General features: G+C 43.1%; 2 protein-coding genes and 1 pseudogene across 4 annotated transcripts; 2 read left to right on the top strand and 1 right to left on the bottom strand.

The window, feature by feature from the left end:
* The first annotated feature begins 21,425 nt into the window (after positions 1-21,425).
* C8B (complement C8 beta chain) lies at positions 21,426-59,920 on the top strand. The gene is made up of 12 exons (XM_072820393.1): positions 21,426-21,616; positions 28,263-28,419; positions 31,569-31,710; positions 33,667-33,808; positions 36,266-36,398; positions 38,368-38,565; positions 42,355-42,595; positions 44,677-44,805; positions 47,452-47,615; positions 55,012-55,165; positions 57,335-57,403; positions 59,598-59,920. The coding sequence occupies exons 1-12, from the start codon at positions 21,525-21,527 to the stop codon at positions 59,747-59,749; spliced, it is 1,773 nt and encodes a 590-aa protein (XP_072676494.1). The 5' UTR covers positions 21,426-21,524; the 3' UTR covers positions 59,750-59,920.
* Positions 59,921-70,523: 10,603 nt separating this feature from the next.
* C8A (complement C8 alpha chain) lies at positions 70,524-135,596 on the bottom strand. Of its 3 annotated transcripts, XM_072820390.1 has the most exons (11): positions 135,430-135,596; positions 118,046-118,148; positions 112,178-112,322; positions 111,030-111,177; positions 106,885-107,074; positions 104,373-104,573; positions 102,081-102,321; positions 80,839-80,970; positions 79,566-79,723; positions 75,129-75,351; positions 70,524-71,030 (listed from the first exon to the last, which is right to left on the bottom strand). In XM_072820390.1, exons 1-11 carry the CDS (start codon positions 135,504-135,506, stop codon positions 70,879-70,881), a joined length of 1,770 nt encoding a protein of 589 aa, XP_072676491.1. In that variant the 5' UTR covers positions 135,507-135,596; the 3' UTR covers positions 70,524-70,878. The 3 variants fall into 3 exon arrangements, with proteins under 3 accessions (XP_072676491.1, XP_072676493.1, XP_072676492.1); XM_072820392.1 differs by lacking the exon at positions 112,178-112,322 and having other exon boundaries at positions 135,516-135,571; XM_072820391.1 differs by lacking the exon at positions 112,178-112,322 and having other exon boundaries at positions 135,430-135,569.
* On the top strand, positions 129,175-130,023 carry LOC140630371 (small ribosomal subunit protein eS1-like; annotated as a pseudogene).
* Positions 135,597-144,179: the final 8,583 nt, after the last annotated feature.

The following is a 144,179-nucleotide window of genomic DNA, read 5'->3' as shown; positions in this document are numbered from 1 at the left end:
TTCACTTAGCATCAATACAGAAATTACCCACTGGATTTCTCAGAGGTGACTTGGGTAATGTTGGACAGTATAGAGAAAAGGGTTTGGAATCAACACAACTGACTCAAACACAAGCAATTTTTCACTCTGCACTTCAAACCACCCTAATGAAGTAGTTGCTAGAGATCTATTGATCCCCTTCTCGAAGCTGATCTTTGGACAAGGTTTGAATGACTCACGATCTTCTTTTGAATAGGTTCGAAGAGGCCAGAAGAAACACCCAACAGCCTGCCCTGCATGCATGCTTCAAAAAGGTGAGAACAGTCTGGGGAGAGCTGGGCCAATGTGCATATTGCATAGCCAGTGGGTGCTATGACCGACAGCAGCCACAAAATTCCACTGTGAAACACCAAAGACATTTTAGAGATGGCAGCAGTGAGTGAGTTGGAAGAGGGCCTAGAGGTTCCTATTCCCACGTAGCCATAATCTGCCTTCCTTCTCATGGCTATCCTAGTCCCGTGATCACCACCCGGGTCACTTTGCCTCAGAAAGCCATGCCATGATCAAGGGAAACCATCTAAGTTAATCTATGAAACCCATAATTTAGGATTTATAACTTCTAACAACACTATTCTCTGTATTTAGCAGGTGCTCCTTATTTTAGTAAATATAAAAATTAAAAACATAGTAAATATTAAATATGAAACATAAAGCTTTCCTAAGTTTGCTTCTATTGCTGCTCTCTCTGCCACCCTGTTTTGCCATTAGTTTCTTTTTTTTTCAATATGACAGTAATTTTAACATTACAGAGAAAACAAACTCTTGACCATGCCCTTCCATCTTTGTTCCTTTCCTGGAGAAAACCAATTATTCATTCAGCCTACTCTTCTAGAGTCTTCTAGGTATTTCTCCTCACAAGAGTTGACTACAGAAATACTTAGTTTTATCTCCTAGGTGTTTACTTTTTAAATATATAAACATTATGCTATGCCTGTAACTTGTTTATCTTCACTGAACCGTGAACTTGGAATATCACCTTTCATCTACATATAGATGACTCTAGATAAATGCATATGCACATGTGTGTATATGAAACAGGCACAGTGTTCTTATGGTAAAGTGCACAAGGCTTCAGTGTACAATTCACGTCCCAGCTGCTCAGTTCCGTCACCTACTAGCTCTGCGACGTTGGGTGAGTTAACATCTCTGAGCTACCATATTCTCATCCATAAAACAGAGATGAGAATATCATTGTAATGAGGAATAAATGAGCTGGCATCTGCAAAGTGCCTAACATATGTAAACTCTGCATTCATGTCTGTTAAGTATTAATGAAGCGTCTGAGGTCCACAGCTGGTGAGAGGCAGAGGTAGATTTGCTCTCGCAGGTCTGCCTGGCTGCTGGTGCTCCTTACGGTCCCTTAAAATCCTCTCTTAGAAGCAGTAGTGGTCACCAAGCCCATCCTTCCCATGGGAAGCAGAGAAGTGATTTGAAAGTCAGCTGTGAAATGAGCCAGTGTGACCTCTCCTTCCCTCCTTCTAAGGCTCTGCCTGAACCACCCCAAATGGCTGGGTTCTCAGCCTCACCCTTTCTTACAGCCCCAGTGGGCTTCTCCATTGCAAGGAAGAGTAGGGTGGGTGTGGTTATCCCTGTCCTTCTCCTGTAGAGTCAGTTATCCTCAACTGGCAAGGTAAGAAGTGCTATGTGATCCACCATCCCATCCTCCCCCCCACCCCAAGCCTTTACAGGAGAACTCAGACAATTCCACTTTGAGCACATATGTCCATCTGTCCCTTCTTCTCCATCCCACTACCACTACAGGATATGCCTTCTAAATGGTCACCTTATCTTTCCTTCTAAACAATGTCTAATAAATATTAAGCATGGCTCTGCCCATTTACTCCATTCTTCTAAGGACTTCCATGGTTCCATGTTACCTGTAGAAGTAAGTCCCAATGAATCGAATACTTCTACCCAGGCTTTCAAACAGACAGGGAAGAATTAAAATTACAATGAGTGGCAAGATTTCTGGAATTTTGTCATGAAGTTATACCCTGAGCAGTTGCTGAGTCTCCTCCTTAAATGTCCTGGAAGCCTCCTGAAAGTTTGCACCACCCTACTCAGCCCTGAGCCAGTTCTGACCACAGAGGCAATTCATTAGCAGTTGCATTCCCATCAGCCGGTGGGGTTTGGAGCTGGCTTTGCTGCCCCAGTCACAATGGATCTCGTCCACCCCTGCCTGGTTGGATCCTGGCAGTGGGCACCCAAGCCCAATAGTCAGGTTTTAGTTACAATATCTGATGCCTATCCCAGTGCTGCAAGGAGACTGGAGTCCTGCCACAGTGCCAGCCAACAGGCCTACTTGAGGTTCTGACATACTCACCCAAGCCAAGCCCTTGACCCCACCAGGGAGACTGGATCCTATCCTGTTTGTCAGAATGGAGGGCTGCTTAATGTCTCCCCTTAGTCCCCCAGAAATTCCCCTCTGACTCATGACTGAGCTGGGACAGACCACGCTGTCCCCTTCCCCTTGACATGGTTATTTGACCTTGGCCACCAGCACCCTCTGGCTCCTCATCCTCAAACATCTAGCCCAGGAGTCTGTCGCTTGGCCAGCTCATTATTATCTCTACCAGTCATGTTTCCCCACTTTGCCCAGGCCCTTCCTCAGTCCTCCTTATGACCAGGTCTTTTTCCTACACACTGGTATTTGGGGTGGGGGCTAGCCAATCCACATTGTTATTTTGTTTTCACACAGCCCTATGAGATGGGTATTCTTCACTAGCATTTTATAAAGGCAGATACCAAAATTCAGGGGCAGGAAACACCTCTCCAGATAAATAGTGCAGTCAGGATTTGAACCCCGACCCACAGACAACAAATCCTTTGCTCTTTGTCTACTCTGTGCTTTCTGGGGAAAGTGAGAGTGAGGTGACTGTTCTCCCCCTTCCTGGGACCCACCTGGATTTCAGGAGGCTCCTTGGCCATGGTTGGCTATGATATCTTTCTCCAATTCTTTCCCATTTACCTGAGCAGAGGATGGGAAGAGCTTAGCTAGTATCTGTTACATTGATGTGTGAGATTCACTGCTAACGATGCCATGTTCTCTCAGTGGAAACATGTGGCTTATGGATCATGAGAAAAAGGTTTTATCAAACTCCACATGAGTTTACTGAAAAAATCATATTCTAAAAAGCCATCCGTGCTCTGCACTGACAGTGTTTTAGATGGAACAAGGATTGCATTTTGCAAATGCTGCTATAATTTGCAAACCAAGTGCTGCACTGGAAACCGTCATCTCAAGAAACATGTGCTTTAGCAGATTCGTTCTCCGGTAAAAGAAAACTGACATTGCCAGAGGCATGAAGAAAGTGGCCAATGGAAGTACCTCTGTAATTGTGCCAGATTCAAGTTAATTTCATTGTGGATGCTAGCATTAGCCCGAGGAATAGTAAGGAGTATGGCAGTGGGGATTTGTGGGGTTGAAAACTGAAGTAGGGAGTCTATTGAGAAAGCAAGCGACAGTTTTGAGAAGAGCCTCAAGATCACAGAAAAAAGCCAGGAAAAAGTCAGACTCCAAAATGGGGGTGAACAGAGGACAGCATGTGGACAGAAACAGCTGTCAAAGTCCGAGTACAAAGTGTAGGGTTCAGAATCAGGGGCATTAGGCAGCTAGCACAAGTGAGGACAGGGCAGTGACCCTGAGGGAGCATTAGCCGGCATCTGTGACCCACTTGCAGGAGATGGTTGCTCAGTACATTAGTGGATCAGTGGGACATATATTTTCATGGCTGGTTTAGATGATGTGAGTGAGTGTCTTTGCTTTCCCAAGAGACAGTAAACCCCTTGAGAGCAGGAACCATGGCCATGCTGATTCCATTTCCCTATACCTCATTCAGTGCCCAGCACATAGTAGGGGAACAGCAAAAGATGAGAAAAAGGCACAGGCCCAAAGTAGGAGTCCTGGAGTTGATGTGCAACTCTGTGTCTGTGTAGCTGGCTAGCCTTGGGTGAATTTCTTTACTTCTCTGAGCCCCCAGTTTCTAAGTTAAGTGAAGAGGTTACATGATAAATGTAGTATCTTTCCATGTTTTACAATATTCCAAGTCTATACATAAATAAATTAGTGAATAATAAAGGCTGTTTGGACAGGGTTATGACTATTTTTACTGACAAAGCAGTATCAAAATAGGACTTCTCTACAAGGGCTCTGAATATCAAATGAAGAAGGACATGACCCTCCCCTTGAAAAAGCACAAGGGCAATTTACACGTTTAATGCAATCCCTATCAAAATACCATGGACTTTCTTCAGAGAGTTGAAACAAATTATTTTAAGATTTGTGTGGAATCAGAAAAGACCCCAAATAGCCAGAGGAATATTGAAAAAGAAAACCATAGCTGGGGGCATCACAATGCCAGATTTCAGGTTGTACTACAAAGCTGTGGTCATCAAGACAGTGTGGTACTGACACAAAAACAGACACATAGATCAGTGGAACAGAATAGAGAATCCAGAAGTGGACCCTCAACTTTATGGTCAACTAATATTTGACAAAGCAGGAAAGACTATCCACTGGAAGAAAGACAGCCTCTTCAATAAATGGTGCTGGGAAAATTGGACATCCACATGCAGAAGAATGAAACTAGACCACTCTCTTGCACCATACACAAAGATAAACTCAAAATGGATGAAAGATCTAAATGTGAGACAAGATTCCATCAAAATCCTAGAGGAGAACACAGGCTTTTTTGAACTTGGCCACAGTAACTTCTTGCAAGATTCATCCATGAAGGCAAGAGAAACAAAAGCAAAAATGAACTATTGGGACTTCATCAAGATAAGAAGCTTTTGCACAGCAAAAGATACAGTCAATAAAACTCAAAAACAACCTACAGAATGGGAGAAGATATTTGCAAATGACGTATCAGATAAAGGGCTAGTATCCAAGATCTATAAAGAACTTATTAAACTCAACAGCAAAGAAACAAACAATCCAATCATGAAATGGGCAAAAGACATGAAGAGAAATCTCACAGAGGAAGACATAGACATGGCCAACAAGCACATGAGAAAATACTCCGCATCACTGGCCATCAGGGAAATACAAATCAAAACCACAATGAGATACCACCTCATACCAGTGAGAATGGGGAAAGTTAACAAGGCAGGAAACAACAAATGTTGGAGAGGATGCAGAGAAAAGGGAACCCTCTTACACTGTTGGTGGGAATGTGAACTGGTGCAGCCACTTTGGAAAACTGTGTGGAGGTTCCTCAAAGAGTTAAAAATAGACCTGCCCTATGACCCAGCAATTGCACTGTTGGGGATTTACCCCAAAGATTCAGATGCAATGAAATGCCAGGACACCTGCACCCCGATATTTATAGCAGCAATGTCCACAATAGCCAAACTGTGGAAGGAGCCTCGGTGTCCATTGAAAGATGAGTGGATAAAGAAGATGTGGTTTATGTATACAATGGAATATTACTCAGCCATTAGAAACGACAAATACCCACCATTTGCTTCGATGTGGATGGAACTGGAGGGTATTAAGCTGAGTGAAGTAAGTCAATTGGAGAAGGACAAACAGTGTATGTTCTCATTCATTTGGGGAATATAAATAATAGTGACAGGGAATAAAGAGGAAAGGAGAGACAATAAGTGGGAAATATCAGAAAGGGAGACAGAACATGAGAGACTCCTAACTCTGGGAAACGAACTAGGGGTGATGGAAGGGGAGATGGGCGGGGGGGGTGACTGCGTGACGGGCACTGAGGGGGGCACTTGATGGGATGAGCACTGGGTGTTATTCTATATGTTGGCAAATTGAACACCAATAAAAAATAAAGTTATAAAAAATAAATAAAAATAAAAATGATTTAAAAAAAAAAGAAAGAGTGCAAGGATGAAGAAAGATCAAGGAATGGTAGCTGAGGAATTCGAACCCAGTGTCATGAGTACTGTCCTAAAGATAGTGCTGTGGGGCCAGAAAAGGAAGTGGCTTCTCTTCTCAGGATAGTCCAGGAAGGCTTGGTAAAGGAGATGACATTGGAAGTGGATCCTGAAAATAGGAACATGAGCTCCCCAGACAGGTCTAAGGAGAAAGTCCCTCCAGACACAAGGAATGACATGTACCAAGTAGCACCAGTCAGGAAATTTAGGGTTTAATCTATGAACACCCAGGATTTGACCCAAAGATAATGCATTTTCTCATAAAAGGAAAGGAAGGGAGAGGTAAGAAAATATTCTTTGAGGCTGGGGATACATTTGTTTCTGTCTTACCTAGTTGTTGAGTAACACTCAAGAGCTAATACAGAAAGCCATGAAACAGCATGACCGTGGATTTCAGTTCACATTTAGTCTTTATGGAAAAAATTCAGGAACTAAGGAAGCACTTAAGTGACCACTGTTTTCCTTTTTTATGTTCATGACTTTGCTATTGACTCTTCACGAGGAAACGCTGATACGTCGGCCCTCAGTGTAGAGGATGGAGTTTGTTTTTGTTGCTTGCTTTTTCTATCCTGTTTAAAGCATCTGGAAAGAGGAGGCAGAGAGTTAAAGAGAAATAAGTGATATTTTTCATATACTTTGTGTGTTGGGAATAAAAAGAGCCATAGGTCGCACATACACACACACACACACACACACACACACACACACACACAAACTCACACTGTGAGTTCCAGGAGAGACTTGGAAACCACTCAAACTAAAATTTCCTAACATGAGCATTTCTTCTTTCTTTTGTGCATCCTCTCCTGCTGCCTCCTTCTTCCCCACCCTCATTTCTGAGATTGGAAATAGGGGGCTGGAATTTGTTTTGTTTTGTTTTGTTTTGTTTTGTTTTGTTTCCAGCTATACTGGGGCTGGGAAACACAAATTACAGGTGAACTTCGGAAAAAGACAAATACCATATGACTTCACTCATGTGGAATTTAAGAAACAAAACAGATGAATGTAGGGAAAGGGAAGAAAAAATAAAACAGGAGAACAAAACATAAGAGACACTGAACTGGAGGAAACAATCTGAGGGTTGCTAGAGGGGAGGAGAGTGGGGGGATAGGGTAAATGGTGGATGGGTATTAAAGAGGGCCATGATGAAATGAGCACTGAGTGTTATATGCAACTGATGAGTCACTAAATTCTACCTCTGAGGCAGCCTGGGTGGCTCAGCGGTTTAGTGCCGCCTTCAGCCCAGGGCCTGAAGACTCAGGATCGAGTCCCTCATCGGGCTCCCTGCTTGGAGCCTGCTTCTCCCTCTGCCTGTGTCTCTGCCTCTCTGTGTGTGTGTGTGTATCTCTCATGAGTAAATGAAAATAAATAAATAAATAAATAAATAAATAAATAAATAAATAATAAATTCTTCCTCTGAAACTAATAAAAATAAATTAATAAAGATGAGAAGGTTGAGGCCCAGATAAAGGGAATTACTTTCTCAAGACCTCAGAGCTAGTGAGTGGCAGGGGTGGGAGTAAAGCCTCAGTCCCTCCACTTTCTTGGCTCAAGGCAATGATCCTCCTAACTTTTCCAAGCTACAGTAGGAGCATCTACATGCTCCCATCAGCCTTTCACAAAGCAGGACACAAGATATGGGCAGGATATGTCCAGAGACTGGGAACTGTACCACTTGTGTGCCAATTTCCAGACCATTGGCTGGAATCCTGCTCTAGAAAGATTCAAGGGTATTGCTGCCTATCACATGGCTCTTGTTCTTTACCTTCAGTGCCAACAGAGACTTCCAGGTGTTCAGCTGCAGAGCCTTTGGTTTATTGTCATTCCCTGGGATTTTAAAAGTTAGGGAAAGAGGGGCACCTGGGTGACTCAGTGGTTGAGCATCTGCTTTTGGCTCGGGTCGTGATCCCGGGGTCCTGGGATGGAGTCCCACATTGGGCTCCCTGCGGGGAGCCTGCTTCTCCCTCTGCCTGTGTCTCTGCCTCTCTCCCTGTGTCTCTCATGAATAAATAAATAAAATATTTTTTAAAAGTTAGGGAAAGAAATGAGAGAGAGGGAAAGAAAAAAAAAAAACCCAACTCCAGTTTTCCATCAGCAGAGGAGAACTGAGGTTTGGCGGAAAGCCCTTGGCTAAGATCCTACCTTTATTATATAATTAATATTATTATTATTATTTTAATGGTAACAGCTAGCATTTATTGATTCTGTCCTTGGCGCCAGGTGCTATGCAGGTATCCACACAAAACCCCAGGAAGGTTTCATCATCTCTGTTTTGTTTGTGAAGAAGTGAATGGACCCTGGGGTTCTTAAACCCCTCAGCCAGAGTTAGACAGTGACAACTCGGCTGCTTCAGGATTTGAGTACAGATCACTCTGACTCCAAACCTTATTTTTAAGAGTTGTGTGACCTTGAGCGATGCAGGTTCCTCATCTGTGACACGGTGGGTAATAATAAAAATTCATGTTGTGGAAAGACTCACAGAACAAATAAATCAAAATAAATAAAATAACTCCTACCTATCAGGGTTGCTGTCGAAATTAAATGAGTTGATAGGGGAAAGTGCTTTGTAAACTGCCATACACCATACAAATTTTATCATTATTATTATTTCAAAAAAATATGGCTGTTCCCATACAATAAAGCAGTCCTGTGGCATATATTTATGACAACATGCCTGAGAAACAATTTCCATTCTGATGGGTTGCCTCCCTATCATGTTATTAAAAGGTTAAGGAAAATGAACAACGGAGGATTAAGATTAGATCTTTCACACATGAAACCACAAAATCAATAGAGCCCCCATAATCCATCCGGTGATAGGAAGAAATATACCTGAGGCACCTGGAACTATTACTCAGAGAAATGTCAACAGGTATTGACAAGAAATCTGGCAGGACAGCCCTGGCTGGGGCTTGGCGGCTGCCTCCCTCACTCTAGCGCCCTCCTGGCAACCTGACGCTCAGACTCTGCTTTCCAGAAGGGCCAGCAGTGAGGGCTCTGGGCGAGAGGGATGCTTTCCTTTCTCCCAAAGTTCTGCAGAGTTGATTTTTCTGCAACCGGATCAGAGCTTGGGGAAAATGACAGCCTAAGAAGCACCTTGGGGACCATGTGATTACACCTTTTTTGCGGTCCATGTGAAGCCTAGTTTTTGCAACCTGCTGTGATCATCCTTATGCTCTGATGGTCATTATCACTGTCATTCTTATTCAGTAGTTAGAGGACACCAGTGCTCTTCCGGGACACCTGTGGGATTAGGGGCCACTGCTGGAAACTCAGAGCGATGAGTTCTCCTCTAAAGGTTTCTTCTTTCTGCTCAGCTGGAAAGGGATGCCTGCAGACCCAAGAGAGGACAGAGTTCTGGTGAGTGTTCTGGTCAGGCTTTCTGTCTAAAGTCTGAGATTTGGCTAAATGGCCAATCAAAGTCTGGACCTGGGGTGCCCTAGGTTAGAATGACCTGTTGATTAACCCACATGGTTGTTTGATTCCATATCCACGTGAGCCCCTCGCCCCATCCCAGTCGTGGATAGGGCACTGTAGATGGTAATTTAGTAAGAGTTCCAGTGGGAACAGCAGCAGCAGATACTGAATGCCTCCTGCATGTCAAGCACAGGCATAGGAAGTTTGTACATATTACCTCTAGTCCTTGAACTCCCATACAAGTACTGTCCTCTCTACTTTATAATGGGTAGGGTCAGAGAGGCAAAGAAACCTGCCCACAGTCACCTAACTATTGAGTGACAGAACTAAGATTCCAGCTTAGACTGTGGTTCCTCCAACACCCACCCTCTGCCCACTCTTCGGCACTGCGTCTCAAAAGTAAAATTCCTCAAAACAGAAGCAAGTGCTGCGATTGGGCCCCAAACATTGGGCAGAGCTGACCTCTCACCAAAGGGACAGCAAAGTATAGGTGCTCATGGGTGGAAGTAATGGGAGCAGATGCCAAAAAGAGCAGAGGATCTGAACAGATTGGAGAGGCCTGGGATGCTTCTCCAGGGCTTGGAAACAAGCCCTGCCAGCGAGATCCGTATGGGAAGGACAGGCCGGACTTGGGGGGGCCCATTTAGTATACCTTGGAACCCACTGCAAGCTGTCCTCACAGCCTCTGAAAACACAGGCTGTCAGATGTAGGGGTGTAAGACAACCTAGCCACTCTCTCTGCAAGCATCTGAACACCAGACAGCTGGTGGCCTGCCTCTTTAAGTCTTTGGGAGCCGGGCTCCAGGCCTCACCTACTTCCAGGTTTCTATGGGAATCCAGGTGACTCTGCTTGAATGCCTGGATGCTTGGGCTTGCCCCGCCTCAGTGAGTCTGCCTGGATCTGAAAAGTCCAGGTGCCCTGTCCATAGGACGTGGTGTTCGTATTGTGCAGCTGAGAACTGAGCCTCAGATGGGACACACATGGTGGCATGCAAGTAGCAAGAATGAGTCCTGAGTCCCATTCTCTAGTGTGACTCCCAGAACTTTCCCTCCCAGTCCATTCTGCCTCATAGAAGAATCTCAAAACTGGCACCAGCCTCCAGGCATCAAGTGGAACTCCACATCTTAAAGGGTCACCCCTCTGTTTCACACTTTTCCAGAGAACTCCTTGGAGTTCAGGGTCAGAGTCTAGACAGGAGAGGCCTGGGGCCTAAAATAAACCTCCATACTTGATATAGAAGCTGAATAATAATAATGACTAATGTTTATAAAATGTACTCATCATGAACCATGAGTTGTTCTCAATGTGTTATGTAATGTTAACTCATTATCTCCAGAAGGGCCCTAGGAGGTAAACGCAATTAGCCCCATTTCCCAGATAGGAAAACTGAAGATAAGAAGCATCCCTGATAGAGAAGCCCACTGCTGTAGACTGAATGTCTGTGCCCCACCCCCCAAAAGTAATACGCTGACAGCTAATCCTCAGTGTGATGGTATTTGGAGCTGGTGCCTTTGGGGCATGATTAAGTCATGAGGGTGGAGCCTTCAGGAATGAGATTAGTGCCCCTATAAAGGAGACCCCAGAGTGCTCCCTCATCCTTCCACCATGTGAGGACCCAGAAAGCTAGAATATGGCAGTGTTTGATCCTGGAAAGGGGCCCTCATCAGACACTGAATGTGCTAACACTTGACCTCAGACTTCCAGCCTCCAGAACTGTGAGAAATAAATTCCTGGTTTTTATCAGCCACCCAGTCTATGGTATCTTAGTGATAGCACCCTGAATTGACCAAGACTCCCCCCTCTCCACACTTCTGCACCATGCAGCACTGCTGCAGAGTCTGTGTATCCCAGTGCCTCATGGTGCGCCTCTCAGGAGACGAGGAATGCCCTCATACCTGGCTTATGGGTGGAGACTGTGATGTCAACGGCCAGGGTCATGAGAGCCTCTGAACAGGAGCAATTGCACACCTCAATGAATGTAGTTATTCAAATGTGGGTCCAGAGCTAATAGACTTGTGTACTTAGGATACATAGAAACTTGCAAAGCAGTATCTTGAATAATAATCAAAACCGTCTATCTACATTCACATAGGACTTCTAAAATATCTCATGTGTACATCAAACCAACATAAAAAAAATTTCTTGTGTTAATCAGTCGGTATGACTTAGACACCCAGATGATTCAGCCTTAACATCAACTCTGCTGTTTATCAACCCTGTGCAGGAAGCCAAGCTCACGAGGCCAGAGTTTTCCTCTTCAGTAAATGCTGCAAAGTTGCACACTGGCTGCATGTTGACAGATATTGATAGTCCCCTTGTGAAAACAGGGCTATTATTTTGCTTTTGCTCCTCTGGGTGCCAAAATTTTCACATCAATAGGCAGATATAGTAGCCCATCCAAGTCAAATATATAGCTGGAAAGATGTATAAGTTGGAAATTATGAAATTAACAATATGAGCAATAGCAATAGTGATATTAATAGTTAATATTTATCAAAGTCCTGTTATATATGGCACTGCACTAAGCACCTTGGAAATCCTGAGCAGAAAAGTGACATAACTTGACATGAGGCCACTTACTCAGTGAGTAGAAGAGGCAGACATTCTGGCTGCAGAACTTGTTCTCTTAACATGTATAGAAGGAGAGCCTAGAGTCACATTCTTTGTCTACCACACGGTTAAGCCAAAAACATGTAGAACGACCGATGGGGATGGTAGGCTGTGGTTCTGATGTCAGAACTGACATCTTCTTCAGCTAAGGGTGCAGGCTCTGTCCAGGTAGGACCAGGTATCCTGCTTTAGTTTGCTTTTAATCCGTTGAACCACTTCAGAATGTCCCTGCTCTTCTCTCTCATGCCTTGTCTTAAAATTGGCATCATTTCCATGCGTTGGGGTCTTTGAACCTTTGAAGCAATATCTTGGCCTTTACACCTGCCAATTCTCAAAGCCCATTCTAAGTCCTGACCCCAAATGAAACTAGAGGTGGTATTTCCCTGTGGGTGGTGCTACAATGGTATATCTAAGCCTCTAATCAAAAGGCTCTGCCTATCTCTGTGAGCTGCATTTTTTTAGCAGCAGAAGTTAAAGAAAGGTGCTTCTAGACTCTTTTAGGGAGAAAGAGTCTATTCCTGATTATAAGACTTTTGTTTAAAAAAAAAGCCCACTTCATGTTTTTTTAAAAGATTTTATTATTGAGAGAGAGCAAGTGAGAGAAAGAGAGAGAGAGAGAGCATGAGTGGGCAGGACAGAGGGGAGAGGGACAGAAGGAGAAATAGACTTCCTGTTGGGCAGGGATTCCAATGCAGGGCTCGATCCCAGGACCTCAGGATCATGACCTGAGCCCAAGGCAGAAGCTTATGAGCCACCCAGGCATCCCAAAAGCCCACCACCTCATTAAACAATGCCACTTCCTAAATAGTAGTAGCTGGTCTCCAAAGATGGTTCCCAATGAACCACCCCTCCCTGTATTCATACCCTTGTATAGCTCCCCCAACACTGAATCTGGGCTGGCCCTATGGCTCACTTTAGTGGGTAGAATGTGATGGGAGTGGTACTATAGCTAGCTTCAGGCTAGAGCCCGAAGAGGGTCTGGGAGCTTCTGCTTTTATGCTCTTGAGAGCCCTGAACTGCCATGTAAGAAGTCCAGCCAGGCTGTGGAGAGGCCTTGCAGAATGGCCACCTGGGAAGGAAGAGGCCCTGGGGAGGACCAAGGCCATAGTCACACTGTCCCAGCCAGACCTGTCCAGCTTCCCAGCTGAGTCAACAAGTGTCCAAGTGGTCATTGGACACCTTCAAATTCTTGTCACCTTCAAATTCTTGACCTCCAGAATTGTAAGTAATAGTAAAGTAACTGATGTTTTAAACCACTAGTGTTGGGATTGTTCTTTGTGGCAACACCAGATAGCAGAAATGCAGTGTGCTACTGTGTAGCATCAGCAGCTCAAAAGTCTGACCATTCAATCACTTCGCCTGTTGTTTTGGGGCTTCCAAGCACAGGGGAATTTCCCAGAGTTCCCTCCCCACCCCCAGTCACCCTGCCCCCCAGTGTCATCAGGGAAGTGTATTTTACTACTTAAAGATATTCAAGCCATCATTATGGATATAGGCATAATTACCTGTGTTTATTTCCTCTATGAAACCAGAAGCTCCATGTGAGCAAGGAGCCACGAGTTCTGTTTATCTCTGTGTACCCTGTTTTATAGCACAGTAGGCACCGAAATATATACATATTTGAATGGATACATGAATTGGTGTGACATTCAGAGTAGCCGAGGCATACAGATTTAGAAATCATTCATTTGCCAGGCTGAGGAGTTTAAACTGATCTGCTAGTAAGTGAATGAACAGATGAACAGGGTGGCTTAAATTTCTTATTTGCCACAGTTAATCCACAATATCAATGCAACTACATAATCCATCGAGTTGTTGAAAGTCCCCCAGGTAATTAGTTTCTTGGCACTTTGCCAGGTGGAATCCCATTTCCCCTCCTCACACATTACTAGCATTCCTAGAAGTATCTGACGCAGAAAATGAGCCCTCAACATTTTATTTTTAAAGAATTGCCTGTACTTTAATATCACAAAAATGGGCAGCTCTGAGCTGAACTCAAGATGTTTCCTTGCCCATGCCAATGATGTTAATGAGCAAAATGAGGTCAGTAAAATATCCTAAGACTGTGGGAACCAAAACAGCGTTTAATAGAAAATATAGTGTACTGTGCTCCAATATTAAACAGGTAATTATATATAGACATTGAGAACCACAGGGTGGCGTGTGACTCATCTGCCTTGAGAGCATGTGAATCCTAAACACACTACTGCTTCATGGTCCATGTCTGAAAAGTTTTCCCCATTTGGGGGACCCCACTAAAAGCATGTTTTTCACTACAGTCATGGCCCACCTGTCTTCTACTGTTTCTTCTTTACCCCTTCTCCTCAGGCGTACTGTGTGGTCCTCTCTGATCAGCACTCTGGTCAGTGACCGAGAGCCAAGCAACAAGCCTACTCCAGGCCCTTGATCACTAGCACCAAATCAGATTGCACCTAAATCTGGTCTCCCAACTGTATTTGGCAATTGCATCCCAAATGACAGAGGCAAAGCCTGCAAAGTCACCTCTCAGCAAGCTGGCCAACCCTCACCTTGGAGCTCTGTGGGCCCCTTCTGCCTACCTGCTCTCTACAGTGCTGGTCGTCACCATCAGTGCTGCTCAGCTGTTCTTGGTACACTTCTCTTGTTTTGCCGAGCTGCGTGATGTGCACTTAGTATCCCGTATCTATTCTTCCCCACTTAAAGCCAGAGGAAGCTTGTATCTATACCATATACTATATTCATGTACATACAAAACAGGAGAACCAGGGCATCTGCGTGTCTCCAGGGAGAAATACACGTCCATCCTCACCTAGAAAGATGGACATGATAGAGGACACAGAATTCTCATGTCTGTCAGCACAAAGGACAGACGAAACCCTGAAACATACAGTGAGCCTCCTCTGCTAAGGAGACGCTGTCTTTCTGCTCTCCTCCCCACTCCCCGCCAAACTGCCTGCTGTATCCTAACATTAGCTACTTGCATGGCTGTTGGGAACCTGAGACTCTTCCAGTGAATGTTTGTCGATTCCATGGGGTAGGGAACGGAGATTGTGAGGACGATGTATTGGTGTATTCGTTTGGGTAGTGTTAGCCACCGGAACAGGAAAACCCTGGAATGTCAGCAGCTGGAACACAAGGGAGGATCGTTCCTTACGGAGGCATGCTGTAATGAGCAGGGAGTGCGAGTGCGGAGGATTCCGCTCCACGCAGTCACGCAGGAACCCAGGCTGCCAGCTCATCTGCCCTGTGAACACGGGCTTCCAAGGTCACCCTGGCATCCACATTCAGCAGGGCAGATGCAGGGAAGAGAGAAGTTCAGGTGCAAGGCCTAGAAAAATCATGGGAGTGGGGGTGCCAGGAAGTGCAGGTAGCTGGGTGCAAGGGAAGGTGTGGGGCGATCTCTGGAGGGCTATTCTCTTTGCCACAAAATGAGGAGACTCTTCATTTTGCTGGCTATCTTTCTTTCCTTCTTATTCTTCCCATTGGAAATAGAGCCATCTTCTTTTCTCCTTTGGGTTATTTTTCCCCAGTTAGTCCTCTGGAGGCCTCGCTGCCCACTCAATCCACTCACGCTTCTTTCTGGTCCAGGTTTGAACCACAGTGGTGCCCATACCCTGCAATGGAGAAGGAGCTCCAGCGCACATGACCTCCTGGAGCGATGTGGTCATCGCACAATTCTGCCGTGGGCTCTTTTAAATCAAGCCCCCAAGCCTAAGGAAAAGCCTGCAGTGAAAATCCTGGAGACCGATCAGGGGATCCCAGAAATGATTAGGACTCTGAAACAGTAGGATGAGATAAAGCTTCCCTCCCCTGGAAGATGAGGAAGTCGTATGAAGGGGGATAAGCGTGGGCACTTTAATCCACAGGACCGTGAGTGACTAAGGAGGAAGTGGGTGACGTGGGAGCAGGGCTGCTCTGAGCAGCTACCAAGCTCTGCCCTGGGGCCTTCATTTACTTTCCTTAACACAGAACCACAATCTCAGTCATAATGACCCCACCTCGTGCAGAGCAGCATCCTTTACAAAGCCCTTTACAAATAGTGTGTTATTTACTTCTCTCCCCAACAGAAGGCAGATGGTAGGCGCACGCCCTCCTCTCCAACTCTGCTGGCACTGCCCTGGCTCAGGCCTCCAGCTCTCTCAGTGGGCTGTCTCTCGGCTGGGCTCTCTGCTCCAGGCCTCTCCCTCTCACTCACCTTCCCAAACTGCAGCAAGAGCAGTCTCCTTCCCCTCCCATCCCGGAACCCTCCAGTAGCTGCCCTGGCACTTAGGATACAAATCTGTACCATCAGCACCGCCCATCCGGCCCTCCATGATACGACTCCTGCCTGCCTCTGTTTTTTTAGTTCCTACGACTGAGGCTGAACTCTGAGCTCCCACAACACCAAGTGGCTTACGGTTCCCCAAACCCTTGTATCTTGAGTTTTCTGGCCTCTGTCCCTATGAAAGCACCTGCCCTCCCCTTGGGTCCTTTGGTTTGCTGCCTCCTCCTCACCCCTGATGGGCCAGTTCAGACATCACATCCAAGAAACCTTTCCCAGTGACCACATGCACGCACACACACACACTCAGATGCACACACTGTCACCCTTCCATGAATGCATACACTTGGCTGTGCCCAGATTACACATGCAGGGCTCTGCTACCTACCACTGCACTCATCGCCCTAGCGCCCTGATGTATTACTGTGTCTGTTTCTCTCACCAAGTTGTCAGCTCTTATGTGGAAGGTTTATTACATATTCATCTTTAGACCCAAGCACCTAGCATTGTGCCTGCCATGTAGTAGGCCTTGCAATAAATGATTATTGAAGCATTATTTCAACAAGCCTGCATTTTAAACTAGGGAAACTACTGCTCAGACGGCTTAAGGGATTTGTCCAGGATCTAAACTAATAAACGGGAGAAATGAAATGCTAATCTAGGTCTGTCTGCTGCCTCTGACACTTCCAACTACTCCACACTGCCTTCCAGAGGGAACCCACAACTCTGTGAGCTGAAAAAGTTATGTCTCTGGAGAGAATTTTTCCTTTTTGTTTTGTTTTGTTGTTACCCCCTTTGAATCTTAGATTTTTTTTTTTTAATCTGAGGAGAGCTATGGGCTTTTTCCTCAGAAAAAATGTGCATACATACACACCAAATTTTGTGTGAAACATGAGTATAATCAGTCAGAATAGGGTAGCTGTTGCTGCAGTAACATATAAGCCACAAGCTGTCAATGACATAATACAACAAAAGTTTAATTCTCCGTCGTAAAGTTCTCTGTGAGCCAGCAGGGGCTCTTCTCCATCCAGTGAGTCAGAGCTAGAGGCTCCCTCCACCATAAGACACTTATCTCAACACACGCTTCCAAACCACAAGGATGAAGGAGGAGAGAAACAAAGGAGGCACAGTGGTTTTTAACTGCGTTAGTGTGAAAATGGTGTGTGTCTGTGGTAGACGCAAAATACCCACAAATTCCTTCCAACCTTGGATGCACATCCCTTTTCAAAGTGACTCTACCTTTCCTCCTGTCAACAGGTATGATCTGTGTCTCTCTCTCTTGAATGTGGATTTGGCCATTGCTTTGGTGAGTGGGACATTAAGAAACAATTCAAGCAGAAGCTTAAAAGGCACTGTGCCTTGGAGCCTATCCTTTCTTGCTGTCCTTTGGAACCATGAGATCACCATGAAGAAGCCTGAGTTAGTCTATTTGGAGACGTATCTGTGGCCCATAGATCCCATAGCTTCAGTCAACAGCCAGCACCAGTAAACAGACAGAGTGAATCCTCAAGCAGGTAAGGCCATCTTGTATCAGCCAGCCCCCTGCCAACCCACCAACTGGCTGAGGTTACATGAGTGTACCCAGCAAGACCAGTAGAACCACCCAGCCTAGCCCAGACCTACTTGATGACCCAAAGAATTTTGAGCTAGTAAATGACCATTGTTTTAAGCTACTGAGTTTAGGATTATTTGTTATGCAGCAAAAGCAAACTAATACAAAAACAGGTACTAGGGGTAGAGTAATGCCATAACAAAACCTAAAATCTGTGCAATTGATTTATGGAAATGGAAGATAGAAAATCAGTTATCAAAGATGGGAAAAAGCAATGATCTGTTAATGGACCCATAGACCTGAAACTGGATTTCTTCATAGAATTTAAAGGGCTGGGGACACATCATCATTTTTGAAAGCTTTCTCTTGGTGAGACAAGAGAGCTACGGCCAGAGAGTGGTGAGGTGTGGTCATCGTGCTGGGCCTAGATCCATCCTGGAACTTCCTAAGAGGAGGGTAAAGTCTTGGAATTATAAACAGAAGAGTTTGGGAGTCAGGGGAAAAAAAAATATCTGACCATAGATTTGCTACCTTGGAATCAGTAATGGAACCCTATCCCAGAGGCATGAAAGGTGACACTTGTTTTTAGCCTATTGTCAAAATCAAACAAGATGACGTATGGGAAAAACTGTTAGAATGCTAAGACCTGCCCATGAAAAACATGTTTTATCACCACAACCTGAAGGCACCGTCCTCCTGGCCTGATCTCAGGTGAGCGGCACCTGAAACCACTAGCGGGCGCCATGAGGTGGGAATTCCAGAAGACCTGTTGGAGCCAGCTAGGAACCAAAGAACCCCAGGAGAGTCACTTGGAAGGCTTTCTGGAGAAAGTGACATGAGTATGAAACATAAATAATGAGTCCTGTTTAGCCAAGTAGCACACAGTCTGGGGAAAAGGAAAAGCATCCACATACACACAAAAAAAATCTGGCAAGAGAGAGCACATGAGTCATTCAAGTCACTGCTCTCTAAAATGTGCAAGTTTCTCTGTGAGTCCAGCAGGTTGAGGAGGTGGAAGGGGAGCCTTATCTTGTAAGGATGTGGCTTCTCTTAAATGCAGGCAGGCACGGGAGAGGACATGGATCTTTCTTGAAATGCAATTTTCTGCTTGTTTACAAATGATTAACTACCACAATCAATTGTGGCAAAGTTCAGGTCACTGCATCCATTGGGACAACAGTGAGATAGTGCCTTGTGCTCGGGGTAATGATAACTGGGATGCACATAGGAGGGTCTGACAGCAGAGTTTGTGTTCTGTGTTCTGGACCCAATTAATGTGAAGGCATGGCCGCCCTCTGGGGCTTTCCATCTGTCCCCTCGCTGATCTTCCTCATCTGCATTCCCAGCCCCAGCTGGGCTTCTCTGGCAGGTGTGGTGGGATAGGGAGCAGGCTGGCACTCAAGAGTACTCCCCTCTGTGTCAGGAGGTAGGTTAAAGCCTTAATATTTTATACATTCAAACCTCAAAACCTCATAAAGTAGATATTAATGGATTATCATCTCCATTTTTCAGATTAGAAGACAGAGAGATTGGGTACCTTGTGTAAGGAAGTCAAATGCAGTTTCTCCCAGCCCATCCTCAGGCTCCCTCCTGTCTCCCCCCACCTCGAGTCCCCTCGTCTACACCTGCAATATTAACAGCAACGGGAGGGTCATCCACCACATTTATAAAGCCCCATATGGGCTGCGGATGCCAGGTCCGTGCAGGTTGGACTTTGTTGATTCTGGGCAGTCAGTGATGGTTTTCAGGGAGCTGTGTTTGGGAGCCTTGGCCGTTTGCACATTGCCCTTGAGTTTGTGCTCTGCTGCTCCCAACCCCACTCCAGGGCTCCTTGCCACAGGCAGGCCAGGCGCCATCTCCAGCTGAGAGGCGGGGCTCACAGTGTCCACCCTGCAACCACAAAGGTGAAGACACCCATCCTCCTTCGGCTTGCGGGTCCTTTGGGAATCGTTCCTAGAGGTGTTGAGGTGCACTTTTGCTTGGATTCAGCCGTGGCAAGAGAGCTTTAGGGGACATTTTTCTTTAATCCCATTTAAGGGGGAGGCCACAGAGAAATGACCAGGCAATCAGTGTGTTATTCAGAATAATGAAAAGTGGAAGGTGAAACTCTCTTCTAGGCTTAAATCAAACAGGTTGGTCCACCATACATGAATGGCACCTGCCTTTGCCATGTTCAACCTTAGAGGGAGGACAGTGAGTCCCCCCTACCCGTGACATGGGAGAGGTGATAGGTGAAGAGCAGTGGTGTTTATGGAACTCTTTTCAGGTTGCTACCGCTCATGCTTGTATGGGGGTTACTAGCAAATGTGGGAGACACATGTGAAATCTAGCAGTACCAGCCACCTGCTTCACTTCCCAGAGAGGTCAGCGAAGCTCTCTGTTTCCCCCTAGCTACAGTGAAGTTCGACGTAAGTTATATAGGAACACCACCGCATATTTGGATAATTATTCTCTTATAGTTAGCATTTTTATAATGCCTACTTGTGAAACATTTTCATATCTAGTATCCCATCTGACTCTCTCAACTCTGCCAAGTAAGCATGGTCCTCCACATTTTACAGATGAGGAAAGAGAGTCAGAGAGAGTCAATAAAAATAGATCAGTTTACTCATAGAGAGAGCACATAGAATGTGCCAGGCACTCTTCAAAGCGTTTTAGGGGCGCCTGGGTGGCTCAATCAGTTAAGCATCTGCCTTTGGCTCAGATCATGATCCCAGGGTCCTGGGATCGAGCCCTGCATCAGGATCCCTTGCTCAGTGGGGAGCCTGCTTCTCCCTCTCCCTCTGTGCACTCTCTCTCTCAAGTAAATAAATAAAATCTTTAAAAAAAAAAAAAGAAAATTAAAAAAACAAAGTGTTTTAAATATTGAAACTTATTTAAATTTCACAACAACCTGTGAGTTGGGTACTATTATTCTTCTTGTTTTATAGATGGGGTAAGTCAAGCTCGGAGAGGTTAATGATTTGCCGTGGGCCACACAGCTAGTGAAACATACCAAGAGAACTGGAACTCAGGTAGATAGGCTCTAGAGCTCTACGGCCTCTCGTCAACTTGCTCAAAGTCACAGAGCTAGAAAGAGACAAAATGCAAAGCTTGGCTGGACTTCCCACCCTGCCTTCCACGTCGCAGTAACAGCTCACATATCTGAGTGTTTAACATGGGCCCGTTCGACTCACTTTACTTCTGTTATTCTACTTAAGCCTCACCGCTTTGCATTTGAGGAAACTGAGGCTTCGATGTAAAGTAACTTGCCCAGGTCAGCTGGGGTGGCTCAGAGGTTTAGTGCTGCCTTCCGCCCAGGGCGTGATCCTGGAGACCCGGGATCGAGTCCCATGTCAGGCTCCCTGCATGGAGCCTGCTTCTGTCTCTGCTTGTGCCTCTCTCTCTCTCTCTGCGTGTCTTATGAATAAATAAATAAAATCTTTAAAAAAATAAAATAAAGTAACTTGCCAAAGGTGACAAAGCGAGCAAGTGGCAGAGAAAGGATTTGAACCCAGGCAGTCTGGACATCGAGCCCCTCATCCTCACTAACAGCTTGTCCTTTTGGCTGCCTCTTTCTTGTGTAGAACTTTCCATTGTTCTCCCTGGTGTCCAGAGTCATAGGTAAGTTTCTGTCCGTACAAAGTCTAAGGGGTTTCCGGTCACTGTTGATTTTTTGTTTACTTTGCTGACCTGTTTGCTCTATGGGGACAGAAGCTGACAGCAGTGCTCCCTGCGTGGACCTTTCATGGACCTAGGAGCCTCGGCAGAAGCTCGGTCTCATACTGAAAATGAAGACATCTCGGCCGCAGGGGTGGAGGGCACTGGCAGAGCTGATTCTTCTCTGTGCTGCTCTGGGCTGCCTCAGTTTACCTGGCTCCAGGTAAGTGACGGTCACACATGATTCCCCAGTCAATCATGTGACAGGGAGTATAAAGCCACAGAGTGCTGACCGCCTCTTTGTTGAGTGCCTATTGAATAAGGAACATCTCTTGAAGCAGTTTGCATGCATTTGATAAAATATCAACAACTCCCTTGAAATTATTGTGGAACCAAGCATCTGACTTCAACAAAAGTGCCCAGAAGAAACTGACATGTTTGAATGTATTTTGTCACGCTGAGAAGAATAGGATACTTATTCTGTGTTCTGAACAAAGCCCCGGTGTGATTCTTTATGCAAAAGAAGGTTTGTTGTGTATGGAAAAAAGAGCCAATTCACATCAATGATTTTAATTTATGGGAGGGACTCACTCTATCTGCTCATCAATCCAAACTCTTTGGGTTCTCAGGTGCTCTTGCTCACCCACTGGCGTTCTCTCTCTCTCTCTCTCTCTCTCTCTCTCGCTCTCTCTCATACACACATACACACACACTCCATATGTTCTCAGCAGATAAATGCTAATTGATTTATTTCATCATTTTGTTAACAGGATATAAAACAGGCTAAAGAAATTATCTGAGTGAAAGCTCAAACTTGAGCTTCAGTGAGACAAGTGCCAGTGACTTGGCAATTGGGGCATCCTCTCTACATGAAAAGTCCCTACCATGAATGCTGAAGCACTCAGGTGTCCCAGGCCACCTTGTGAGCAACCCTCTGGGAGGAAGGACTGTTAGTGCTATTCCTTTTGTTCATTCCATAAATGTTTCCTGAGCACAACCTCCCACTTACCGTGAGGAGCACCAGTACCCATTGGACACACGCCTTGGTCTCAGCTCTGTTTAGCACTCAGCTGTCACTGGGCACTGTCCCTAAGACCAGGACGGTGAGTGCTCACTACGCATTGCGCACTCAACAAATAGTAACTATTATGATTGTCAAGAATCTCAACTTGGCCCCAAGAAGAACCAAGGTTACCAAGGCCTTCCTTAGGTGCACACACTCTGTATACACAGAGAAGGGTTATGGACCCGAGGAAATGTGTCTGGAATGGAGGTTTGAAGGGGCTCATAGCAACCCTGCCCACAGCAGTGACCCCTGCATGATACAGAGATGAGTAAGCCACAGAGAGCTTGTGTTCTCATGGAGAAAGCCAGCACGTGAGCACACTCTATGTGTACTGCTGCAAGAGAAGATACAGGGACAGGTGGGAACCAAGAGAGGGAGTGACCAGCTCTACTGGGCATGCAGGGTATGTGGGAAGGCTTCTAGAAGACAGGGTACTCACACTGAATCTTTATATATGAATAGGTGTTGTCAAACGGCCAAGGCAGTGGAGGGAGCTCCAGGCAGAGGAAGCACCACAGACAAAGACATGGAAGTAGGACAAACCTGGTGTGTCCCTGAAGCTTCAAATCTATTTCAGGAGGCCTTGAGCACAGGCCACAGTGGAGTGCCACCAAAGTGGGAGTGAGCAGGGTCAGAGCAGAGAGGACCAAGAACACTGGGGTGCTGGCTAAGGAGCTTGACTCTTACCCTCCCAGGCAATAGGGAGCCATTGAAGAGTTCTAAGCCAAGGAGCAACATGATCATATTTATACATTAGAAGGTTCACTCTGACGTAGGAAGCGGAGGTAGGAGAGGGTAAGTAGAGGCCCTGTTCAACCCTCCAGCCATGTCCAGAGGTGGATATTAATCTCATACTTACACGGTGTAGAGTAGCAAAATGATCCTCAAAGAGAGGAGGAGATTCACTCACTCTGTCAGTCTCAAACCAGGTGTGGTGCTCGGCCCCTCCCCGTGATTTCCACCGGGCAGCCCTGCAAGCAGCAGGTATTTGAATTCCATGTCAAGCGTGGAAGAACAGGCTTCAGTTCTGAAACAGGAGAAGCTGAGACCTCCCTCCTGTTAGCTGAGAACGGTTTCTTGTCTTGAGTTCTTCTTATAATCAAGCCAGATGAACTCATCACACTGTCACCAGACCGGTGGCTTATTTATTGCCACTCTGTGCCAGGCACTGAGCTACATGAGCTCTCATCCCTCACGGTTATCTGGGGTACGTGCTGTTGTTTACAGTGTAACCGAGAGGAAAAGAAACTAAGATTGAGAGATAATGTCATTGTCACAAGGCTACTTACTTCATATGTAACAGAATATGGATTCAGATCCAAGACTTTTTCTGGTTCCAGAGCTCCTGTGTAACCCTGCACCATTCTACCTCTCAAGTGCATTATCCCCTCTCGTTGTGTATCTGACCTACTGGACCTCCATGCCCCTTCTCTGTCCCTGGGCCACACATTTGTTGCCTTGAAAGGTTGCTTTAAATTTCACGCCTACAATGGCAACTGACAGGGAAAGGAGAAATTGAAAATCTGCCACCCAGAGGCTGCCCCTTCTAGCAAAGAGAAAGGATGCTGGTTGCAGAGGGGATGCAGCTGCCTAACAAATTGTGTGTGACAAGAAAGTTGTTGTGTCAGGACATTTCTACAGAAAGCCAAAATATATTGACATACCGCATCTATATAAGCTGATGGCTTGCAATTTACTGCTGACCTAATCCTGCCTTACTCGGTGGATCCATCTTTATTTTGATCAGAAACTCCTGTTAGAAAGAGAGTAAGAGACAGGGACCCAGTGAAATATGTCCTGATGTTGGCAGTAGCTTTCCACACACCTCGAGGAAAGGCACATCCCTGCCATTCCTTATGTAGAGAGATATGTTCCAAGAACCTGTAGCAGGGTGTTTATTGTAGTATTATTTGCAATGGAAAAACAGTGGGAATATGTAAATGTCCTTCAAAAAAGAAAAAGAATAAATCGAATGCAATTTATGTCCTCTGATGGGATATCTAGGTAAAGATCTCTTTATGAACAAACGAGCATTGGGCTCAGACATAGAGATTGACAAAAGCAATTTACACAATGAGATGTACAGTAAGAGTAAAGCATACAAAAACAGTGTTCTATGTCACACATATGGATAGATACATAAAAATATTTAAAGGATTCAAGGATATGTGTAAATTCCTAACAATAGTTCCCTATGAAAAGGAGGAGAAGGAAATGGAACTGGGACTGGTATCACACGCAGATGAGAAATGTATAGGGTTATTCATTTTTATTTAAAAAAAGAAAGACTAGAGGCACCTGGGTGGCTCAGTTGGTTAAGCATCCAACTCTTGATTTTGGCTCAGGTCATGATCTCAGGGTTGTGGGATGGAGCCCTCACATTGGGCTCAGCTCATCAGAGTCTGCTCAGGATTTTCCCTTTCCCTCTCCCTCTGCCACTCCTCTGCTCATGCTCTCTCTTTCTCTCTCCAATAATGAATGAATGAATGAATGAATGAATGAATGAGAGACACTTGAAGGAAATATACCAAAATGTTAATAATTGCCAATCCTGTGTTGTGAGTACATGAGTGTTTATTACTTTATTTTCTGTACTTCTCTGGGCATGTTTAAGTTTTCAACATTAAAAACATACAGAGGATTTTTTTTAAAAAAGATTTTATTTATTTATTCATGAGAGACACAGAGAGAGAGAGGGGCAGAGACACAGGCAGAGGGAGAAGCAGGCTCCATGCAGGGAGCCCGATGTGGGACTCGATCCCAGGACTCCAGGATCATACCCTGGGCCGAAGGCAGGCTCTAAACCGTTGAGCCACCCAGGCATCCCCCATACAGAGGATTTTGAGTGACAGAGTCAATTCAGCGAGTCAAAAGTCCATCTAGTTTATTTCTGTAAAAATCCATAGGTGTGAGAGCCGTTAGCTATATCCCTACACAGAGGCCAGGATTTAAAGATGCGACTTAGTGCCAGCCTTTCTTTCAGATTTGCGTTTTGTAGGGCTAATAAACCACACACATCCCAACTGCTATAATTTACAAACATACTATTTACGCAGCTGATTACTTCATTATATTGCCACCTCCATAATGAAAATGGGGCACAAAAATGAGACATCCGGTGGCTCTAACTACTTTTTACCAAGTTCCTTCTGTAAATGATCATCTTGCCTATTAACAGGCTTTCAAATCTTAGAGAGGAAAATAATTGTGACTCTGAATAGTGTGTGTGTGTGTGTGTGTGTGTGCACTCCTGTTACTTATCCACCCCGTCTCAATTGTGGCCCAGAATTGGGTTGATCATTGCTGAAAACACAATGTAACTGTTTCTGAGTTGAAACAGGAAGAAGGTACCCTGCCGAGCTGTCAAATATATACTTAGGAGAAGCCGAATCACAGACAGTATTGTTTTGTCAAACCTGGGCAAATTAGTAGATAAGAGCACATTCTGAGCCCCCCCACTGGTGTGCAGCATCCTGCCTCAAGTAACCATTTTAAAGCATCCACCTGTGGTTTCCAGGAGAGTCTTTGACCTTTCGTTAAAGATCCAACTTTACTAGGCAATTGATTTTTGCTGGTCTCTGGGGCGGTTGTGGAGATGGATTTCACTGTAGTTAATATTATACTCTTTTTAGGACTTTTGCCAAGTGAGAATGTATTGTTAATGACCTTGTCTGGAGTGATGTACTATGTATTTGAGTCAGTGGAAGCTCTGTGATGCTCTCCCTAATGACTCAATCTTGGACGCAAGGAGGGAAGAAGCGTTGCACGGAGAAGGAGGGCACCGGTAGAGTGGATGCTGGCCTGGTTCCCGGTTTGGGGAAACGGTTGCAGAGGTTCTAGAGTCCAACAGACCTCAGCTAAGACCCTCAGACCACCGCGAACCAGCTGTATGACTCTCAGGCATTTCCCTCATCTATCCAAGCGGCAGTGTCTTCTCACATTGCTGTGGGGACTCCGTGAGATAGCACAGGTCAAACTCCGTGCTCGCGTCTTGACACGTCCTGGGTGCTCAGCAAATCTGTTTCCTTTCTCATCTCTCGTGTCTTGGAAAGGAACACAGATGACAAAGATCTTACAGTGTTATATGCTCTCCGATGGAAGAAAAGCAAAATCTTAATAATACACCCATCATGTTACACGTAGGGAAACTGGAGGCCTAGACAGATTCAGTGACACGTTCATTTATTCATTCTACGGAATGACCCACTGAGTGCCAGGAACTCAACAAAAAGGGTTCCCTTACTTTCTGGGCGTATTTCAGGTCTCACATCACTTGACTGCTCCGCAGATGTGACACTGCCTGTCTCCCCACCACCCACCCTGGCCTCACCTATGCCCCCACCCACTGCCCTCTGCTGCCTGTGCTCAGGACTGGCAGGGCACCAACCTTTCTTGGTCTGCGGGTGGTAGTGATGTTCCGCAAGGACTTACCCTTGGCCTTTGTCTCCTCTCAAGAACAGTCTCATCTTCTTCCATAGCTTTGCACGATCAGATCCATATCTCTTGTGAAAATCTCTCTTCTGAGTGTGAACCCCACGTAGGAACCAATTGCTGAATACTCTATACAGGTGTTCCATGAGCACCTGGAACTCAGCATGTCCCAACCACATCTTCCCCGACAAGCCCTTTTGCTCCTAAACAGGAAACAAGCATCGGCTCGAACCCCTTCCTCTCTAATGCCTTCCTATTCCACCTGCGCAGTGCCTCATATACCTGTCCTCCCCAAGTGCTCTCCCCCAGACGCTGCCATGGTTCAAGCTCGCATCACTCGTTGGTGCTACTGCCAAGAGGCTCTTACCTGCTTGTCCCACGTCCAGGCTTTCCCCACCCCTGCCCAGGCTCCATACTGTAGCCCCTAAAAAGCAAAGCTCTGGCCATGGGGCCTGCATGCTTAAAAACTTTGCCTAATGGATAAAGTCCCAAAGAGCTAAGATAGGAGATCTGGTTCTCTTTTCCCATTCTAAAACAAACTGAGAGTTCCAGAAGGCAGAGCCTGTGTTCTCTATGTGCCTGTGTCCCTGTAGCTCAGTACCCTGAATGTTGTTTGTTCTCAGCCAATGTTTCATGGACTCTTAACATGATAGGGTGCCTTAAAGACCATCTAGTCCAGGGGTGTCTGGATGGCGCAGTTGATATGCATCCAACTCTTGATTTGGGCTCAGGTCATGATCTCCGGGTAGTGGGATCAAGCCTGGCATTGGACTCTGTACTGGGCATGGAGCCTGCTTAAGAGTCGCTCTCTCTGTCTCCCTCTGCCCCTCTCCCCTTCAAAAAATAAAAATAAAAAAACAAAACAAAAAACAAAATACCATCTAGTTCAAACCTCTCCTTTCCTACAGCATAACACAAGACCCGCAGAGAGGGGGGATTTGCTTAAAGTCCTCTATCCAGCTGTGGTTGTATTACCTGCATATCTATAGCAGTTTAGAGTTTATAAAGTGCTTTCATATGTGCTTTCTTAGTTAATCATAGAAAAAACCTTGTGGGATATCTATAGTTCTCCCGTTATATAGATGAGAAAAAGTGGAACTCACACAGGTAGAAAAAGCACCCCAAGATCCCCCAACTGCTGATCTTCTGCTCTGAGCTCAGTACTCTTTCAACCATAGCTAGCCAAAATGTAAAGCACTTAGGACTGTTCAGTAACTGTTTGCTGGATGACTTAACCTATACTTGAATTATAAACTACTAGCCTCACATAATTGAGCAAATATATATTTACTGAGTGGGTGGGAGGGATGGTTGCATGTATACTTAATTCCCTTCTGACACTTGACTGTGTTTTCTCATGATGATCCTGTAGAAGTGAAAGGCCACAATCTCTTGAGTCAAACGCAGTCAATGAGAGCCTTGCCAAGAGCAGACAAACACGGAGTGTGGATGTCACGCTGATGCCTATTGATTGTGAACTGTCCAGCTGGTCCTCCTGGACCATGTGTGATCCCTGTCAGAAGAAAAGGGTAAGTACTCTGGCCTGGGGGGAGCTGTAAGCTTCAAGAAGCCCTAGCTCTCAGCGAGATTGGCTGGGGCAGTGCTGACAGTGACTGGCACATGGTAGGACCTCGATAAATATTGGCTTATTTAATTCATGAATTCTGTTCCTCTGTGCTTCCAAGTAGTAGATCCTTTCTTCGACCTTCCAGTTATTTTCCTAGCATATCTCTCCTGGCTCTTGTTAACAGCTTCCTTCTCTGACTTACTGCCTCCAACTTTGCTATCTCAATGCATCTTCATTGTGCAACCAGAGGAGCTATCAAAAATGCAAGTCTGGCCTGTCTTTTCCCAGCTTGAAACCATTTGAAGTCTACACATGGCCCTTAGGCTCAAATCCAGACTCATGACATTCATGGCCTCCAGAACATAGACCTGGATGACATCTCCATAAAACGTCCCCTGCTCCAGCACACAGAACACTTGACTCTCTCTGACCACTTCTCATGCCCTCTCTGCCTTTATTCATGCTGTTTCCTCAGGCTGGAGTGACCTTCCCCATGTCCATCACTGGCTAACACATACTCATGATTTGAAATTCTTATAAGCCACCTCTCTGAGCCTCTCCTTGACTTCTCAGCCATATGCTCAGTTAGATAGGCCATCTCTGAGCTGTAATAGCTCTGTATTCTTCCTGTCACTTACTTTCCCTTAATTGTTTACCTTTATGTTAAATGGTGAGCTGTTGAAGGTTTATTCAGTTCTGTATAGAATTCGGTGCAGTTAAATTTCTGGAACATAATGGGTGCTCCATAAATGTATATTGTTTGATTTCATGATATTTTATGACACCTCTGTAAGAAAGGGAAGACAGTTGTGACACTTTCCGTGAGGCAGATGAGTAAAACAGACTCAGAACGGGTGGTTTGTCACATTCACCTGGTAGCAAATAACAGGCCTTGAACTCAGCCTTCTGGCTTCTTGCATGGTGTTTTCCCATAAAACAACCTCACAACAACAAATAAACCACGTGGTCTTTGCAGTATTTGTTATTCAGGTTCCCTTGTCCTAAGAGAGCTGACCCAGGATCCCAGCTGTGGGCAGAGCAGGTGTGTCAGAGAAGAGAGAACAATCGCCATTTCCCCAACTCCTCAGGACATCAAAGCATCCATGGGCTAAGACCCTAATGAGGTTGTGAAAGTGAGCCCAGGACAGTTAACTGGAGCTTTGTGAAGATTCAAGCTGGATCATTCCATTCCCAAAGTGAGCTTTATTGCTGAAGTTATCAACATCAATCCAATTATCTGTATAATTGCTTCATCTGCCCCATAAACCAGGAAGACTCAGTGCGAGTCAGCCAGCCAGCCAGCCAGAGCTCTTCACTCGGAGCTTGTTACGCGCTTGCCCTCAGTGGACATCATCACTCTCTGCAGGGTCACTGGCTGGGAGTATCAAAACCTTCCTACTGGCATTTCGAGATGTCTCTTTTCATCATTTCCACGTTCCTCAAACCCATTTTGTCTTTGGAGCCTGGGGCTGGTCATCTAGCATATTCTTTGCAGACCTCATCTCTGTCCTGCCAGTCTCAGCCTTCCAAGAAGAAAGACCCTCTGGAAGTGCAAAAGAGCATGGGTGAATGGTTGTCTGTATTTGGGGGTGGGGCAGGATTTCCAGACACTATCCAACATGGTTAGCTAACAACATGGTTGGTTACCATGGCATTCTTCAAAGGGGCTGCTACCTTGGTTTGTATCCTTTTGTTGCACCAGATTCTTACCTACAACTAAGATTTGGAAGCCACCAACTCTGATTACTTTCTCCTGGGAATTATTTCTCATTGCCTCATAGTAAAATGCTGAACCTAACCTAACTGAGGTCTGGGAGACCCCGCGTTACCTGTCCCTGGCTATATCTCCCTCCACCCGTGGCCATCTGCCCTCTTGTACCCTTCTCTCCAGCCATGAGTAATTTCTTTTTGCATTCTGAAACAAGGCACACTCTAGTCTCTCAGGTTTGGTATAGCAGTTTTCTCCATCCAGATTATTCTTCTCTACCCTCCTCATGCCACCTCTTCCTGTTTGCCTGATATCTCTACTCTCTTTGCATCTCTGAGTTTGCATCAGGGATGCCCCTAACAGTTTAAGGAGCAGTCTGTCTTTCCTTATCACACTGTGTTGTCACTGGCTGGTGCTTACCATCACCACCACCACCATCTGTGACAACCTCTTTGAGAGCATGCTAGAGGCCAGGACCATGATTAAAACCAAATAAATAAGCAGTTACGGAATGAACAGGTCCCAGGGTGAAAGGTACAACATAGGCAATATAATCAAGGATATTATAATAGCGTTGCATGGTGACAGATGGTAGTTACACTTGTGGTGAGCATGATGTAATGTATAGAGTTGTGGAATTACTGTGTTATGCACTTGAAACTAATGTAACATTGTCAACTGTACTTCAGTAAAAAAGAAAATACAAACAAGCATAAACACCTACCTTTTCAACATTGGGTGGCTCAATTAATGTTCTAGAAATTCAGTATTTTTGGAATAAACAAACAGGAAGTTAGAGAAATATTGACTGCTAAAAATTATTAATAATAATAAAGAAAAATAAGTATAAGAAATTGTGTGCCAGCTACGTACCAGACAACATAATTTGATTTCACATATAAATCATATATGTAATTGAAACTCGGTAACTGTGTGTTTAGGTAATTCATTGCCCCTACTCTATAGATTTAACAAAATGAGATCACAGAGGTTAAGTAACTTGCCAACATCACATAACTACAAAGTATCAGAGTCAGGTGCCCCTGCTTTTTCATTTATAAGATACTAAGTAAACAAGAACCCACTTGAATCAACCCACTGGAGTAATCAAGCTGAGAGATTGTGGTTTTGTATTATTGAACTGGCTATGTCTACTCACCCTATTGAACTGGTCTACTCACCCTTTGACTCTGAAGCCAGGGTTTTTCTCCCATTCAGCAAATCTTTATTGATCACTGGAGCTGCAGAGATCAAAGGCAAGGTCTCTGCCCTCAGAGAGCTCACAGTCTAGTTCAAACAGGCAAGCCAACAGCCAATTGCAACATGGACCCCGGAGTGTACCCCTCAGTTCCTGAGGTCCCCGAGCCTCTGCCCCTGGTTCACCTTGCTCCTCTCTGCCATAGTACAGACATGCCTCCTTGCTCCGGCCCTCTCAGTTCTATGGGGAACCGTGTAACTTCTCTGACAAGGAAGTTGAAGACTGTGTTACCAGCAGACCATGCAGAAGCCAAGTGCGATGTGAAGGCTTTGTGTGCGCACAGACAGGTATAAAGGGATGCAGGAGTGGGAGGGGAAATCTAGCAAATGAAGTGATGAGACCTAATGATGGGGGGGACTGGCCATAGCTTAGTGCTCAAGGTCAGGGTCATATGTCAGGCTGGGAGGCCTCCTTGTCCTCCTTGATCTCTCTTTACATGTATTATTTCACAAAAACAGCCCTATAGAGTAGGTGTTAATATTATCTCCACTGAATGAATGAAGAAATTGAGACTTGGGGAAGTTACTTGCCCAACATCATACAGCAGGTAAGTAGAAGAGCTGCGGCGAGAAATTTGGGATGCAAATTACATTCACTGACGTGAAGGACACCAAAAGAACGTGTGCTGGAATCAGGAATCCTGAGTCAAGTCTCATTTTGACTTTGTGACCTAGGAGAAGTCACTTAATCTTTCTGCATGTTGGTCCTCTCAACAAAATTGAAAGTGATGTTAGTACTTTACAAGCGTGCTCTAAGCATTAAGTGGCACAATGGATATGAATATTCTTTGCAGCGCTGCCTCTCTCAGAGGCTTGGGGCTCAGTACAGCTTGGGGCTCAGTACCTACAATGGTTACACAGGTGGTTAGATCATTTATCTCTGAACAGTTTTTGCAGAGATAGTTCTTGACTTTTGCATTTCTGCATAACCAAGTATAGCATGGCCCCTAATATGTGATATAGTCAGTAAAATTTTTTGGTTAAAGGAAGTAAAGGAGAAAAAGGACAGATGGATGGACAGAGGGAAGGAAATAAATAATCATCTGCTGCAGAACTAAGTCAACACTTGTCTTTCCAACTCATTCATCTTATGAATTCAAGCAAACCTGTGCCTATTTCTCAAAGTCTGCCACAGAACTCCGAGTATTTTGACCCAAACTATCTAGATGGTTGTTGCAACTCTCTACAGTCACTTTACTCATGTGGACTGTGCTTCAGGATTTTTCAGGAAAGAGTTAGAGATTTTTAGAGGAATTTCTAGGGCTTATTGCAAATGCAGGATTCTATGTAATAAATCTGAAAGACTTTTACGGTGTGTCCATGGACTCATTATGGCCAGTGTTCCATGATTCTGACCAGAGTCATAATGGTTATTCAGGCAGGCTTTAGTTTAAGTGCCTTGTAAGAAATGTTTGAAGACCAGATTGATATTCTTCTACTATTAATATTGGTTATAAATGATCAGACACACCTAAAGAAACAGGGTCACCTGTCTTACAGGCTTTATCCCCCAAGAATATGTAAATAAGAAAGGGAGTCAAGTCAGGGGGGTAAGACATTTAAAGGAAGCAAAAGTGCTGCAAATCTTGAATATATAGTCCAAATACTTTTAAAGCTTAAAAATAATCTAAATGGCTATGGTGTTGAAGTTGGTGTTGCTCAGTGGGAAGAATTTGTGATTAGAAATCCATAGTTTCCAATCCTGTTGCAAATATTTACCAGCCATGGGCATTTGGCCTACCCAAACAGTAATTAGAGGAATGACTCTTATCTAGCACTTACCATGAGCCACTACCATTCCATTTATTCATTTAAACCCCCCAACAAGGGGGGGCGGTTAAGAATGGATGACCTCCCTATTTTACAAATGAGCAAACTGAGGCAGGGAGGTCAGGTAACCTGTGGAAGGTCACACAGGTAGCAATGTGCAGGACCCTGCAGGACCCTAGCCAGCCTCAGGGAGAGAAGTCTAGACTTCCCTCCTGTCTGGCCACTTTGATCCTGCCCACACACTTTCCCTTTCCCCATCCTTAATAATCTCCCCTCCAAGTGCATTGGGAAATGCAATACTGGCTTCTTGGGGGGAAGAATGTTAATGCCCTACTGACCCACCCTGATACATGAGGACTAATCAAAGTGGCATGAAAGACCCAGGAGCATGTCTGGCCATAGTTGGTGCTCATCCCATGTTTGTTCCCCTCTTGGCAGCCATGTGACTATAGGTAACACTCTTTCTCCTTACAGGGAGGTGTGTAAACCGCAGACTTCTCTGCAATGGGGACAATGACTGTGGAGACCAGTCTGATGAAGCGAACTGTAGGAGGATTTATAAAAAATGTCAGCATGAAATGGAACAGTACTGGGCAATCGGCCGTCTGGCCAGTGGGTAAGTCACTGTCTTTCTGCCGTATAGATAGGAAGGCACAAAATCAAATGTCAGTCTGCTTGAGAGGAAGGGAGCTGATTTTGGCAGAGTTGCTCCTTTCTACCTTTCTGAAAAAAGATTATGGTGTAAGTGGATGCTTGTAGCCGCTCTCTGAAGAAGGCTCCAGGGAGCTCCAGGGACATGTCTTGAGGAGAGGTACAGGCCACACAGAGGGCTGGGCTAGGAACACTAGGGACAGAGCTGTGTGGAGACCATCCAGGCTTCACCCTGGGGCTGGGCGGGGGAGAATGTTTATTTAACACCTGTTATGTGACTGTGTTAGGTGCTTTCTAAGCATCACCTCCAAATCCTATTGACAGCTTTCAGGGGAGGTTTTAATCTGCTTCTGTATATCTAGGCCCCAACATAGGGCCTGGCCCAGAGGTTAGGCTCCTAAGTTGTTAGTGAAGAAATGGATTTCCAAGATGGGTCTGCAGTCTGTATTTCAAGCTTCTGGGGATCTCTGAGTTGCTCTAATCCTCTAGAGAGATCAGAGGAGTGAGATCAAAAGGGACCAAGCTAGCCTGGTGTTTTCCCTGATTTCCTGCCACATTCTGCAGCTTCTTAGTTTCCAAGAGGAAGGGTGAGAGCCTCCCCTCACATGTACTAGAAGTCATCGTATATGATGCAGTATGGGGAGAACAGTAACCCTGAGTGGAATTCACTTTCTTCCTAAACATAAATCAAATCTCACTCCTTAAAGGTTGTCATCAGAGAGAGAGATACTCCTCATATGGGGAAGACCTGCTTTCAGGACCACTTCTAAACCAGTGACTATAATCTCCACCTCCTCAATAAGGAAACTGAGGCCTAGAAAAGTTAAGAGAGTTCCTAGGTTCACATGACTAAGAGGTCAACAGAGTGGATATTCCAAGTCAGCCAGACTGGATCACGTAGGAGGAGATGGAAGGACAGCTCACTGGCCCTGGGACCTTGCGGGAGGCACGTTTGTAGGCGGGGCTTCAGTTTTGTCATCTGTAGAAGGAAGTCGATAATATCCTTCCCTCAAGTCCTATAAGGATCAAATAAGCTACTGTGGTTGTAGCAGACAAGCAAAGAGAGGCAGCTTATGTGGTGGGGAGGATGCAGACTGGCAGTAAGACCTTGGGCAGGTCAGTTACCCTCTGTACCTTACCCTCCTCCTCTGTGAAATAAGCACCATCATCATAATCGATATGTCTTTTTTTTTTATAATCAATATGTCTTAACGATTAATCCTTATAAGGATTAAATGAGCCAATATTTGTAAGTCGATTACAACAGCTGCCTCCACAAAGTAAGCACATCATTGTACTGGTTCATAAAAATAAATGTATAGACATTGTTATGATGCATGAAACTCTGTCACAGGGAAGAGAGCCTGAGATGATTCTGTTAGGAACAGAACTGAGGCCAGTGTGCAGAAGCTGAGGGAACACAGAACTCCTTCCAACCACAAAAAAAAAGAGCTTTCAGTAGCAGTCATAGCTGGGCAGGATGGAGGCCTGCCTTGGGAGGCAGTGAGAAATAAAGCTACAGCCTGAATTTTCATCCATTCTAGATAGACATGATGATATCTGCTGCCCGGGGCTTGGCGGGACACTATATATGGTGATCCGTACAAAGAGCCACCCACTGCTGGTCTGGTTCCAGTTAGCTCCTAGGTAAATGATAATCATTCAGTGTCTTGTGATGGAGATCATGGAGGATTGAAGAAGGAAACCACCACCCTCGAGGGCACACAGTCTAGTGGGACAAATAATACCAAACATTTATCATAGACCAAGCAGTTTTTGAACACAGTGGGTGTATGTAATCCTCACACCATGAAGCAGGAATTGTCCTCGTGCCCATTTTACAGATGACGAGACCGAGGTACAGAGAGGCTAGCTGGTTTGCCCGAGGTCACATTACTAGTAAATGGCAGAACAGGGATTTGACTCCAGGTGTCTGGCCCCGGAGTTCATGTTCTTAGCTATTTTGTTAAGCCATTCTCCTAAGCTAATGGTAAAGTACAGAGTGATAACTCCTTGAGGGGGCAAGCACAGCAAGTGTTGGACGTCCAAGGCAACAACAGAGCTCAATCTTTCAAGACAAGAAAGAGATAAAACAGTGAGTGGCTGCAAAGGCGTTCTGCGTACAGGGAACAGCACTTCTGCAAAAGAGAAGGAGCAGAGCACACTGGTGGAAGATTAAGCATCTCCAAATGGCTGGGACTAGGGTATGTGATCGTGGTCGGGAAGGGCCAGAGGTGAAGCTGGAAAGCTGGTTTGGACCAGATACTGGGGACCTTGAATGTATAGGAGACAAATATCTTGAAGGTATAGGAGACAGATCTCCTCCACCGAGGAGATTTGGTTTCATCATGAGGGTCTACCAGTCAAGATTACATAAACCGATGACCCTAACCTCTCCCCCCTCTCCATGCCTTCCCTGCAGGGTAAATCTGTTCACCAACAGTTTTGAGGGCCCAGTACTTGATCACAGGTATTACGCCGGAGGATGCTCCCCCCATTACATACTGAACACGAGATTCAGGAAGCCCTACAATGTGGAAAGCTACACCCCACAGGTATGTGACGGCCAGGAGGCCACTGCCGGGCAAGGGAAGGAGCGTGTTCTAAGGAGCCAGCTGGCCGGGAGTCGAGGCTCTGCCCCGCGGCCTGCTAGCTGGTGAGCGTGGATGTATCACTTCTCCTTGAGCTTCCATCCTTTATATGTAAAATGGACAGTTCCTTCCTCTGGGCAGAGTGGTGAGGCCGGCGTGCCACGTACAGTAACAGCAAGAGTTGCAGCAGCAGAATTATTTGAGCAACAGCATCAGAGCTGCTGGAAGACAGAAGTAGAGCTTCGGATTCAGAGACTCACAGACTGGGTGACTGTGCAGGATAGCACCCGAGTAACCCTACATGCTCTGAGCCTCAGTTTCTCAGTCTTTACATTGAGGGTTGGAAGGGTTCTGCGAGGATCAGTGAGACCACGTGTAAAAATGCGTAACACACGCAGCAAACCCCTGGCTTCATGGTGAGTCCTCAGGAAATGTAAACCGCTTTCTTGTTGCTGCCAGTCCCCATCTATTAGAACCAGCATTCTGCGAAGCCTCTTAATCCAAACTGGCTCTGTCAATATAAGCCTGTGTTGCTATGAACATGCAAACTTCAACGCAATATGCACAGAGAGTGGGGTTTGGGACACACAACGCACATACACGCTGGAGATCCAAAGGAAGGATGTGAGTTCCAGCCTTACTTTGGGCTGAGATCCTTCTCCATGCTGGGCCTCCTCCTCCTCCTCTTCTCCCCATGCATACTTAGTGGCAAAAAAAAAAAAAAAAAAGCCCAGGGACGAGCACAGCCTGCCCTACAGTACCCACTGCCATTCCCCTCCTTGGTCTCTACTTTCAAGGGAGGATCTCAGCGCAGCCATTTATCATCGCAGTTGAAATAGCCCCTGACCCGGCAGGACATACATCGTAGGTCTTCCCTCTGCAGAGCCAGTGGTTTCGGAGTGTCGAGTCAGGCACTGTGTGTGTTTTATCCACATAGATTCAATCCTCAGAACAAGCCTAATGGGAGGAACAATCATCTCTGTTTTACACATGAAGAAATTGAGGCATACAGAGGTTACATTGGTCATCCAAGGTTGCTCAACTGGAAAACAGTGGTGACGTGTTCCACTTCAGGCCACCTTACCCCAGGCCACACTGGGAATCACTTCTCCCTTCCTCAGCAGCTGAGTGTTACGGGAACTGCAGGCAACCGGCAGCTGACGTGTATGAGTGGAGACCCGTGGGGACTGGTCCCTCCAAGGCCATCCCGCCAAGGCCATTTGGCAGCTCCCCTGTGCACAGAACAATACACACTGATTTTTGAGCAAGCAGCTCTTCTAAGTTCTCTGGCAGACACTTTCCTTCCATGCCACTTCATCCCTGCTGCACCCCCTTTGACCAGGCCTCGTCCACTATCAGCTGCTCTTCCCTGATAGCCTCCACACTGGCCTGTCTCTCTGACCCTAGATCCATTCCTTCCAGTGCAACCTCTGTGTTATCCCAAAATGATCTTTTGGAGGCTCAGCTATGTCTATGTTGGTTCATCTTTGGATTAAGTCCACATTTCAGAGCCTCTAGTAATGCAGAAACCTCAACGTTTTTTTGCCAGCACACACCCTCACAACACCTGTCCCTTCCTCTCACTGTTGCATCTTCTGGGTCAACCACACTAGAATCCCTGAACTTTGTAGAATGCGTCCTCTTCTTTCCAATGGACTTTGCCTAAGCCGAGTCCCCAGGCCAGAGTGTTCTCTTGCATTTCTACCAGCTGAAACTCAAATCAAGCACCCACTCTGAGTATCTCCCACAATCTCTCTCTCCTACTGGATTGGGAGCCATAGGGCTGGGGCCCCAGTTGGCCTTCAGGTTTCTGTATCCAGAGCCTCTAGTTGGAGAGCCTTACACACAGGAAAAGTACAGTGGAGATCTGTTGACTTGTATTGAACTGATGTGAGTCAAATGAAATGAGACATTCTCTTTTTTCCTCCTTTAGACCCAAGGCAAATACAAATTTGCACTGACAGCATATGAGTCGTACTCAGATTTCGAACATAACATCACAAAGACAGAAAGAAGCACATCCAGTTTCAGCTTTGGTTTTAAAATACCTGAAATATTTGAATTTGGCATTAGCATGGCAAGTGATAATGGCAAACATTTTATTAGCAGAATCAAGCGATTCTCTCACACCGTAAGTACCCTCTACTGCTCTCTAATGTACGTATTTTTATTATGTATGTATTTTTCCATTTGAATTTTCATGCCTAGATGTGTCTGTGTTCCCCATTACTACTAAGCCTCATAACCAGGTATATTTCTGTGGTCTTGATAATCTTCTCACACACACACACAAAAGCATGGTCTTATACGGACTTACTTTTTAGAAAGACCAGGCTGAGGCATATAGTTACTTTCTTCTTCTATATTTATGTTCTCTCCCTTTCTGGTGAACTTTATCCCATGGTTTTCTTTTTTTTAAAGATTTTTTTAAAAGATTTATTTAAGAGAGAGAAAGAACACACAGAGGGGCAGAAGGAGGGGGACAAGTAGACTCCACAATGAGCCCAGAGCTCCATCCTATGACCTGAGATCATGACCTGAGCTCAATTGACTGAGCCACCCAGGCGCCCCCACCCCACCATGGTTTTCATTAAGCTTGAGATTGTAGCTTTTCCAGACCAAATCATCTCTGGAGGTATTTCACCCCTAGCAGTTTAACTTTTATCCTAAATATTCAGCTGAAGTCCCCCTCCAGAATGTCACCCAAGACCTCTTCTCTGACCTCTTAGGGCATCTGGTAGAGTCAGCCACACCATCACACACCTGTTCCCCCTGCTTGCCTGCTGCTCCTCATCACTTCCCTTTCTGGGTTCTAATCTCCTCTCCTGCTCTTTATTTAATTTGAGGCCATCTTTTCTTTTTCTTACCCTTCAGCCATACCAGGTGACCTCTTCTGTTCACCCCCCACCACCACGAGGGCAAACTGTGCACCTTCATCGCTGCTTCTGACCTTTCTGTTACATTCTGACCTGCACTGCACACTCTTTGGGCATCATTACCTGGATGCCTCGTGGACATTCCAAAGCAATCTCTTCCTCCCAAATTTTCCACGTTAAATAGCATTTGTTCCCTTCTACTTTTCTAGGCTAAGCATTTCTGAATAGTATTTCACTCTCTCTTCTCTTCATTTCCACATTTTTTGGCCATCAAATCATTCAGTGTCACTCTCCAATATTTCTTAATCTAACTCTGATTATATCTTAACTAGCCTGGATCCTTGCACCTCTTGCTTGGTCCCCCTGAGGGGTCTCCTGTCTCCCGACTTGCCCCTTCAGATTTATGTGCTGCCAGAAAGACACTTCTACAATCCTAATCTAATCATGGCACCTGCTCCCCCTTGCCTCTAAGATGGAGGTCAAAGCCTGTGAGTTGGTGGAAGAGGAGTCATTGAACCGGGAAGTAAAGGGATATGATGTTGGAGAAGCAGGTGACAGGCAGCCCTGAGGAACCTTGAATTCTTGAGTGAGGAAGATGCATTTTATTCTCTAGTCCCTGAGCATTTTCAACATGGGTGCAATATGTTAGAAAATTAATCTGAGTGGAACATGGAGGAAATCAAGTCATCTATAATGATTCATATGAGGAAAAAGTGATGAAGGGCTTAGAAATATCTGCTGCTGAAATACCAACCACCAGAAAATGAGTAGTAAACTTTAACAAGATTGTTATGGTCTTTGCATGTTTTTCCTTATCTGTGCTCTGAGCCATTTGGTGGCACAGGCTGTTTCTTTCATCTTTAGACTTACGATGGCACTTAGTAGGTGTTTAAGACTGAAATATAGTGTCGCCTGGGGGCTGAGTGGTGGAGCATCTGCCTTCGGCTCAGGGTATGATCCTAGGGTCCTGGGATTGAGTTTGCGTCGGGCCCCTCACAGGGAGCCTGCTTCTCCCTCTACCTATGTCTTTGCCTCTGTGTGTGTGTCTCTCATGAATAAATAAGTAAAATCTTTAAAAAGAAAGACTGAAATATAGTGATGAAGGGTGGGACTGATGTAATACAGCATGGTATGTGCTCTAAGGGAAATATAAGCAAAGTGCAGTGGCATCCTGGAGAATGGAGTGGGAAATTCAGAGATGGTGCCATGAAGGCAGCAGTAGCTGAGCAGGTGTTTAAAATATAAGTAGATGGGCATCAAGAAGACAAGGGAGGAAAGAGCATTTAAAGCAGAAGGAACAGCATGTGAAAAATCATATTACAAAGAGAATGGCAGATTTGGGGAAAAATGAGAAGTTACACGGATGCTGATGTATGGTGTGGGTGGTGGAAAATAGGAAAGTATGGGAAGAATACTTCACTGCCAGCGGACAGAGTATGAATTCTTATGTTCACAGTGAGGGAATGGATTTTATTCTGGAGACAATAGAGAGCCAATGCAGGGTTTTGTTTTAAGCCCAGGGGGCATTGTAATACAGGTATACCTCAGAGATATTGCAGGCTTGGATCCAAACCACTACAATGAAGTGAATGTCACAATAAAGTGAGCTAAATGAATTTTTTGGTTTCCCAGGGCACACACAGTTATGTCTCTTAAATGTACAGTAGCATTATGTCTGAAATAACAATGGACGTACCTTAATTGAAAATACTGCTGAAAATGCTAACCATCATCTGAGCTTTCAGCAAGTCATAGTCACTGATGACCATAACAAAAATAACAATAAAGAAAATGTTGAAGTATTGCAAGAAGTACCAACGTGGGGCACAGAGACACAAAGTGAGCAAATGCGGTTGGCAAAAGGTGCCGATAGCCTTGCTTGATGCAGGGTTGCAAAAACATAGTATCTATGAAGCACAGTGAGACAAGACATGCCCATAATACTCTTAGGGTTTTAAGACATCAACTCTGATTGGTACATTGAAAGCAGGCTAGAGAAAGAAAGGAGATCGGTGGAAAGGCTTTTCTCAAAATCCAAGCGAGAGATGAAACCTACAATATTTAGAAAAACTATGAACAGAGCACTGCTTAGCTTGGAAGGGTAAGAAAGAAGGGAGAGTTGTGAGTCTCTGGGGCAGGACTAGAATGAAGTGAGGGGAAGCCAGGAAGCAATGAGGGGCCTGGGCAGTAGGCACCATGGGAACTAGCATGGCCTTCTAGAATAGGTAGGTCAAACTAGCAGGAAGTTTTAAGACTGGGGCAGAATGTGCCTCATGGACATTTCTCACTCTTAGCTCTCCTTCTTTATACACCCCAGTATAAGAAGCCTTATTATATTCATACCTCCTGGATGCTTGCACTTCACCTAGCATCACCATCTTTTCAGTCTGGTGCCCACACCACGGGTCACCAAACTTTTTTCTGTAAAGGGCCAGATAGTAAATAATTTAGGCTTTGTAGAGTCTCTATCACAGCTCCTTAGCTCTGCTATTGTAGGGGGACAGCAGGTATGGCCAGTGCGTGAATGAAAGGGCATGGCTACATTCCAGTAAAACTCCATCTGTAACACCAGGCACCTGATTTGGTGCGCAAGCTGTAGTATGTTGACCCACCATACTGCAATGTCTGGCCTTCCTAAAGCACCACTTTGACTCTTTCTTGAGATGCCTTTCTTCAGAATTTGAAAAGCATAAACAAGGAGGCTGCCTTTGCAGGCAGGCAGACCCTGTATCCCAGCAGAGTGGGCCCATGTGCACCTGCTGCTCCCCGCCATGTCTGCTTCTGGCTACCTACCCTTCTCATTCCCTCTTTGCTATTGTAAGGAAGTGAGTTAAGAGCAAGCTCTCCCAAGCTGAAAGGACATCGGAATATTTATGAGAAATGAAAGCTCATCAAAGAGGCCGTCTTCCCTCAAGTATCCTCAAGGAATCATAAGAGTGATGACCCCAGGCCAAGAACGTTGGATGGTATTTGTAAAGTTCATCTTCTCGTTCCAGATTCCTAACTTTAAAGGTCTGGTTTTCCCATGTTGGTATTTCATTTAGAAAAGCACATTTCTGCACGCGCGCTCTGACCTTGAAGTAGCACATTACAAGCTGAAACCCAGAAGCCTCATGCTCCATTACGAATTCCTTCAGAGAGTCAAGCTGCTGCCCCTGGAGTACAGTTATGGGGAGTACAGAGATCTCTTCCGTGATTTCGGGACCCACTACATCACAGAGGCTGTGCTGGGGGGCATTTATGAATACACGCTCATTATGAACAAAGAAGCCATGGAGAGAGCAGGTACACGGCCCAGGGGACTATGGCTTTGCTGCTGGGGCACACACAAGCTCTGTGAGGTTGTGGAGAGACGCTTCCCTTAGTTGGTGGGAGAGGAGTTATAAGCTCTGCTCCTAGTTCCCTTCTCCCTTCCTGGCTATAGTTTCACTTGCAGTTCTCCCCTTGTCATAACCTGTTCATGTTGGTCCTCCTGCACCCAAACCTGTGTCTGGGGGTCCTCTTTTCTACAGCTATTGTATCTAGACAACAGCATCCAGCCTCATGGCTTTAAGTGCCTTCATTTTTTTTTTAATTTATTTATTTATGATAGTCACAGAGAGAGAGAGAGGCAGAGACATAGGCAGAGGGAGAAGCAGGCTCCATGCACCGGGAGCCCGATGTGGGATTCGATCCCGGGTCTCCAGGATCGCGCCCTGGGCCAAAGGCAGGCGCTAAACCGCTGCGCCACCCAGGGATCCCAAGTGCCTTCAACATATGGAAAACTCAACAATATTTCCACCCTGGCTCTCTTCCCTACACCCAGGAGCTTACATCCAAATGTCTCCTTGACATCACCATTGGAATGTCCAATGACCATCATAACTTTACCATGTCCTGAAAGTCAACTTTTGCTTTTCTTTCCCAAAGTTGTGTCTTCCATACTCACCCACATCTCAGAATGGTTTCACCATCCAGCCAGTGGCTCAAGCCAAAAACCTAGGAATCAACCTTGACTGTATTTCTTTCCTTCCAGTCAATTAGCAGGTCCCATCAGTAAGTTTGAGGTGAAACCCAGGATTCTGCATTTCTAACAAGCTTTGACATGATATCAGTGCTGTGGATCCATAGACCACATTTTAAGTAGCAAGGTCTAAGGTCACAGATTATTAAAATAGCCTCCAAACTAATATTCACCTTCCATTGCGCCTCAACAATCTCTTCTCCCTACACATATAATTACAGGACTTTCCACTCATGACCAACAACAGGCATAAGGTACGACTCCTGCTTCCCAATCCAGTGTTCTCTCACATGGCACTTGCCAGGTGACGTGACCTGGGTCACACAGTTGACAGTGGCAGAACCAGGGCTCAGTTATAAGTCCATTATACTTGCAAGAGGATACATGGTATATGATATATGTACATTTAAGCCCATGTGGCCTCAGTCTCACTAAGGTTGAGGATAGCTTCCTCCATACCACTGGTTTCAAAAGAACTTTTCATCTTCCCTCAAACTGCTTCCTGCTGAGGGACTTGGTTATCAAATTAATTGGGGAAACATATAATGGATCCCACTTTTAGCATTCCACAAGCCTTCTGCCATAAAATGACCTCTCCACCTCCTCTGAAACAACATTGGTCACACTTACTTGACTACAGAAGCACTTCTTCTCATAATACTTACTAGTACAAAAATTACAAGATATATTATCATGAGATTTGTATTTCAAGGAACATGCTTTGGGGGAAATACTGATGTGCACTAATACCACTGGGCAACCCAGTAGTCAGAAGTGCTCTCCTCCCCTTGCCTGGCCTCAGAGTGCCCACAAGTCACACCTGAATTCTGAGCAAGCCCAGGAGAGGAGGATGCTTTGGGGAGGACTAGGGAGGAACAAGAAGGAAAGGAGCCAAGAAATGAAAAGAAATTGGCCCCTTCTCTTTGCCAGGTCCTAGACCCACATTTTAAATGCATCACCTCAATTAATTAATGAACAAGCTCTCTCTTCTATAGCAAAGATTTTAAAAGAGTGGGTCAGGGTAAGGGGATTCAATTCACTGAATCAATCCCTAGAGGTTCGATAAAGAGCCACATTTTTAGGAAGTGACTCTGAGCACTTCTGCTCTTTGGAGGGCAGCAAAGAGCCTCAGAGCCTCTGAGGACCCTAAAGGGGAAGCTGGTGTAGATTCCTCATGAGGTCTCCACCCTGGTGTCAGTGGATGCCTGCATTGTGGTCACCAGGCTGGCCACCCTTTTACTTGAACCTGCAACCCTGGGGGCCCCATGACATCCAGAAAGAGCAAGGCCTTTGGAATTGATGACAGGAAAAGGGACAAGGTGAACTACCCCAAGGTCATGGGCCTCTTTCTTGCTTCCATCAGATTACTCTCTTAAGGCTATCCAAACCTGTGCCCAGAATGATTTTAAAATCGGTGCTGCCATTAAGAAGATCTACGTCAACCTGGGTGTGTCAGTGGACACGTGCGAGCATATTCTGAGGGAAATAGGAGGTGAGTAGCAGGGGCTTGTGACTTTTATGTACATTATCTTTCCCTTCCTAACATCCCCAGAACTGAGTCTCTCTTTAAGCCAAAGACTGGCTATTCTAAGGCATATCAATTAAAATAATAATTCATTCAATAAAACTTATTTAGCTCCTACTATATTCTGGGCATACAGAAACAAATAAAATTGTATTTCTACCCTCATGGTGCTCACCTGAAGCAGGAAAACAATTAAAGATGCCATGATGAGATAGCAATAAGCACCAAACCTGGTCTGGAGCATCAGGACAGGCTTCCTAAGGGAGGGAACATTGGGATTGCTGCTCAAAGAGTAAAGCAGCAAGGTTGTGGGGTTTTTTGTTCTTTTCTTTTAAGATTTTTATTTATTTATTCATGAGAGACACACAAGGAGAGAGGCAGAGACACAGGCAGAGGGAGAAGCAGGCTCTCTGCGGGGAGCCTGATCCAGGACTCGGTTCCAGGACTCTAAGATCACGCCCTGAGCCAAAGGCAGATGCTCAACCACTGTGCCACCTAGGTGTCCCAGCAAGGTTGTTTTTAAAGCAGGAGAAAAATGACAATGGGGCTTGAGAGTTGGCCCGGCTGGAGGTAACAGGTAGGGGTCAGGAGCAGGTGGAAGAGGTGGGGGAGGCAGGTGAGGAGACTAGTCCTTACCTGAGACAATGGGGGGACAGACTAGAAGAGCAGGCAAAGACCTAAGTCATGTACTAGAGCCCACACAGCAGGGGAGACCAGATCGGAAGGGAGTACCAAAGCCAAGTGTCTGGGAGCAGGAAACCTGGAGGTCATTCAAGGGAACTGGGAATCAACACAGCAAGTGGAGTAGGAAAGAGAGGCCAACCAGCAGGGACCCAGTCCCTGACCTCTGCTGCACCCTGAGCAGCAATCCTCTACCTGTTCCACTTACTCAGCTTATGCCTGGGATAGTACATGGAGCTGAAACAAAACAAAATAAAACAACCAAAATTTAACTACTGGTCTAGAACAATCCCTTGCTTTTGTGAATGATATATGGTTGATATTGTTTATTTGTTCATTCTGGCTGGGTTGCAAGATATGTCCTGTAAGAGAGGCGTCCATAGAATATAGGTGCTCTTTAAAGAAGACTCATAGGGGCACCTAGCTGACTTAGTCAGTGGAACAGGCAACTCTTAATCTTGGGGTTATAAGTTCGAGTCCCATGTTGGGTGGAGATATGACTTAAAAATAAAATCTTTTTAAAAAAATTTAAAATCTAAAAAAATAAGACTTGTAAAGTAACATCCCATGCAGGTCACTAGATGAAACATTGCCCAGGACCCTGGAACCCTTGCTAACTACAGCTCCTCCTCCCTTTGGGAGATAACATCATCCTTGCTTCTATGTTAAACACATCCTTCCATCTTACCACCGTATGTGTCACTAATAAATACAGCTTAGTGTTGCTTGTTTTTGAACTTTATATGGATGGAATGTAATCTTTTCAGTTCTGGGTGTTGGCTGGTTGTTTTTTTCATCCAATATCATGTTTTTGTGTATAACTATAGTTTCCATTGCTACATAGTATTTTATTCTATGAATGTAGCTCTTTGTCTTTGTCCATGCCACTGTTGAATTTGGGTTAGTTCCTGTTCTGAGCAAGTGCAATCACTGGGACTATGAATATGCTTATGCAGCAGTCTGGTACACACATGCAAAGGTTTCTCAGGTAATGCACCAGGAGTGGGATTTTGGGTTGGAGATGTGTACTTTTCAAGGACTAGTTCCTACAAAGCTGTTTTCTAAAATGGTTGTACCACTATACACCCCAGTCAGCAGTGTACAAGACTCCCTCTCCATGGTCCTCAGGTATTGCAGGCTCAGGGCTAAATGGTCACTTGACACCACTTCTTTTGGCATCGGGTACATGAACAAATTAGAATGGGAAGCACTCACTGATTTGATTCAGGACTTTCTAGGAAGCTCCGTGAGAAGTCAAAATAATAATCGTTTTATCCTAGACACCCTTTAGTGGATATCTATCACATGCAAAGCTCAGCCTTTACAAATTTCCTACCTCTGTTATTGCATAGAAAGAAGAACTATAACTTAGAGCTAGCTGGATAGGCCTTCCACCCCTAGCGCCTAAGATTTCTTATCTGCAAAATGAGGATTAGATAGTTCTTATTTCATAGTGAAGATAAGTGAGTTAATACATGTACAATAATTAGATTACTGGCTGACACATAAGTAATCCGTAACCCAAATCCCTATCATCCTATTCACCTGTCTCTCTCTCTCTCTCTCTCTCTCTCTCTATATATATATATATATATATATATATATATATATATTTATCTGTCCATCAGCTGTCTATCTTTCGTAGATTCAGTGTTCAGTGACTGGCATTTAGAGATGCCCCTTCCTTGTCCTGCTCCCTTCCTTGTCACTCGTGTCCTATGTGATTAGCTGAGCTGCCTTTTGCTCCTCTCGCCATGAATTCCTCGACAGCAGGAATGCATCTTGTCTACCGGCACTTGCAAATGAGCTTAGTGAATATTGTGGTAATGAGGTTGTTGGTTGAGTTGCTGTGCCAAAGTAGATCCCTTGACATGCCAGGTGCCACAATGCCAAAGAATCCCTCGACATGCCAGGTCTCTGTGTCCATTCCAGACAGAAACAAGAGGAACACAATGGTGGAGGACTTGGTGGTCCTTGTACGAGGAGGGGCAAGTGAGCACATCACTACCCTGGCATATAAGGAGCTGCCAACAGCGGACCTGATGCAGGAGTGGGGAGATGCGGTGCAGTACAACCCAGACATCATCAAGATTAAGGTACAGCTGGGAAGCTGCTCCACCCACCCTTTCCTCTATTCAGAAAACAGCTTATGAGGGGCTACTAGGAGCCAGGGTATGGGATACAGAGCTCACTAAGACCCACACCCTAATTTCAAGGCACACACATTATAGTGGATAATATATCTGGAGTGGACCGATTGCAATATACTGTTCAGCATGAGCTAGAGAACCATGAGTCCGCCTTACTCAAGCACCCAACTTGCTAAAAGAAATTAATCATCAGCTTCTAATTCCAGCTTCTTAAATTGATAATGTTTCCATTTCATCAGAGAATTGCTCATTCCATTATTTATTTATTTTAGCATTCATTCATTCAACCAGCAAATAGTTAAGTTCCTGCAATATGACAGGAGCTAAAACACTGGAGGAAAACACAAGGAGCTCTAAGGATGAAGCATATGGTCTGTGCTGAGCAGTAAGACACATCCAGGCACAACTGTCTTACAGGACAGGGTAATACCTCATGGAGATCACTAACATTTCGAGCACCACTAGATTCATAACACTCTGCCAGTGACTTTAGAAGTGTTATTTCAATCTAATCCTCATGAGTCTGCAGATTGCATATGTTGATCTCCATTCTGTGGCTGATGAAAATCAAGGTCATGAAGGTGATACATCCGTCTGTGGCTGCTTGAGAGCCTCCATTAGGTCTGGACCCAAGTGACCTCTTGCCTCCCCTCCAGACTTTCCTGTGGGTTTGGTGAATAAAAACCACCTGTCACCCACACAAGAGCAGTTTTGCAACCTTAAACTAAATAGATGTTTGCTTGAACAAGATTGTCATAAACAGCACCAAGAGTGGGTCCTTGCCTATGGGAACTTCTGCACGGTGTCTGTGTTCCATCCTTGGCCATCTTCTTCTTGTCGTTATCTGTACAGTCATGGGTTGTCTGGCATCCACCCCCCACCACCCCCAGAGATTTAGTCTTGCCGCCAAGGAGGGACAACAAGGGACTGGAGCTCTTGACAGAAGGCTCTGCAGTTCCCAGCCCTGGCAGTTGCCCATGGTGTCTTTACTTGTATGTCAAATACATAGTTTCTATGGAACAAGAAGGCTGCCATTCAAATTCTCTCCTCTGCTGTGTGTTCCATAGTGACACTGTCAGTGTCACTATGTTAACGAGCATCAAGGAGGATAAAGTCAGCTGTAGGTTGTAGGCAGATCCAGAGAAATCTGGGATTGGCTGTTGGTGTGGTGACATCATTTGGTATCACAGAGGGGCATGGGAATGAACAGAGCTCAAGGGAAAGCAGATCCCTGGCCTTTACTTAACACTTATATTTTACCTGCATCTTTTTTCTACAACTGAGACTTAAGAGAGTTTTCCCTGGTTACCCACCTAAATAGGTTGGATATGCCAAACTGGGCTTTGGGAGTGTCAAGTGCCAAGCATGTGGTATGATATGGTGTGTGTGTGTGTGTGTGTGTGTGTGTGAGAGAGAGAGAGAGAGAGAGAGAGAGAGAGATTGAGGGAGGGAGAGAGGAAGAGAGATAGGGCAGGTTACCGTGCTAAACATCTTGATCAGACCTGCAAACAACCTCAGAAATACTACACTCTACCAAAGGCCAGTGACTTCCCGGCCTGCATGTGATGTAGTGGAAAGTATCACAGCCACTGTCAGTGCAGTGTTGTGAAGGGCTGTGTGGGCTATCCAGGGGAAAGCATGAAAGAATTAGAAATGTTTCCAGGAGCTGGGGAGGTGAGATTACTGAAGGCTTTGAAACCTTCCCTTTGCAAGTCTCGGACCTGAGTTGGAAACACATTCTGGGCATCCCACTCTTGCACACACTCTTTCTGGCAAGAGAAAACTGCAGATGGCTTCATATTATCTCACCATAATTCTCTGCAAAGTCAGCTCACCAAGTAGTTGGAGGAGTGATTGCTTTCCAGGACGGCAGAGGCCACTGGGTAAGCCGTTCCTAGATACAGAATAGAGTGTTGGCCAAGGTTACATACATAAACCATTCTGGAAGGTAGAGACTTGCAGCACGATTCCCATAAGAGCGAGGTGGACAGGAAAGAAGAGCACCGAAGAGCCCACTCTCACTGTTTACTAGTAAACTCTAGACTCAGAGAAATGGCTCTTTGCTCAGGGTTAAAAAATAGCAGTGACTGTCTTGTAAAGAGAGTCCCAAACACAAAAGGTTGAAATTACATTGAAGATGCAGAAGACCAGCCTATATCGAAAAGTGGAAAAATAAAAGTAAATTTTAGGATGCATTGCTTAGTGATGATAATGAGATTTAAGAAAACAAAGAAGTTAGGAAGTAAAAAATAGAAGCTGAGATAGTGAGCACTCATCAGATGAAAAAGGAAGTGGCTGACTATAGGAAACCACAGGCACAAAAGCGGATGAAAGCCTACATTGGAAACTGTAAAGAACAGAATTGACACTGCAGAAAATTGAGTCAGTGATGTGGAAGGTGCCATAAAAATGTTCTTATAATGTAGAAGCAAAAGACAAAGAGATTAAAACAATGATGTAAAATAAATATGATGGAAAGAGAGGACAGAAGGAGAAATCTAAAACTCAAGGACTTCTTCCTGAGAAGGGGACAAGATTAAATTTGAAGATGCATTAATCCTGGACGTAATAAGAGATACTTCCCTGAGCTGATAATGCAACATGAAGAACTCATTGAAAAGGAGTCAAAAGTACGGAAAACAAAACAATACTGAAGCACATCCTTGTAATTTTTTTTTTTTTTACTTTTAGAAACAAATATAATCCTACAAAAATAAAAGTTGTACTGGTCTTAGAATTCTTCAAAACACTAAATGCCTGAAAGACCTAGTGGAGTGACAATCATGATTGTGAAGGAAAGACTCATAGCCCAGTGAAATGGTCACTGATGGATGAACAATCCCAAAGACATTTTCTAATTAGTAAGGGAGTCACATAAAGAGTTGCCAGATTTGGCAAAGGAAGATGCATGGTGTCCAGTTAAATTTGAATTTTAGACAAACAATGGATAACTTTTAAAGTATAAGCATCCCCCAAATATTTCATGGAAAATGCTTGTACTACACAATTATTTGTTGTTTATCTAAAATTCAGCTTTAGCTGGGGCATTCTGTATTTGACTGGCAATGCTAGTCACAAACTCTACCATCCAGGTACATTTCTATAAGTAGCCAGGGTGGCTAGGTTGTGGTCTGAGGTCCAAGCTGATGGAGAAGCTATTGTACAGAGCTCAGGCTTTGCCCAGGGTAGAAGGAAAAGATAGAGTTGTGAATGGTGCTCATATAGAGGCCAGGAAAGCCTCAATTATGCTGCAATTAAGATTTGGAAAACTTCGAAATCTTAGCAATTTAATACAACAAAAGTTTATTTCTCAATCACACAACATGTCCAAAGCATATTGGGGCAGTTTGAACTGCCCCTCAGGGATCCAGGAGATGGAGGAGGCTTTATGTGATCATGTGCTCCCGAAATCACCAAAGCAGTGGTAAAGGAAGGGGAAATGTCACCTCACTCTGCTCTGAAAGCTTTACCCTCTGCTTACTTTGCATTGCTCAAAACAAGTCACGTTGTAAACCTGCCCTTAAGGATGTCAGGGAATGGCATCCCTGCTATGTACCCAGAGAGAAAAGCTGCTGATCAGTTGGTAAGCAGTGATAATCACACCTTTCTAAAGATGTGACCATCATACCTTTCTAAAGCAATGTACTCACAGATTCTCTAAAGGCAAATTACTCTGCCCGAAAAAGGTTTAAAATACAGATGTTGTGGTAACATTCCGTGCTAAGATAATGTCTGACTTGGGCTACTGATCTCACCTCCAAAAATAAATTCTGAATTCCAAATAAGGAAACCATGAATAATAATTAAGTGGCAGATGACACGCAAATAAAATAATTTTGCCACAAATGAAATCCTTAATGTGTAAGGAATGAATGACACAATTTATACAAAAGACACATTTCAAAGGAAATAGACAACTTTCAGAACTACAATGGTGAATAAATATGCAAAGTGTTTCACTTTTCTAGGAATAAAAAATTAAAGTAACTGCATAATGTTTTTTACCTATCAAGTTGATAATGATTAAAAATCTACAATACTCAGTGTCAATGAGAGTGATGAGATGGGCACTTTTATAAAACAAAATGAGAACAGAAGTTGATACAACACATTAGTAAAAGAATGTAATTATACCCAAAACATTAGAAATGTTTATAGTTTTTGATCCGTCTTAAATGCAATAATCAACTAAAGGAGTCGTTTTATTTTTTTTATTTTTTTAAGATTTTATTTATTTATCATGACAGACACACACAGAGAGAGAGAGAGGCAGAGACACAGGCAGAGGGAGAAGCAGTCTCCATGCAGGGAGCCCGATGCGGGACTCAATCCCGGGTCTCCAGCATCACGCCCTGGGCCAAAGGCAGGCACTAAACCGCTGAGCCAGCCAGGGATCCCCCTAAAGGAATAATTTTAAAAGTTGCTAAAGATGTATGTATAAAAACATGCCTTCTTTTATGTTGTTTGCAGTAGCAAAAAAAAGGAAACAGGGGCATCTGAGTGGCTCAGTGGTTGAGCATCTGCCTTTGGCTCAGGTTGTGATCCTGGGGTCCTGGGATCGAGTCCCCCATCAGGCTCCCCTCATGGAGCCTGCTTCTCCTTCTGCCTGTGTCTCTGCCTCTCTCTGTGTGTCTCTCATGAATAAATAAATAAAAATCTTAAAAAAAAAAAAGGAAACAGACATAACAACAGGGGAAGAGGTGACTACATTGTAGTCCATCGATACAACAGGGTTCTATCCAACCCTAAAAAATCATTTTATCAAAGGATATTGAATGGCATGGGAAAATGCTCATAATAGGATATTAAGTGAGGTAATGGAAAACTGTGCTTTCTTATGCCACCAATTTGGTATAAATATCTGTCCATTTAACTATCCAAAAATATACACTGAAAGGACACAAACCACAATGCTAACAGTTTGAATCCTTTTCTTCCATTTACTGACTGTTTGCCTTTGGTATATCCATTTAACTTTTTTGTGTTTGACCCTTTTCATCTGTAAAATGGGGCTACAAAAGACTACCACCTCATAGGATTGTTGTAAAGATTAAGTTAGATAATGTATGTACTTGGTTCAGCAGCTAATAACTGCTGCCAGTGCAATGGTTAGTTATTATCATTAAGAATGGTGATCACCTGGGGAGCCTGGGTGGCTCAGTTGGTTAAACATCTGACTCTTGATTACATCTGGGGTCAGGAAGTCAGGTTCACGAGATCAAGCCCTACATTGGGCTCCATGCTGGGTGTAGAGCCCACTTGAGGATTCTCTCTCTCTCTCCCTCTCCCTCTGCTCTGCCCTCCAAGCAAAAGAATGGTAATTACCAGGGTCCATTACAGGGAACCGCATGGAGTTTAATAAGTAGTGAGCACCATCCTTTTGCCATGATATGATAAAGTTTTCACAAGGGTAAGTGTGCTTAGGACCCAATGGTCAATATGAGTAGGCAAGACTGTGTGTTGGGGGAGAAATAAGGAAGAGAGAGAGAGAGAGAGAGAAGAGGAGAAAGAAAGGAGGGAAAGCCCAGAAAATGAAGGGACAATTATGCCCTACTGACTGAGAATAAAAAGGCAGCTGGGGAGTCTAGGAGGTGCTGCTCAATCCCAAGGCAAACTGCAGTCTGCAAAACTTGGAGAACACTGACATCGAAATTGGAAATGGGAATAATTAAGCCATTTTTATCAAGAATTATTATAAACTAGTAAGAAAAACGAACGCTTTGGTTCAGAATCTTGGCAATACTGTTGCATGAATTCTTTGACTTTGTTCAAGTCACTTAACCCCATCTGAAAACAAGGCTAGTCATTGCTACCTTGTGAGGATGGAGTGGGATCACATTTGTCAACCACCAGCACAGCTGCCGGCACACAATTCACGTAGGAGGTTTATTCTGGTTTTGCCACCGACTTGCTCTCTGTCCTGGAGCAAATCTCAGTGCTGGTAGGAGAATGCCTAGGGGGCTAAAGGCAGCCTTTCAAGGCGCTGTGGCAGGGAATGCAGATTGTTGGAGGAGCTCACACTGGTGTACAGCAAACCCCCCACTTCTCTACCATCCCTCCCCCACGTGTGGCCAGCAGGCTGGACGGTTCTGCAAACCGCCTCTGGATCAATTCATTGACCACAAAACGGTGAGACAATGGGACCACCAAGGGACCTTGCTTTGCCCACTGGAGCGAAGGTCAGCGTCAGATGCATTAAGAAATGGAAGCAATTTTCTTCCCACTGGAGGCTTCTATTAGGCATGATTGCCTGCATTTAGACAGACCCTAAACTCTCCAGAGCTGGATTAGGGCAGGATCACAAACAAAATCTGGAGAGGAACCTGGCCCTGGAGCTGAAAGTAGGGCCAAGAGGCTCTGAACATTTTTAACTACCTCTTTGCACTTTGCCTCAGGCTTTTCCTAGCCTGTCAACATCACCACACTGGCCTGTGACTTCCTCTTGTGGAACACTGCCATGCCCAGGGGAGACCAGCATCACTCTCTCTTTGTCTACATGTCTCCTGTCCAGCTCCTCTCTCCCGGCTATTGCCTTGATGAGGTCTCCCATCCCCCACTCATTCTCCCATCCACTTTTATTAGCTGTTCTCACTAAGCTTGGGGCTAGAGCCCAGAGACACAGGGCTGAGCAGGATACAGTCCTGATCTCCAGCAGCTTACCTTCTAACTCAAGAAGGGAAACAAGGAGATTTCAACACATTTAAAAAAAAAATTAATGACCACAAAGGAGCAAAGAGAATTTGTATCAGATGAGCACTGGACTGTATCCTGAACACTTCATGGTGAGAAGGTGTTCTGTGAGCTTTGGAGCAGGAAAGGCTTCATGATGGTGGTGTTTGCATGATGTGAATGATTTTGCCAAATTTGGAGAGGGGAGCGATGTTGGGACAAAGCTCCATAAGAGTTTCAAGGAGCAGCTTGAAAATCACTTCCTCTCCTCCATCAAAGACAGACTGACCACCTGCTCCTCTGCCCCCATTCCAAGTTTGCACTCATGCTCTAACTGCGATGGTGTAAGAACTTGTTACTGTGTCTCTTTCCCTCTGGATACCGAGTTTCTTGAGAGTGTGGATTTTATCTTACTCATTCCTTATGCTTAATGCTTGACACTTAGGAGGTATTCAGTAAGAGTTGACCTGAACTCGAATGAATTTATTTGTGGATATTGAGTGGGATGGGACAGCTAGAGGATGGAGCATCCACCTACATACTGGGGCATCCAGCCAGTTCCCGATCAACCCACTTGTCTCCATGCACCGGCCCTTTGCTCACCCCTTTGGAACCGTGCTCCATCCTTCTGTTGGAGGTTTTCTGTTGAAATCCATGCCTTTCCTCTCCCCAGGCAGAGCCTCTGTATGAACTGGTGACAGCCACGGACTTTGCCTATTCTAGCACAGTAAGACAGAACATGAAGCGGGCTCTGGAGGAGTTCCAGAAGGAAGTCAGCTCTTGCCGCTGTGCTCCTTGCCAAGGGAATGGAGTCCCAGTTCTGAAAGGTACCATTTCCAGGCATCTGGTGTCTCTGTGGAAGACATCATCTGGAGGGGCTGATGCTGGGGGCCAGAACATGTCTTCAAATCCACATACCGCCCAGGGTATCTCCAGAAGAATTCTAGGTCAGTCCTAAGGTCTCTATCTGGGGTCCCAAGGACTATCATAAAGCCCTCTTTATTTTCTCAGAGGGAAAAAAAAAGAGCCCCCTGGCCACTCAGAGCCTCCTAAACTGACCTCCTCCACTCTCATTAAGCATTAGAACTACCTGATGCCTTCAGAGCTACTGATGCTCAGGCCCCATCTGGATCGTGTGACTCTCCAGAAGGCCCCTCATCAGGATGGGTAAACCAACTCCAAGTAGTTCTAATCTGCAGCTGGGGTGTGACTCACAACTGCTAAAGTCCCACAATGAGGTGGCATGGGACCAAGTTGCCCCCACACACACTCAGGTGCAGCTCAGGTGCAAAGAGCATTATGTGCCTCTAAGGCAGACCCCAGCCCAGGCTGCATGTGAGAACCACCCGGGGAACTTTATCACAAACACAAAGTCCTGGGCCTCAACCCAGAACAGCTAAAGTGAATCACTGGGACTGGTCTTTGAAAAACCCTTCCAGATGATTGCACCGTAGAGTCAGGGCTGAGAAGCTGCTCTACAGCTGAATTCACTGACACACAGGATCCATGATTTCCCCAGCTTACAAGCTAGTGGGAGAGCTGGGCCTGACCAAAGAGTCACACTGAAGTGTAATTTAGAACAAGTGTTATTCTATTTCCTAAGAGGACAGAATGTGGGCAACTAGGTCCTGCTGCTCTGGCCACCAGAATACCTAAGTTCCAGTCGCGGGGACACAGTAAAACCCATCTGTCCTTAGATGTCTCATCTAAAGACAGATGGTATGATGCATCACAGGGTATGATGCACACTCACTGTGCGTCACAGGGCAGCCCATAAAACCGAAGGAGCAGGCTGAGACTGTGAGGTCTGTAACAAGGGGTGGGGATGGATGTGGGAAATCTCTCTGGGCCAAATAAGAGGCCCTGAGCAGTGCGTGTCCTGACCAATACCTGGTGAGAAGATTGGGGGATGGGAGGGAGGATTGGCAGCAAGGATGAGCCACTTGAACTTGATTCCTAACTTAAGGGCCATATCCAGGGCCACTGCAATGGACATAGCAAATTTGGCATTTGCTAAGCCTTGGGACCTTAAGCTCCTGTCATGATGGCTGAGGAAGAGTCCAGTCCAGCATAAAGCCAAAACAAGGTGTCATGAGCAATTGGGTGCAGCAGATCCCCACCCAGGGAGGGTCCAACCTGGACTTAGCCTATGTGGACAGAGTCAGCTCAACAGAGGGGACACAGAGACCTCTTCCCAAAAGAGATTGAGACTCTTGGACAGAGTGGATAGGAGCAAAGCAGACCTAAGTGAGAGCCTAAGGCTGGGAAGTTCTGCCATTGGAATAGGGACACCTAAGTGGGGATGAAGTGAGCAAGAAGTCGGATCAGCCCATCAGCCCAAGGGCTTGATCTAGGGTTGCTGAAATCCCCTTGTGTGAGAATTGAAGCCACCTGAGAAGGTGCACTGGTATGAGGGAGACTGTGAAGGCAGAGACTGGGGTGTTCATGGGCCTCACCTAGAAAGGATAATCCTGCGAAAGTAATCTGTGTGATCCAGATGAGAGTAGCTCCAGGATGACCTGTTGCAGATTAACATAAAGAATAACTTCCAAAGGGTCAAAATTGGACAAAGATAGGATGAGACATCTAAGGACAGTGAGATTCCCCCCACCCCCACCCCAACACTAGGAGTGTTCAAGCAGTGGCAGGACAATTAAATGCCTCGTGGTGAACTTGAGCACCAATGATCAGGGGCCTCAGTGAACACTCACATCACTTCTGATGCTAGAAACTTACCATGCTGGCTGGGTCAAATGTCAGCTCACGAGTAATTCTCAACAATGCTGTGTGATTCCCCATGATGGCAATAGATGCCCTTCATGAGCAAAAGGCGCTCAAGGAAGGAGGAGGTATCCTTGGCACTAAAACCATTGAACTAAATGTTTCTCCTACTTTAATTTAATGGCACAGTGTCACCACTTTGCTGTGGAGGGCTGAGCTCAGGAGCTGTGCTTCACAGGGTATGATTCACACTCACTGTACATCATCTTTTCCAGAATCACGCTGTGACTGCATCTGTCCTATTGGATCCCGGGGCCCAGCCTGCGAGGTCACCTATGAGAAAAGTAAGGAGACTGACAGTTGGTCAAAAAAAGGAAAATCTAGGGAATTCCAGAGGATCATTCAGAAGGACATCCCCAACCTGGGGATGTCAGGTTGGGAGCTGGGTGCTATGACATTTGAGATACATCCTGGCTCTTGATTTTATATTTTGTTGTTCTCACAGCCAAGAGTGCTTCATGTCACAGGACTATTAATGTGTGTCATTTACAAGTCATTTCTTTGAGTCATTCTGGAATGCTTACCTTCCTTTTTTTTTTTAAACTGAACTTTTATTCAACCCTCAAAATCCAGCACAGAATCACCTTCTTTTGTAAAAGTTCTAACCCTCTGCCCCTGAGTAAAATTAGTGAATTCCTCCTATGTGCTCCCGTAGCACTTTGAACATATGCTTTTATAGTACTTAGTACATTATATTTTGGATTATGTGTGTCTGTCTCCCCTATGTGTGTGAGCAGAGATCGTCTTCCATTTATCTCTGTGTCCCCATGGCCCAGCATAGTTCCTGCTCAGTGGTAGCTGCTGAATTAACAAACGAAAGACTGGACTATCATCAAGATCCCCTCCAGCTCTCAAATTCTTTGGCCAGTTTATTATCTGAGTTCTCAACATGCTCCCTTCTCTTCCCTTCCCTCCCCTCTGCTCCCCTCCCTTCCCCTCCCCTCACCTCCCTTCCCTTCTCTCTGCCCGCCTCCCCTCCCTTTCTCTTTTCTTTTCGGTGGTACCATTAAAAAAGGAAATGACACACCCAGTAGAAACAAGGAGGCACTGTACTGTGTATCGGGCACCTTGCTGAGTGCTCAGACTCAGCATGGGTTGGGGTTTCATCTCTATCATTCAGTAACTGTGATCTTGAGCAACTTAAGTGACCTCTTGGTGCCTCAATTTCCTCATCAGTAAAATGGAGACGATGATACGAACTACCTCCTAGAGCTGTCTTGAGTTTCTCATGAAACATATAAAACCCTTGGAATAATGCCTAACACATAATAAGGGCAAAATCAGTGTTGGTTAGTTTGTTTTAGGGAAAAATGAACAGCGTTACTTTGTATTTTACACATATCAGATCCTTTTGGTCCTCACAATATCATCGCAAAATAGGTACCATCCATATCCCCACTGTATTGATGAAGAAACTGAGGTGTGGTGGGTCACTAACTAGTTTCCTCAGTGGTTGCACAGTGAATGTAGGGCCCCAGGTTCAGGTCCAATGGGTCTGTCACAGCCTTTGCTTTCAACTCCTGCCTGCACTATTCTCCTCCCTAGTGAAATGCTCAGGATTGTCCTGACCCACCTCCAGCTTTACAATGCAACCAGGCCCCACACAGTGCTGTGCCCCCTGAGCGTGTGGTGCACAACCATAGGATTTCTCCTGGTTGGAGAAGACCTTGGACACCTCCTACTGTAGCCTTCTCATTTTACCAGTGGGTAGGCCCAGAGATACTAAGTAATGCATGTGGAATTGTACTGCCCATCAGAGGCTCAGCCAGACACATGATATATGTGGTGGATGGAATCAATTACATGTCAATCTCATCAACAACCAAAAAATCTTCAAGGTAAAGACAAATGTCAGGGAGGGGAGAATGCATTGTTTGTTATTATTTCATATGACACACAATGCCCACAGATAGATAGGTAGATAACGGAGCTGCCAGGTTATACATTGACAAGAAGTAAACTACCCAGCATCCTGTGGCTGGGAAATGACTAAGTGGAGAGCCGTTCATTCAACAGATGTTTACCAAAGGCCTCATATGTGCCAGCTTAAGTGCTAGGGTTCAGTGGTGGGCAAATCCAGTCATCCAATCATCATGGAGACTGCTGTTCAGAAAGAAAGACCTATATCATTTGAATTGTCTCTGAAATACATTTAAAGTTTTAGTTGTAACTGCTATAAAATGCTCGAAAGCTTGAAATATGAAGAATTGGTGGGAGGTTAGAGGACTGAGATCTGGAGGGTAAATGGGATTGACCAGATGAACAGAGGAGGAAAGAGTATTCTGGGCTAGGGAAACAGTATCTGCAAAGGCCCCGTGGTGGAAGGGAGCATGCAAGTACAGTGGTATGCAAGGACAGCTGATGGGAGGGAGATCAGAGCTGACTCCCAGAGACTTTTGGCTTACAGGCCTCACCCCTCCATAGGGCACCAGGGTGTAACAAGGGCTAATTAATGTTCGCTGATCTTCTTTCTTCTAGATGTCGCCATTGATGGGAGGTGGAATTGCTGGTCAAACTGGTCTCCGTGTTCTGGAGGACATAAAACAAGACAAAGGCAGTGCAACAATCCACCTCCTCAAAATGAAGGCAGCCCCTGCTTGGGCCCTGCTTCAGAAACACTTAACTGTTAAGGAAGAAGAGCTTCTAGTAGATACTTCTGTGGGCTGCTCACTGCAAAAGCTCTGAGCCCTTAGGAACTCCGGCCCAGATACCTCATACCAATTCCCACCTGGGGCCAGCCCAAGGGTAGAGGACTGTGCCATTCAGGGTGTTTGAAATAAAGCTGTTACTTGCAAAATGCACATTGATTTGAACAAATAATGAGTTAAACATAAACTACAGTTTCCTTAAAGGCTTAAGAATCTTGGAAATGCTCACTTCTCTCATGTGTGTAGTTTTATGCCTCTCCCATGTACTAACCAGCCAGGAACTGTGCTAGAGTTGTTCACACTGAAGTCCTACTATCCAGCAGTGATAGGCACAGAGTAGGTACCCAGGAGTGAATCAGTGAATGGCTATTCAGTTGTTCTTCCGTTGAGGACAACATGGTCTCATTCAGTGACAATGGTGGTGACTACATATTGAATGATTACTATGCCAGCCACACTGCTCAGTATTAATTCATCCCATCCTCAAGCCGGCCTTATGAGGTGGTTGCTCTAGGGGCCCTATCCAACAGCTGAGGGAACTGAGGGGCAGCCAAGTGGCTTGTCCAGGGTTGTGTAGTTAGGAAGTGGCAAAGCTGGGCTGCAAGCCCAAGCACTTGGGCTCTGGAAGTTTAGACTTGTAACTGTAATGTTCCCTTCCTCTCAGTAAATGGGCATTTACTGACAAAGAATTTTTTATGAAATAAATTGTAGAAGAAAGTAGTGTGTGTGGTGTGTGGTGTATGTGTGTGGTATTGACAGTCTTCACCCACTGCGTCCTGAGGAGAGTGATCCTGGCTCCTCTGCTCCTGTTGAGGCTGAGCAAAGGAAGGGCGAGGTTGGGCATGTCAGAAGCAAGAGTTCTGGGACAGAGTTCAATTATTGTGATGTGAGTGGGTGCCCAGAGGAGGTCCTGAGCTGGAGAAAAGGGCAAGGGATACTGATCACTGAATGGAAGAGGAGGGAAGGAAGGAAGGAAGGAGGAAGGAAGGAAGGAAGGAAGGAAGGAAGGAAGGAAGGAAGGAAGGAAGGAAGGAAGGAAGGAAGGAAGGAGAAAGGAGGAAGGGGGAAAGGAGGAAGGAAGGGACAGAGTGGGGAGGGAGGGAGAAAGAGAGGAAGGGAAGAAGGAGGAAGGAAGGAAGATGTAGTGGCTGGAAGAAGGAACATCAAGGAAAAGTTCAATTTGATGGGTCGAGCAATGAGCAATGTGCACCTTCCCCTACCTCTGTACGTCTCACTTTGCTCACTTGTGCTTGTCCGAATCCCACCTGGGTGAGGGAGGTACTTGAGCAGAGAGAATAAGAGGGCAGTTTGTTGATGTTCAAGTCACTAAAAAGCAAAATACTTTGGTTTCTTAGACTGAGTCAAGGTGATCATTCAGGCTTTCTTTTTTTTTTATAATAAATTTATTTTTTATTGATGTTCAATTTACCAACATACAGAATAACACCCAGTGCTCATCCCGTCAAGTGCCCCCCTCAGTGCCCGTCACCCATTCACCCCCTCCCCCACCCTCCTCCCCTTCCACCACCCCTAGTTCGTTTCCCAGAGTTAGGAGTCTTTATGTTCTGTCTCCCTTTCTGATATTTCCTACCCATTTCTTCTCCCTTCCCTTCTATTCCCTTTCACTGTTATTTATATTCCCCAAATGAATGAGAACATATAATGTCTGTCCTTCTCCGATTGACTTACTTCACTCAGCATAATACCTTCCAGTTCCATCCCCGTTGAGGCAAATGGTGGGTATTTGTCGTTTCTAATGGCTGAGGAATATTCCATTGTATACATAAACCACATCTTCTTTATCCATTCATCTTTTGATGGACACCGAGGCATTCAGGCTTTCTTGCTCTCATCCATTCCATCACACTGAAACAGCCCTTAGGATCTGTTTGTGTTTGGATGCTCCCTGTCTGGTTGCAGAAGTTCATGTGAGTTTTCAAAATCAAATTGGCTGGGGGGCGGGGGAGACAGTGGTTGAAGGTGAATTGGTTCATCCTATTCTTTTTCAAACAATTTGTTTTCAGCCGTGTCATCTGCTTCCGTTTGCCTCTGGGCTATGTGGCTGGTGCCTAAGACCTTCACACATCCATGGCACCGAAGTGTGGGTCACGGCCACCCACCAGTCTGGCCCACCCGGTCATCTGGAGTCGAGTCCATAGAAGAATCCGGAGCCCAGTCCTGACCTCTGGGGGTTGTTGCAGCAAGCATGTGGGTTCCCTGCCCTGTCCCCTCTCTTGTCCCCCACAGCCCTGCCCCTGAGCTGATGGGCCTGGGCTTGTTTGCCTTGATATTATTGCTTTGCCGTCTGCTGTTATTTCAACAAGCTAATTCAATAATGTTTTATCTCTTTCATTATACCGAAGCTGTATAATTTTCTTGAGTTATAATCTATCTTCTTTTAAGGTTCCCCAGAGACGGGAAAGAGTGGTTCTGTCTTTGGTTGATGGGAGGCTCCCAGGAAGCCTGTGCTAGCACGTTGAAGCCAGCGCTGCCAAATTAAATTCTGAATCTCAATCACAGCCACCGCTTCTAATGGGAAATTTAAGTTGATTATGGAGATGACAGCCCAGGTTCACGTTTATTGCATTTAGCAGAAATTGTTTATCCTATTAAATACGGTCTTGAAGGAGAAACAATTGAATTTTGGAGTGCCGGTGAATACCCGGGTGACGCCCAGGTACTGCTAAACTGTGTAATAATTATATTCTTATTTGTGGGCTGAACTTCCCCTCGTGGCTCTTTTTGCAAACAAATGCATTTAAGAGGAGGCTGAAACATAGTGTAAGAATTAAACAAAATAAATGCAGGCTGTGTTTTTGGCAACCCTCGGCAACTGTAGCTCACGCTGGCGTACCCGAGACAGAACTGCAGTGTCCGTGGGGCACAGTCCAGGCAGTGTAGTTTGGCAGTGGTCCTGGAAGCTTGAACACGCCACCAGATACCTGGATGTGGGAGAGTTTTGCATCCAAGAGCATGAATCTCTGAAACGCCATGAGCGATGCTGTGCACTTGATGTCGGGGCGGGGGCTCTCCACCTCTGCTTGCTCCCTGTGTGACCTGGGCCTAATCACATAACTTCTATGGGAATAATCATGATTATAATTATTTTAACAATAGTAATAATAATAACAGCTGCCAATTAGACAGTGCTGTTCAGTTTATGGAGTCTTTTAACCTGCATGATCTCAGTACATCTTTATCTGAATTTGATGGGGTGGAGATAATACAATCATCAGGTGATGTGTAGAGAGAGCTTCACAGGGAAGCAAGATCCTTACCATGAATGGGCTCACTGTGGAAGTCAAGGTGGGCTGCTGAAGTTGGGAGAAAGAGCATCTGCTGATGCTGAATCCAGAGGCACATGCCATCTTTATTTTAAAGAAGAGGACTTTGGCCTGTTCCCAAGCACTTATTCGAAAAGCTTTTGGGAAAGAGTGAGCCTGCAGCAGAAAGCCCTTGGGACACCAGCCAGGTCTCCCTGGGGACCTTCTGATTAGCCTCATGGTGGAGAACTATTTTGTTTTATGGATTGAAGATGTCTTTAATGGCATTATGTCTCCTTGCCAACATCTCTAGGCTTTGAGGACATTGTGTTATAATTTACTCATGTACCATCTCCTAATCTTTCTCAAATATAATGTCCGTGAAGGAGGGATAGTATCTACTGCACTTTGAGATCTCAAGTACCCAGCGCAGTGCCTGGCACAGCAGGCAACAATAAATCATTGTTGCATGAATTAATTAACTACAAATAGGAGTGTGAGTGGGCCGAGGGCAGAACGTTCCCAGGCTGGTGAGAAACTTGAGTGAATTCGTGGCACATGACGGCAGCATCATGAAATTTGGTGTACAGCAACCCAGAGGGGAGGGACAACCCCCATAGCAGTGGCTGTGGGAGGCATCCTCAGCCAGCTTTGTGGGCAGCAATATAAAAGAGTTAGAAAAAGAAGAGAGAGAAAAACAGATTGGGGCTGATGATCCTCAGGTAGGGGTGTCAGTGACACCCGCTGGGGACCGCCAGAAACCTTCAGGGCAAGTTTATTGAGGAAGAGAGCAGAAAACTCTGCAAGCATTGGTGGGGTGAATCTAAGAAGCACATTTCGAGTGGATGCCAAGCCAAGGCTCCAGGGGGTTAAAGGCCGGCCTGGCAGGTGGTGGAGGTGGGAAATGAACAAAGAGTAACCCTCTCAACATGTTGTCTTCTGGTATTCTGCTTCCCCCTCATTTTTTCCTCTATGGATTCATTTGAAACCTGGAACGCCCACCTAAAAACCCAACAGCCACACACTGGAGTAGCCCCCACCGTAAGTCTTCAGGATTCCCTGTTTATTGAATGTTGCTGTCACAAAATCAGATTTTTCTGTATAGTGTTTTCCTCTTCGAGCTATCTTTCACGAATGGCAGGCCAGATTCCATACAGAGGCATTCAGAAATTTAGAGTTTACTGAGCTGCCCAGGGAAAGGCACAACCTCTTGGGCCAAACTGGAGACACAGAGGAAGAGAAGCCGAGTGCCCTGGTTTATGGGAGCGTGTGCTCTGGTGCCGCGCTGCCTGCCTCTGAGGCATTGTCTGGCTCTGCGGCTTATTAGCTTTGTGGCTTGGTGCAAGCTTGGTACCCATCTGCGTGCTTTCATTTCTTCATCTGTAAGATGGGGATGGTTACAGCAGCAACCTCCTCGGGCTTGGGGAGCATATGTGAACGCGCACAAAGTCAGCACTCCATAGTTAGCTATGTCACTGACGTTGTTGTTTCTGGGGATTCTCAAAACATCAACAAGGGCAGTGGTTTGATGGTTTGTTGGTTTGTTTTTTAAAAGTCATTTAAGACTACTCTAAAAACATTTCAGCGCTAAACCCACTATAACCATGAGAACAAGAAAGATGTAAAATCGCTTAGCTCCTAGGAGATGTCTTCATAAAGGACATGGAAGGCTTTTGTATCCCAAGCTCTGGGTTATTAAGGGAAAATGTAACAGCATAATAACTAATATTTGCAGAGGGCATTACCAGCTACAAAGAACTTTCACATACCTAATCCAGCTTAATCCTCTCAATGGCTACAAGAGGAAGGATTTATTATCTGCCTTTGACAGGTGATGAGAAGGAGCCTCGGAGAGACTGAGCAATTTGCCCAAGACCACACAGCTGCAAAGTGGCAGACCTGCCTCAGTCTCATGGCTGCACCCCAGTTTCTTGCCACAACAGAAGCAGACCCAGCTGCATTATGCAGCAGGTGCCTGACCACCTGCCCACTGCATAGAAGAGGTAGAGAGAGGCCCCCAGTCTGGCTTCCCTGCAGCAGGGAAGCAGAGCTGTTTCGGAGGACTTGCAGGCAGACAGAGGTATAAAACTCAGTGCCACCACTTCCTAGATGAGTGGTCATGATCAAGTCACTTATCCTGTGTGCCTTGGTGCCCTCATCAGAATATGGGGCCAGGGGATCCCAGAGTGGCTCAGCGGTTTAGCACCTGTCTTTGGCCTAGGGCCTGATCCTGGAGACCTGGGATCAAGTCCCGCGTTGGGCTCCCTGCATGGAGCCTGCTTCTCTCTCTGCCTGTGTTTCTGCCTCTCTCTCTCTCTCTCTCTCTCTCTCTCTCTCTCTCATCTATCATGGATAAATAAAATCTTAAAAAAAAAAAAAAAAAAGAACATGGGGCCAGGCGTCCTCATGGCCCAATGTGAGAATTGAATGACATGGCATGAGCAGAGGGACGGCCATCACCCAGGTGCGTGGCACATGGCCACTGCTCAACCGCCTTTCCATTCTTGGGTGCTAAACAAACAAACCCTGTCTACCGTCTGCCTCTTCTCACCCTGCCTAGCATCTGTCTCTTTTGGGGGCATGTAGGTTGCATTTTACAGAAAGGAAAAGGGGAAGAAACAGGGATTGCATTTGCGGTAGGAAATTCTTGGAGGATTGTCGAAGAGAGTCAAATGGCTGGTCTGACATTCACCTCTGTGCGGGAGGCCGCTGCAGCGCCCGGGCACTGCCATTATCCGTGGTTGCACCCACCGGTTATCTCGCGTCTCCACCTTGCAACCCCAGGTGTTCCTTCATCCATCACTGGCCATTGTCTGGTATCCACTCCTTCTTCCCCCCACTGCCTCCTGCCTGACGGGCCTCCTTGTTAATAAGCCAGTTTGTTCATATCCTGAGAACTATCTGATTCTGGTCCCTTTTATCCCAAACACCATCCATCCATCAACTGCTGGCTCTACATGCTTGGTTAGGAAAATAGGAATGGAGGAGGGAGGCGAATAATAGATAAAACTTCTTAGCTGCTATCTCTAAAGAAATAGAATGGATAAATAGATCCATCAGACATGTATCATGCCACTGGACAGCAAAGTCCATTTGTTAAAAACTGGTTAGGCGGGAGGATTTATCTCACATTTTAAGCTGCTAATGTAGAAGGGAAGCAGTTTCCTTTATCTCTCCCAGGGGAGGGGAGAACCCCCAAGGCCACTAATGCAGAATTTTTAACTCGATTTGATGGGCTTTTCTTCACTAAGGTTGAAAAGGTGGTCTCTGTCTCAAGTTTACACAGCCTCTTGGAATGGTGTGGGCTCTCCTCTGATACACCAGGAGGGTTGCAGGACCTGGAAGTCCTATGAGAATATCTTCCGTGGGGTTCTCTCCCACAAATTCTTGACCTTACATGCTAAGGTCATTTCAGAGCCCTTGCTTCTAGCACAGAACAGAGAGAGAACAGCATCCAATAAACTTTGACTAGGAAGCTCCTACATGCCCGGCACTATGCTAGGTACTGAGGTTCCAAAAGTACAAATGCTACTAGGTGAGGGAGACAGACAAGTAAGCCATAGTGATAGACTGGAAAGTGCTGGAATACAGAGCCATAGGAAGGAGTGGCACCTGATGAAGTGCAGGCAAATGGGAGGGGTCGGAGTTGACACCTAACCTCTAGCCTGAAGATTACTGGCAAAGAGCTAGGAGAAGGGGGAGTTGGCAGGTAGGGTGCTTCATTCGGGGCAGTACGTGCAAAGACCTGCAGGGGACAAAAAGCTTGAGATGTTTGAGGAACTAAATGGGAAATCATTCATTCAACAAATATTTGTTGACCCCCCCACCCACCCCTGCCATTAAGGGCAAATGCTATTCTAGGCACCTTGGATCTAGGCATGAAAAAATTTATGTATTAATGGGGGAGGCATACCAAGAAAAATAGAAGAATAAGCAAATCTATAATCTCCGGTAGTGCTAAGGGCCATACAAGAAAAATAAATAGGAGTAAGGCCCTTGGAGGGGTAATATTTGAGCAGAGACTTGAATGAAACAAGGGCATGAGTCTTAGATGAGCTCATTTAGTGGATGAGCATTTCAGGCAGTGGGGACAGCAGATGCAAAGGTTCTGAGGCATGAGAGAGCTTGGCATGTGTGAGGAACCACAAACAGGCTTTCGTGGCTAGAGCAACATGATCGAGGGAGGGAGTAAATAGAAGAAAACAAAGAGAGCCAAAAGCTAGACATATAGGGTTTTGTACTTCCTGTAAGGGCAATAGATTTTTAGTATAAGTCACTCATAGAACCTAAAAAAGGAGCTGAAGATGGAGTGGCATGTTGGCATCAGATCCTAGAGAACCTTATGAATCCAGTTAAAAGCACTTGGGCTCTGGGGTACTAACCACCAGGAGTGCCCGAGATGAGCAGGGAAGTGACAGGGAAGTGGCATCTACAGAAATTTCCCCAGGACCAAGCACCAGCTGCCCTCAGGAAAGGCTCAGTGACAAAACGAAAGGTCTGAACTCAGAAATCCCCAGCCTGAGAAGGACCAGCATCCAAAACAAGGAGCTGAGCAGTAAATTGCCACCCCTGCCACCCCACCCCATGGGTTCCCACCCCTGTGACTTTGTACATGCTGTTTCCTCTGCCCTTTCTCCACCTTTCCTTGCTTATCTAACTCCCGCTCATTTCCTAGACTCCACTGGCCATCCTCTCCTCCTCCGGGCTGTCCTCCCTGCTCCCCCAGCCGGGCTAGCCCCCGCAGCCCTCTGGGCTTCCCACTGGCACGGGACCTATAGCCATCCCTGGCCTCCTGCACCAGACTGGGGTTCTTGCAGTCAGAACCACATCCGATTCACTTCTGCATCTCTGGCACTTGGCAAGGGGCCTAGCACCCTGAGCTCCTCCGGGTGCTTCGCCTATTTCCCAAGCGAAGGGGTAGCAGCCCTGATTGCCTTCGTGAAGGGGGGTGCCCTTCGCTAATACACATCACATCCCCTTCCCTTCCTGACTCCCGACGGCTGCATTTCTGCAGCGCGGTTTTTGCAGCCTATCCTTCCTCTCTGTCCGTTCTCTTCACCCTAAAGGCATATACAGTTCAGAAGAGATTCATTGAGTGAACTCTTTAGATCTTCCTCTCTCTCAAAGAAGAAAAAGCGAAAAGAAGCCTCTCCTTATTGCCTCTCGGTCTGTCATTAATTTACTTTCCAAAAGACACCTTGTCAAGCTGAAGATTATATCTTTAAGCCGTGTTTTTACATCTGCTACCTATAAAGCCGTAGATTATAGGTCTCCTGAAAGGACCTGAGGGAAAATACATTTGACGAGCTTTATGCCTTTTGCTTGGCGAGAGCCAGGCATTCTTGAAGAGGGAAAGGCACTGATCTGGGGAGGGGTTGCTGCCTCTGAAACTGCCCTGCCAGTGTATTGTGATTTCTGAAACTGCTGGAGATGCAGCATCCTTGGAGGTGGGGGGCAGATGCTGGCCTTGGTTCTCCGGCTCTGGCGACAGGAAGGCGGCATGGCTCAGATGGTGGTTTTGGCTCACAGGTGATCCAGGCACCTGCTTAACCCTAGCGTTGTCATCTCCCGCCTAGATGACTCGATTTACCCCAGAAGGAGCTTCCTCGCCTCTCCCCCGCAGCCCACACACCATCCTGTGAGTCCCCGCACTGATGGACATCATAGAGCAAAGGTGGGGAGCACTGGCCTCTTGCACTGCATTCAAACCCTGGCTGACCATGAGGCTCAACCTTGCCAAGCCTCAGTTTCCTTCGCCGTGACATGGGACTCATAAAGCAAACCCGAAGAGGTCCCTGGTCAGGCTTAATGAGATAACACAGATAAACCCTACCGTGGCTGCCCTTTTTGCTTTGTTACACACCTGTTCCCATGAACACGTGATGACTCCTCGACACGCAAGGGTTCTCAGCCTTGGCTGCTTGCTTCTTTCTTGTTTTATTGAAGAACAGCTTTAAAACTACTGATGTTTGGCTCTTACCCCCAGACATTTGGATTTAATGGGTCTGAGGTGCAGCCTGTGGACATCAAGGTTTTTAAAACTCCCCGGCTCATTCTACTGTGCAACTGAGCTTGAGAACTACCGTTTTCGGACCCAGCTTGGATGTCCTCTGTAAATTGCCCACCCGGCCTCAGTCAGTTGCTAGCCTGTAACTACCACTTCCTAGTAAATAATGAATGGAAATTAACTACTAATGTAAACTGACTTTAAAAAGAAAAAAACAAATTAATGACAGGATGAGAAGGAGTAAAGGAGTCTTCTTCTTTCACATGGAAGATCTAATGAGTTCAGAAATGAAACTTCCAAACTATATGTTTTAATTAATGATAGTAACAATAGTAATAATAAGGGTGATGTTAATAATTCCACGTGTGACAGGCACTGTGCTGTTTTATATGACATATTTACTTTCACCTTCTTCCCCACTCTCCATTCCCAATACATGTGCATCTCCCCCCTGCAAGGTTCCTTCTCACCTTCAAATTTTGTTTTGCATACCAAATTTCTATCTTAAAGGCCTCTTCCCTCTTTGTCTAGTTTATAATCCTTCAAGGCCTAGGTCAAGCCCTGTTTCATTTATAAAATACACACAAGGGAAGGTGAATCTCTCTCCCACCTGACCTCGCTTGGCACTTATTTTGGCATCAACTTAGACATTAATACCCTGCATCCATGACACGCCTTCTAATTGTTTCATGTATATGTATCCTATTATTACCCTAAAAAGATGGAGGATTCTGGAAAGATAGGGAGCACCAATAAATGTCAAACAACAAATGTTTTTGTCCCTACGGGAAATGCAGGTTTCACCACCGAGGAGCTCCCAACCTATAGGAGAAACTTGGAGGTTCAACAGAAAAGTCAGCATGACACAACACATTCTCTGTCCGAGATATGACTGGAGTATTGTGGGGATACTGAGGCAGACTGGTGTGACTGGCTCTCCCACAGGTGGCAGGGAAGGTGCACGGATCAACATTGGTTGGCCTCTCCACATCCACGCTCCAGTCCGGGGAGCTGACTACTATGGACCACGTTTTGGAACTGACTCATGAGCTCAGCTCTCACTTCATCCAAAGATGCTTGGATGGTCTCTCCCAATTCAAGGCTCAGCTCTGGACCCTGGGGAGACAGTGCTGAACCAAACAAAAACTGAGCTCTCCTGATAACTATCTCAGGGGAGGCAGGTCATAAAGAGTCACAGGACCTATGGCAGCCAACATAGAATGATTAATTGTGAAAAATGCAACAAAGGAAAAGGATAGGGGACCATGAGAAGCTAACTGGGGGAAATGTGTTATTTGTGGTAAGAACGTAAATGAGAGAGATTAAGTGAGGGAATAAATGAAAATACTGTTGAATCCAGAGGAAGGAAAATTGAAGGCACTCACATCGGTCCTCATTTTTTCCTCATTATTTCAGTGGGTCTGCTTATTCTACCAACTAGTAATGGTTCTTTGAATGAGCAAATATTGTAATCAAAGAACTGAAATCATTCTCATCATACTTTGTTTTATTTGTCATCGATTGTTTCAGCTACATCTGCTGGCCTCAGACTTCTAACATCCTATAAATCCCTCTATGGCATGGATTGAGATCTCTCTCTTGGTTTGGGAATTTTTTTTGGGGGGGGGTGCTCCAAAGTGCTGTGAGCAGGACTGAGCCCCTAGTTAACATCTAGCACCCAGTTGTTGATTGACTAGAGTCATAGGGCAGTTGGTTGTAGACAGCTGGTCCTGGGCCTGGCAGTTGGCAGGACAAAGAAGAAATCCATGTTGATTCAATTTTCCTTCAGCTGAAAGAAGTCGTTATCCAGTGACATCCACAGCATCTGTGCCCAGAGGCTATCAGCAAGCCTGGGTCTGTGCTTTCCACCCTGGACACGAGGCACCTCCATTCTGGGGTGTGGGGTTGTTGCACTCTCTCCTCCTCTCCTGGGTGCCTGCTCTGCAAGCCGACCAGGAGCTCCAGCAGCTCCAGTGACCATCGGCCTTGGCTCCTGCACAGATTATTTCCCAGGGGAAGAGGAGGTTAGCATACAAGAAGCAGCTCAGACTTTATATAAGGAAGGAGGCCCATCCCACTACCCTAGAGTGGTCTGCAATCTCTCCTTGGGGAAATGCCTGGTGTAGCCAACCAAGACCTCTGTGCTCGCCGCCTTGCACTTAATTTGAAACTCTGGATGGAGTGAGAAGAGGCCACTGAGAGCCCATTCTCATGAAATTGGAGTGCGCGCTTCCATGGAAGATAGATAGCAGAGTAAGGCAGGAAGGGATGCTTCTCTGGAGGAATGACACAGAGCCACTGGAGGGTCTGAAGAGCAGAGAGCATAGCCCAGCCAAGGATTCAGACAAGGGCCAGCCTGACAGCCCCGTGGAGAGGCTTGCTGGGCTTTTGTGAGGGTTTGCAAGTCAGACTCGCTCAGACTCTTAAGGTGGGGCCACAGTGGGTGACAGAGTCTCTGCTCAGAGCATGACAGCACAGGCACTGATCATGGGTCACCTCTGGAAATCCAGCTCATGCAGTCCCTTGGCCTGGGGCTGCTGCCTTCCTCTGGCTCTGTGCCTTGGGGCAGACCCTCTCTCAGCCTGAGTTTCCATTTCTGTAAATGAAACAGCTAGGCTAATCTGGTGGGGTTTTTCCATAATTTTTTTTTCATTACTGGTTTCCCCCCCTTAAATGAAATCTTATAAAAGCCCTAATATGGCAGCCAGATGAAAGTCGAGCTGTTTTATTTGAAGCTGGGGTGTCTATCAGGTTTGCCCTGCTCCCCTGGGGCAGCCCCTAAAACCACAAGTTTTCTCAAATCCCAGTGTGAATATCACTGGATTAGATTATCTTCAGGTCCCTTCCAGTTTTGTAATTATACTCCCTGGTGGGACAGCCGCAGCAGGATTCTCTGTCTCTGTTTTTTCCCTGCCTCTGTGACTTGGTCCCCATAGGCAAAGGTTTGCAGGGAAAATCCTTAGGGACCAATGTCAGTGGGTCTCCATGGTGGCTGACTTCCCAGTCTTAGATTTCCTTACTGAATTAATCTTTGTCACGCTGAACATTCAGTCCCCAAGGCTACCTGATGTCCACACAGTGTTTGTAACAAGGTTAATGGAATACCTGTGAGCTGCCTGCAATTGACTGAATGTAATCTAGCAGGAGAAATGGGCTCTGAGGAAGAAGACCCATCCTCTGAGCCCTGTCATCACCCCCGGGTCATTGGCATCATGTCCCCCTTCCCCAGGGCCCATTGTGTGTACAGATGACTTAGCATGGCTGCAACTGAACCCAGCATTGGACCATTGAGAGACATAACTAGGTAACCCACACTCCTTCTTCCTCTCTACCTCTGTGATCTTGGACAAGGATCCAAGGGATCCAAGCAAGTCACTGGTACTGCGGGCACATGCCATAGTGTAATTACTGAGGCAGGGTTAGGCTAAGGACTATGAACCAGGACATACCTTCTCTTCCCACCCCCAAAATAATGGTCAATGCAATCATCTCAGACTCTCTGCCCTCATTTCTGAAATTTCCTGACTCTGACTCTCAGGATGTACATAGTAGAATGTAACAGTTCAGAGCTTGTGTCCTAGCATGGGTCCACCCCCCTGGGTCCAAATTCTGGCTCTGACACTCCCCAGCTGGATGACTTTGAGCAAGGTATGTCACCTTCCTCCTGTGCCAATTCCTCCTCTGCGAATTGGGGCTAGTAATAGTACTTATTCTTGGAGGAAGAGATGAGTTCATGCACATGAAGTGTTGGGATAGCACCTGGCACAGAATAAAGGTTAGTTATTCTTTCTGTCCACAGACCTTTGGTCCTTCTGGAAAAGCTGGCTGGTCAATGGGGCAAATGAGGGCTGAAACCCAGTCCACAGTCTGCTTGAAAAGTAAAGAAATCCCTGGGCCCTAGAGCTGATCTGTATCAGACCCAAAAAGTTTCATTGTTTCTTTAAGCACCTGTCAGGTAGTGCTTTTTTTCAGTTTACATGAGAAGACTATGCCAATCTCTGCCCCAGTAATTAGTCTACTTGTTTTTTATTCTCTGCATCCTTCTTCGTAAGGACCCTTGGATTCACTCACCATCTTGGCTCATTCCTCTCAGAATTCCTCCTATAGGAGGATTTAATTTGCAGTCCCTTCATCCAGCAAAGGAGGGATTAAGACAAGGCACCAAGCCAAGATAGATCCTCTTATTCTAATGTATCATAATAGAGCCTGACACATGTGTTGGCTAGTGTGTAACATCAACACAAACTGTGAGAAAGGTACTGATACTAACCCCATTTTTCAGGGGATTCTCAGATGAAAATTGGCAACCTTGGTATTCAGAGGCCTATCTGCCACCAGAACTCTGCTACCCTGCTTCCTGTTTAGAACTACTCCTCCAATGAGGAAATTATAATCCACCATAAGCTCATTTTAAACCCAGGCTCCCACCCCATCTTAACATGGGTATCAGCAGTTCATTTTATGGACCTCAGAGTAATACCTTAGATATACCTCTCCAGACTTCCTTCTTTTTTCCTTCACATTGTCTATAATGCACTTGCCAGTTGAGACCGATTTATACATTGTGTCCTTGCCATCATTCCAAGTACAGTATAAGCAGCTTTGCATGTGTGGAAAATTGGAAGCTTAGAGATTTGGGATGAATTCTTGGGCTAGAGATTCTTGAGGGTCAGAGGAAACTTAAATGAGAGTGATGAGCCCCAGAAAAAAGATATGGTTGACGAGGATCTCACAGGAAGTTAGGAAAGAAGTAGTTGGAACTCACATCCAGGTCCTCAGACTTCATCTTTAAGGAATATAGAATTCTAACCCTTGTTTGAGAGCCTTCTTCCCCGGTGGCAATCGGTTCATGCTATGCCATGATACATTTAAACCTCACTTGCCCCAGCCCTTTTGGGTTTTGCTCATAATTCTTTTCACTGTAACGCAACTACTTAACTCTTGTAGTGAGTTGAATTGTGTGCCCCCAAAGATATGCTCAAGTCTAAATACCATCCCCTCTAAAGGTGACTATATTAGTAAATAGAGTTTTTGGAATAAGTCATATTAAAATGAGGTCATGATGGATTAGGGTGGGTCCTAATCCAAAGAGTAGTTTTCTTTTTTTTTTTTTTTAAGATTTTATTTATTTATTCATGATAGACACACAGAGAGAGAGAGAGGGCAGAGACACAGGCAGAGGGAAAAGCAGACTCCATACAGGGAGCCCGATGTGGGACTCGATCCCAGGTCTCCAGGATCAGGCCCTGGGCCAAAGGCGGTGCTAAACTGCTGAGCTACCTGGGCTGCCCCAATGAGTAGCTTTCTCATAAGCAGAGAAAACGGAGTTGTATGGATGAGAACACCACGTGGAGACAGGCAGAGATTGGAACAGCACATCTACCAGCGAAGGAATGCCAGGGATTACCAACCACCACCAGAAGCTAGGAAAGGTAGGTCTACCTTCAGAGCCTCCAGAAGAAATCAACCTGGCCAATACACCTGAATTTTGGATTTCTAACTTCCAGAAGTGTCAGACAATAAATTTCTGTTTCTTTAAGTCACCCAACTTGTGGTGATTTCTTATGGCAACCCTAGGAAACTAATATATCCTTCCAGAAATGAATCCTATATCCATCTACACCTTGGCAAAACGAAACAAAACAAAATAAAAAACCCACAGATTTCATCTGAGAGAGGGTCTTGATAGCAGGGAGAAAGCATAAGCACCATTAAAGCAGAGAGGTGGAGTCAGCCATAAAACTCAGAACACAGATTCCTAGGTCAGGGGGCAAGAGGTCACAGAAAGGAGAGGCTGGGAACCCCAAAGATCCTTTCTGTGCTGGCCCCTCTGAGCTGGGCCAGGCTCAAATCTAAGTATGGAACTGGGGCACCTGGGTGGCTTAGTGGTCAAGCGTCTGCCTTCAGCTCAGGTCATGATCCTGGGGTCCTGGAATTGAGTCCTGAATCAGGTTCCCCGTAGGGAGCCTGCTTCTCTCTCTGCCTCTCTCTCTCTCTCTCTCTCTCTCTCCCTCTCTCTCTCTCTCTCTCATGAATAAATAAAAATAGAATCTTAAAAAAAAACACAAAATAAAGGATGCACGGGTCTTACCCTTTTGCTCCATTTGTTCACAGGCAAGGCCCTTGCGACCCAGCGGGCACTGACACTTGCAGCTGGTGCCCTCAAGGATGGGCTTCCCATTGTTGAAGCAGGGCCCGCAGCGGCAGGCATTGAATTCCATCAGGTACTGGTCCAAGGCCCGGTGCAGGTTCTGGCGTTTGGTCTCCAGGGGCCCCAGGGTTGTATGTCGTAGCACTTCATGGATGGGCTGCATCTGTGGGTGCAGAAAGAACAGAGAGCCCCTCCCTGGGTCTCCAGCTTCCCAGAGCCCGAGAACTGACCATCAAGCCTCTGGAGGGTCTGCTACATGCCAGGCATGGAACTAGACACTCAGTTCTACCCACTGCGTTGAATCCTCACAGCCACTCCTCGGAGCAGGTACTAAACTCCGGAGACTCCGAGTGTTTGAGTGTTGATCAGGCTCAAACTATTAAGTTAAGTGCAAGAGCCATTCTGAACATGGGCCTGCTTATCTCTGAAAGCTGCAGTCCCCCAATCCCAGAGAAAGAGAGCTCAGCAGCTGTCTATGCCAACTCATCTGCCCTCACCAGTACTTTTAGGAAGCAGGGAGAGTGTAAAGTATTTATTATGTGTGTTTATGTGGTTTGGTGTTTTTTTTTTTTTTTTTATTGTTAACCTTCAATGCAGGAATTGTTAAAGTCCTTGATGTGCTGGCAATACTGAACACTTCTCTTTTCGGTATAAGTGTGGGGAGGTTGGGGGGAAGGGGTAATTTGCATTTGAGGCACCCATTCCAGAAATGACTTATAACCCAGCAGGTTTCCCAACCTCAGCATGACTGCATTTCCAGCTGGATAATTCTTTGTTGGCAGGGGAGGGCAGTCCCGTGCGTTATAGAATGTTTAGAAGTATCTCTGGCCTCTACCCACTAGATGCTGGCAATAACTTCTGGTTGTGAAAACCAGAACTTCTCCTGACATCGCCAAATGCTCCCTGAGGGTGAATCGATCCCTGACTGGGAAGTAGTAGGTGTGGTAGAGAGCACTGAATCTGGAATCAGAAAATCTGGCATCGATTGGATCTCAGCTCTACTAGTTCCAGCTGTGTGATCTGTCAGGTTACAGGCACAGGGAGCTTGCCTTCTTCGTCTCTAAAATGGGAACAAAACTCTCACCTTCCAGGTTTACTGAGAGGATGAAAGCTGATAGATGGGAAAGGTCTATCACAGAGTGAAAATTCAATAAATGCTGCTCACATCCTAGTTATGTGACCTAGAACTCTTTCCTGTCCATCTTTAAACCTGAGCCTCATTTTCTATAAAATGGAAATAATAACCTACTTCCTAGAATTCTTATGAGGATCTAAAGAAGTAATGAATGAGAGATACCATTGCAAAAGGGAAGAACAGTATAAAGTAAAGCACCATTTTTATTAGTTAGATGTGATGATGGGGGAAAAAGCTGAAATTTTTCAAATTGCATGTACATATGGTTGTCTTCAGCATGCTTTTAAGGCCATATATTTTAACATAGAATCATAAAATGAAAGCTCCTTTGAAGATCTCTCATTTTATGGGACAGTAACCTGAGGCGGTGAGATGGGAGTGATTTGCCAAGCTTGCAGGGCAATTCAGAGATAGGACTGAGCCACACTGCAGCCATCTCACTTCAGAACCAAAAGTCAATAGAGGGCACTTGCAGTAGCCTTGAGTGGATTCCTGGTAATGTGTACAGAAAGACCCATGACAAACAGACCTTGGCTTGTGCTCATAGGTTGCAGCTGAGGTCACCAGCCTGGTCATTTCAGGACTGGATGGGCTGCCAGCCAAAGGCAGACGACCACTTACTGGAAGTTCAGGAAATTTGGCCCCATTGTTAGGCAGTCAGTGCAGAATGGGCTGCCCTGTGACTCTGGTTAAAGATGACTCAATTCCAGGGAAGGTCAGGACCATTGGGCAACTTCTAATCTAAGTCTAATGGACTTTTTGTCCTGTCACTCCTCACTCCCAGAATCCCCAGAATCCACAGGAAGAGGAAAGGGAGCATTCCTTGGGAAGGGCAGGTAGAAGCTAAAAGGAGGTTGGGGTGGTGAAAAAGACTCCTAGATCTTGAAAAGATACTGGCCATGGTTTTGTTCCCATTTTCCAGATTCAGAGAAAGCAAGTGGTATGATGTTAGCGGCACAATATAACATAACTCAGAATAATATATAACATAGCACAACATCATACATTAACACGATTCCTGTATTCACTCAGTCTAAGTAACTGCCATAAATAAGTGCTGCTATTTAAATAAGTGCTAAGCTATGGGGATATGCAAATGAGTAAGACATTGTCTCCACTCTGAGCATCAGGTTCCCAAAAGCCCCCTGACTGGCCTCCTTGTCCATTGTCTGTCTGCCTGTCTCTCTCCCCAGCCCTTCAAGTCACCCTTCATATGTCTTTAAGCATCCTTCTTTTAAAACACAGCTCTAGCTGTGTCACCTTCCTGCTCTATAACCTACCAGCCCCATTCATGCATCAAATCTGAACTTCTCAGGAGGCAGCATGTATTGTAAAGAGATCGTGTATATTAGAGTCTGTTGAACAGAGCTCAAGTTGGGCTCTGCCATTTACCAGCTATGGTATTCTCACTTAGCTCCCATCAACGTGTTTCTTCAACTGACGTTCACTAAGTACTCTCTACTCTCTCCCTAAACCCGTGATGTAGCATTTTATTATCCCCATGTTATAGACCAGGAAACTAGGGCTCAGAAAATAAAGTAGCTTGTCCAAGGTTACACACTGAAAAGGTAGCAAGCCAATGATCCAAATGATCTTTCTCACCCCAAACCTAGGCTCTCTTTCCCTAAAGACAGTATTTGGTCTTCTCCAAATCATTTATATCAGACTTGCCCTTGGAAGCTTTGCTCAAGGCAAACACAAAGTTCACCTCTTGCCCACAAAAGTTTATATATTGCTCCTGATATCAATTTTACACTTTTTGCCTAAATGACTAATAGCTTGATGATAGCAATTTTCAGACCCTATGTGAATTACAGGTGCGTGAAAATGGTCCCTTACTTATTGAGAAGAAATGAGATCTGGGTTAATCCACCTGACCTCTTTCATCATAGAGAGCGGGGTGGGATAATAGACTTTTGTTTCAACTGTTGGTATATCTTTTAAGAAAACGAATGTATCCATACCTGGGATTTAAAATATATGTAGAAAATGGGCAAGAGTCCAGAACAAATGGGCAAGAAAACAATAATATGTTACTTAAAAGCCCCAAATACAACTCTTTACTTAATGGACTGCCCTTGCCTATGTATAGAAATAGTTTGATGACTGGTAGACAATCCATCTCCTCTGCACTTTGATTATAGTTTTATTGCCTGTGTGAGGTTAGGCAGAGTTTCTCAACTTTAGCACTATTGACATGTGGGATCAGATAGTTCTTTGTTGAGGGGGCTGTCCTGTGCGTTGCAGGATGTTTAGCAGCCTCCTTGGTCTCTACTCAGTAGATGCCAGTAGCACCTTCTTATAGCTGTGACAACTAAAAGTGTCTCCAGACACCTGCCAGATTTCCCCAGAGAAGCAAAACAGTGGGAACTGGTTATGAAGTCCCAAGGTCTGAGATCCAGGCAGTTACATATAAGCTATGTGACTGTAAATGGCTCATTGGTGGGACACCTGGGTGGCTCAGTGGTTGAGCGTCTGCCTTGGGCTCAGGTCGTGATCCTGGGGTCCTGAGATTGAGTCCTGCATTAGGCTCCCTGCATGGAGCCTGCTTCTCCCTCTGCCTATGTGTCTGCCTCTCTCTGTGTCTCTCATGAATAAAAAATAAAATCTTTAAAAAAAATGGCCCACTGGTGACTTGAAGCCTCAGGTCCCTAATCTTTTCCACGGCAAGACTCACATCTAGACAAGAGGTTCATTATGATGAGGGGATGGGACCCTTTAGAGCAGAGGCAGCAAATACAGCTTTGGACCACGGCTTGTTCTCGTACGTCTTTTGTGCTAAGAATGGTTATTATGTTTGTCAAAGTTTGTATAAAAAGGAGGGGAAGAATTTGTATGACAGAGACTGTATGTGTGCCACAAAGCCTAAAATATTTACTATCCATTCCTTTACAGAAAAAGCTTGCCAACCCCTACTTGAACAAATGTAACTTTAAAGTCTTTTCTGTATGGATGCAAGTTCCTATATTTTAATGTGGCCTAATTCTGAAGAAATTCTGGGACTACTAGTGTAAAACTGGGCTCTGCCCAGATATAAAGCTTCTGCCCCCAGTGGTCCTGTGGCCTGGGTTTAAAGTCACGCACTCCCAATAGTCAGGCATGGGGTAGGCCAGCAGATCAGTGTGCCGTTACATTTAATCTTGTTCTTTGATGGGCTCATAATAAGAAATATGAAATGATCTGGTCTGCTTCACTTTCATTCCTCATGGACGTAGAGTTTCTTCAAGTGCGAAAAGACTTACCTCAAAATCAATAACAACAGGATTATACTTTAATGACCTCCCCCAGGAACGGTATGTAATGGTGCTCCTCTTTTCAGCCAAGCCAGCACCCCAGCCAGAACTGCCACCTCGCACCAGAGAAATGATGTCTTCCACAGCTGTGGTCAGCCTGTGGCCTTCTGCCGTCAAGAAGATAACTGCATTAGTTCATTTTCCAAAAAGCCAAAGGACTGGTCGGTAGGCTCCACTGCTCCCCTTAGAGCTGTCTCCTATTCTTCTACCTTGCTAAGTTAACTTGCAGAACAAAGCAGAGGAGCAGGACAAAACCCTAGAAATGGACCCATTAGAGCAGACACTGGGAAGACAGCCCAGCCCAGCCCAGCATGGCAGAGGGAGAGGATGAAAGAATGGAGGAGGAGTCATTCATGCATACTTTTATTCATTCATATGTCACATGTTTCCTCAGTGTCTGCTGCCTACCAATGAGATTCAATTAAACATCAGAGGTCCTGTGACAGATGTCTCTATGGGGCTCAGAAGGGGCATGAGGAAACACATACAAACTACAGTGGAGGAGGGAGGGTGGTCTGGGTGAAAGGTGTAGAAAAGTGAATGAATTTTTATAGATAAACGGAGAGAGGAAGGAAGGGCATCGCACAGGAGAAACGATTTGGCTTAAGGCCCTGACGCATGAATAGCCTAACACAATCGGAGTAACTTGAACCTGTTTCATATCTACCTCATACACTATACTGTAATCTGTTTCATCATCCCTGTGTCCTCTGTGTCTCCCACCTGAAAAAAAGTACCCAATACATTTGATGAATGAATGCATGCATGAAGACACACTGACTTGTTCAGGAAATGCCACAAAATATCTGTGTACAGTCTTTCTCTAATAATTGTTCTTTGACCTTGGTGACTATATTTGTCCCTCTCAGAGGACTTGTTTCTTCCCTCTGGACTATAACATGAGGGGCCTTCATCTCAACAGTCAACTACCCAGGTTCGGTCTATACATTTTCATCCCAGTTCGTTCTTTCATCTTTGTCTAGTGCTCGAAACCTAGGAGAGGGTACTTTCCAAAAACCACATATCTCTAAGGTGATCTCAGCCCATGATGAATTCAAAATAGAACCACAACAGGCGATTGGTTTGGGATATTTAGCAGCTACTCAGTGTGACCATTGACTGTAATGAAGTCAGTTGAGGGGGAAAATCATGTTCATGCCCTGAGTGTGTATCCAAGGAAAGGTCTAGCTTCTTTTTGGGAGACTCATTACTCAATACTTACTAGAATCACCACCTCCAATATTTTCACAACCTTTTCCTCCTAAACTTCCTCCAATTTTCATCCAGTTTGCATAGTCATATTCAATGCCCACAGAAATTCCAAAGCACTTCTCGATATCTCTGCTGGTAATACCTGCAACAAGGCGATGGAGAGACACAAAATGTTGAGGTGCTTCAAGACAGTGAGTAGAGAACAACCATCCACAGCGGTTGTAACTTCAGTTTTGGAGTCTAAGAGATCTAGATTGAGAGCCCAGTCCTTTAACCCAAGCTCAGCGTTCTCTTCTGTGTGACTCACGCCCAAACAATTCTTGAAATGAGGAGAATGTGTACTGCACATACTAGTTGCTCAAAAGTGCCAGTTCCCTTTCCTTTGCACATTCTTCATGGAGCCTCCTTGGGGCAGAAATTCTGCTTCATCCATCCATATAGCCCTGTGCCTCTTGCAGTAACTGGCCCATGATTGGCACCATTTTCACTCTCCCATTTTGCACACAATGCCTCTTCCTCCCTCCCTCATCGTTCCAAAGTCTACTCACGCTCCAGTTCAAATATCATGTTCTCCATGAAGCAGATTTGGATCAGAATGCTTCCTTCTTTTTTTCAGAGCTACCAATGTGTTTCAGTCAGGCATGAATGATCATATTTGCACAATTTTTTTTTTTTTTTTTTTTTTTGCTCAGGACCTCTCAGTACCTTGGAGAGGTCAGAGTGCTGTTAGAAGATGGATAGATCTCCACGGGGAGTCAACCTGACTTCAGGCCCCATGATAACTGAGTCCCACATTAGCTATTTCTATATTTGTCTACATCTGGGGACCCACGGAGGAACCTGAATCTTGTAGATGAGGAGCATCATCCTCAAAGCTGTAAAATCATTTTATCCCAATCCCTCACTCTGTACACAAACAAAGCTGGGTTTCCAGCCCTTTGTTGGGCTGGCAAGTAAGGCTAGAAAAATCGACTAGAGCAAGGTCCTGACCAGAGTCCAGCTTTATCTGTGGCTCAGGTTTCCTGAAGGTTCTGAACTGGAGTTTGCATTTTTGAACTGTCATTACTTTTAACTACAACTATACAATAATTATTACCAATACCTGCATTGTTATGGCAACCACAAGGAAAAAATAATTTAGGTCAGTTATTCAATTGAGCTAAGGATTAGATCTAATCTTTTCAAGGGAGTATTGAGGAAGCAAGTTTATTTGCCTGCATCCCCATCAAACTACAAACTCTGTGAGGTCAAATATTTGTGCCTTATTCACCGCTCTCTTGTCAACATGGCAGACAGTGTCTGCTGTGAAGGAAATGCTCCCTATTTTGAGAATAAGTAATTGATTAATGAAAAAAGTGAGTGAATACATATACGCCATGAGTCCTGTGGTATGGGCTTCTGACAGAAAGAATCTCAGGAGTCAGGAATCCTGAATTCAAATTCCAGTCACTTAAATAAATGGATGAAGAAATCGTGGTGTGTGTGTGTATATGTATGTGTGTGTGACTATTATATCTCTATCTCTGTATCTACAGCTATATCTATATAATATAATGTGCCACAACCAGGTTCATGGATGAACCTGGAGGATGTCATACTACATGAAGTAAGCCAGACACTAAACGAAAAAAATGACATGATCTCATTTATAGGTAGACTCTAAAAAAACCAAATAAATATATGGAAGCAAAGAGTAGAAAGGTGGTTTCCAGGGGTGCAGAGGTGGGGGAAGCAGGGAGATGCTGGTCAAAGGGAACAAAGTTGCACTTATGTAGGATGAATAAGTATGAACGTCCAATGTGTTGCCTGATGGCGACAGTTCATCGTATTGGATAGAACACTGAAAATTTGTAAAGAGAGAGGTTCCAGGTGCTCTCATCACATACACACAGGCAAAGGAAACTATGTGAGAAGATACGTTAATTAGCTGCACTGCAGTAATCATTTCCCTTTGTATATGTATATCAGATCTTCATGTTGTATACTTGAACCAGGTACAAATGTTGTATTTTTCAAAAGTAAAACTAAACAAATCCCAGGCACGAGCACCCTGTATGAGCTGAGAAAAGGCTGGTGGTCACACTGGGCTTGTTTCCTGTTTGCAGAGACAGGGGCTGGCTTTGTCCCTCTCTAGACTCCCGTGAGCCACACACAACTCCAACCCCATGCCTCTGTGCACTCTTCTGAATCACTCCAGGGCTGGAAGCGCCTGGAAGGGGATGCTGTGAGGTATGAGCACCAGCACTCAGCATCAAGCACAGGGCTTCTCCTGCCACTTCTATTTGAGTACTTTTAATTGTTAATGCATTACTAATTGAGGAAGATTGAGCATATTTAATTGTTTTGATTAAAAAATGCTTCACCAGTGATAAACAAGAGTGGGGAAAAGGAATTCACAGGCAGAAGCCAGAGTGATTACAAGGAGAATGGCAGTGGAGGGCTGCCTGCTTCCAGTGACAGGGTAGGCTGATTACAGGGTGGGAGGAGGTGATGCTGGAGAGCACCCACAGAGCCCTTATGCTCACACAGGGTCTGCACAGCCTGCCATGTGCGGGGGGAGTGGAGTGAGGGTGGGGGGGATTCCAGTTCAATTTGAGCAGCACTGTTCAACTGCAAAGATTTGCCTTCTAAGGACACCAAGGTAGGGTTTCAGCCAGCAAGGGAAGGTCTGTGATTTAAGAATCATAGGATGTGAGAACTTCAAGCATCCTTGGACGCCTAGCCCACACTCCTTATTTTTAATTGAGATGTTCTCGGTTCATAGAGGTGAATTATCTTTGCCTAAGATCCTATAGGTAAGAGATGGTGGAGGTGAGATTCAAATTCAAGTCTGTTTCACTTAGAAGCCTGTGGTATTTCCATTAATTGCAGTTGTCACATCAGACTAGAGAATTCTGCTATCAGAGAGAAAAATTTTGTAAACATTGACTGTGTACCATCCCCATCACGATGTGTGTTAGGCAGTGTAGACACTGTGAATTAAATAGGAATATGATGTAAATCTGAATTAGGTCTTGTCCTTGAGAAGCTAGCAGGTTTGGGACAACATACTAAACAAAAGCTAAGGTGTATCCCTAGAGTTGCCTGTTTCAATATACGAGGGTGAGAAGTGAAGTCACTCACTAGAAGCTGTAGGGGAGGCCAAATCAGAGCTGTCTACAGAGGGCCCATGGGAAAGCAAGACCAGGAGGCTGGGGAGGGGGCTATAGGGTAAAGCGGGAGGGGGGAGGGGGTAGAGAAGGTCTTATGTAGTGCCCAAATCCAGGACTTGAAACTGGTATCAGAAGCCAAGACACAGAACCAGAGACTTCTTGCTTTCAGCAAGTAAAGAGCAGAAGAAGAGGAGAGAGAGAGCAGAGAAATGTCTGGAGCAATTGCATGCACTTGCCCAGATAGATGGGTGTGGGGCATGAGTGGACTGACTACACAGCTGAAGTTTGAAAAACACAGGAGTTAGGGGGCGCGGACCCTCCACCCAGTTGAAAATCGAAGTATAGGGGATCCCTGGGTGGCTCAGTGGTTTAGCGCCTGCCTTCGGCCCAGGGTGTGATCCTGGAGTCCCAGGATCGAGTCCCACATCAGGCTCCCTGCATGGAGCCTTCCTTTCCCTCTGTCTGCGTCTCTGCCTCTCTATGTGTATGTGTCTTTCAAGAATAAATAAATGAGATCTTAAAAAAAAAAAAAAAAGAAAATCCAAATATAACTTTTGACTCCCCCAAAATGTAGCTACTCTTGATGGGAGGCCTACAGTTAACATAAATGGTTGATAAAAACATATTTTGTGTTTTATATGTATTATATGCTATATTCTTAAAGTAAGCTAGAGAAAAGAAACTTATGGAAATCATAAGGAAAATACATTTACATACTGTATTTATTGAAAAAAATCATGTATAAGTGGATCTATACAGTTCAAATCCATGTTGTTCAAAGGTCAACTGTATTTATAGAACCAAACAGTGATCCACCATGGCTCCACCCCATCCCATCAGGCTGGACTCCTTTGATGTCAGCTTTGGACCCGTATCATACTGGCATTTGTTTTGAGAGTTTGATGTTTCCCAAACATGGCTACACAGTGAGATTGTCTGGAGTGCTTATTAAAAATACAGGCTCCCATGTCCCACCTATATCAGTTCTAATTCTGTATTTCTGTGTAATCAGCAATCTGTATTTAAACAGATAACCCAGATGATTCCTAGTCAGCACATCTGGGGCCAGATATTGGGTACCATGGTTCTATAGCAAGCTCTGGTGGCTCATCACAGAGCACTGGCCTCTGCCCTGTCTCAGTCAATGCCTTTGTCAATGCCTTGGATATGGACTTAGCAGCCAGGCTCATCACATCTACCCGTAAGAAGTAACTAGGAAAAGCCAAGGATCATTCAGATAAAGAATCAGGATTCAAAAAGCCCTCAAAAGGTTTGGAAGAAAAGACAGACCAAGCACGGCAAAATGAGGCTCAGTTGGGAAAGCTGTAACATCCTTCCCTGGGGAGAAAATACCATGTACAAGCATAATAGGGAATGGGCACAGTTTAGGAGAGCAAGAGAAAAGGCTGTAGGGTTTTGGACAACTTCCAGCTCAGGAAGACAATGAAGCCAGGTGAAAAACCAGGAAGAAATTATAATCAATAAAGTAAAGGAGGGGATAATCTCACTCTCTTTGTGTAGCTGAGAGAAACCTAGAGCCTGGCACAAAGTTCTGTAGTCTACATTTTAAAAAGGAAATAAGAAAATAAGACATTCACTCAACACTATTCAGCCTTAAAAGAGAAGGAAATCCTGCCATATGCAACAACATAGGTGAACCTTAGGACATTATTGTAAATGAAATAATCACAGAAGGACAAACATGCATGATTTCACTTATATGAAGTATATAAGATAGTCCAACTATCAGGTATAAGAATCATGGTTGGCAGCAGTTGGGAGAGGGTGAAGAAATTCAAAACCACATGCTTTGGGAATGTTTGAGGGGATGAGGGATGTTCACCTGAACAACAGAGGAAAGATCTCTCTTTAAGAGAGATCAGTGAAAAAAAAAATAATAAGAGAGATGAGTGGAACTAGATTCAGCTCTCTCCAGAGGGTTGTCTTGAGGAAGAGGAATTAGGCTTATTTGTGTAGCTGCATGGGCAAGATTTAGGAGCAAAATGGCAAAAGCTACAGGAAAATAGATTGAAGCTCAACATAAGGTAAATCACCAAGATGGCCACAGGCCAAGGAAATTTGAGTTGTCTCATAAGGCAGTGAGCTCCCCATACTGAGAGGGTACCAAGCTGAGGCTATTTGCCTGTATGGAGCACAGTAGAAGGGTTTGAAGAATTGACCAGTAGTCTTTTAAGGTTGCTTCTAAAGCCATGATTCTGAAACTTTGCTCTCAGTGAGTTCACAGGCAAGTGTGAAGAACCGGAAGGGCATGATTACTACTCAGTGTGATGAGAGCTGTGAATGAGGCCAGCAGAGGGGACTCTTCCTTGGGGGTCAAAGGATATGGAGGCAAGTCTGAAAGGATGAGTAGAAATCAGCCAGACAAGCAGAGACATTGAGAGCAGAGGGATGCCATGTGGAGGCCTTGCATCCCTAGCAGCAAGATTCTGCTCAGAAAAGCCAACCTGACCTAAACTCAAGAATAGAAAAGAGAGATGCCAATCAGTGTAAGAAGTACTGGGAGCCCCTGGGCTCATTCCCACTCTAGTCTGGACCTGAGGAGAGCTGTTGTGATGCCCACCTAGCAGACCAGGAGCCCAGAAGACATGTCTCTGGCCACCATGTCTACGGCTTCTTTCCCACCTGGTCTTGTCTGTGGTACAGGTGTTAGAGCTGTTCTCCTGCCTCTTTGGAGAGGCTGCATCAATGTGGTGGGGAGGCAGAACCAGGCAGCTTGACTTCCAAGGTGCCAGAGCGCAGCAAGTCTGTCACTTCTCAGATGAAAAGCATCAGGTGGAAAACAGCAGGTGTAATACATTATTTATCTCTTTGCAACAAACAAATGCCATTCAGGTTGCTGTGATCTATCTGCTATGTTGGCTTTGCTACATTGGTTGCCCCCAAAGACAGTCTCAGAAGGACAGGGAGGACTCATAAAATCTATTTCATGCCATGATATTGGAAAAGATGATTATTTAGCTGGGAAGTGTAGGCTACTGTTTATGCATTGAGATTCATGCTCCTTCCCAACCACCTAGGAATAATAGTATAAGTACCTCTGTGCCTTTCAGATGCTCTTTCCTCTCCCAGTCAGCTCTAGAAAGCCTTTCTTCTCTCCCAAGGGCCCAACTCTGTGTCCCCCACGGTATCTCTGCGCTTCCCCTCCAGCATAGTATTCAGCATACCCTATTGTCAGTTTCTTGGTCTATTCTTCCAATTCAGCAATTGTCGGTTTCTTGGTCTATTCTTCCAATTATACTGCAAACTTATAAAATCGTCTCTTGGGTTTACGGGTCTTGGCACAGAGCCTGGCATGTGACAAGCCCCCAGGAGTGCTCAGGGATGGGCTGATTCCAACCAATCTAGACAATACCTCTAAATGTTTTTGATGGTCTCAGATCTCCTTTTGGTTGATGATGCAAATCACATCTTTGTAATATCTCACAATGGATTAAGAGATGATATTTTATAAACCTTCATCTTCATTATCTCATTGGAGGCTCACAACAATCTTAGGGAGCCAGGAGGATTTATCCATTTTGCAGGCTCAATGGCTAAGAAAAGCAGTAATTGTGGTCAAGAATGTGAACTCTCGAGTCAGAGTTTTACATTCACATTCACTATTTGTGGAAGTTACCTGAACCTCTTTGGGCCTTATTTTCCCCATTGGTAAAATGGCAGTGATAGTTTCCACACACGAGTCTCTAAAACCAGCATCTGACACAATTAAGTGTTCGACAAATCTTAGCTACTTGTTAAGTTGCTTGCCCCAAATTGCGGTTGCTTGCCCAAAATGCAGTGCATGCTTCGTTTCATTACCTCAGTGTTAACAGTGCAGAGAAATGTTCCTCATGTGGCACAAGTAGCAGTAGCCTTACCAAGTCCCCGGTTCCATGATCACCTCATTCTACAAAGTGGCTCAGAGAAAGGAGTCCATGCTCCCAACAGGCAGCATTGGGACTGCAACCTCAGATGTCCCTCCTGACTGATAACAAGTATCTTCAGGGACTCTGGTTCTTCTAGATGATTTTGGAGATATATATATATATACACACACACACAAGAGGCAGTATAGCTGAGGGGGCTGATGTGGCCATGATAAGAGTCAGTTATAGCAGAGATTTTCAGTCCTTCTAGAATGAAGACTGCTTGAACTATAATTCACCTTTGCGCACCTACTGTCTGGGCAAATTATTTAACCTCTGTGTGCCACAGTATTCTCATCTGTAAGGTGGGGGCTCTCCTGGTGTCTGCCTTGTAGGGCTGTCTGTGGTGCTAAAGTGATTTGAGCTGTACCATGTGCAATGCTGGGGATGATGCCTGGCTCAGACCCAGCAATAACAGTCAAATATTACTATTATTACTATTGCTGTGAATGCTACAGCGTACAAAGACTGGGCTGGTTGTCCCTGCTACTGAACTTGGAAAATCAGAGAAGGGTGGAGACTGAGGAGTTTGTCAAAACAGGTTTTCTTAATCCGCATTCTGCAGTTTATATTGTTAGGCTACGAATGAGTGAAGATTAAGAGAAAAGCCATATCTGATAAGGACCTATTATATGCTAGGCAAAACTTTCCCATGGGTCATCTCATTTCATATTCACACATTTCTCCACAGCAGGTGCAATCATTCTCGTTTTTAAGCCAAGTAAACAGAAGCTTAGATAGTTTGAGTCACTTGCCTAAAATTATACAATAAGTAAATAGTAGAACTAGGATTGAACCAAGGTCTGTGTCCAAAGCCCATTTTGTCCATGCCATATTATGTTACCTACAGGAGAGAGCTAAGGGTGGCACTGGGGGTAATTTTGACATCATGCCTTTTTCCCCTTTAAGGCTTGGGCTGTTTCAGTGACAGAGGTAGAAATGCAAAATTAGGACAAGATCAGGAGTATGGTGCTGAGAGTGTCTCAGTTCCAAGTGTATGCAAATGACTTAGGGGGGATGGGGACAAAGCCAAGACACCAGGAGTCTGTCAGTCAATCAATACCATCCATCACCGTGAAGCCTGGTTGTCATGGTAACTGGGGATAAAGCCTGGAGCCTGTTAGAATCTAGTGCCTGTCTGTTCAGGGTGACTGGTTGGTTAGCAGGCACAGCAAAAGACCCTCTGGGCCAGCCCAGACTGTTGAGCCATAAATATAAGACCCTTCACATTCAGATTCCTGCCCACCCTACCCTCTGCCCTATCCAATCCAGCCCAGACTTTTTAGGACTCTACCCTGACACTACAGAGTGTAGGAAAGTTCCAGAGGAGGCCGAACATAGATGGGCTTGGATTCTGAACCTCTCTTGCTAGAAAGACACAGAGCCTTTGCTATAGATCAGCCTCAGCCTATGGGCAAGCCTCTGGGAACACATCATCAACAAGATGCATGATGGAAGTAGACAGTAAAGTGTGATAGATCGAACTAAATCCCTAGTCCCCTGAAGCACCTAGGAAGTCTCCCAGGCCATGGAGACTGGAAGGGTCCTATCTAAGCATAGATTAAGAATGGATAAGCAGTAGCCAGGTGAAGAAGAAAGGGTACGGTTAGGGAAACAGAAATCCAGATAGAAGAAATAGACTGTTTCTTCTTATAAAGCCCCAGGGGGAAATGGAGTATGATTAAGTTGAGGGACCAGCAAATAGCTCAGTACAGCATAGCCCATAGCTGAGTCATGGGGCTGCAGGGCTGAGTGGGGCCAGAGCATGCTCCCTTGAACACTGGCCATCTCCAGGGGCAGGAACCCTCCTGTGCTCAATGGTCACCTTTGCATGGCTCCAGCAGCTTACCATTCTGCAACTTGTCATCCTCTCTGTGGCTCCCTGGAGGCCAACACTGACTGCATTTCCACCTACTAATGCCATCACTCTTCCTGCCATAACTCAGCCGCAGGATTGCTCTCCTTAATGCACTGGCCTCAGGGGCAAGCCCTCCACAACAGTGTGGCCTTTGGGTGAACCTGGACTCTTGTCTCCTAACACTCACCCACTCTCATGAGACTCCCTCCACCTAAAAAAGCCCTAGCTCCCTTCTCCGTTAGGCAAGCTCCTACTTCTAATTTTTGGAAGTTCAGGTTTGGATATCTTTGCAGTCTAGAAAAGGGGAGGGGCAGAAGGGGTGGGTTTATTTCTATTTGAGCATTTTCACATTGTATAATTCTTGGTGCCCAACTAACTGCATATTTCTCCAGGGCATGGAGCTGTGTGTTTCATCTCTTTGTCCCTGGAAATCATGGGTTCTCATTGACTGGTTGAGTGGTTGGGAGGATAAATGGAGGGATGGGTGGGTGGATGCAGATTAGATTAGAAGGATTCTCTCTAGAGATTATTGTTTGCTGCCTCTTAATTAGGGTAACAAGGAAAAAAAAATGTTGTTTTCTACTCAATACCTTCCTGAAAGGGAATTATAAGCAAACAACAACAATAATCTATAAATGTGATGGAAAATATGAGAATTTGAGGGACTTAAATAACACGTTCATCCCACCCCAGTCACTCCCCACGTACAGCTTAGTTATTTGGGCTGCCTTTGTCTCATTCTCTAAATGGAATAAAAAATGCACAGCCCAGGGGCCCTCATTCCCCCATTCTACTGCTTCTGACAGACATCACTAATTGATCACAGCACTGTCAGGCTCAGCCCCTGTCCTGTGTCATAATCCGCTGGCATTTGCTATTGAAACCAGCTGCCATTACTGGCCTAGACACTTTTTCTGTCTGTCAAGGCTCTGAGGTCCACTTCTTTGAGTGCTGCGATTGCCAGCACACCATCCTTTTTCCCAGCTCTGTCACTGTACCTAAGCTTCAGAACAATCACAAGCTGGGCGATTTAAGGCTTAACAATTCTCCCAATAACAGTTCCTAATCAGCCGGCCAAACTGACCCCAAACTGCATTTAGGAAAGAGTATTGAGCATAATACTCCATTAGTTATTTTTAAAACCTGATTTAACCACTTTCAAAGATATTGCAAACTGTTTGATGTTTTTTTTTTGAAGGAAGAAAAGTGAAAAAATAAAAATACAAAGGTAAATTAAATAAAATATCCAGATAGACTCCAAGAAGCATGGAGCTGGGAATAAGAATCCTTGTGTCAGACCTCACCCTGCTCCTAGCCAGCGGTTTCACCTTGGACATGGCATTCTACCTTTTAGTACCTGGTTTTTCCTGTTTGTAAAATGGGAACAGCCATAAAACAGCTCAAAGCATTGCTGAGAGGCTTGAGTGAGAGGATATTCATGGAGGCACTCAGTGCTGCCTGCCACAGACTCAGTTAGAAGCCAGGGAACATTCCATCTTTCATTGTCATTTGGATAAACTATTTCATTGGATGAGACTTTCCAGCCTTTCTTAGCAGTGATTACTTCACCTCCCTCCAGCTTTTTACCTTGTCTGCCTTCCTGTGATTGTTAATTTTATGGGCCAATTTGACTGGGCCACAGCTGTGTCCAGATATTTGGTCAAACATTATTCTGGATGTTTCTGGGAAAGTATTTTTGGATGAGATCAACATTTAAATCAATAGAGTAAAGCATTCATCTTTCGATGGACACCGAGGCTCGGTGTCCATCGAAAGATGAATGCTTTAAGAAGATGTGGTTTATGTATGCAATGGAATATTACTCAGCCATCAGAAATGACAAATACCCACCATTTGCTTCAACATGGATGGAACTGGAGGGTATTATGCTGAGTGAAGTAAGTCAATCGGAGAAGGACAAACATTATATGTTCTCATTCATTTGGGGAATATAAATAATAGTGAAAGGGAATAGAAGGGAAGGGAGAAGAAATGGGTAGGAAATATCAGAAAGGGAGACAGAACATAAAGACTCCTAACTCTGGGAAACGAACTAGGGGTGGTGGAAAGGGAGGAGGGCGGGGGGTGGGGGTGAATGGGTGACGGGCACTGAGGTGGGCACTTGACGGGATGAGCACTGGGTGTTATTCTGTATGTTGGCAAATTGAACACCAATAAAAAATAAATTTATTATTAAAAAAAATAGAGTAAAGCAGATTGTTCTCCGTAATGTGGGTGGGCCTCATCCAATCAGTAGCCATCCCAAATAGAACAAAAATGCTGATCTTCTCCTGAGTAAGAAAGGACTCTTGCTGTCTGCCTGCCTTCAAGCTGGGACTTCAGCTTTCTTCCTGCCTTTGACCCACACTGAAACATCAGCCCCTCCTGGGTCGCAAGCCTGCCAACTTCAGATCTGGGGACTTGTCAGACTCCATAATTGGGTGAATCAGTTCCTTATAATAAATCTTTATATCTTATTGGTTCTCTGAAACCAGTTAGTTAGAACCCCAACTGATATATCTCCCAATGCTTTCATTATAGCCACTGATATTTTCCTCTATTTAAAGTAATAAGATATGCATGTATAGTCAATGGAACACACTAGATGGTATTTTTAATATTTTTTTACTATGCTGAAAACTGGGCAATACACTTTACTCCATGATTCAGCCCACATACATCCAGATAAAATAAGTTTTAATACTTCATCATACTTTAATGCACTCTGATATTTTCCACCCTATTTCCCTTTATTTTGTTTTGTTGAATGCTGATAATGACTCACCAGCTTTCTTTTTTTTTTAAGATTTTATTTATTTATTTATGAGAGACACAGAGAGAGAGAGAGAGAGCCAGAGACATAGGCAGAGGGAAAAGCAGGCTCCATGTGGGGAGCTGGATGTAGGACTTGGTCCCAGGGCTCTGGGATCTTGACCTGAGCCAAAGGCAGATGCTCAACCACTGAGCCACCCAGGCGTCCCCCCACTAACTTTCTTTTACAATCTACTAATGGGCTATGTATGACCTGCAGTTTGAAAAATCCTAGACAAAACATCTCTGAGACATTATAGCATGTCAGTTAATATGACAGGTTCCTGAGTTTGATCCCTGGCTCCACCAGTTAATGGTACCATGACCTTGGGCCAAGTTATTTAACATCACTGAGCTGCAGTTCTTAATTTGTAAATTGGGGATTATGGTATCTTCTTCACAGGTCTTTCTTGAGGATTAAATGAGATAGTATGTTTAAAGTGTTTAACTCAGAGTCCACCACATAGTAAAATGCTCAGTAAATGTTGACCATCTTGCCACCTCTGCTAGAGGCTAAGCCTCTGATATATGGTATCAGAATAAATAAGAGAGTATATGAGGAAATATTGGGAGGGATAAATACTTGGGCAATATATAAACTCTATACCAGAAGATGTTGATTCAATACTAACTGAATCATGTTGAGTGATTTCCTTAGGCTCTTTGTACCTCAGCTTTCTCTCTATAAAATTGGGGAAAATACTAATTCACCTCCTCATAAAGTAATTTGAAGATTATCTGGAATATTAGATGTGACTATATTATACTTTACCAATATTGGGAGTTATTATGTGTAAGTATATTTATTAAAACCAAATATTTCAGTTAGCTCTAAGTGCAGTGAATTTTAAAAATTAATTCTTTTTAGGTAGTAATCAATTTGATTGTCCACAGGATATATCATTGCTGACTGTAAGTAGATGATTATGACAAAGAGAAATCCCATTACCTTTTATGTACCCTTGATGAGAGGAACCATGTTGGTATCTAAACAATGTGTACTGTGTTTGTGTGCTTAATAAATGTTTGTTGAGTGAAAAGCTGAAGGAATGAGTAAGTAAAGGAAGGGAAGGAGAAGGAAGGAAGGGAATGTGGAATTACAATTGACATCAACTTTAATGAGTTTTAGTTGTTTCTGTGGCTTTTTCTACCCTGTAAGTTAGGTGGTAGACCAGCTGGTCCAGGGACCCTTGCTGGAAGGTGATGATCAATGACGGAGAGAATGTACTGTGCTCTTGCTGGAAGGGTCTTTCCCAGGGTCACTTATCTGGCATCCATCAAGGGGAGGAATGATGGAACACAGGCCCTGATTTGGGCAGAGTTGTTAACACTTTGAAAGATAGTGATGAGAATTCAAAGTGACCTTGATGAATGGGAGAAGCAGTCCCTCCAAAACTGGATGAAGTTCCAGGGACAGAAATGAATGACCTTGATCAAAAAAATAGGCAGGTGAGGGAGAAGGCATGATTGCTGAGGCTCCAAGTCTACAGCAAAAGCACTGGCCACTGCAGGCTGGACACAGTGATAATGATTTCCTTTCCATTTGAACAGTGTTTCAGAGCTGACCAATTGCAGAGAACGACGAGATAGGTTATCTTGTTATCCTTACTTTACAGATGAGAGGGCAGTTAACATTATAGAGTTAATAACTGAAAAGCTGGGAATAAAATAAAGCATGTGGTAATAATAAAAAACCCATCACAGTATAGCAGCAACAGGTCACATTTTTTTAACTCTTACTATATGCCAGGCCCTGGGCCATGTGCTCACATAGTTTCATTTCATATTCACAAGAATCCTGTGAAGTATGTACTATCATTGCCTCATCTAGAAGAACAGAAAACTGAAGCATGAGGAGGATAACTAATATGCCTGAAGGTCACTTGGCTAATAAATGGTGGAGGTGAGATTTGAATTCAAACACTCTGACTCAGAACCTTTTTCAGTAATTAATATTTATTGGGTGCTTGTTAGATATTTTCTGTGGATATGTTCACTCATTCCTCATAACTTCTCTGCGAGATGAATGCCATTAATACTTCCAGCTTACCAAGCTAAGAAACTGAGACTTAAAATGATTAAATAAGCTGTTCATGATCATACAGCTGGTAAGTGAGAGAACCCATGTGTTCAACCACTGTGCTACACTACGATTAGCCTGAATCAAGGGGGACAATATCTGACCACTTACCACCAAAGATGTGGTTGGAATTATTCTCAAACACACAAACCTTGGTTATCATTCCAATATGGGCCTTGAAAGGTTGAGGTTTAGGGAAATTAAGTACCCTTGATCACAAAGTCATGCACTACTGGCTGGTAGAACCAAGATATACACCCAGATGTGTAGACATGTCTGACTCCCAAGTTTAGGTTCCTTGTTACCATGTCACTAGCATATGTTTTCCTTCTATAGTCCTTGATCACGTGCCCTTACAACCTACTGACCCCACGTACAACCGCAATCCATAATAGTAACTGCTGGTTGGACAGTGTTTTACTTATCACAACACTTTTAAAAAATATTATCTTGGGACGCCTGGGTGGCTCAGCATTTGAGCATCTGCCTTTGGCTCAGGGCATGATCCCAGAGTCCCAGGATCTAGTCCCACATCAGGCTCCCTGCATGGAGCCTTCATCTCCCTCTGCCTGTGTCTCTGCCTCTCTCTCTCTCTCTCTCGTTCTCTCCCTCCATCTCTCATGAATAAATAAGTAAAATCTTTTAAAAATGATTAATAAAAATATTATCTTGGGTAATTCTTCTAACAGCCTTTAGAAGTGGTTTATTGTCCATATATTAGTGATGGGAAAATAGACTCAGAGACATAAAGTATTAGCTTTTAGATGGCAGTGCCTACATGGAAAGCGAAGATATCTCAATTGGAAAAAATATTTTTACTATCACACTGCCTGCTGGCTTTTATGGGGCCAGACAGTGGTGCTGGTTTCCTTCACAAGCAAAGCAGCAATAGAAGTCATTTTCTATAATGTTTTTGCAGAGTCCTTTCAATATGACCAAAATCCATATAGTCATGAACCTTTAGAGAACCTTTAGGGCCATTCATTTACTTTCTATTCCATGCATAGTTTTCATTACAGCTTCCCTGGTAAAGGTATCCAATCAGATTTACTTAGGTTCTTAGATTTGGATAGGAAACTCTATTTCCTATTATGTTTTGAGAGACAAAAGACACAGAAGCTGAAACAGATGTGTCAGGACCTATCTACATTAGTCACAAAACAGGAGTCCAGAGCAGACCACTACCATCTTTGTCCCAAAGATATTTATGGAATATCCACTAACTTCTGATACTCTTCTCATGTAACACATCAACATGGATGGAGGGAACCGGCAGAGAAAACATAGAATAACCTTGTAAGCAATAGTTGTGGGAATGGAGAGGAAGGCCCAGAGTGCACATACTAGGGAGATGACTAATGAGACATTTGAGAAGAGAGTAAGAAGTCATAATTATTCCCAGGTTGTGAGTCTGGACAAAGGCAGTTGGATAAAAGGGAAATAAGTCTGAACTATAATTCAGAGTAACTCGTGTATTTTTCACTTACTTGTGATAGAGCTTTTAGCCTCAGTTCCTTATCTGTAGAAGTAAGAAAACCTCTCTTCTTGCACAAATATTTGGAAGATTAAGAAGATACACAAACAGCCAGCAGATATAAAAAGATGCTGGACATCAATAATCAGGGAAATGCAAATCAAAACCACAGTGAGATATCACCTCACAACTGTTCAGATATCTATTATCAAAAAGATAAGTGATCACAAATACTAATGAGGATGTTGAATTAAGGGAACCCTGTGTAGGACACCTGGGTGGCTCAGTTGGTTAAGCATCTCCCTTCAGCTCAGTTCATGATCTTGGGGTCCTGGGATTGAGCCCTGCATTCCCCATTGCTCAGTGAGGAATCTGCTTCTCCCTCTACCTCTCCTCCCTCCGCATATCACTCCCCTGCTATCGTGCATGGGCTCTCTCTCTCTCTCTCTCTCTTCCCCTCTCTCACAAATAAATAAAATCTTTTTAAAAGGGCAGCCTGGGTGGTTCAGCAGTTTAGCTCCACCTTCGGCCCAGGGTGTGATCCTGGAGACCCCGGGTCAAGTCCTGAGTCGGGCTCCCTGCATGGAGCCTGCTTCCCCCTCTGCATGTGTCTCTGCCGCCGTCTCTGTCTGTCTCTCATGAATAAATATATTTTAAAAATCTTTTTTTTTTGAAAAAAGAAGGGAATCCTGTGTGCTGTTTGTGAATGTAAACTTGTACAGCCACGATGGAAAACAGAATGGAGATGCCTCAGTTAAAAATAGAACTACGTATATGACCCAGCAATCTGACTTTTGTGACTATGTCAGAAGGAAATGAAATCATTATCTAGAAAAGATATCTATACTAACATTTTCACAGCAGCATTATGCATATTAGCCTAAGTATGGAAACTGTGTAAGTAAAACAGATCAATGAATAAAGAAAATGTGGTACAGATAAACAATGGAATATTATTCAGCCTTTAAAAAGGAGATCCTGTCATTTGTGACAACATAGATGAACCTGGAAGGAATTATGGTAAGTGAAATAAGGCAGACATAGACAAATGCTGCATAATGAAACCAAAAAAAAAAAATCAACTTCATAGAAACAGAGATCAGAAAAGTGATTATAAGGACTGAGGGTGGGAAAAATAGGGAGTTGTTGAAAGGATAAAAACTTTCAGTTATAAGATGGATAAGTTCTGATATATAACATGGTGACTGTATTATATAATTAAAATTTGCTAAGAGAATACAACTTAATTGTTCTCACCAAAAAAATAGGTAAATATGCAAAAACAGTGTGGAGTTTATTCAAAAAATTAAAAATAGTTACCATATGAGCCAGCAATTCCACAACTGAGTATCTACACAAAGAAAATGAAAATACTAATTTAAAAAGACATAGAGACCCTGATGTCTTTTTGATAATAGCCCTTCTGACAGCTATAAGGTGATATCTCATTAGGGTTTGGTTTGCATTTCCCTAATAATTAGTGATGTTGAGAATCTTTTCTTGTGCCTGTTCGTCATCTCTATGTCTTCTCTGGAAAAATGTCTTCATTTTTTTTCTGCCCACTAATTTTTCTTAAGATTTTATTTATTTATGACAGACACACACACAGAGGCAGAGACATAGGCAGAGAGAGAAGTAGGCTCCCTGTGGCGAACCTAATGTGGGACTCGATCCTGGCATCCCGGGATCACACCCTGAACCAAAGGCAGATGCTCAACCACTGAGCCACCCTGGTGTCCCTTTCTGCCCACTTTTATTTGGATTGCTTATTTTCTCATTCTTAAGTTGTATGAGTTCTTTATATATTTTGGGTATTAACTCCTTATCCAGATATATCATTTGCAAATTTCTTCTCCCAGTCAGTATATTGTCTTTTCATATTGTCAAGGTTTTCTTTCACTGAGCCAAAGCTTTTTAGTTTGGCCTCATGCCAATTGTTCATTTTTGCATTTGTTTCCCTTGCCTTTGGAATCAGATCCAAAAAATTGCCAAGACCAGTTGCTTGCTGCCTATGTTTTTTTCTAGGAGTCTTATGGTTCAGGTCTTACATTCAAGCCTTTAACTATTTGCGTTGATTTTTGTGTATAGTATAAAATAGTGGTCCAGTTTCATTCTTTTGCATATAACTGTCCAGCTTTCCCAACACTGTTTATTGAAGAGACTTTTCTTTCTCCATTGAATATTCTTGCCTCCTCTTTCATAAATTAATTGTCCATGTATGTGTGGGTTTATTTCTGGGCTCTATTCTGTTCCATTGGTCAGTATGTTAGTTTTTATGCCAATACCATACTGTTTTGTTGACTACCACTTTGTAGTATAGTTCAAAACTAGGGAGTGCGATACCTTCAGCTTTGTTCTTATTTCTCAAGAATGTTTTGACATTTGATATCTTTGTGGTTCTGCATAATTTTTAGAACTATTTGCTCTAGTTCTCTGAAAAAAAAATGTTATTGGAATTTTGATAGGGACTGCATTGTATCTGTAGATTGCTTCAGGTAGTATAGACATTTTAACAATATTCTTTCAGTCCATGAGCACAGAATATCTTTCCATTTACTGGTATCTTCTTTTCTTTAATCAATGTCCTACTATTTCAGAGACTTTTACAAGACCTGTACACTGAAAACTGTAAGACATCCTTTTATTTTTGATGCATGTTTTCATGCTGTCTTTGAGGGAGAAGCATTTTATCTAAAGGGACACATTAGAAGAAATCAGCCTTGTGCGTCCTCTGGGGTGAACCCAGAGAGCATCTGAGGCAAATCCAAGGACAAAAGATTCTTCCAGGGCAAACCAGCCAGTGTGTTCACTTAATCATTCCATACCAAGCTCAGCTCTTTGAGGACATGAACATACACAACATGGGGTGTTTCTTAGAAACAAGCACTTTATAGAATATAAATATTATTATTTGATATGGATCAAAGATACAAAGAAAGAGATAGTAACAAAGAGGAAGGACAGAAAGAAAGAGAAAGAAAGGCACCAAAGAGAAAGGGAGAGACAGAGGATGACAGAGACAAAGAAGGAACTAGACAAATATCAAACATGGCAAGAAGAGCGTGCATGATTCGATTTGTCAAAGGGAAAGAAGGTAGATATTTTTGTTCTTTGTAGGTTAATATGTAAATGGAATTCTGATTTATTAGCGGTCTCCAGCAGATGAGGTGATGATTAGCACATTTCCATATTTATAGAAAAGCAACACTAACTTTCCGGATTTATAGAAAATCAGCTCTTCACAAATAGCAAATTGTGCTATTATCGACATATGGTTTTCTATAAACAGAGCTGAGGTAATTATCCCTGGGACAATTTGTTGGTGGGCTCCTTTTGAATATTAACCACATTGGAAGCCCATTTCTGCCTCACAGATTTTAAAGAGGAGGGGCCATGAGACACCCCAGACAATTAATTAGTAATCCAACACCAAAGACAGAACCCAAATGAAAGGCTCTACCCAGGACCACATGGTGGAAAGACCATAGGTCCAGGGCTCTGACGCCAGCTTCCTGCAGTCCTGGGCAAAGTAATTAACCTCCCCGAGGAGCCTCAGCATTTATGGGATAAAACTGGGATAGTACCAGCCACCAAGTGTTGTCAAGAAAACTAAATGAGAATGTACACAAGAGTACCTGGAACCTAGTAGGTCCTCAACAAATGTTAACTGTGTTTCCTTCTTTGCATTTTTTGATGATTCTAAAAAGACCCACTTGAATTAGTTTCTCAAACTCCTTTTTTATATTGATCTATTGTAAACTATTTGTTTTGTATCATGATTCCATACATGTATGTATGTCTTTATTTAACTGGAAAAAATTTCTTGAAGCAATAACTTCTATTCACTACCTCTAATCCTCTGTGATTTTTCTATTCTCTCCTTTGTTGCTATTATTTAAAAAGTTGTTTGTGATCCATACATTGATTTTAAGGCCTGCTATTAGGAAGGCAGTACTCTGCTGCAAGAGGATGGGGACCATATTTAGATTTGCTCACCATTGTATCTGTAGCACAGACACATAATAGATAGCCAAGAGATATTTGAATTATAAAAGAATAAATACATGGATAGATGGATGAATTAATGAATGACTCTAACCAGGAATCTAAATTAATGCCCTCTTTCAAACTCCATGTCTTGTTTTACATACTACGTACTAAGAGCTGTGCTGAGTACTAAAGAGATAAAGAAGTGTCAGACATAATCTTTGCTTTCAAAGATCTTGCTATCTTTATGAGAAAAATATTATAATTTGGAAAATTATCTTTTGAAGACTAAATAGTGTGAGGTTTATATGAAGGTGCTGAGGGAAAGAAATGGACATTCTGAGCTGGTGCAGTCCGGGAAACTTCTTGAAACTGGGAATTTGAATTTAGCTTTGAAATATGGAGAGATCTCTTAGCCTTTTACTCACTCATTGATTAGGTCGGTGATTCTCAAACTGTAGTGAGCATCAGAATTACCTGGAGGGCTTGTTAAAATACAGACTGCTGGGTCCTCTACCAGTTTCTGATTTAATAGGGATGGGAGCCTGAGAATTTACATTTCTAACAGGTTCCCAGGTGACGCTGATGCTGCAGTTAGAATCCACCCTTCAAGAATCACTGTTCTAGCCATTCAGACTGAGACCATGATGGCTGTTGATACTGTGTTAAGGAGTTTCGCTATTCAGGATTTTAGGCAAAGAAGTGATAATGTTTTTTATTTTTTATTTTATGTATTTTTATTTGTTTATTTATTATTACATTTTTTAAATTTTAATTCAATCTGCCAACATGTGGTATAACATCCAGTGCTCATCCCATTCAGTGCCTTTCTCAGTGATATCATTGTATCTGTACAATGAAAGATCATTCTGGAAGCAGTTGTTGAGAATGGATTGCAGAGGTGAGCCTTCCCCTAGAGACCATTTATTTTTTTAATATTTTATATATTTATTTATGAGAGACACAGAAAGAGAGAGGCAGAGGCAGAGTGAGAAGCAGCCTCCATGCAGGGAGCCCAATATGGGACTTGATCCTGTGGCTCCAGGATCAGCCCTGAGTGGAAGGCAGACGCTTAACTGCTGAGCCACCAATGCGTCCCCCTAGAGACCATTTAGAAGCCAATGCAGTGATAAGTGACAGGTGAGAACCCAGCCTACCACTGGATGGGTGGAGGAGATGGTTTGGGGGGAGGGTGGCAGGGATGAAGGCTAGTCCAGAGCCAGAATTGAAGGTTCTCTGAGATCTGCAGGGGTAAACGAGAGGAGGAATCTGGGATGACTCCAGGTTTCTAGCATCACTGACTGATTATATGGCAGTTACATTAACCAAGGATCTATATTTATAACAAGTTTTAACACTTTTAAAAGATTATTCATGAGAGACATCGAAGGAGAGACAAAGACACAGGCAGAGGGTGAATCAGGCTTCCTGTGGGGAAGACAATGTGGGACTTGATCCCAGGACCCTAGGGTCACACCCTGAGCCAAAGGCAGATGCTCAGCCCCTGAGCCACCCAGGCATCCCCAAGGTTTAACATTGTAAATAGCAAAATCCCAAATATTATTTATTATTATCAAAGAGGTAATCGTAGTGTAATAGAAAACACATAGTCTTGGGGAGCCAGACAAGTCTGAGTTCAAATACTGTTTGTGATGCTTCCTAGGAAGTCATTTCACCCCTCTGGCCCTCAGTTCCCTATAAATAATAATACTCTTAACTGGGGTGTTTACTACAATGTCCTTCTTGGTGCTCCTCACTCTGTTCTGCCCCCAGTCCATTGTCACCTCCACAGGTCTCCCTGCTCTGATTACAGCACTGCACAATGCAACTTCCTGCACAAATATTAGGTATGTTACCTTATACGGTTTTGCCAAATGAGATCATATGTGGTTCATAGTCAGTGCTCAGAAAATTGCAACCACATGTGTTGGCCACTGTGTGCATAAAGCTTCTGTTCTACTTACGTTGTGATTCCATTTCTTCTTTGTTAAGCACCAGGATATGTTCATAAATGCCACCCATCGATCCAGACGTTATGTAGTGAGTGCCATAGTCATTGATGAACTTGGCATACATGCCATAATTGTACTGCTCCGGAAGTTCCATTAATGACTGCAGCATGCCTTCATCCAGCACAATATTACCTCTCCTCATCTTAAAATGAGCAGTCTGCACCTTTGTGAAAACTCTGAGGAAGCTATATTTCTGCCAACCACCACCATGGAATAAGGGAAAAGAAGAAAGAGTACACATTTTATTACATGGCATGATGTGAAAGGCAGCATTTAGGAGCTATGGGAAATACGTTTATATATATATAAACATATAAATTTATATATATATATAAACATATGACTATATATAGTGACTGTATATGTCATAAACTTATGACTTATATATATATATATATAAGCTTATATATATATATATATATATATAAACATATGAGCATAAGTACACATAATGAAGTATTATTCTATTTTACAGGCATGTATTAAACACCAGGATGTGCCTGGCTGCCTCTCCTGTGCCTGCATCTCTGTTCCCCCTACCCCTGTTCAGGTCCCCTTCTCCTCAACTCTCAACTGGGTTGATTACTGCAACGCGCTCCACGGTGCTGCTCACTCTGTTCTGTCCCCAGTCCATTGTCACCTCCATACATCTCCCTGCTCTAATTACTGCATGGCACAAAGCAACCTCCTACACAAATATTCAGTATCCATGAAAAATTATGCTTAGGAATATTTTTGATGACATGAAATGCCAACATTATTTATTTAGGTAGCTTACTGAACGAGTAAGAGCCTTGCATTAGTCACTTGCATTATGCTAGGAGCAGAGGACATCATCTTGAATGACATAGACCCCTCCAATCATAGAGCTTATGTTCTAGTGGTAATCTTGTACTGTTAAGTAATAAAGTGAAGCAGGCTCCTGAGATAATAAAAAAGACAAGAATGGGGTAATATTGGATTGGTTTAAGGGAAAGGGGATCAGGGTGCCTAGGTGGCTCAGTCAGTTGAGCGTCGGACTCTTGGTTTTAGCTCAGGTCATGGTCTCAGGGTTATGAGATCAAGCCCTACATCAGGCTCCATGCTGAACATAGAGCCTGCTTAAGATTCTCTCTCCCCCACCCCGCTCCTTTCTCGTTCAGGCTCTCTTGCCCTCTCTCCCCCTCTCTCTCTCAAAAAAAAAAAAAAATTAAGGAGAGGATCGTGTATGGCCATTGCTTCCAAGTAAACCTTGATCCAAAGTGATAGTGAAATTTTGAAAAGGCCACCTGCTTTGAGAAATGTCCACATGACCATGTGATAGCCAGATCTCAGAACCATACTTCCCCTTCAGAGCGACAGCTAACTTTGCTTGTGGCAAAGCTCCCAAATGTAATTTATATCTGTTGATAAGTTAATTTTCATAACTGTATTGTCATCATCCAGAATAATTTTTTGAGCTCCAAGTAAATCTACAGCTCTGGTATCAATACAGTTGAGGCTTTTGGTAAACTTTTAATCAATTCGGTAAATATTTACCAGATGATTTCTCCATCTCTGTCACTCCCTACTTTCCCTTCCCATCCTGTGGGTCAGCTGGTTGAAGTCTTTGCAATCCCAAATTTGTGTGAGGCTGTCTGTCATCTCTAGGCCTTTGTGCAATGCTGTTCCCTCGGCCCAGAAGACCCATTACTAACTTCCACCTCACCTCATCGGGACAGCCTGTACTAGTCTTTAGATGCCATTTTTTAAAAAAATTCTTAAAAATAAAAAAAAAATTGATGTCAGTTTAGGTGAATGTCCATTCCTCAAGGAAGCATTGCCCGGTCGCTTAGGTTAATAGGAAGTTAGTGGTGAATGTCTGATAAATAAATGAATGATTGATAGAGCATGCCAGTCCTCCATCTATTCAGAAAAGCCTGGCTTGCTTTAGGATGCTTCCAAATCTAGTTCACAGGGCCTGGCTGTTTCCCTTTAAGCCATTACTATTCTAAGTATTTCCCTGTATGCTCCAGGTAACCATGAAAAAGAATGGGGTGAAGCGATAAGAGTTCTACTCTTATCATTTAATTTTATTCTCTTTGTGATGATTCTGTGTCCAAAAGCGTAATAAGAAAAACAAACATGATTACCACTGATCAGACATTTCCAATTACACAAGCAAATGCAGTTCAATTACTACTGTACTTTTTAATGCAATTAAGGTAATACATGTTCAGTGCAGATTATGGAATACTGTTTGACACAGGCATTATGCTTTAATACCTTCTTATTATACTTCTTTAACTCATCCAAGGATGAAGAGTTTTGTGAACTGGATACACCCACATCCACCGTTACAGAGCTGCCTGTGAAGCTCACACCCACAGTCACTCCCGTCGACACAAAGTTGTTATTTTTTACTTTAGAAAGAAGGTCATGTGCATCATCATATAACTCTGAAGAGAATCTAGTATCTGCCAGCGCCTGAAAAGAAGCAAACAGATGTTAGCTTTGTGCACGTAGTTATATTACAATTTGTGCTTCATATTTAAATCTTTGCTCTGTAAAATATCTCAAGTTGCAGATTATTATAAATAATTATTTTAAAAGGCTACTCCAGGCGTCAGATTGATGCTCACTCACTAAAATACCAAAAATACAGCAGTTAGTTTAGTTATTGCTTAGTGGCAGTGCTAAAAAATTTATTTTTAAATACACACACACACATACACACAACTCATGATTCTGATAAAATGCTATATTGTTTGAATACAGATTTTTTTTTCCAGCTGACTTATCCTTCCTGTAGGGCACCTATCTCTGCAATGGAGATATCCAGAAAGCCACATCTGGGTGTGGATCTGAGAGGAAAGGGTCAAGGAAGGCGAACAGGTGGTGGGAGTTGTAGGCGAAGTATGCTCTAGTACTGCCCACAAATGCAGGGTTATTTCATTCCAGGCACACGGTAGGGTTGCACTTCTCTTCCAGCTTGAACAGAGGCATGGCTTTGTTCCTGGCCTAAGCCAAGAGAGTAAGGCTTAAGCACAAGTGGTTAGTTCTGCAATCACAGGAGCATGTGTTGAGATAGAACCTCCATTAGTTTGGATCCCAAGTGTCTGTGATGATGAGTTCCCCTTCCACCCTAGGATAGACGTGTAGCATAGGGCCACTGCTGCTTTAAAGCACTGAGACTTCAGAATCCTTTGTTGCCACAGCATAGCCTAGTCTGTCTTGCTGGACACATAAGCCTCAGACTATCCTCGAGGTTAGGGAAATGGCATTGTCTGTGTCTTCCAGCTCAGCTTACCATAGGCTTGATGGTAGCAGTGCAAGTGGGGTAGGGAAGTAGGGGTGGAAGTGGGATGGGGAAATAGAATATTCCAAAGCAAGGAGTGGGGTGGACTTGTCCTGTCTTCAGTACTTTTTTCTTGAGAAAGTTGGGGGAAGGGGAATGTAACTAATAATTGTTCAGAATCCCTGGATCCTACCATCTCTCTGTAAAGATAGAATGCATATGACTATATGCATGTAATGTGTATAATCTGTCTTTCCTTTTAAATGACATATAGCCAGGCTTCATTGAGATAATCTGGGTTTGAATCTTGTCTCTGCCACCTACTGCAGCATACCTTTGGGCCTGATACTTTATCCCTCTAAGTCTCTTGGTCTTTTCATATCTGAAATGGGGCAATGATAACATGTACCTCATTGTGTTTGTGAGGATTAAATGAGACAATTTGTGTGGAAGTGTATGATCTGGTGCATGTGAGCAACCAGTGAAGCTGTCTGTGTAGCTATCTCACCTAGAGGGTAAGGGGTACAGCAAGGAATGGTTGGGAGTAGGCCCTTGAGCTGGTCATGAGCCATGTGGCGCTCTGAGCGACCAGAATACCACAGAATTTTAGAGATGGATGGAATTTAGGGATCAGCAGCATTTTGCAAGCACTTCTCAACAGCAGATCCCTTTCTTTAAACAAAATCACATATGGAAAAAAAAATCACATATGGAAACCCAAGATAAGAAAGTTATCAGAGAAAGACAAACACCATGTGATTTCACTCAAATGTGGAATATAAGAAACAAAACAAATGAACACAGGAAAAAAGAGACCAAAAAAAAAAAAAAGATTCTTAAATATGAAGAACAAACAAGTGGTTGGCATAGAGGAGGTAGGGGGAGGATAAGTGAAACAGGAAGAGGGAATTAAGAGTGCACTTAACCTGATAAGCACAGGTATCCTGTGGGGCTATTGAATCACTATACTGTACACATTAAAGTAATATAATAGTGTATGCTAACTATACTGGAATTTAAAAAAAGAAAGAAAGAAGGTGATCAGTGGGGAGCTGCTCTTGGTGAAACTGGGGGCCTTGGGCTCAGAACCCTACCCAGACACCTCCTGTCCTGATCCCTAATTTACATGGCAGGAAACTGGGCCCAGGGAGGGGCAATGATCTGCTCAAGGTCCCAAATACTTATATTCTACAAGAGCACAACATGGAAACAGGCCTTATGAGAACTGAACCCGGGATCTGTGTCATTGATTATGGAATGGAGCCAAGATGTAGCAAGTGGATGGTCACATTTCTGTCCTGCCTGTCATTGGCCCTGCCCTCGTTGTCAGTGCCCTCCAGCACGGAGCATGCGTAGGAGCAGATGTCAGGGGAACTTCAGCCGCCAGCAAGCTCTATAGCAACTAGAACCTTCCAAATCAAGGAGTCCATCTCCATCCACAGGCCTCTCTCTCCCCACCCCCACCCTCCAGTGGCCTGTGAGCACCCCATGCAGACTTACCTCAAAGTGGTACTTGAGGAAGTTGTAGGGTTTCCGGAAGTACTTCTCATCCTCTCCATAGTAGAGACGCTCACAGGTGGGGTCATATCGAATCTCCCTCCATTCCCCATTGTACACTGTCTCACACTGGCCCCCATAATACCTGGGGTCATACACATGCTGAGCTTCTTTCTGGGTCAGGATATTGTATCTAAATCGAAAAGGCAGATAGCTTCTGGGAGAGAACACTGAAAAGGCCAAGATAGCATAAACTCTCTTCCAGAAGACATTATTGCTGGTCCAAGCAGTGGCTTCTCAGACTTGGTTCTGGGTGGAGCCCTTGGGTTCCTCAAAGTACCTTAAATTCCACTTTGGGTAACACTGGAAACCTCAGTGGGTTCAGCCAGGCCCCAGTTCCCTTTGACCAGAGCAGCTGACAGCTCTATCCTTGCCTACAACGATGCTCCCACAGAGAAGGCACTCCTAAAAATTTGTTGTGTGAGTTACAGAAGAATAGGCACAATTATCAGAAATCCAAGAACAGAGTCCAACAGGTTGAACCCATTTCCCAGCTCTGCTAAACCTCACTATGTGACCTTGGGCAAATCATTTAACCTTTCTATGCCTCAGTTTAGTCATTTATAAAAAGCAGTTAATACAGCTGCCCTCAGAGAGTTAAATATGAGTTACAACATACAAAGGAACCAGAAAGTACTTAGCATATATCAAATACTGAATAAATGTTGCTATTGTTATCTTTATGCTGTTTCAGAAAAGCTCTGATGGTAAAAAATAGATTTGACATGTTGACTCTCAGTACCAAGTTGAGACTCTAATCCTCAGAAAGGCTGTTGTCTTCAAGGTGGCATGGAACAGCAGAGGGTGTGATTTGAAGATCATTGAGACTCCTGTTTAATTTCTAGCTCTGTCACATACTAGCTGTGTGAATCTGGACACATTCTAGATGTTTTCTGAAGCTCATTTTCCTCATTTGAAGAACAGGCATAATAAAACTACTTCTCATGCTTTTTGTGAAGTCTAAATGAGAGTATTAAAGTAAAATGGAAGCAAAGTTATAAAACATATTAGGCACTCCACAAATGATACTTCCTCTCCTCTAGCCCAGTACCCTTCCAGAAACACTTTCCTTCACTTCACCCTCTGGGAGGCATTTCACATCCATCTGCCCAAGAACTCCATTTTAGGCTATAGATGACTGAACTATATTGAGGCATGAAAAGTGTTACACAGATGAAAGAAAGCCTTAATTTTCTACAAAGGAGAGAGTTAACTGAACAAAAACATTTTAATTTGGCTAAGAGATCCAAGGCCTAACAATCAAAGCCTCTTCTGATATAGATAATAAAATGTTTGCTTGTCTCTGCCCTTCAAACTCCTATGCAGCCTTTTAAACCCAACTCAAACATTGCCTCCTCTATCTGACCTTCTGTTATTATCCTGGACAGAGTATTGTTGCTTCCTCTGTGTTCTCATGGCATTCAGTGATTACCTTTGGTATAGCATTTGTCATATTTGCTCGTTCCCTCAGTGAAAAGGCACAAGGGCAGAAGATGAGCAGGGGGTTAACTATGAATAATACCTGCCTCAAAGGAATAAATGGATAATTATAGAGCACTTGGCATACAGTAGAAATTCAAGGTATGTTACCTTCATTCTTCACCTCCTCTCTCCATCTCTTTCTTCATATTAATGGAAGTGATGTGGTAATAGCTATGGTGAATTGAATACACACTCTACCAGACATTCAGCATTCATTAACTTTCAACCTCATGACAATTTTGTAAATGCAGAAATTGAAGCTCAGGAAAAGTAGGTAATTCGCCTGTAGTCACAGCTAAATTTTTTTTTGGTACAAAATCTGGGTGCCTTCCCTTTACTTTGCCCCCTTACTTTTCTTTTTGCCCATTAAACATGTTTCTGCTTTTGGCTTATAAATATAGACTCTCTAGTGAGCTAAACAAAAATTCAAAGAAATAATTACTCCTAAGATTATAACTATAACTTCTAAGCATATGAGGTTACTAAGCCACGTATATTTAGAAAAGCAGATTGCAGAAGACCCAGTGAAAATGAAAAGACAGAGAAAAATTCCACTTTTAGGAAATCTGTGCAGAAATACTCACATGCATACAAAGATAAGGTACAAGGATGTTCCTTGCAGCATTGTTTATAAGAGGGGAAAATGGGAACAAGCTAATTATCTTTCAATAGAAAGTAGTCAAATGAATTTTCATGTATTTATACTATGGGAGAAGAGTCAGCAACTTTTTTTTTATAAAGGGTCAGATACTAAACATGGGCTTTATATAGCCCATGGGTCTTTGTTGCAAATACTCAACACCCATCATTGTGGGATGAAAGCTGCGTCCCAGTAAACATTTATTTACAAAAATAAGAAGCAGCCTGAATTTGGCCTTCGGGCCATAGTTTGCTGACCCCTGTTATAGAACACTATGTTTCTTAGAAAAAGACAGTAGAAAATGGGGGTGGAGGGCATCTTCAAAATATATTGTTAAGTAAAAATCAAGTTACACACAATATGTATAGTATGATCACATTTATGTAAAATATACTTATGGCTATCATGTACAATACTTATAGGCATATCTTCCATACATTGTATATTGTCAGTGTATTTTTTACATGATCTGAAAGTCCTACACCAAACTGTTGATGGGGGTCAGTCAGTTCTAGGGAAAGAAGTAGGAAGAAGTGGCCTTCAGGGGTGCAGATTGGGGAGGATGAAGGAAGACTTTCGGTTTTTACCACAAATATGTATTACTTCTGTGGCAATCAATAAAAATTTAAAAACTGTGACATCCTTAAATTAAAAAACGATCTCAGGAAAGCCTTCTGAGATCTTGGCAGAATGAAAAACTCAAAGTGTCAGCTATTGGGAGTGGAGGTGGGGCCACTGTGTTGATGTCAGTGTTCAGTGTGGGCAAAGCACACTTGGGAAGTGTATTCAAATGCTCCTTTGAATCACATGAGAGCAAGATCATGGTCTTCAACCTTTTTGCCAATAAGGAGGGAATTTCTTTTCAAATTAACAATTCACCATTTCATGCTTCTCCTTTATTTACCCGCAATCACTTTCAAAATCAACAAAATCCCCTTTTATTAGTATTAGGGGCTGAATTGTGTCTAACATTTAGGTGTTGAAGTCCTGGCCCCAAAACCTCAGAATTTGACTGTATTTTAGTGAGAGGGTCTTTACGTAGGTAATTGAGTTAAAATGGGGCTGTTAGGCCCTAATCTAATATGACTGGTGTCCTTATAAGAAGAGATTAGGAAGCACCTGGGTGGCTCAGTCAGTTGGCTGACTCTGGATTTTGGCTCGGGTCATGATCTTGGGGTTCTGGGATTGAGCACCCCTGTGTTGGGTTCGGTGCTCAATGGGTAGTCTGCTTAAGAATTCTCTCTCTCTCTTCTCCTGCGTTACCCCCGCTTGCATGCTCTATCTCTCTCAAATAAATAAATCTTTTGAAGAAGAAGAAGAAGAAGAAGAAGAAGAAGAAGAAGAAGAAGGAGGAGGAGGAGGAGGAGGAGGAGGAGGAGGAGGAGGAGGAGGAGGAGAGTGCCTGGGTGGCTTAGTTGGTTAAGCATCCAACTCTTGATTTCAGCTCAGGTCGTGATCCGAGTCCTGGGATGGAGCCCAGTGTCGGGCTCTCTGCTAAGTGGGAGTCTGCTTCTGCCTCTCCCTCTGCCCCTCCCCCCATGCTCTCTCACTCTCTCTCTCAAATAAATAAAAATCTTTAAAAAGGATAAAGAGATTAGGACCCAGACACACACTGAAGGAAAGCCATCGACGAGCCAAGAAGAGTGGCCTCAAAAGAAGCCAACCCTGCCATCACTTTGACCTCAGACATCCAGCCTCTAGAACTATGAGAAATAAATTTCTGTTGCTTAGAAGCCACCCAATGTGTGGCATTTTGTCATAGTAGCCCAAGTGGACCATCACGCTACCTTTAGTAGCCCAAGTGGACCATCACGCTACCTTTAGTAGCCCAAATGGACCATCACACTACCTCAGAGGGCTGCCTCATGGGATGCACTGCCGAAGGATCCTCTTCTGTCCTCAAAATAATACTGGTGATCGAAAAGAACCATTCTGTGTCCCCAAACAGCTGGAAGGCAAGACTCACCCCAAGGCCGCACTCTCTGAGCCTGGAATGGGTTCATACTGGCTGCAGTCATTTTCAGCCACCCTGACATCTTCACAGTCATCCTCATCAGAGCCATCAAGGCAATCCTTGTCTCCATTACACACAAGGTGGTGTTTCAGGCAGCGACCTAAGAGAGAGAGGAGAGGCTGTGGGAGCCTCTCAGACTCCTCCCTCTCCCCCGTGACCCACATCCAGAGTCACCACATCCATCCCACTTCCCAAGCAGCCCCTCACCCCTCTTCATCTCTCTGTCCCCTGCCCTCCTTCCATCCTGTTTCCTACTCCTAGCTCCCACTCCCAGCTCAGGCCCCGCAGCAGGCTCCCCTCTAAAACTCATCCTCCATGTGGCAGCTCCAGTGATGTTTCTAAAATGTCAGTGTGGCCGTGTCATCCCCCTGCTCTATATCCTTCCATGATTTCTATTCCTGTTCTTCCAAATGCCACAGTATGGTCCTCCATTCCCTACCAGACCCATCCCCTATCTCTCTTCCCAAAGCCCTGACCTGCAATCATTCTGCACCCATTGCTAGTCCTTAAATCCCTGTGTGTGTTTGCATATTCTTTCTCCTCACTAATTCATTGCTACTTTCTAAGTCTCAGCTCAAGTGCCACTTTAAAGCCTGTTCTGACTCCCCAACACAGTTTGGTCATTCCTAGCCAGTGAGGGCCATTGACCCATGGGCCTATGCCTGTTACACTGGCAATCACACAGTATTGTCTCCTTGTAGGTCTACGACTAGACCTATGACTCCTTGTAGGTCTCACTCCCAAAGACGCTAGGGCTACCTCATTGTCAGGCACATTACCTTTTCATCTTCTGTGTCACCAGCAGGTAGCCCGCTGCCTGGCACATATGTGCCCAATCAATATTTATTCAATGAAGGGATGAATGAGTGAATTAATTTAGAATTTAATCAATGGATGTTCCTACAAACTTATATCAAAATTACTTGGGATACTGGGTGGGTTGGCTTAAAACGTAGGTTCCTGAGCCCCACCCCAAACCTACAGAATGACAGCCGCTAGGGGAAGAGCTAGAGAGTCGGCATTTGAACAAGCTCCAGGGTGACTGTTTTTGCATTTAGTTTGACAGGGCACAGCTGTTATCCCACTGGAATGCTACTCACCTGTCTCCTTACACTGGAAATCCTGTCCACACTGTGCTTGGTGTAGACAAGCTGTGGGACTGTGACAGCTGGCTTGATCCCAGACATCACCACTGCAGATGGTTCCCCCAAACTTGTCTGGTTGCAGGAGGCTCCGGTATCGGTACTAAATCAGATTTTGAACCAGACAGATTCACTGTCTATCAATCAAACAAGATTTGTGCAGGCGGGTCTCGGCTCAACATAAGGAATAACTGTCTGATGATTGAGAGCTGCCTAAAAAGCTGTCTTTTGAGGGGATGGGTGTTACTAAGTGGTGTTGTTCAGCCAGGGGTGGCACAGTAACCAGTGGGAATGTTGAATAGGTCCTCCAAAGATCAAATGAAAGACTTGAACAAAATATTTCTTTTTACTTGTTAGGAAGGACCTTCTCTCCCCACCTCTTCAACCAGTTAGTACCTATTCATCTTTCATGATTCCCAGTGTACCTCCTCTACATTTTTTATAGTTCCCTGTGCCTCCTTCTCTCTTCCCACTTGTCATCCCTGGTCGACTTATTTGTTTATTTACTTTTCTCACTAGTTTAAGAATAGTTTGCAAACAGGGGATGGAGTGGCAAAAGGAGGACCATGTCTTATTTGGTTTCATACACTTGACACGTAATCTATGGTCATGTACGTGAGAGGTACTTTTATAAGATGTTTGTTGCTTTCGCTCTGCAACATTTCTTCTGGTCATGGCATCCTCTTTCCTTGGGACATATCTCATATGGTTCTAGTGGCATTGATATCACCCCCTGAGTCACAGGAATGTGTGATCCAGGCCGGATCAACCAGGGTACCACATCTGCCAAATTGCAATGATTGGCTTTGGGATCATGACTCAACCTTAGGGCAATCATTATTCTCTCAGAAGATTTTCTTGAACTATTGGAAAAGACAGTATCTTTTTTTCTGAAGTTACTAGGAACTGTGTGCATCAAGTGGTCATCTAGCCTACTAGGTAGAAAGAGCTCATCCAAGAGATAGAGACATCATCTGAGTCCCTGGGTGCAGCTATGACTGCACATGAACAAATTCTTGTTCAAAGAAAGACAGAAAGAATAAAAATGCATACCAATCTTGGAGCTCTATGGTTTCATGATACTACTTTCTATATGGTGTACAGCTTTGGGCACTAATGTAGAAGAAGGAAGCTGAGCACTAGGATATCCAGAGAAAAATGAAATTCCATCCCCACCTTCAAGAAGTTTAGCGTCAAAAAAAAAAAAAAAAAAGCTTAGCGTCTAGTTGAGGAGATAAAATGTTAACATAGGAAACATGCTGAATGGAGAGCTCCATATTTTCTGCCGCCTCTTGCCTTGGCCCAGCCTACAAGATTTTCTTTCAAAACTGTTCTGAACTAAGTAGGAAAGCAGTGGTTTGAACAGCAAATAAAGTGAAAACCTAGCCTCTTTCTTTCTTCTTTCTTTCTTTCTTTCTTTCTTTCTTTCTTTCTTTCTTTCTTTCTTTCTTTCTCTTTCTTTCTTTCTTTCTTTCTTTCTTTCTTTCTTCCTTCCTTCCTTCCTTTCTTCTTTCTTTCTTTCTTTCTTTCTTTCTTTCTTTCTTTCTTTTTCTTTCTTTCTTTTCTTCTTTCTTTCTTTCTTTCTTTCTTTCTTTCTTTCTTTCTTTCCTTCCTTCCTTCCTTCCTTCCTTCCTTCCTTCCAGTATAGTTGGTGCACAACAGAGTGCACCAATTTCAATTAATTTCAATTGCACAACAGAGTGATTCAACTTCTCTATGTTATATGTTCACAAGCATAGCTATCACCATACAATGCTGTTACAATACCATTGACTATATTCCCTATGCCGTACTTTTTATCCACATGACCTACTTATTCCATAAATAGAAGCCTATATTTCCCACTTCCCTTACCCATTTTGCCCATCTTCCCCATCCCCAGCCCTCTGGAAACCATAAATTTGTTCTCTGTATTTATAGGTCTGGTTCTGCATTTTGTTCATTTGTTTATTCCTGAATCTATTTCTTACTTGCTATATAAAGTATCAGTGCCTGATACTTTGTGCTTCGGTTCCCAAATCTGTAAAATGAGGTGGTTGATCAAGATGACCTCACCAATTACAGTTGCTAATGATTGTTTCACCTGTTCCCTGTAGGTGAAAGAGCATGAGCATGAGAATTTAGACTGACTGAGTTCTCACTTACCAACTCACCATAAGCAAGCCACTTACCTTTTCTGAGTTCCTGTTTTTTAATATGTAAAGTAGATGTGATGACCCTTCACTTTGAAAGGGTGTTGTGAGAACTAAGTGAGAGAATGTGTGAGCAAAGCACCTAGCCCTGTGTCTGGCATATCATTGGTGCTCAATAGCTTTCCCCGTCATTATCAGTGGAGTCTTTTCCAGCTGATTCCAGTGGGTGCCTGTGAAGCATGCAGTTTCCCCTCTCTCTCCTCTTGCCTACTTTTGCCTCTGCAACTGCTCATGAGTAAAGAGACAGGAGTAGCAAAAAAAGGTGAAAAGCAAACCTGTTCATTTGCCTTTTCTGCCTCCCAGTTAATAAGAGTGATAAGAGATTTGTAAACTCAATGGGAAGAGATTAGAATTAACAATCAGTTTGGGAATATTAGGATATTTTAATTCTCTTCCCACATCTTGCCAAGATACGGTACATAAAGCACTACTCAGCATACTAATGTAGAGCCAAATTTTGTCACTCTTCATAATGTTCATCCGAGTTTTAAGACCTGCAGTTACCAACATGATGATGGCTATATAGCTACCATTTATTGAGTGCTCACTACTGGCGGGATACTTCACATTCTTTATCTCATTTAATCCTCACAAATTGAGGAGGTTAAAGACTATTCTGAATCCCATTTTTAAGCTGGGTTGGAATTCCAGTTCTGCTGCTCACTCTCTTTGCATCACTATATAAATTACTTAACATCTCTGACCCTCAGTTTTCCCATCTGTAGGAGAGATAGGAGAGTCTTGTGAAGATTAGTGATAAGACTTGTATAGATGTCAGCACTTGGCCTGTTTCCTGGAGTGCACTCATTAGTAATAGTTATCAACATCAGCATCATTTTTGTAGCCAGCTGTTGGGCTACTCCAGAAGGATTTATGACTGAGTGGGGATTGGATTAGATAGCCACTAATATCATTATGATTCTTCACAGAGTTCGAGGGGAGGTAGTAGAGTGAAGTGGTTAGGCACATGGGCATTTTCGAATCCGACTGACCAAGAGTTAAATCTAGGCTGTGTCTCTATTGGTGACCTAACCAAAGGGGCAATGGTATCTTGGAGTTGGCTGTGAAAGTCAACTAAGACAATTTATTAAAGCATTAGCACAGTGCCTGATATATAAAAATTATTTAATAAATGGTGACTATAAATGCCATTATCATCCTTCTTGTGGTTTCTGTATTGGAATGCTGGTACAGACACGAGGTTCATTCCCACTGAATCCCCATTTTCTGGGTTGTTATCAAATAATGAAGACATTGTGCTGCAGAGAGGTTGGTGCAGATACTCCCTTAGAGACTTCTCCGTGCTGGTGCCTGTGTTGGTATCATTAAGACATAATTTTCTTTTCTAGCTGGTTGATAATGTTTCTTTCTAGAAATGCACATCTTTGGGTGATTTTGAGAGGGAGAAAAACACATTAATAAGAGGAAACTAGGGTGGTCTTTCACTTAAGTAATTAACAGAATTTAATGATTTTAAGGATTATTTTAAGGACACATATGTTGGGGTGCCTGGGTAGCTCAGCTAGTTAAGCATCTGCCTTTGGCTCAGGTCATGATCCCAGGGTCCTGGGATTCAGCTCCAGGCTAGGCTCTGGCAGGGAGTCTGCTTCTCTGTCTGTACCACACCCCCCCCCCCCGCCCGTGTTCTCTTTCTCTCTCCCTCTCTCAAATAAATAAATAAAAGATCTTTAAAAAAAATAGACACATATGTCTTTATGAGTAGTGAAAGGAGTAATTCAATTCTGATCTAAATAGTAAGTCATTCACCTGTGCTATCTGCTATCTAAGCTGCAACACAGGACAAATATATCTATATCTATCTATCTATCTATCTATCTATCTATCTATCTATCTACATAGATATAGATATAGATAGAGAGTTTAGAATATATAATAAGTTAATAATGGCCATGCAAAGAAATCAAATCCTAGTCCTTGAAAGTTGTAAATGTCACCTTATTTGGAAAAAGGGTCTTTGCAGATATTATTAAGCTTTTTGAAATGAAGAGATTATACTGGATTATCCAGGTAGGTCCTAAATGTCCTCACAGTATCCTTAAAAGGGAAAGGCAGAGGGAGATTTAACACAGACACACAAAGTAGACACACAGAAGAGGAGGAGGTGATATGGCTGCAGAGGCAGAGATTGTAGCACAGAGATTGGCCATAAGTCAGGGATTGCTGATGGCCACCAGAAGCCAGAAGAGGCAAAGAACAGACTCTCCCCTAGACCCTCCAGAGGGAGCATGGCCCTACCAAACTTCTGGCCTCCAGAACTGTGAAAGAATACATTTCTGTTGTTTTAAGCAACCCAGTTTGTGGCAATTTGTTACAGCAGATTCAGAAAACTAACATAGGATATCAAAACAAAATGAGATTTGGGAGCTAGATATTTTTGAGCAGTGCAGTCTAGGATTCTTTGGCATATCTCAGAAACAAGAGAGGCAGAATAAATAATTTCAGGCTTAGAAGCTGAATAAACTAGGTCCAAATTGTGTTTCCATCTGTAATGATTTTGAATTCCATGTGATTTTGAACAACTCATCAAGCCTTCACAGAGTAGCCCTACACCTAACTGAGGAGCAGGTCTGGAGTCAGGAGAAAACACTCTGGAGAAGCTCAGGTGAGAAAAGAGCCGGTCTTGATTCAGGCAGTGGAGAAGGGGACATGGCTAGTTAATTATAAAAACAGCTAAGAGTTACTGAACATTCACTATATGCCAAGGCGCCATGAAAAGCACTTTGTATACCTTACTCATTTAACGCTCATAGTAACTCTATGCTATAAGTACTATTACTACTTCCATTTATAGATGAGGAATCTGAGGCATAGAGAGGATAAAATATATGCCCAAAGTAACACAGCAAATAAGGTGCAAAGCCAGAATCTAAGCTGGAGAATCAGTGCTTAAACACTTAGACTTGATAGTAATGTGCCAATAGACATGCTTTAAGCAGTAGTATACCCATTGAGAGAGGTGGGAGCCTGGAGGCATCCTACCCTGGGTTCATCCAGTAAAGGCATGTGTTGTCTGTAAAGATCTTAAAATATAATTAAACAGAACAGAAGTTATTCTGTCTTTTATTATCACCATGAGCCAGTAACCCCTGAAAAAGGTCAGAGTGCTCCCAAAGTTCCCCTTCCCTTGAGATGCCACTGGGGTTAGTGGCCATTTTGGACCATTCAAAACCATTTAGGTGGGCAAGATAGACTCATGTGCGTTCTTTGGGTGTGCCAGCCTTTTCAGTCTGTAAACGTAGAATCCTTAGGAGCATTCTATGGTTTATCTTGGCTCCCCCATGGGTCATTAGCCCCTGTAGATGATCATCATTGGAGGGTAACTGATTGACCAGGACCCAGAGAGGCCATAGAGATCAGTGTGTCCATGTCTGAATGGCCACCTCTCTGCCCACAAAACATAACATACGTTATCTTTTGCAGCCTCACCCAGTAATGGCTTCTAAACAAAATCAGAAAAAGTTCTACCATCCATGTATCCATGGCTCCCAAATACCTATTTCTAGACCTGATTTCTTCCCAGATTTCTAAATTTATAGACCTGTTCATCTCCATTTAGGTGCCTAGTACACCATTCAAATATTAAATAACCCAAAACCAGTCACCAAGTTCTTACCTTTTTGTCCTGACATGGAAAGCAATCTGTCCACTCTGACCAGTTGCTCAGTTGGCAGGGAACTGCTGTGATGGGGGCACTCTGAACAGCCCGACTCACTCTCCTATAAAGAGGAAGGACGTCTGCTTCAATTTTTAAAATTTTTATTATGATATTTTTAGTGTTGTTGTAAACTCAAAAACATTTCTTAATATGAATGTATCTTATTAATATGAAAACAGATTAATTTTCCCCACCTTTTTTGAGGTATGAATGACAAAAATTATATATATTTTAGATGTATGATGTTACGGTTTTATATACATTGTGAAATGATTATTACAATCAAGCTAATTGATACATCTATTTCCTCACATATTTATCTCTGTGTGTGCGTGTGTGTGTATGTGTGTGTGTGTCTGGTGAGAACACTTAAGATCTACTCTCTTAGCTAATGTCAAGTACACAGTACAGTACTATTAACTCTGGTCACCATATTGCACATTAGATCCCCTGAACTTATTCATCTTATAACTGAAAGTTTGTACACTTTGACCAACCAGTTTGTATTTAACAGTCTGTTTTCCCCCCTTTTCTTTTTTTCTTCGTTCATTTGTTTTGTTTCTTAAATTTTACATATCAATGAAATTATATAGTATTTGTCTTTGTTTGGCTTATTTCACTTAGCATTATATTCTCTGGATCCATCCCTGTTGTTGCAAATGGCAAGATTTCATTCTTTCTTATGGCCAAATACTATTCCATTACATATATATAATATAAATAAAAATTATATATAATTTTATAATGCAATATAAATAAAATATTAAATAATAATATAATATACAGTATATATAACTTTATAATGTATATTATATTTATAAATATATAAAATATAATATGAATATAAATAAAAATTATGTAGAATTTTATATATAATATACAATTTTTCTATGATTTTATAATGCAACATAAATAAAATATAAAATATAAATATAAATAAAATAATCAAATATAAATTATATATATTTTATAATATAATATACATTTTATATATCATATTTATAGATATATAAAATATATGTATTATATATAATTATATAAAATATAATAACATGAAACCAACATTCTAATCCATTCATCTATTGATGTACACTTCAGTTGCTTCCATATCTAGGCTACTGTCAATAATGTTGCAATAAACATTGGGGTGTATGTATCTTTTCATATAGTGTTTTCATTTTCTTAGAGTAGATCCCCTGTAGTGTAATTACTGGATCATATGATAATTCTATTTTTAATTATTTGAAAAGCTTCTGGGGGATCCCTGGGTGGCTCAGCGGTTTGGCGCCTGCCTTTGGCCCAGGGCGCGGTCCTGGAGTCCCGGGATCAAGTCCCACATCAGGCTCCTTGCATGGAGCCTGCTTCTCCCTCTGTCTGTGTCTCTGCCTCTTTCTCCCCCTATGTCTATCATGAATAAATAAATAAAATCTTTTAAAAAACATGAAAAGCTTCTGGACTATTGTGCACATTGGTTGCACCAGCTTGCACTCCCACCAACAGTGTACAAGGGTTCTTTTTCTCTACATCATCACCAACACTTGTTGTTTCTTGTGTTTTTTATTTCAACCATTCTGACAGCTGTGAGGTGAGATCTCATCGTGGCTTTGATTTTAATTTTCCTATTGATTAGTGATGTTCAGCATCTTTTCATGTGTCTGTATGTCTTCTTTGGGAAAATGTCTATTCATATCCTCTTCCACTTTTAATTACATTATTTAGTTTCAGTTTTGAGTTGGTGTTGGGTATGAACCCCTTATCAGATAGATCATTTGCAAATATCTTCTCCCATTTGGTAGATTATCTTTTTCTCTTTTTTAAGATTTTATTTATTCATAAGAGATACAGAAAGAGAGAGGCAGAGACACAGGCAGAGGGAGAAGCAGGCTCCATTCAGGGAGCCCGACGTGGGACTCGATCCCGGGCCTCCAGGATCATGCCCTGGGCTTAAGGCTGTGCTAAACCACTGAGCCACCCCGGCTGCCCTCTTTTTCTTTTCTTGATGGCTTTCTTCACTGTACAAAAGCTTTTTATTTTGGTGTGGTCCTAGAAATTTAATTTGCTTTTGTTTCTCTTACCAAAGGAGACATATCTAGAAAAATGTTTCTACAGCTGATGTCAAAGAAATTGCTGTGTATTCTTTCTTCTGGGAATTTTATGGTTTTAGGTCTGACATTTAGGTCTTTAATACATTTGAGTTTATTATTGTGTGTGGTATAAGAAAGTATTCCAATTTCATTCTTTCACATGTAGCTGTCCAGTTTTCGTAGCGCCAGTTGTTGAGGAAATTGTCTTTTTTCCATTGTATATTCTTGCCTCCTTTGTTGTGGATTAGTGGACCATAAAAGTGTGGGTTTATTTCTGGGCTTTCTATTCTGTTCTGTTGTTGTATGTGTTCATTTTTGTGCTAGTACCATACTGTTTTGATTACTGCAGCTTTGTAGTATATCTTGACATCTGGAATTATGATATCTCCAGCTTTGTTGTTCTTTTTCAAGACTGGTTGGCTATTTGGGATCTTTTGTGATTCCATAAAAATTTTAGGATTATTTGTTCTAGTTCTGTGAAAAATTCTGTTTGTGTTTTGATAGGGATTACATTAAATCTGTAGGTTGCTTTGGGTAGTATGGACATTTTAATAATACTGCTCTTACTGTATGCAAATATGATGCTGGAGGATTTATATAAATTATCTGTTTTAATTCTATATCAATCATATTATGAATCAAATTATCATAATTTTAGAGACACAAGTACAAAGGAGAACTAACTTTTTGTACATTAATTTTGTATCCTACAGTTTTACTGAATTTATTTATTACTTTTAATAGTTTTCTGGTAAAGTCTTTAGGGTTTTCTATGTATAGTATCATGTCATCTACAAACAGTGACAGTTTTACTTCCTTCTTACCAGTTTGGATATGTTTTAATTCTTTCTCTTGTCAGATTACTGTGACTAGGACTTCTAGGACTATGTTAAATAAAAGTGGTGAGAGTGGATATCCTTGTCTTATTCCTGATCTCAGAGAAAAAGCTTTCAGTTTTCACCATTGAGCATGATGTTAGCTGTGGGTTTGTCATATATAGCCTTTATTATATTGAGGTATATTCCCTCTAAATCTACTTTGTTGAGAGTTTTTAATCATTAATGAATTTGAATTTTGTCATATGCTTTTTCTACATCTATTGAGATGATTGTGCGATTTTTATCTTTCATTTTGCTAATGTGGTGTATCATGCTGATTGATTTGTGAATATTGAACCATTCTTGCTTCCCTGGAGTAAATACCACTAGAACATGGTGAATGATCCTTTTAATGTGTTGTTGAACGTGGTTTGCTAATATCTTGTTGAGGATTTTTGCATCTGTGTTCATCAGAGATTTTTGCATCTGTATTTTTCTTTTTTGTGGTGTCTTTGTCTAGTTTTGGTATCAGAGTAATGCTGGCCTTGTACAATGTATTTGGAAGCCTTCCTTCATCTTCTATTTTTTGAAATAGTTTGAGGAAAATAGATATTAGCTCTTTTTTAATTTTTTGGTGGATTCACCTGTGAATCCATCTAGCCCTGGACTTTTGTTTGTTGCGAGTTTTCTGATGACTGGTTCAATTTTATTAGTGACAATCAGATTTTCTATTTCTTCCTGATTTAGTTTTGGAAGATTGTCAATTTCCAGGAAATTTATCCATTTCTGCTGTTTTTCAATTTGTTGACATACACTTTTTTGTAGTAGTCTTTTATAATCCTTTGTATTTCTGTGGTGTCAGTTCTCTTTTTTCATTTCTGATTTTATATATTTTGCTTCTCTCTCTTTTCCTTGGTGAGTGCACCTAAAAGCTTATCAATTTTGTTTGTCTTTTTGAAGAATCAGGATAACTGGCAACATTTTTGAAGGGTCAGAGTAACAGAAAGCCTGGTGGTTAAGAACATGAGGTTCAGGGTGAGAGGATTGATTTCAAATCTTGCTACCTGCTGACCTTGAAAACTGGAGCAAGTTACTTAACACCTCTGAGCTACAGCTTTCCCATCTGTAAAACTGTTAAAAATAACATTACCTAATGGAGTTATTGAAAATATGTTAAAATACTCATGAAGTATTTGTTAAAGTTGGCTTTTGTTACAGGTTGGCTTTTGTTATTAAGTGCTAGGCTATTACATGGATTATCTCATCATTTAATTTCTATAAGGATTCTAGGAGGTAAATATCATTAGCTCCTTTTGTATATAAGAAAGCTGAGATTCCTAAGAGCTAAGTAATCCCAGAAGTCATAGCCTAAGGGGTGATAAAGGTAGAATTTGACCTACTTGGTTTGATACAGAGCCCATGTTCACTTCCCCATCATGCTGCTGCTTTCTTGTTTTACAACTCAGCCAAAATAACCGAGAGAGAGCCTTGCCCAGGATAACACAGGTAGAAGGTAGAAACTGGCCTATCTCCAAGGCTGTGTTCTTCTTATTACCCCATGCTGCCTCTGAGAGGTGAGAGAGCTTGTCCAGGTCACACAGAGTGAGGTGGACAAGCCACAAGCTTGCCTGGCTCCAAGCGTGAGCTCCTTTCCATAGCATCATTGCTGCTATTTCAGTGTTAGAGCCTGGTCAGCCCACTGAACAAAGAGTGTACAAAGATTGTCTGTTACCACCAATTTTATCATAACTTCTGAGAACCAGGCAGCCTCTTCTGTGACAAATGGCACGATTATCACCCTAGTATAGGAAAAGGGTGCTTCGAGTCTCATGCTAATTATTCCATGAGTCATGACGAATGATGACACCCAAGACAAGGAGCTATGGGCAAAGCAATACTCGTCTTTAACACTGGTTTTCAAACTTGGATCCCAGCACTCTTTTACACTACATATTACTGAGTACTCCAAAGAGCCTTTGTCTAAGTGGGCTACATCTATTGATATAACATTCAAATCAAAACCAAAATATTAACAATATGTATTTTTCTATTTAAAATTGCAATATCAAACTCACTACATGTTACAACATATGCCATAATTTTATTTGGAAACACATTTCTTAAGAAAAATAATTAGTGAAAAGTGTGTCATTGTTTTACATGTTTGCAACTGTCTTTGATGTCTGGATTAGTAGAATACAGTTAGATTCTCATTTCTGCTTCTTCATTCAATCTATTGCTTTACATTGTTTTTGTTGAGACCTATAAAGAAAATCAGCCTCGTAGACTTATGTAATTGAAATGTTACATAGTTGAGAAGAATTTTAATAGTCTTTTCAGACTGGGTATTCTTCTTTGACACTATACCACAACTTGATAAGTGGTAATTTCTTAAAGATTAGTTGCAATGTGGAATCTGAAAGCATGTCAATGAATATTTTTGCACCCTGTTACACTGAAGTCCATTGATCTATGTGTACTTTGAATGGATCTGGCATTCATACATGACTTTTGTAACACCAGGCATTGGAAATTTTTTTTTAGGCATTGGAAATTTGGAAAACAATGGTTCACTACGCATATCTTAACAGAATTAACACATTTCCCTTTCCAATATAAAAAGGTCAAATAAAATAAAATAAAATAAAATAAAATAAAATAAAAAGGTCAAATTTATTAATATCATCAGTGATCTCATGAAGCTCAATAGATGTGTTTCCCAAAATTATAATTTTTTTGAAAGCTCAAATCTTGTCATTGGTAACAAATAATGTTATTTGGTTTCCTTGAAGTGATGACTCGCTCTCTGTTCATCTTTGAGACAATGTCTGCCAAATAACTAAGCCTGAATAACCATAGTTTGGCAGCTATTTTGTCAAGTAAAAACAGTGTTCCAGGAAAAAAAGTGGTTGCTTTGACTTACAATTCAATAATTGCTTTTTTTCAAAACAACCACCATACTTCAGTGCGGCAGAAGTTCCTAATGCATTCTCCCTATTTTATCACATGGAATATTTAAATAACTTGTATTCGAAGATTGAAGTGGATTTTTTTTCAAAGATTGAGGTTTAATAGAATTAATGATTTTGACTCTTTCGTGAGCGACTTTTTTTTAAAGATTTTATTTATTTATTCATGAGAGAGGCAGAGACATAGGCAGAGAGAGAAGCAGGGTCCATGCAGGGAGCCTGATGTGGGACTCAGGATCATGCCCTGAGCAAAAGACAGAGACACTCAACTGCTGAGCCATCCAGGCATCCCCATGAGGGACTTCAAAAAAAAAAAAAGAGTTTTTTTATTTATTTATTTGACAGAGAGACAGAGAGAGAGAGAGAGAGAGAGAGAGAGAGCAGGAGCACAGGGAAAAGGAGATTCCCTGCTGATCTGGGAGCCTGATGTGGGGGCTCAATCTCAGGAACCTGAGGTCATAACCTGAGCCAAAAGCAGATGCTTAACCAACTGAGCCTCCTAGATGCCCCAAAGAGAGACTTTCTTAAGTAAAACTTAACTTCTTTCCTATGAGTTTGAGGCCATTGCCTCAATTTGTACCAAGACCACAGTATTTTTATCCACCATAACTTTTGCATCATCAATGAAAGTATTAACACAGTGAAAAGAACAAATGTCTTAATGTTATTGTGATATTATTTTGAACTCACATACCCTCTCTCTGAAAAGATCTTGAGGACTCCCTGGAGCCTGCAGATCATACTTTGAGAAACTCTGATCTATAAAATGTTGCTAGTATGTAATGCCAGTGCTACTACCCCTCCAAAGAAAATTTTTAGTGCTCAGCTCACAATCTTCCTCTCTATTCCAATTCCTTCCATCACCCTGAGAAACTCGGTCATCCCCATAAATGAGCTATCCAACACTTGCCCCTGGGTCACTCCTTTTCCTCACCTCCAGGGAACTTTTTCCTCACCTCACTATCTTCTATGGTCATATCCTGGTCCTTCTCACTCTGAAACAGCTCCTCTTCTAAATCACTAATGCATGAGTTATCTGTGAATAGTTATTTGGGGACTCTTCTCCTGTATTATATGCTCAAGGATTCCCAGTGCACTTTTATTTGGATGTCTTTGGGGCTTTTACTTTCTTGACACTTAAGCTTTCTATCAATAAGATCCCCTCATGGGCACCTGGGTGGCTCAATATTTGATTGAACAACTGCCTTTGGCTCAGAGTGTGGTCCTGGAGTCCTGGGATTGAGTTCCACATCAGGCTCCCCGCAGGGAGCCCGCTTCTCCCTCTGCCTATATCTCTGCCTCTCTCTGTGTGTCTCTCATGAATAAAAAACTAAAATCTACAAAAAAAAATCCTCTCTTATTTTCATTTCTCTTTATAACTAGTTTTGATTCCATGATCTATCATTTTAAATCTATAACTATGTCCTAAGTTCCTGGACTCCATTGTTCCCTTAATCATGTCTACCTACAAAAACCAATCCTAAATGAATCCAACTATCTACCTCTTTATCTGGCTAACTCCTAGGCATCTTTCAGTGTCATCCTAATCGTCAGTTCTCTAGGGAAGTATTCCCCCCCCCTCATATAATTTAGTCAATCTCTGAACATCTTCTCAACACTTAATTATCACACTTGTAATATTTGTCTAATTTCTGTCTTCACCATGGACAAAAAAGGAAAAGAGGAGGGAAGGGAAGGGGGAAGGAGGAGGGAAGGAAAGAAAGAAAAGAAGAGAAAAAAATGAAACCAATGTATAGGAAATAGAATGACATTGTTTAGAAACTTATTTGAACCTAATTTCCAGTTAGAAGCTAATTCAATAATCCTGGTAGCCGGACTTTCAAATGGCTCAAGATTCTGTCCATATGTCATTTTTCTGATAGATTTTCCAAATAATAAAAGTTTGAAGTATAGGAACATGGAGAAAGACAGGGTTCTAACCATCAAAAAGTGAGTAGAAGGCATAAAGTGAAGATTTGGGAACAGAAAATGACTCCAGCATTAGTTTTGTATCTCACTATGAAATTGTCAAGATAATGTCAATGTAAGCCCACGGAGACTGCATTATGATGTCAAAATGGAAGGAAACTGTATTAATGCATGAAAGCAACAGCCTAGACAGAGCAATGCTCTGTTGCTGTAGCTTTAAAAGCTTTGTGACATGATGTCTAGACAGAAGAACACATAGTAATGCTATCACTGAAACAAGAGTACAGAAAGTACACAAGGACCATTCATTAAGTCATTATAGGGCTCCAACCTTTTAACCAATATCAATATGTCCAACATTTTCTCTTATCATTCCAATGAATCTTTTTAAATTTAAATTATTTATTTATTTTTATATTTTTTAAATTTAAATACAATTTGCCAACATATAGTATAACAGCCAGTGCTCATCCCATCAAGTGCCTTCCTCAGTGTCCATTCAATGAATCCTTAATTGTAGTTTATTTTTTGCTTATTATAAAAGTAATACATTCTCTTTAAAGAGAACATAAAGGAAAAAAATACCCTCAATCCTACCACCATTAATATTTTGTTGCATTTTTTTTCATTCCATTTTCATAATATAATTGAGGTCATACTGAGTATTACATTTTATATCCTGATATTCCACTTAATACTGTACTAGAAATGTAAACTATTTATGATGGCTACACATGGTTCCACTTATCTAACATCAAAAAATTAGATTATTGATTCAGTGTTTCCATATTCTAAGTTCTTTCCTGAAGATACATCCTGTAGAATGGGATGGCTAGGTTGAAAGATATAGGTGATTTTAAAGCTTATGATACCTATGGCCAAATAGCTTTCCAGAAGAATTGTATCATGTATCATTTTTTTATTTACTTAGAGAACCATGGATAAACCTATGATCTAGGAAATCTTGGCAAATAGTTTTAAAGCATCTCCAAAAAATAAAAAATAAAAAAGTGCATCTCCTAGCTGCTGAGAATCTACTCAAGTAATAACACATTTAATACAGAGCATTAAGAGTCAGGAGTCTTTCATTATAATTTTTAGTTTACATCTACTTTGTTACGACACTGTGAACAAGTTTCTTTACCTATATGGCTTTTAGGCTTTTTTAATCTATAGAATCATCACAAGCCAACCTAGTACCATGGCAGGATTTCTCAAAGTATGCTCTGTGGAGTGCTCAACCTGGGGGTTGGAAAGGAAGAGAAGAAAAGTTACATGGTCAAATACATTTGGATACATTGCATACAACATGCTACTTTTGGACATTTAAAATGCAAATACTGAAGGCTCTGAGAAATCCTGCATTCTAATTTGTACAACTGAGCACTTCCCCATTTTTTAGCACATTATTTCTTTTTTCATGCATCTGTAGGAGTGTTACATAGTTGCGGACACATCTTTACGACACAAAGTGGCTTGAAGTCCACCAAACATGCATTGCAATCCAGTTTCTGCCACCTACTGAACTTCAATTTCCTTAAAACTGAAAAACAGGATAATAATAACATGTGAGGCTGCTTTGAATATGGACTAATATCATTTATGTAAAGCCCCAAGCTCAAGCCTGATGTATGTGTCAGTTCCTTCTCTAAAACCTTCTCAACTCTGTATATGAGCATCAAAACTCTCCACCTTCATCAAAAACGTATTGAATGCCTATGCTGTAGAGGGCTGTGGATTTGTGAGATGCTACCCATTTGACTTTTTAAACAGGGTGGCACATGGGGCAAAGGTCCTAAACCTGGAGTTGACCAGGCAACCTGTGAGTCAAATGCTTGACCCTGGTCTGTGGCTACCTCAGCAACTGAGATCAGTAAACAACTAACCGGCTAGAAGGTTAGAAGACCTGACCCTGACTATTGCCAGGGGATCATCCTAATAAGTTGGCTCAATTTATATTTAAGACTTATTATCACTAATTATATCATCTTAAGGGAGATCCATTCAGTTATTACATGGAAATTACATCATGAAACTGAACTATTTTAAATTGACTTTGAAATTTGGCTGAGTCTCCGGTGACCTCCATGTTGCTAAATCCAGTGGAAAGTTTTCTGACTTGATCTTACTTCTTCCTTTTAGCCATTGCTCCCTTCTTGAAATCGGCCTATCTTGGACAACTTCAGCACCACACTTCCTGGTTCCCTCCCTACCTCTGTGGCCAGTTGTTTTTGAATTCTCCAAAAACTGGAATGCCTCACGGAGTAGTACAGCCTTTCTTTTCTCTTTCTGCTTCTCTCGGGCTTAGAAAGGTGAGATCCATTTCCTGGGCTTCCTGTGACTCAATGCTAATGCTTCCTAAATTTAGATCTTCAACCTAGACCACTCATCTGAAATCCTATTTTCTTTATCCAACTGCTCCATTTTAGATCTCCACCAGGTTGGTACTTCTGAGGCATGGCAAGCTCAATGGCTCCAAAACTCAACTCTTAATTTTCTTCTAAATAGTTTCTTTCTCAGTTTTACCCACATCCAAAAGTGGAACCACTGTAACACGTAGTTGGTCAAGCCAGATAACTGGCAGTGGTCTTTAATTCCTTCCTCCCCCTCAACCCCACATCCAGTCCTTTGGAAATTTCTGTCATTTTACTTTCAAGAAAAATCTCAAACACCTTCCCTTCTGCCTACCTCTACTGCCAAAATTCTGATTTAATGCATCATAATCTCTCCCCCACATCACTGCTACGGCCTCCTGTGGGCCAAGACTTCCACTTCAGCTTCCTTCAATCCCGTCTCTGCACAACCACTAGAATGAATTTTTTTTATTAGAAATCAGATAATCCCTTTTCCTCCCTTTATGAAACCCTACAGTGGTTTTTTGACTGGTTGGTTGGTTGGTTGGTTTTTAATACACATAAACTAAAGTCCAAATTCCTCATCATGATGCCAAGGTCCTCTATGATCTGGTCTCTGCCCACCTTTTTGACATCCTCTCAGGGCACATCCCCTACTCTCATGCTGTTACCATCCTTCAGTGCCATAAGCACAATGGGCCATTTCCCACTGGAGGGTCATAGCACATGCCAATCTCTCCACTCTCTCCTGTTCTTCACATGACTTCTCCTTACCATCTGACATATATCAGCTTAAATGCCAACTCTAGAGAAACCCCACCAGCCAGCCTGTCTTTATTGCTCTAATATCCTCTATTAAAAAGCTCTATTTGTTTCCTTCATAGTCCTTATCACAGCTTTACTGTAACACGTAAACAACATATAAACTGGCAGCAGCGCCATGGCGGTCGGCAAGAACAAGCGCCTTACGAAAGGCGGCAAAAAGGGAGCCAAGAAGAAAGTGGTTGATCCATTTTCTAAGAAAGATTGGTATGATGTGAAAGCGCCAGCTATGTTCAATATAATAAATATTGGAAAAACACGTCACAAGAACGCAAGGAACCAAAATTGCGTCTGATGGTCTCAAGGGTCGGGTTTTTGAAGTTAGCCTTGCTGATCTGCAGAATGATGAAGTTGCATTTAGGAAATTCAAGCTAATCACTGAGGATGTGCAGGGCAAAAACTGCCTGACTAATTTTCATGGCATGGATCTTACCCGTGACAAAATGTGCTCCATGGTCAAAAAATGGCAGACCATGATTGAAGCTCATGTTGATGTAAAGACTACCGATGGTTATTTGCTTCGTCTATTTTGTGTTGGTTTTACTAAAAAACGCAATAATCAGATTCGGAAGACCTCTTACGCTCAGCACCAACAGGTCCGCCAAATCCGGAAAAAGATGATGGAAATCATGACCCGAGAGGTGCAAACAAATGACTTGAAAGAAGTGGTCAATAAATTGATTCCAGACAGCATCGGAAAAGATATAGAAAAAGCTTGTCAGTCTATTTATCCACTCCATGATGTTTTTGTTAGAAAAGTAAAAATGCTGAAGAAGCCCAAGTTTCAATTGGGAAAACTCATGGAGCTTCATGGTGAAGGTAGTAGTTCTGGAAAAGCTACGGGGGATGAGACCGGTGCTAAAGTTGAACGAGCTGATGGATATGAACCACCAGTCCAAGAATCTGTTTAAAATTCAGACATTTAATGGTGACCAATAAAAACATATTTGTGATGTTTAATTTCTTATCATTCTTTTTAAATAATCAGGCTCGGTGAAGCAGATGTTTTGAACTGACCGTGTGAACTTTTCAGAACTATTGTATGGATCTTATCCATTGCTCTTGGCTACTAAATAGCTGCAAAAGGGTAGTGATCTATTTTAAGCTGTAGTGATCTGGATGGAAGTGTTCTAGATGGTTAATAAAAGGAAACTTTAAAAAAAAAACATATAAACTAAACATATAAACAAAACATTACAGTAAATGTTTTGTTTATATGTTTATCGACTCTATCACTAAACTGTAAATTCCCTGAGGGTAGGAATATTACCAGTTTAGTTGACTACCTAGCACCTAACATACCTGGAGTATGTACTGAATAAATTAATGAAATGAACAAATGAAAAGTATTTATTGTGTGCTGTGTACACACAGAATTCCACACAGAACATCTAGTTCTAGGCATGCTCCAGGCTTTCTTCAGTACATGTGTAATTCGGTTTCCTCTACATAATCGCACCTTGTCCATCTGGCTGAAACTTCCCAGTTCAGTTAAGCCTCTCTTCCTCTACGTAGATTTCTTTGACCTGCCCACCCTATGTTAACATTATGCCATATACATAGCTCCTCTCATACTTTATCTCCATCCCTACACTGCTTGTTCTATGAAGCAGGGATCACAACTATATTGTTCACATTGTAGACTAGTGCTAAAGGTAGTACTTTGCATATAGTAGGAACTCAGTACAAATGTTGGGTATAAATATATTATCTCATTCACTCTTACATTATTTCACTTAAATTTTATAAGAACGCTGTGGGGCGGGAATTATTACACCCATTTTGTAGGTAGGTAAAGCAGCTTCATGAGGAGATGAAATAAGCTTGCTTAAAGTTATATAGATAGTAAAATGGCAAAGCAAGGATTTAAATGAAGGCTGTTTGACACTACAATGTTTGTATTGTGTTAGCATTCCAAAATATGCTATGAAAGATTTCTGACTAAAGGGAAAGAGAGTAATAAAAATAATATTCTAGAAGCTTATCATGTGCCAAGTTTTGTGCTAAGTACTTTATATGAATGAACTCCCCTAACTACTGAGAAGCACTCATTGAATTATTTATCTCTGTTTTATAGATGAGAGAGTTGAGTCTTAGAGAGTTTTACTTGTCCAAATTCTGGAGCCACTATGTGGTGAAGCCCATACCCAGTGCCCCTTGAAGTATAGCTAACGATTAGTCACCCTGAACCAAAGTTCCCACCTTCACAAGACTCACTTCTGAGTCACATCCACTATTCCAGCTGCTCATATTAGTTAAAAATTCATGTAGGTTGAGTACATACTGATTTCCAGTTATCTGGACAACCTTAGAAAATAGTCACATAGCCTTGGCCCATGGTACTTTGGTAAACACACTCAGATGCTTATGAAATAAATACAATAAAGAGAAGGATCATGACTTAAACTTCACAGGATCCATTGCCTCTGTGGCCTATTTAACAAAAACAGTGGTCATCCTCCATGTTTGAGGTCCTTACTCATGTTTCCATCAGCTCCTCTAAGGAATTTTGTTTGTTCTCCATCAGTGGAAATTTTTGGTTGAAAATGTCATATTTTCAAAATGTGTGCTTAGTTAAAAAAAAATAAAACTTTTTTTTTTTTTTTTCTGGTGGGTGAGGGTAGCAGGAATGGTGGAGATAACACTTATCCAGCAATTAGAAGACCTGCCTGTTTCACTAGGTGGTTGAGTTATTTAGAACCTGTCAAACTGCTTTGTTTCTTCTCTGGTCTTCAGTCAGAGGGTAATAATTACAATAATCTTAGAGGAACATAATGAGGATTAACTGGCCAGTATTCTTAAAATGACTGGCAGAGAGGTCTGGTTGTTACATAACATGCCCCTTCTCTCCCTGGGGCTCAAGTTCTTTATCTGCCACATGAGTGGATTAAACCAGATGTCATCTGAGTCAGTCCTAATTCTAAAGATCTGTGATATAGAAATGATGGAAGCAGTAGACAAGAACTTTAGAAGAGTTAATGCACATATATCCCAGTATGTAGGGAGAATGATGAACATGATAAGTGGAAGATGTAAAAGAGGACCAAATGAAATTTTTGAAACTGAAAATCATCACAACAGAAATGAAAAATTCATTGAATGGGTTAACAGGTTAAATACTACAGAAGAAAAGATAAGCAAATTTGAAGATAAAGTTATAGAAGTTATGAAAAATGAAACAAAGAGATTTAAAAATGCTGCCAACAACAACAAAAAAGAGCAGAGTCTCAGTGGCCTGTGGGATATTGAGCAGTCTAACCTGTCTGCAATTGGACTATCAGAAGGAAAAGAGAGACAACGGGGCAGAGAACATATGAATTAATAGTGTCAAAACTTTTTTTCTTCAAATTTGGTGAGAAATATAAACCCATGGAACCATATCAAGGTGCATCAAAATCAAATCGCTGATGATCAATAATAAAGAGAAAATTGTAAAAGTAGTCATTTTTTAAAAAATGACACTACACAAAAAGGAAAGCAGATTTTTCCTCAGAGACTATGCAAGCCAAAGATAATGGAATGACATCCTTAAAGTGATGTGGCAAGAAAATAAAACAATTCACTTAGAACTTTATATTCAACAAAGATATCCTTCAAAATAAGGTATAACGAAGACTTTTTCAGACCACTCAAAATGGAGAATTCATTACCAAAAATCATTCTGCATTGCAAGAAATATCAAAGAAAGTTATTCAGTGAGAATAAAAATGATATCAGGAGTGGTACGATATTATTTGAAGGTAGGCCGTGATAAATTAATGATATATATGTAAATCTTAGAACAACAGCAAAAAAAAAAAAAAAAAGCAGAATAGCTAATAAATCATTAGGAATTAGAAAAAACATTAAGTCTAAAAGATAAAAAACAGAAATAAAGAACAAATGGGACAAGTAGAAAATAAAAAGATGATAAATGCATAGCTATCAGTAATTACATTTTATATATGTGGTATAAATACTATGATTAAAAGACAGAGATTGTTAGACTAGATACTAAAGCAAAATTCATCTATGTGCTATCTACATGCTTTGAAGCATACTTTGAAGTACAAAGAGTCAGATAAGTTAAAATAAAATATTGGAAAAACTCATCATGCAAAAAATAATCATAAGAAAGCAAGTATAGCTATATTAATAATAGACTGCAGAACAAAATTGCTATGGATAATGGAAGACTTTCATAATGATTGGGGGCAAATCATCAAGAATGTATAAGAACTCTAAATATAGATAGATAGATAGATAGATAGATAGATAGATAGATAGACAGATATAACACAGTTTTAAAACATGTGAAGCAAAAACTAAAGGAACTGAAAGGAGAAATAAATCCACAAATGTAGCTGGAGCCTGCAACATCACTCCCTCAGTAATAAATAGAACAAGTAGACACGAACTTGAGCAACATTACCAACCAGCTTAATTTAATGACTTAGCACTACAGCCAACAACCATAAATACAAACTTTTGAGTGCACATGATATATTGACTAAGAGATCATACTCTTTATCATAAATGAAGAACTGAAATTTGTTTAAACTTTTTAAACACACACATGCCAAAATGTATTATTTATATAAAATATGTAATGGGGATCCATTGGTATTTGAGACTGGATATTACAACTGATTTTCATCACCATTATTTTAAAATGTTTTTCTCAATCTCATTTTTCTATTAAGAGTTTATAATAAGCAAATGGTAAAGAAGAGCTTATAAAAATAAAAATGTACCTCAAATTTTAAAAAAATTTAAAAATTAAAATGTACCATTTAAAACGTAAATGTATATCATTTGTTTTTTTCACTCTTACGTTTCATGTAAGATTTTATTTGGGACAAAAAGAGTGCCACTGTTAAATTTTGTAAATGTTTGAAATCACTGACCAATCTTGATGATCCCTGCCAATTAGGCACATTATACATCTGTTCTAATTTTTGTCAACCATCAGAGAGAATGGAAAGACCAAAATATGACAATAATAATCACACAAAACCGCTGGCAGTAACTTCCACTGAATGCTTACTCAGTACCAGGCATTGTCCTAAGTACTCTCATCCATTTGTTTCTCTGAATTTCCTCCCATTTTACAGCTCAGAACACTTACATAACTTGCCTGAGATCAAACCAATAGTAAATACCAGGGCCATAACTTGAACCTAGTAAAATTATTTCACCATATAGTCTTCCATTTTCAAAACCAGGGTCAGATATACTGGCATTAGATACAAAAACCCCATGATTTCCTATTTCAGCACTTTGTGAAGTATTTAATTGGTTCTCTTTTGCGTTGACTTCAAATTTGCCTCTTCACTGGTCTGTCTTATTTGATAAGTTCATCAAACATCAAGACTCTTTGTTCATTTTCAAAAAGGATTACAATGATAAGCTTTTATAATTAAGAATATCTCAGCAGAGATTTCCTTTACCACCATTTTCTCGCCTTTATCTTCTAATTATTAGAGGTGAATTTTCTGATTTTTCAAAAGTGTATTGGCTTTAAATACAAGTTACAAATTAACTGCTTGTAAAAATGCCTTTCCCCCTTCTGAATTGTTATGTAAAGGAAATCTGTCTTGCTTTAGCATTTAAAAGCAATAATGATTCAAAATTAAATCACTCAACAAGAACTTGAATAAACTTAAAATCTTCAGTGTTTGGGAGATAAGGACTGCTTTTACACTACCCCAAAGCTAAAATTAAGGCCTGTTTAAGCACCACAAAATACTTGATGTAAAACCTGAAGCCAGGTTGAACAATTCAAGGAAATGAAACTGGTATAATTGCAATGTACATATGAAAATATCACTTCCATTTATTACCCTGCAGCAAAAGGTAAACATTTTAAGAATGAAATGACCCAGCATCTCTATAGTCTCTTGCCTTTCCCAAGATGATGTTATTAACATTACCTAATTGTATCCTCCTTCAAGCTCTCTGAGATGGGAATTTGCAAGATTCACAAACAGATAAGTAGAGGTTAGCTACCCAGCATTACTCAAGAGAATTATTATTTATTAAGCTGAGTATACTTTATATTCTAGGACCTTATTTCATATTCATTAACTCTAACAGATGAGGCATTATTATTCTTGTTTCCAGATAGGGAACTTGAAGCTCAAAGTGATTAAGTGGCCTACTCCAGATTACCCAACTCTTGAGTATTAGATCTGTGATTTGTATACCAAGGTCCATCTGACTCCAAGAGCATGCTTCTTTCACTGTCCTGCACTCCTTCAGTGGATTGGTAATGACATGAGAAGGTCGCATTCCATCCTAAAGTAGCCTGTTGCAAACACGAAAGTGCCTTATCTCCCCACTAGGTGATCCCTATGTGCAAATTTTGCAGATTTATGGCCAACTCACCGGTTCACCTTCTCCTGAATGGTTACCCCAGGCTGACAAATCATCAAAGATAAGATGAAAAAGGCAGCAGCAAACATGTCACCTACCCTATATTATTTAGAATGAATAAAATTATTCAGAGAGTTAAAGATGTCTTCAGGCTGGGACCTGTAAGATGAATTTAATGTTTGGAACTAACAGAACTCACTCAATTCTCATTGAGATGTGGTTAATTAGTGACTACGGTATTGATTAGCCAAACACCCTAAAATCTCAGACACCAAAAGCTTCTGTCCCTCAGACCTTTTGAAAAGTAATATCCATATGGTTGAGGAAAGGAGGATTTTTAGCCAATACCAGTCTAGCAAAGAGTTCTTATTTTCAGGATGAGGCAAAGCCAAATCAAGTGACAGTTGCTGAATTCATTCAGTCTTTCTGAGTGGTTCTTGGAACTTCTGAAGTCAGATCAATTTGTTTTGCAGGACTGAGACCAGGCTAATACTGGTGTGTGAGCTCAGTCCTAAAAAGCTGCCCAAATGTAGGAAATGCTAATAGTTACACAAAGGTTCTACAATGTATTGCCAAACATCTGGAGCCTGAGAGCTGTGGTAAATGAATGGACTTTCTGCTTCTCATCCAGACATTAGATATCATTAAGACCCAGCATATTTGTGTCTTGAGGGGACCAGATGTCTTCCATAGACATCTCCAAAAGCATTCTCTAGAATTATAGTGACAGCCACACATCTGCACTGATGATATTATACCTACATCCATTCTCTTTCTCTTTGAGACATATTCATAAATTAATTAAATAACTAGAGATGGAGAGACCGGGATAACTGAACGTGTGGCAGGCATGTCGTATGTCTTATTTTACTGAACCCTCATGAGTCAATGAGATAGAAATGATTAATTTCATTTTGCAGGAAAAGGAATGGAGGTTCAGAGGAGTTAAGTAACTTGCCCAAAGGATGTACAGCCATCTTAATATCTTTGGGAGTATTTATGAGTATCTTATGAGAGTATTTAGATCCTCTTATTAGCAGGATTGGCCAGGAGAATCATTATTCATCTCAAATGAAGTTATGAAAAGTTCTAACGAAGAACTTGTATGCTTAAAAAATGTGTGTCTGGGATGCCTGGGTGGCTCAGGGCGTGATCCCGGGGTCCTGGGATCGGGTCCCACATCGGGCTCCCTGCATGAAGCCTGCTTCTCCCTTTGCCTGTCTCTGCCCTCTCTCTCTGTGTCTCTCATGAATGAATAAGTGAATGAATGAATGAATGAACAAATAAATAAATAAATCTTTAAAAGAAAGAGAGAGAAAAAAATGTGTGTCTGATTTAAATGTGGAGATTTTAATAAGGCACCCAGTCGTTACTGCCTCTATTTTTTCAGACATTTAGGTAAACATTTGACAGAAGTAGAGACTATTCTGGTCCTAAAGAGCTCCTAAAGTCCCTGATTTCTATGTCTCTCTCCCCCTATAACAGTGGTCTCAACTAGGAGCAATTTTTCCCTTCAGAGGATATTTGGCAATATCCAGAGATATTTTTGGTTGTCACAACTTTGGAGGTTGTGCTACTGGCATCCAGTGGGTGCTAAACATCCTACAAAACACAGGACGTACTCCTTGTCCCCAAGAAAGAATTATCTGGCCCCAAATGTCAATAATGCCAAGGCTGGAAAACACTGCCCCACAAAAAAGCTGGTCTGCCCTCCCCTGATGTCTGGGATTCTGATGAATTATTTTTTTTCTTTTAACGTATGGATAATATCATCTTCCTTCCCAGACCAGCTGCTTCTTGAGATTTCCCTGATGCCTTTTCTCCTCACCTAAGACTTCAGTGGCCTTCAGGACTCCTCCTGAACCTCTGTTCACCTCTCTCACCCTCCACGCCCCAACATGAGCCCTTACATTCTCTCGTATTTCCTCTGTAATGTTTTCCCTCCAAAGCTTCTCTCCTTCATTCTTGCCCTTTGATCCATTTCAGGGCCTGTGCTCTTCCCGAAACTATCATGACAGACTACTAGTGGGCCTCTGTTTCTCCCGCCCGTGCATTGCAGCTAGACTCAGGATCAACAAAACAGCTTCTGACAGTGTAAGTCTCCTGCTCAGAAACCTTCAGTGGCTTCCTCATTGTCTATAAAATTGGAAGTCCAAATTCCCTCATAAATGGGTCCAAAGCCATCTTTGCAATCTTCGTCAACTACCACCATCAAATTATCCATGACATTATAAATTAGATTCTCCTGACCGTCCTCACACTTTCTCACTGCTGTGACTTCACCCATGCTGGACCTTTACCTGGACTACCTTTATCTGTCATCTTCTACCCTTCTGCCAAGTATCTTCTCAAATAGCAAGTCCATCATGGATCCTTGGTTGACAGTCCCATCTGGAAGATACCTCCATGTTATCTTTGAACCTTACAAATATATACCAGCACTTTTCAGTTTTGATTTACACTATGTTTTTCTAGGGATGTGGGGTACACCTCAGTAATGAAAGTTTCTTTAGAGTAAATCCTGTATCTGATTCTTATCTATAGTCACCCATAGCATTTAACACGAATCTTTAATAAATATTATTTGATTGAATGAGTTTGTAAGTGAATCAACTAAAGATAGTTTACTATTCCTAATACTTTCAGGTATGTTTTCTCATTTAATCCTCAAAACAACCTTGTAAGATAAATATTATCCTGGAAGAGAGACAGTGATTAAGAGGGAAAATGGAAACAAGGTATATAGAGCACCAAGCTTTGTACCTGCCACTTTACATGTTTTTTTTTTAAATAATCTTTTTCAATCTATTTAATCTTCACAGTGATCTTGCAAGGCCAGTAGTCATCATGCTATATTGAAGATGGAGGATGTTGAGTTTCAGCCTGTAGTCACACAGCGGCTGAGTCTCAGAATCGTGGATTGATAATCTGTACAACTCCAAAATCTGACACCTTTTCTGATCTGGCCACACAACTACCAAGTGGCATATCAGGACAGGGCCTGAGTCTTCTAGCCACAGGTTCCTTTCTCTGTCTATTATGTCTTAGCTCTGAGAATGAGTATCATTTCCTGGGGACGAAGAAAGCAAACTAGAGTGAATGGAGAGGTAATCACAGAATAGAAGCAAGAGAAAAGCTAAGTCAGATGGGACCATGTCATGCCTCTATGACTCTGTGTGTGTGTGTGTGTGTGTGTGTGTGTGTGTGTATTGGACGGGGCATTCATTCATCTGCTCTCAGCCAAAATGTTCAAAGATGAATGGAAAACACCAAAATATAGTTAGGTTTGCATATGTGGATTTCATCTTAATTGCAGTGTTCTGTTATCAAAGATAGATTGTTATAAAATACCAGGTAGAAGAGAGACAACAAGATGGCAATTCATTTTGAAGACGCATTGCTTGTCTGGGGGAAACACTTTGCACTATCTAAATCAGCCTGTGAGTCATGGCCTCAGAGTGGCACATGTCCTGTGATGCCCCAGACTGCCACCTCAGGGTGACATCTAGGTCAGTGCTCCTTGAAAAGCCTTGGAAGCTCTGCACCTCGTTCCCCTATGCTGGGCCCACAGCCTGCCCAGTGCACACAGCAGATCAAAACCCTGCATATCTAATGGAATTGGAGGCAATTTGCTAGAACAGAAAGGACCCAGTTGTAGATCAGAAAGTGCTACTGATCAGTTATTGTCACTCAGACTCAGTTTCTTCATCTGTAAAATGGTTAAAATGATACCCGTGAGGCTTGTATTGAAGAATAGAAGACTAACAAGGAAATCTAGCCTCAGCTGGGAATTCTGAATAGCTGTTGCTCGCATATTTAAACAGTGCTTCTGCTTCTCTCTGCTTCTCCTCCTGAGTATGTCTCCTCTTGTAGACATGGGCACCTTCACCTAAGTGCCAGTAAAGGGGGAAAGTGGAAGAAAGGAGGGGCCTGGCAAGGAGAAGAATGGAGGAAGATAGAAGGTGGGACATTCCCATTCAGGTGCCCAGGGCTAATTCTGACATCTTCTGGAGGGAGGGCACCGGTGGCTGACATAGCAGTAGGAGGCTTCCCCATCTCTGCCCAGGTTCACTTACCGTGCCAGCACCTCAAAGGTGGAAAACTTTGGGAGTGACTCAGAGTAGCAACAATTAGCTTGGAAATGCTCCATCTTGAGGTGGCCAGAGCAAACGAAGCTTCTCCAAGCAGCTTGTTGGTTGACAGTCCACATGGATGGCACAGCAGACAGTTTTGTGAATTTGTTTGAGGTGTCTCTCCAGAAGCGCGCGCGCGTGTGTGTGTGTGTGTGTGTGTGGTGATGATGATCTTTGCTCCCTCACTGGAGAAACCTACAAAATACACAACACAACACCAGGCACAAAGTCTGCAGACAGTAAGTGAGCATCCCCGGGGCAGTGGCTTGCCTTCCCTCTCCTCCTCTCTCAACCCTTTGTAAGACTGAATGTCTGTGATACTTGTTTTTCCTCCTGCTCGGTTCTTCTGGCCCGGGCTGCAGCCAGCAGACGGTGGTGGGTTTTTAGCTGGAAATGAAGTGGGGCTGGTTTAAGTAATTGATCTCAATCAGAGGCTTTACAAGGGATGGGCTAAGACATGCCTACTGCTTCCCACTCCGTGGAAGCTCTGCATTTGCATTTAAGGGGTGGGATGAGAAGGAGCCAGCTTCTGGCACATTAGCATAGAAATGCGAGACCTTTTCTGGGAGAAGGCACTGAGCACTGGAAGCAGCACAGGCCAAATCTGGGTGAACCTTCGGGAAATTCCTATTGGAATTTGGCTGCAATAAAGACCCAAGGGCAGTTTACACCTAAGCAAGTTCTCTGGCTTCATGAGCTGACCCACAGTGCTCTGTGCCAGGCCTTCACGCGCAGCAGCCCCCATGGTGCAAGCTGCAGCTCTCCCCGTTCCCACCGCACCCAGGCCACAGCTCCCTCTCTGAATGACCACCACCTCGGTAGTTTGTGATTTTTCCCACTTGTAATTCCTGTGAATCCTTGAAGACAGGCCGGGATGGCCCAGGGTTTCTCTCCAACAGATGTAAGAGGCCGTGAATGGAACTAGCTTTTCATGGGGAGGCCGACTTCATGGGTCCCACAAGCAGGCAGTAAGGGACAGATATTACAAACAATCCTACCTTCCATTCCCTGCCAGGGTCACGCTGAGCTACCCAGATACTCTCTATTCCCCCACTACACTGGGAGCCTTGGGAGGACAGGGGCCACTTTCAAATGACTCGTGCCCCAGTGCTGGCACATAGTAGGTACCCTCTATATTTGTGTTTTATGACGCCCCCTTTGGAAAACTGCAGCTTTCAGGTCTAACATACCTGGATTGAAATCCAAGTACCATCATTAACCAAATGTGCACCTTTGCACTCTCTGCCTTAATTACCCCTCCTGTATAACAGGTTTGATGATTTCACATGTGTACATATACTATATATAAATAGTATATATACTATTTATTGCATGTGCAATACATTGCACAAACATATGTATTGCACATGCATCATTCCTAACAAATATTCATTACGGATGCTGTTGCTCTTTGTAACCCCCCTCACTTCCTGCCGTCTCTGTCGTAGTCTGTGCTCCATAAACACCCTCCTGGGATCATTCAGGAGCTTGCTCAGAGCAGCGCTCCTGGTGACACCTGAGGAATCAGTAATGGGGGGAGGGTCACTGAGAAACTGATGTGGTAAACATGTGGTGCCATCTTCCTATATATTTTAGGCATCTTTATGCCATCCAGCCACAGGTCTTTACTGCCCAAATGATGTTTCTTAAAGATATTGTGGCCTGAATATATTACAATCTTTAAAAAAAAAAAAAAAAAGATATTGTGGCCTCTAAACCTCAAAGCCACAGTGACCCAGTGGATTGGTTAGTCAAGAACATAAGCTCTGGGAGGCTGACCAGACTCGTCGGGTTCATCATTACATAACAGAGTAGCTGCACATTATAAACCATCAGTTACTACATTGGCTCCATTGGGGTTTGGGGTTGGGTATGGTTCTGGGCACGAAAGACTTAGAGATGAAGAGAACACAGTGCCCCCAACCCCAGCTCACGCCCAGACTGAGTGCTGTGCAGATCTGCAGGGATCAAGCTGGCAGCATCCAGAAATGGCTGCTTCCTGTGGTTTGGGCTTTGAAGGAGGCAGGTGGGCGGGTAGAAATGTCTGTATTCAGAGGAAGGAGGAGCATTCTAGGAGGAGAAAACCCCATGAGCAGAACCATGAAGATGCAAAAGGGACATGGCCAGTTTGGGGAATCAGCAGCTAGCTATCTGGTGGGCAAAAGAACAGACAAAGGCCACATCAGAGGGCTTTTTGTTTTTTGTTTTTCTTTCTTTCTTTCTTTCTTTCTTTCTTTCTTTCTTTCTTTCTTTCTTTCTTCTTTCTTTCTATCTTTTTCTTTTTTTTTTTTTTTTTTTTTTTTTTTTTGCCAAGAGTAAGATTTAAATTCATTCCATTGCTCAGGGAATGGAGGGGCAAAAAACTGAGGCAGCAGAGCCCCATGATCAGCCTGTACTTTGCGTTCTGGGAGACACACAGAGGTTGGAGAGGAAGCAGAGAAACCAGCTTGGAGATTGACTCTCAGGGACTGGAACTCCATGCACCTGACACCCCAGGGGAAATGCTGGAGGACAAAAGGGTGTTCCCTTTTGGGGAAGCTCCGGAGTCAGGCCCCTGATCTGCATGTGGGCCTCTGCAGTATCACACTGTGTGACCTTGGGCTAGTCACTTGACTTCTCTGGACCTCGCTGTCCATACCTGAAGGCCGGCTCATCCCTGCGGCCTCCTCCAGGGCTGAAATCATATGCAGGTATAGTCCTGATCTGAGACACTCCGCCCTAGAACTGCAAGACTAGGAAACAAATAGATATCTATTTCCAAACCAGTCAAGGCTCTCTTAATACTTTTATGCAGGACTTGTCTTCCCATGAGACACTCCGGGCTGTCAGTCTGTAATTAGACTTTCTCCCACTCATAAAGCCAGGCTGCATGGAGTGAGAGACAGAGCCGGATTAGCCCACTGTAAACAAATGTGGTCAGTCCCCTTCTCGCCAGTCTGGTTCCAGTTGAGTGGATTTCTGCAGCTCCTGGGTGAATGTTAATGCCTCCTACGTACACAGTTGCAAGAAAAGAATCGCATGTGCCTCCCTTTCTTGAGAATGCTTCTCGTGCATCTCTGTGACGCAGCATGGGGTGCTGGGGGCAGGCAGCAGTGCAAAGAACCTCAAAGAGCCTAAGGCCAGAGATGGGCACCTGGGTTTCCAGAAAAGCTCAGCCACTAATTTTCTTTGTAACCTTGTGAAAGTCACTTCAGCTCTCTGAGCCTCAGGTATCTCAACTGTAAAATGAGACTGAGGACACCTGCCTCGCAGGCCTGCTGGAAAGAGTAATTGAGATAATGTACATGAGAGTTTTTGGTAAAGCTCTGCAGGCAAGGGACCAGTGTCAAGGATGACCGTGCAAAGGGTCAGGAAGTCCGGGTAGGTACAGAGCACACGGGAGGGCCAAGTTCCAAGTTCTCATCAGCATCAGAGTCCTAGCGGACCAGGGGTGGGGAACTGGGGGAACAGACCCAATGCCCCCTGAACTGCCCTCTGATGAAAATTGCCCTGAAATCTGATGTAGGTTTTCCCTCAATGGAGGTAGAAGAAAGAGTGCTAATGTTTATGAGCATTTGTGCTCTTGCAAATCCTGATGGTAGCTTTAGATGAGAATTCTTATACCCACTCCAAAGATGAGGAGGCTGAAACCAGAAGAAGGAGAGGAGAGGGAGAGAGGATTTGAGGTCAAGTCTGCCTAGGCACCCTGTTTCTAAAATTATAAGCAGATTCGAGCCAGCTTTAAATGGGGCACAGATCCATAGTATGCTATTAAGAACACAAATGAAATATTTGGAGGAGCACTAATATTTTCATAGGGCATCAAGGAGGATGAATCAATGTCATGAACTATAAGCATCATGAAGGCAGAGGCGGTACTCACTGCAATATCCTACCACCAGGACCACTGCCTGGGACAGAACAGGCACTTGGTAAATACTTGTCAATGAATGAACCACCCCTATGAGACTTACCGTCATCCTCTTGGCTTTTCTGGCTGACCACAATCAGAAATGGAAAGCAAGTCCCTCATGTAAATTATCCAAGGGATTTGCATACATTTACTCCATCGGTTGTTTCCATTTCTATTGCTGTGTAACAAACCACCACAAAACTCAGCAGCTAGAAACAACATTGATTTAGTATTTCTCAGGATTCTGCAGAAGGTCACTTATGGATGGGGCTGCATTCAGCTGAGAGCTCAGCTGAGGCTGGAACATACATGTGGCCTCTCATCACGCAGTAGTCTAGCCTAGGCTTCCTTCCAGCCTATCAGCTGACTTCCCAGAGAGAACACTTCTGCTTCTATCACACTTGCTAACGTCCCACTGGCAAAGCAGGTTGTGTGGTCAAGCCCAGGTCAGCGTGGGAGGAGACCACACAAGGTTGTTCATATCAGGAAGTAAAATTCATAGAGATCAGTCAGTCACATGGATCTTCATGAGCTATACTTTATAATATATATATTATATATAGCATTTGGAAATGTCCCTGGCACTTAGTTTGTATTACTTATGTATTAGTGATAGCTAAACATGATTAATACCTAATTATAGAATATCACCATGATTATTATTAAATTCCTTTATTTTTAAGAATATGAAATGAGACTGCCTTTTTTTTTTTTTTTTTTTTTTTGGAACGTGAAAT

The sequence above is a fragment of the Canis lupus genome, chromosome 3 (assembly GCF_048164855.1).
Source record: "Canis lupus baileyi chromosome 3, mCanLup2.hap1, whole genome shotgun sequence".
Lineage (NCBI taxonomy): Eukaryota > Metazoa > Chordata > Mammalia > Carnivora > Canidae > Canis > Canis lupus.
Note: the sequence above shows the minus strand (reverse complement) of the source record. Positions and strands in the feature narration are given on the sequence as shown.

Excerpts from the sequence above, each read along its gene's own strand:
- C8B (XM_072820393.1), top strand. The coding sequence starts at position 21,525 with ATGAAGACATCTCGGCCGCAGGGGTGGAGGGCACTGGCAGAGCTGATT. Across the intron at positions 31,711-33,666 it reads CTTTGTGTGCGCACAGACAG|GGAGGTGTGTAAACCGCAGA; the intron begins GTATAAAGGGAT and ends TTCTCCTTACAG. Across the intron at positions 55,166-57,334 it reads TGGAGTCCCAGTTCTGAAAG|AATCACGCTGTGACTGCATC; the intron begins GTACCATTTCCA and ends CATCTTTTCCAG.
- C8A (XM_072820390.1), bottom strand. The coding sequence starts at position 135,506 with ATGTTTGCTGCTGCCTTTTTCATCTTATCTTTGATGATTTGTCAGCCT. Across the intron at positions 111,178-112,177 it reads TTTCCAGTGTAAGGAGACAG|GTCGCTGCCTGAAACACCAC; the intron begins GTGAGTAGCATT and ends TCTCTCTCTTAG. Across the intron at positions 79,724-80,838 it reads TATTGGAGGTGGTGATTCTA|AAGGCCACAGGCTGACCACA; the intron begins GTAAGTATTGAG and ends TCTTGACGGCAG.